General features: G+C 41.5%; 7 protein-coding genes across 15 annotated transcripts; 3 read left to right on the forward strand and 4 right to left on the reverse strand.

Annotated features, from left to right (window-relative positions):
* Positions 1-17,206: 17,206 nt before the first annotated feature.
* LOC311038706 (pyruvate dehydrogenase E1 component subunit alpha, mitochondrial-like) lies at positions 17,207-33,662 on the reverse strand. 5 transcript variants are annotated; one of them, XM_084048278.1, is made up of 13 exons: positions 33,545-33,662; positions 31,619-31,639; positions 30,469-30,561; positions 28,786-28,845; positions 27,539-27,712; positions 26,502-26,628; positions 24,964-25,055; positions 23,567-23,659; positions 23,086-23,241; positions 22,098-22,169; positions 20,960-21,027; positions 19,944-20,052; positions 17,207-18,042 (listed from the first exon to the last, which is right to left on the reverse strand). In XM_084048278.1, the coding sequence occupies exons 1-13, from the start codon at positions 33,602-33,604 to the stop codon at positions 17,878-17,880; spliced, it is 1,290 nt and encodes a 429-aa protein (XP_083904404.1). In that variant the 5' UTR covers positions 33,605-33,662; the 3' UTR covers positions 17,207-17,877. The 5 variants fall into 5 exon arrangements, with proteins under 5 accessions (XP_083904404.1, XP_083904402.1, XP_083904405.1 ...); XM_084048276.1 differs by having other exon boundaries at positions 30,028-30,561; XM_084048279.1 differs by lacking the exon at positions 30,469-30,561.
* Positions 33,663-39,458: 5,796 nt separating this feature from the next.
* On the reverse strand, positions 39,459-54,632 carry acot9.1 (acyl-CoA thioesterase 9, tandem duplicate 1). The gene is made up of 16 exons (XM_084048560.1): positions 54,505-54,632; positions 53,718-53,803; positions 52,180-52,206; positions 50,593-50,638; positions 48,603-48,773; positions 47,454-47,491; positions 47,080-47,163; positions 46,074-46,177; positions 45,749-45,822; positions 44,914-44,981; positions 44,468-44,579; positions 44,126-44,216; positions 43,017-43,102; positions 42,318-42,405; positions 41,902-42,052; positions 39,459-41,237 (listed from the first exon to the last, which is right to left on the reverse strand). The coding sequence occupies exons 1-16, from the start codon at positions 54,516-54,518 to the stop codon at positions 41,182-41,184; spliced, it is 1,296 nt and encodes a 431-aa protein (XP_083904686.1). The 5' UTR covers positions 54,519-54,632; the 3' UTR covers positions 39,459-41,181.
* A 1,841-nt stretch (positions 54,633-56,473) lies between these two features.
* On the forward strand, positions 56,474-61,264 carry LOC311038997 (diamine acetyltransferase 1-like). 2 transcript variants are annotated; one of them, XR_014600120.1, is made up of 7 exons: positions 56,474-56,739; positions 58,143-58,194; positions 58,305-58,379; positions 58,945-59,046; positions 59,459-59,499; positions 59,760-60,418; positions 60,727-61,264. XR_014600120.1 is itself a non-coding variant. In XM_084048627.1 (6 exons), exons 1-6 carry the CDS (start codon positions 56,674-56,676, stop codon positions 59,934-59,936), a joined length of 513 nt encoding a protein of 170 aa, XP_083904753.1. In that variant the 5' UTR covers positions 56,474-56,673; the 3' UTR covers positions 59,937-61,264. The 2 variants fall into 2 exon arrangements, 1 of the variants encoding a protein (XP_083904753.1); XM_084048627.1 differs by having other exon boundaries at positions 59,760-61,264.
* Positions 61,265-68,261: 6,997 nt separating this feature from the next.
* On the reverse strand, positions 68,262-80,225 carry apoob (apolipoprotein O, b). Its single transcript, XM_084048536.1, has 9 exons — positions 80,175-80,225; positions 79,668-79,781; positions 78,025-78,150; positions 77,191-77,223; positions 76,462-76,516; positions 74,885-74,980; positions 74,041-74,132; positions 69,810-69,899; positions 68,262-68,864 (listed from the first exon to the last, which is right to left on the reverse strand). Exons 1-9 carry the CDS (start codon positions 80,193-80,195, stop codon positions 68,820-68,822), a joined length of 672 nt encoding a protein of 223 aa, XP_083904662.1. The 5' UTR covers positions 80,196-80,225; the 3' UTR covers positions 68,262-68,819.
* A 7,165-nt stretch (positions 80,226-87,390) lies between these two features.
* On the reverse strand, positions 87,391-102,269 carry klhl15 (kelch-like family member 15). 4 transcript variants are annotated; one of them, XM_084048544.1, is made up of 9 exons: positions 102,018-102,269; positions 100,602-100,692; positions 96,554-96,692; positions 95,368-95,556; positions 91,987-92,211; positions 91,246-91,407; positions 90,342-90,551; positions 89,053-89,243; positions 87,391-88,485 (listed from the first exon to the last, which is right to left on the reverse strand). In XM_084048544.1, the coding sequence occupies exons 1-9, from the start codon at positions 102,097-102,099 to the stop codon at positions 87,609-87,611; spliced, it is 2,166 nt and encodes a 721-aa protein (XP_083904670.1). In that variant the 5' UTR covers positions 102,100-102,269; the 3' UTR covers positions 87,391-87,608. The 4 variants fall into 4 exon arrangements, with proteins under 4 accessions (XP_083904670.1, XP_083904668.1, XP_083904669.1 ...); XM_084048542.1 differs by lacking the exon at positions 100,602-100,692 and having other exon boundaries at positions 102,018-102,101; XM_084048543.1 differs by lacking the exon at positions 102,018-102,269 and having other exon boundaries at positions 100,532-100,619.
* A 5,849-nt stretch (positions 102,270-108,118) lies between these two features.
* On the forward strand, positions 108,119-119,991 carry eif2s3 (eukaryotic translation initiation factor 2, subunit 3 gamma). The gene is made up of 12 exons (XM_084048088.1): positions 108,119-108,213; positions 109,990-110,053; positions 110,682-110,809; positions 112,862-112,977; positions 113,913-114,007; positions 115,018-115,176; positions 115,381-115,515; positions 115,632-115,726; positions 116,402-116,546; positions 117,297-117,466; positions 118,059-118,231; positions 119,048-119,991. The coding sequence occupies exons 1-12, from the start codon at positions 108,145-108,147 to the stop codon at positions 119,109-119,111; spliced, it is 1,413 nt and encodes a 470-aa protein (XP_083904214.1). The 5' UTR covers positions 108,119-108,144; the 3' UTR covers positions 119,112-119,991.
* Positions 119,992-120,915: 924 nt separating this feature from the next.
* On the forward strand, positions 120,916-133,663 carry lrrc31 (leucine rich repeat containing 31). The gene is made up of 12 exons (XM_084048555.1): positions 120,916-120,947; positions 121,197-121,269; positions 123,695-123,904; positions 124,944-125,084; positions 126,402-126,569; positions 126,665-126,829; positions 127,071-127,274; positions 128,406-128,573; positions 129,176-129,340; positions 129,861-130,016; positions 131,971-132,078; positions 133,132-133,663. Exons 2-12 carry the CDS (start codon positions 121,257-121,259, stop codon positions 133,473-133,475), a joined length of 1,842 nt encoding a protein of 613 aa, XP_083904681.1. The 5' UTR covers positions 120,916-120,947; positions 121,197-121,256; the 3' UTR covers positions 133,476-133,663.
* Positions 133,664-144,179: the final 10,516 nt, after the last annotated feature.

Genomic DNA, 144,179 nt, shown 5'->3' on the forward strand with positions numbered 1-144,179 from the left:
ATATCATGTGATAAATTACTCGTTATCGGAATAGCATACTCAGCGATACCGAGACCAGCATTTTAGGCAGTATCCGCAGCTTTTCCAATAGGCTCTATGCACAGCAGCCATATTGTGAAGACATTCACAGGTGTTACCAGTGATACTAATGAAGGCTCTGTTCCATTCTGGTCGAACAGAGTCAGGGTGCTGATATTGTGCATGAAAATACTCTGCTACACCAGTGGGACTACAATTTGGTTCCTAAGTTCCTTAGGGGTTTCCAAATGGCCCCTTACGGGTGTGTAACTCTGAGAGTGTACAAGTGGAACCAAATGGACCCTTACGGGTCCATTTGGTTCCACTTGTACACTGTCAGAGTTCTGGTGGTCGAGGAAATTGACAAATCTGAGAACCACTGTGCTACACTAAATGGAACGGAGCCTTCATTAGAATCACCTGTGAAAAAAGTGATAATATGGCTGCTGTGCATAGAGCCTATACTGGCATCGGTATCGGAACAACTTGAATCCTTGAGAAGTAGCAGTTTTGGGACATATGAGGTTTCCACCCGACAGAGACGATATAGCACATTGCCAGCAGGAAGCCAACTTGACAACCATACCATGTGTGATCCTGCTAACAGGCTGTTTTCATGCAGTATCACACCGCTCGCTTCGTGTCTTGACATGTTTTCACTGTAATAACCTCAGAATCACACGCCTGAAACTAATGGGAGGACTAAAAGGTCAAGTCGCTCTCCCTTATTATACTGTCGCTGTTGGGCAGACACCTTGTATATCTCTATAATATCCACTTAAACCTCATATGGGTAACCAGAGTCTCTTAGGGCTCAATACTAGTGTGTTTTCTGTTTTCTGTTATTGTGGGGGAAAGCTTTTGCAGAAGACATCCAATCGACAAGCTCACAATGCTACGCGTTGCGTCGCATTGTGAGCTTGTCGATCTGCTATTTTCCTGCGAAAGCTTTCCCCACAATACCGATGCTGGGGTTTAAGTGGTTAATCTTTTTATGTTGATTTCGTCAATTAATTTCTATTGGTAATCTTAAACTGACTCATATGACAGAAGTCGTGCAGAAGTTGCAAAAATAGCAGATGTACAAGCTCACAGACAGCTTGTCGATCTGCTATTTTTTTTTTACCATTTTCTATGGGTTTTATAAATATTAAACCAATGGGGGAAAAAATAAGGGAGAGAAAAAATACATAATAATTATTATTATGATTTATAATTTCCGTTCAAACTGTGTGTCACAGGCAGTTCACAACATGAGAATCAAATCCTCAACCGTGGTGAAGAAAGAGGTTTATAATAATCCAGACTCTGTATGTTTCCATTCTGACCTTTTCTATGTGCGCACGGGGACTAGACCGTCACATTAAATAAACATTGACATTTACATTAACAGAATCAGGACTTCATCTGCCCCGCTGTGTGACAACAGCTGTGCATTAATATACTTACCATTAGAGCAGATAATATGGAAACCAGATGCATGGATTAAAGCGAAAATGAAATCTCATGCTGATTCCTAAGCAATTAACAGAATATGTAACATTATGATGTGATAGTAATATTGTTCCTGCTGTTCTTCATACTGCCAACCAGGTGGGAAAAAAATCGCAGATTGAGGCTTTAACCTTTGCTTTTATCTGAAATATCCGAGACCATTTAATAGGATTTTATGGAAGATGGCCTCTGCACATATTGCTAGTTTGACCACTTCAAATGCTCTAATCTTAAAATAATGACAGAAAATAGACACATTGAGAGCTAGATCAGCAATAATTTCGCTGCCCAAACATGCTTCCTTAAAAGACCTGGAACGCATCTGTGTCACTTTAGATTTCTTTGGCTGTTCAAAAAAAAAAAAAAAAAATGTATTTCATATTTTTCCTGTACTTTGACCATTTTCATTATTATTTAAATATCACTACTCATCCATTACCTTTCAAACATTATTTGCTGATGTGTGTTCAATTTTCACTTTATTTCTATTTTTGTTGGTTGGATATATATGTGTATATGTATATGGATATATGTATGGGTGTACATGTACGTAGGTGTATATATATATATGTCTGCTTTTTCCTGTTTGTTTTCCTTTGCTTTTGTTCTTTGTCTTGTATTTTGTTAAGTGTTGTACTGACATTAACCAGTAGTAGGGGTGGGGGTGGTGGGGGGGAGGGAGAAAATGTAAAAAAATGACACGTTAAAAGGATGTTTTCTCCCCAGGGGAGTATACCAAAAGAACGATGTGAAGAAATGTGAAGTAACATGCTGAAAATGCCAAATAAACACAATGGTTAAAAAAAAAAAAAAAAAAAAAGCAGATATACAAGCTCATAGCGCAGAGCTTGTAGATCTGCTATTTTTGTTAAATCGTGAAAAAATATTTTTCATATTTTTTTCCAAAAACTGTTAGGATTTAGAAAACATTTTTGAATCGGCCTCAGGCCTTAATGGGTTAAAATAAATACTGGCTTCTATGGAATCCAAATGACTGAAATCAGTCGTGGTGACTGAGAACTTTAATTTGATTGATTGATTAGATAGATTTATTAGCAGTTTGCAAAAAAAGCATAGGAAAGTACAGTTCAATACAAGGTCTGCTAAGAGGATTTTAAAACCCAAGAAAGCCTGTGGCTTGTTTCCATTGGGGTTCCTTTGTACTCAATTCCATCAACTAATCCATGCAGATGAGGGCTGATTATTACACCGACTCATTCACTAAATCCTGAGATCTCGTTTCGAAAAGGTAAACAAAAAATGGTAACTTCTACATACCGTGAATACAAAGAATTAGCCTAATCCTTGTGAAGGTTAAATCTTCATTCCTCTGTTCTTCGGTCAGTGACAACTCCCAGTAAGATGTAAGTTGATTGTATGACGTTCTGCATAGTAGTGTATATTTGTATGTCTTAAAAGTCATCATGATTTGAATGCACGGGGATCTCATTTTAAATAAGCCAAGTGCTTTTATGAGCGATCCAGTTTAGAGGACCTTGTATTGTGATTTGTACTTCCATGTACTGTTACCATGTCTTCCTAAATAAAGTATTCCATCAATCAAAACTCATAGAGCTTGTAGATCTGCTATTTTTTGAAAAAGCGGGAATGTAAAGTTGGCCGGATGGTCAAGGAAGGAAGAATCCCAGAATATATTTTTTTGTTATTTTATTTACCTCCAAAACTAGGAATCAGCCCCATGCAGGAGTGTAACAGTCAAGTTCTGAGGCAAATAATACTACTTCAATAATAAATACCGGCCACAAACACACTTTCAAAAACAGAAAATAAGAAATAAACACTTGATAACTAAACTAAGAAAAAACAAACAAACCAAGAACTAAAGATACTGAAACAGGCAATGCCTTTTGACTCAAGGCCCTGGCAGCTCTCCCCTGGTGTTGTCTCCTTCACAGCTTCAAGTAAACTGAGCATTTCACTCTGAACATCCCCTCCCCCACCCTACAATTCCAGCCTCCATTATATACCAGGTAAGACCCACCCACAATTAGTAATTGGCATCTTCATCAACTCAAACAAAACAAACCATGGCCCATGAGTTAGACTACGCAATTACAGATTTTCTGAGCAAACTTGAAATGCATTTCTAGGCATCAAATCATCCACAAACAATGACCATAACATTAGACAATACAGAAAATACAGCATAGGCTGCAACACTGGGTGCTGAACTGACACACCTCCACCAAGGCAGCTTGATGACAGTCAATTATTAGCAGCAGCTGTGCAGTGTGTGCTTGTAATGTCCAGTTTTACCCTGTGGAGTGTCTATCCACCTGTTTCCTAGGCCAAATTCCAATACCGAAAATCTCGGCCACTCGCTCACTCCCACTCGGTCACTCCGACTTCGAACCGGAAGTAGTCGCGGTCCAATTGTTCATGTGCGTCTTGGAGGAGGCGAGTGGAGTCGAGTGGAGTCGGCGAGGAGGCTCTCCACTTCCGCATTGAGCGAGTGTACATCAAGTGTATCCTCGACCACTCTGAACAGCTCCTCCGCGGCAGACTTCCGCATCACGTGTACACTTTTTTTTTGTTTTTTTCCCCTTCTCCCGTGACGTTTACATGGTCCTCCTCCTCCACATGTGCCCAAAACACCCAAGTAGTAACGGCTGCAACCTTGCAGCCGTTAGCTTCTCAAAACACCGGCCGCACCCCCCCCCCCCTCGCCGCCGCCGCTCACTCGTTGCGCATCACACACACACACACACACACACACACACACACACACACACACACACACACACACACACACACACACACACACACACACACACACACACACACACACACACACACACACACACACACACACACACACACACACACACACACACACACACACACACACACCACTGGCTTTATTGCGTTGTTGAATGATATAAAGCATAATACAATTATACATTGTAATATATTGTGCACACTTTCTGTCTCAAAAGCTGTTTCTATTCGTGCATGCCTCAATGCAGTACACGGACTACTATAAATGACTGAGACAAAGATTATGTTAACATTTATAACTTCTGGGACGAAGAAAAATAAAATAAAACGGGAGGTGCGCGAACAGCGCGATGGAGAAGAAGGACCCGCCGATATTTAATATTGTTTGTTGGTGAAACAATCATGACTGATACACATGAAAGAAGACCCTTCACAGCTAAATAGAGAATTTTACATTTTAAGAATCGGTTCAGAATTGAATGAGTACGACTATAGTTAAATGTGAACCGGTTTCTGCTATAAATATGCATCCACCGTTCTGCGCGCCCCTTGGCTGCGACGTTTCCTTTTTGCCACGCATCTACACTTCATGGAGTACATTTTTGTACTGGGGTTCTGGGGACTGTACGAGCAATAAGAGGGACAGGTCAGGATTAAATCAATAAATGTAAGTTTGCTCATCCTGGCGCTCACTATTTCAGGAATAAATGGCTTTGCACAATAATGTAACTATAAAGATAACGATGTGGCCATCCATCCACATTGATGAATTGTCTATTCTTATATTCTGTATTATTCTATACCTGCATATTATTCTATGCATAGTATATTTTCATCCACGCCTCTGCTGCTCTGGTCCAACTGTGTGAGACGTCATAAGTGATCGCAGAATTTGCCGTCGCTTTGAAATGACGCGCTGAGTGTAGTCCGATCCTTTGAGGGCAACCGCTCGACCACTCGTCCTCTCAAATAATCCTCGGCTCCTCGCAGGGGCGGGGCTTAGGCGCGAGTGGAGGAAGCGAGGAGAGTGAGCAAGTGACCGAGTTTTGGGGAATGGAATTCAGCTCTAGGCTTTTCACTGTGTTCCACTTCCTGTCTTTTGATCCAATGAAATCCAATGAAACCGGTCAGATGACTAATGATATCCAATGAAATCCGACAGGAAGTGGAAAACACACAGCCAAGAAACAGGTGAATAGGGAATGGGTTGCCCTGTGACAGTGAACATTTTTTGGAAATCTTTGAATATATATTTATATTTTAAGCGAACATTTGTAACTCGATTTAATTGTGTTTTTCTCATTGGACGTTGGAACATATAAACCCAAAATTATGTTTCTGTTTGCCTTTTAGGCTTTAACTTCAATATACAAAGAAATTCTGACAATGGCCGGCACTAATAACCAAAATAAATAATGTTTTATGGCTATATTTAATCATTTTATTCTTTGAAATGGATTAAAAATAGTAGAAATAGCCGATCTACAAGCTTCCTTGTAGATCTACTAGATCTGCTTATTTGGGAAATGTAGGAACTCAGTCACTCTCTCTCTCTCTCTCTCTCTCAGCCTCTAAGGCCCTAGGGAGTATCCGCCTATTTACCTCTATAGATTTCACAGTCACATCCCCATGCTATTCAACACTAATCCACCATCCACCATTAACCGCTGTAGTTGCAACCCTTTTAGCCCTTCATACTGTGTGTGTACTGTACTGTATGTCTGTGCATATTGAACATTTAGCTCCAGGCGTGTATCCAATCCAGATGCATTATTCTCTTTATGTCGTTTCACATGCACAACTTTACTACTGAGTTTGTTCAGTGTGTGGCTTTATTTGTTCTCCTGTGGTGGCCTAGAAAAACCGACAGGACTACCTCTCTCACGACTAAACGCTCGCAGAGCAAAAAGGCGCTGACTGCACCGAGTGCATGCATTGCATGCATCTCTCACACACACACACACACACACACACACACACACACACACACACACACACACACACACACACACACACACACACACACACACACACACACACACACACACACACACACACACACACACACACACACACACACACACACACACAAATATTGCTACACTTGTTATGATTATGATTATAGGGCTGACATTTAACCTGCTTAACCCAGTACACAGCACATGTGTTGAATCACTATTATCTGTGTAAAAGCACATACTAATACCCTTGATACCATGACCATCAACCAATTTATCAGATAAGACTGACGTCTGCGCACAATGATACCAGATGCATGTTCTATTACAACTCATTCTGTCTCATATCTCCTGGTCACGTCATGTGTCCTGCACTGTATATAATCTCTTCTTTTGTATCTTTTTATTGGGTTTTTAAGATTTTTTCCCCATTTAATGAGGTAATTATTCATAAACATACATCAGTACATAATGGGCGCGTTTCGGATATAAGGCACTGAACGCACTGGTCCAATACAAACCAATACGTGAGTGCGCTCCCGGTGCGCATATCCGAACGTACCCACATTTTTAACTCAAATCTTTGCTTCTGGGGGGGTCCCTGGAACAAAATATTTTGACATGGGGGTCCGCGGCCAAATACATATCATTTTGGGGGTCCTTGTCATGAAAACGTTTGAGAACCACTGATATAGCAACATAGGTTGTTTTTTTTAAACGGTTAAGATTTAGAAGACATTTGTAGAATACCGGTATATATTTTTACGATTTTTCAAAAATAGCAGATTTACAAGCTCATAGTGCGGCACGCTTGTAGATCTGCTATTTTTGAATAGCCAAATAAATCTAAAATGACAGAATCGTTCCCGGATTGAATGGGTTAAGTAATGTAAAGTATACATGCACGGTACAACATTATCAGACCTACATTTACCCTTCAATTGTAGAAATATTAGACCTTTCTTGTCAAATGTTCAAGCACGTTCTAATCATGTATACTTTACATTACTTAAGACCATTTTTCAAATATATACTTTTTTAACATTTTGGACCAAATAGACAATTTTACATCGAGGCACCCACTGCCATCAAGACCGGGAAAGCACCTCTGTCATGTTAGATTTCTTCGGTTATTTTTGAAAAATCTTGAACATTAGTGCAAATCTTTGAATATACAGTATATACATTTTAAAGCAAACATGTGTAACTCAAATCTTTGCTTCTGGAGGTCCCTGGAACAAAATATTTTTACAAAATGTTCACTTTAAAAGATTTTCCCAAATGTTCGAGATCTTTCAAAAATAGCAGATCTACAAGCTCATAGCGCTATGAGCTTGTATATCCGCTATTTTTGAATAGCCAAATAAATCTAAAATGACACAGATGCGTTCCCGGTCTACATGGGTTAATACCCACTCTTCCTGTTAACGACTACCAAAGAAGTCTCAATGCAAACAGTGACTTCACAACATTGCAGCCAGCCAGGCTAGCCTGTCCCACTGGAATACTGTCTGTCTAGTCTTCCTAAAGGCTGGATTAGCTTCCTGTGGATTACACTCCTACACCTAATGTATGTGAACATGTTGGTTATAGCAGTAGGCACCATCCCTTGTTGCATGAACTGGTCTATTGAACTGCACCGTAACCACTCAAACCCCATATGGTTGACCGGAGTCCCTCAAAGCTCCATACTAGTGTCTTTTCTGTTTTCTGTTATTGTGGGGAAAGCTTTCACTGAAAATAGCTTGTGAGCTTGTCGACCTGCTATTTTCCTGCGAAAGCTTTCCACACAATACGGATGCTAGGGTTTAACTGGTTAAGAACCTGCACGGTAGCTACTGTACTGCTGCTACTTTCTTTAACCTCGCCTCAGGCCCTCACGGCTGCATGTTATGTATACACCATGTTCTAAACATCATGTGCACACCTGCACCTACTACACACATGTTATCTGTATAGGCCTTAATACAGATAACATGTGTCTGTATAGGCCTGTCACAATTATTACATAATCGCCTAATCGCATTTGAGATAAACGCAATACATTCGTATAATCGTCATAATCGTTTCCATGTTGAAAACATTTCATACATTTTCCAAAAATAGCAGAAATAGCAGATGACAGAAGATAACAGATAACAGAAGCTTAGTGTCACGAGCTATTTACACACTTTTTTTCATTTTGGGGGAAAGTATAAAATGATTAAATATGTCAGCAATTTCTTTGTATATTTAAGTTTAAAATTCAAATGAGTCATATCTGACCTGTGCAATTTTTTTTTTCATATCTGCCCTGTACAATATAACGTTGCTGTCAGGCAGAAAACTCTTATCTCCATATTCTAACTTTTTGCTCGAAACGCATCTCTTCGCGTTTTGAGCTTGTCGATCTGCTATTTTTGATACTTTTGAATTTCAATCCTGAAAAGTAACAGTTTTGGACATATTATGAGGTTGCACCCGACAGAGACGATATATGTTGTGTTTTTTTCTTCTTATCTCTCCTGCTCATACCCTACCTCTATCCTCTCTCTTCTCAGAAAAACTAAAAATGATAGGGCGCACTCGAATAAATACATACATAATTTCACCCACTTCTTCGCACCTTTAAACCTGTGATGTGACATTAAAGATGATGCTGATTGTGATTCTGACGTCAACCCTCAGTCACTTCTAGCCAACACGCCTAAACTTGACCTTCATCCTAGCCTCGCGTAGCCAGACAATCTCCGAATGCTACAGAATCTGGAACTACACCTCCTGAATGTTATATAGAGTCTAGTCTCGCGTGGCCAGACTGTTGCCTCCCACAATTTACAAATGTTTCCGGCATACAGTCTGGGACTCGGAAGCTCTGATTATGCTTAAGGGGAAAGCGGAAGCCCCTCCCCTACCCACTTCCGTTTTAGCATTGTGCAGTGGCGCAAAGGAGTCCGACTGGAATCAAAACAAAAAGTGTTAAATAATATAAATATGATATGATATGATATGTATGAATATATATACAAATATATATATGTATCATATATGATACATATATGAATATAATGATAAACAATCCTCACACAAATAACATGAATCTACCTATGACTCTATGCTTCCGCCTCGGTTCTGTTTCCACTGGGACTACAGGTCCGCGGGCACCGCGTCGTGATTAGTCGAATGTTTTTCCGGTCTGAGTAGCTTCCGTTAAGCAGCTTTCGGGAAGTGGAGTTCCAGACTCTATATAGCATTCAGAGATTGTGGAATAGTTGTCTGGTGACGCGAGACTATATAGAGTCTGGAACTACACCTCCTGAATGTTATATAGTCTAGAACTACGCCTCCTGAATGTTATATAGTCTGGAACTACACCTCCTGAATGTTATATAGAGTCTGGAACTACACCTCCTGAATGTTATATAGTCTAGAACTACACCTCCTGAATGTTATATAGAGTCTGGAACTACACCTCCTGAATGTTATATAGTCTAGAACTACGCCTCCTGAATGTTATATAGAGTCTGGAACTACACCTCCTGAATGTTATATAGTCTAGAACTACGCCTCCTGAATGTTATATAGAGTCTGGAACTACGCCTCCTGAATGTTATATAGAGTCTGGAACTACGCCTCCTGAATGTTATATAGAGTCTGGAACTACACCTCCTGAATACTACATAGAGTCTGGAACTACACCTCCTGAATGTTATATAGTCTAGAACTACACCTCCTGAATGCTACATAGAGTCTGGAACTACACCTCCTGAATGTTATATAGAGTCTGGAACTACACCTCCTGAATGTTATATAGAGTCTGGAACTACACCTCCTGAATGTTATATAGAGTCTGGAACTACACCTCCTGAATGTTATATGTTATATAATTCAACCCGGAAAACCCTCCTACGTCCAGTGACAGTACTGCTCCCGGTTCGGCTACAATGGGAAACATGGCCACAGGCTGACTAAAAGCGATTTAAACGGGTAGTTTCGTCCCTGACCTAAAATATTTTGTGCCAAACCTTAAACATCTGTACGCTTTGGAATCTACCATTAGTTTTTGGATACGATGTGGCGAAAAGGGTAAACAGCGGACCCTTTGCGGCCGTTCAACCGATTCTGGGAGACCTCGGCGTAGGACCTCTGCGAGCCAAGCAGGTTCTGGTGCCATGATCATAGAGCGCTCCCTCCGTTCTTATGACAGCCACTGGAGGTGGGGTTTTGAGGACAACTGCTTTGAATTGTTGTTATTGTTATGTTTACACACAACAGAAACCAACAAATATATATTTCAAGAGCGAGAGATCACAGTAGAAATCCTAAGCATTCTTCCTCCATACTGGGAGAAAAACAGCATCTGAAAGTTTGATGGGATACATTTTTACACGTGAGGCTGTGACCACTTTTACATCGCATCTTATGAGCGGTGGGGTTGTTTTGCTGCTGACCTGCGTGCGCACACTGGTTCTTGTCAGTGTGACGTTGTCTGTTAAGGCGTCTCAGTGTTTCCCCTAGCCAGAAGCTGAAGGTGTGGGGGAGGACTGCCCCGAATTATTTTTTTGGGGTTTTGGGTTCTCAAAATGCATATTTATGCTCAAACACGAAGTCTTATATCTTATATAGTACATGTGCACAGTATCCTGCCTGAGACCATTTGAGCATTATATCAATGCATTTGAGCATTGATATTATTTTTTCTGTGGAAAAATGTCTATGAGATATGGCTTCATTTATCAAACGGTTTAAGGCAGTGGTTTTCAACCAGTGGTCCGGGGACCACCAGTGGTCCTTGGGGGGCTACCAGGGGGTCCCCAGCTAAATTAGTTAAAATAGCCTCAGAATCATTTTAACCACTTAGCTTTGGCTATTCAAAAATAGCAGATATACAAGCTCATAGCGCGGCACCGAGTGCCGCGCTATGAGCTTGTAAATCTGCTATTTTTGAAAAATCTTGAAAATGTGTGAAAATCTTTGAATATATTCATTTTTCAAAGAGAACATTTTTAACTCAAATCTTTGCTTCTGGGGGTCCCTGGCATAAAAACATTTTCAGATGGTGGTCTGCGGCCAAATGTATATCAATTTAGGGGTCCCTGGCATGAAAAAGGTTGAAAACCTCTGGTTTAAGGCAATGCCTAGATACCAGAGAGCATGATTTTGTGAGTCACCAACATGTGTTATACACACCAACATGTGTTGTACTGTACACTACACACCAACATGTGTTGCCTGTTTGACAGCAAGAGGGAATAAAATACATGTGGGTGAGTTCCATGCAGGTTGGAGCACGAGAGAGAGAGAGAGAGAGAGAGAGAGAGAGAAAGAGAGAAGGTCTGACTGTGACTCACAATAGCTGAGCTGATCGGTTAACCTACTATTGTGAATCAGATGCAGCACTGAATCAGAAGTTGTGTGACTGTGTGTCTGATTCAAACTGAAGTGTGCAGTAACATATACGTCACTTCTCCATAATACAGCCCATCCTTGAGACACACACACACACACACACACACACACACACACACACACACACACACACACACACACACACACACACACACACACACACACACACACACACACACACACACACACACACACACACACACCTCTTCCTGCATGAGGCACCGCCCCTTAGCCTGTCTTTCTTTATCACTCCTCTCTCAAACTTGTAGGAAGAGAGAAAAGAAAAGTGAACCTTGGAAAAAGAAAAGTTCAGATAGCTCCAGTCTTGTTGTCTGAATGTGTGAATAAATACCACTTATATCCTCCCAAAACACACTAATTATCATATTTACTATACATCACTAGTAGGAGAGCATTGTTCTGTTCTATAACCACTAATCCCACCACGTAGAGACTTATTGTTTTCTCTCTGTGTGGGTTGACCTGATTTTCATGTCGTATTGTTTACTGCAGTGGTTCTCAAAGAGTGGGGGTCCAGGGTTCATTGTTAGGGGGGGGGGGGGGCAAATGGAGACTTTACAAGTCTAGTAACTCTTGAGAGTGTATCAAATGGAACCAAATGGAGTAATGGACCCGTTCCATTTGATACACTCTCAAGAGTTATGGTGGGGGGGGGTCCTTTAAATTGTGTTTGCTGTGTACGGTTGGCTTAAACAGTAACACAAGAGTGTGTGCGTGCAGTGGTGGAAAAAGTACTCATTTTTTTTTACTTATGTAAAAGTATCAATACTGCAATGCAATGTAAAAAATACTCTGTTACAAGTCCGGAATTCAAAATGATGTACTTGAGTAAAATTACCAAAGTATTGGAATCAAAATGTCCCAGTTCAAGTTTTCAAATGTATACAAATCTTTTGAAAATAGCAGATCTACAAGCTTACAATGCCTAGCAATGTGATGCATTGTGAACGTGTATGCATTCAAATATTTGTAGTGGAGTAAAAAGTATAACATTTGCCTCTCTGAGATGTAGCGGAGTAGAAGTAAAAGTATTGGAAATTGAAAATACTTAAGTAAATGTACTTAGTTACTTTCCACCACTGGTGTTGGGCCACCACCATGTCATGTCATTGTGTGTCTGTCCTAATAATGAGTGTGTGTGTGTGTGTGTGTGTGTGTGTGTGTGTGTGTGTGGTGTGTGTGTGTGTGTGTGTGTGTGTGTGTGTGTGTGTGTGTGTGTGTGTATTGTAGTGTAATGTCTTACCTCGCTCACTTGCCCTCCCCAGTGCCATCTTCTGCCAGGGGTCTGCTAACTGTGCCAGCGGCATCTCTGCTGTTGGTTCAACAACTCACACACTCCAGTCCAAGGAAGAAAAACCCCTCCTCAACCAGCCAGCCAGCCAGCCAGCCCCCCCACGAATATTATTATTATGATGATATTGTTGTATTGTTGTTAATTATAATTGTGCGGCGCAACACGCAGCCGTTAGAGGTTGAAGTGTAGCGAGCAGCGACACAATGTAGCGAACAACGCTCTCAGCGACGGACCGACGCGCCGCCCCTTTCTGTGAAGAAACACACATCACACTGAATGACACACCATGCCCAAAGAACGCCTTGTCGGAAACTCTCTCTCTCTCTCTCTCTCTCTCTCTCTCTCTCTCTCTCTCTCTCTCTCTCTCTCTCTCTCTCCTTGCTCTGATTCTCACTGAGTGTGTGTGTGTTGTGTGTGTGTGTGTGTGTGTGTGTGTGTGTGTGTGTGTGTGTGTGTGTGTGTGTGGTGTGTGTGTGTCTCTCTCTCTCTCTCTCTCTCTCTCTCTCTCTCTCTCTCTCTCTCTCTCTCTCTCTCTCCCCTCTCCTTGCTCTGATTCTCTCTGTCTATCTGAGTGTGTGTCTCTCTCTCCATCTTTCTCTCTCTCTCTCTCTCTCTCTCTCTCTCTCTCTCTCTCTCTCTCTCCCCTCTCCTTGCTCTGATTCTCTCTGTCTCTCTAAGTGTGTGTGTGTGTGTGTGTGTGTGTGTGTGTGTCTCTCTCGCTCTCTCGCTCTCTTCCCCTCTCCTTGCTCTCTCTCTCTCTCTCTCTCTCTCTCTCTCTTCTCTCTCTCTCTCTCTCTCTCTCTCTCTCTCTCTCTCTCTCTCTCTCCGCTCTGTTTCTCTCTCTCCTTGCTCTGTCTGTCTGTCTGTCTGTCTGTCTGTCTGTCTGTCTGTCTGTCTCTTTGTCTCTCTCTTTCTTTCTCCTCGCTCTGTTTCTCTCTCTCTCTCTCTCTCTCTCTCTCTCTCTCCTTCTCTCTTCTCTCTCTCTCTCTCTCTCTCTCTCTCTCTCTCTCTCTCTCTCTCTCTCTCTCTCTCTCTCTCACACACTTCCGTTATTTCCCAATATGGTGTCGGGTGTCAGTTTAATTTGTCCAACGGGCTCACCTGTCCGTCAGACTGCCGTGTCACGCTGACGTCATCGGAGGGGCGGGACTCCTTTGCGCAGGCAGGTGTTTTTTACTGTCAGGACAATCATAAAATCATAAATGGATTAGTTGGAACAGTAGCGGTGATAAAGGGGAACAAGGCAAGGTCTTAAAAAAGCAACACTAAGAACTACTACTTAAGTACAATTTTCAATACTTTATACTTCTACTCCACTACATCTCAGAGACAAATATTAAAACAGATTTGGTAATGTTGGTATTTTTTACCATAAGGTTTATTGATAACTTTTACTTAAGTAAAATATGTGAATAAGGACACATGCCATTGATGTCACTATTAGAGAAAGATGGGTGAGAGAGAGAGCAAAGCATTTCACTGAATGCACAGATACACGGCACATACTATTCATATGCCATGCAAGTTCATGTGTGTCAAAGGCAGGGACACATTCAGGCATAATAACATGGTGAATAAAGTAGGCTACAATAAATATGAAACCTTTTCTCATTGCAGATGACTGACATTAATTCATTGCTCGTTAGGGACACCTAGTGGCAATGAAAGAAAATCAGAACACATAAGTCAGGGGTCTTCAACGTTTTCAGGCCAAGCAAGGACCCCCTAGCTGAGAGAGAGATGAAGCAGGGACCCCCTCTATACTGTATAAAATTGTGTTTCAGATTAAACTTTTTTTGTTTACTTGGTCTGCTCTTTTTTCCCTCTACTCCAATACCTACCGCGCTTGCGAGGCGTTGTGAGCTTGTAGATCGGCTATTTTTGGGTTAAGGTAAAAAAAAAAATCATATCACACAAAGATTTGACGGACCCCCAGTAGTAACACTGAGGACCCCCTGTTGAAGACCCCTGACATAAGTGGTTGCTTGTTACACATTTCATTTTTGTTTTTCATTTCTATACTATTTCATTCACAGGGTTCATCGCCATGCCGGCTTGTGGTGGACATTGTTGTCAAAATAAAAATGTTGCCATGGACATACAAATATTACCAGAAACAGAGCTAGCCCTAAATGTATACTACTAGTGCTATGGTCCTCAATTGGGTTGAGGGACCATTGGGGGTATCTTGAGGGTGGTCCAAAGGGACCATTATAGGTCTGTAACTGAGAATGTACAAATGGAACCAAATGGACAGGGTCCATTTGGTTCCATTTGCACACTCTCAGAGTTATTGGGGTCCTTGAAAACAGAATTTTAGAACCACCGTCCTAGTGGACTCCTAATGTGCCATACATAGTGTCATAGTAAATCATGTAATGTTATGTAAAAACAAAGGACAAAGACAAGTCTTTGTCACAGACACATTTGTCCGTGTATGAACATATTGATGACCCCTGTTCATTCAGCATTTCCGATAGTATGCCGATGTGTGCAGAGTGCTGGCAGTACCAGGGTATCAACTCTGACATAATCTTGCTATTAGCCGTCTTAATAAAGGCTGTTTAGAGTGGTGTTAAGTAATTTACTCAAGTACTGTACTTAAGTACAATTACTTACTGGAGTACTAGACTACTTCCAATGTTCAATAGTTTTACTTCTACTGCCTTACACATCTCAAAGGCAAAATCCCTCACTGGCTGTGACTTGGTTCTTATTAAAAAAAAAACGTATTCCCTGCCAAAGAGTACCACATATGCCATGTGGAAATCTTTTCTGGTTTTCTATAATTTAATACCTTTCAATTCATGTCATAATGTGAAATGACAGGCAAGTGTACCCACACTTACAATTATAGGCTTTCAATATAAATACACGGCTAGGCTGCAATACAATTATGGCCTGACCTTTTTGTGCAACTCCAATAGTTAAAGACCTAGAAACAATTCTTATCTAGCCCCATGCAGTTATCTTAAACCAAAAAGGCTGTCATCCAAAAATGAGGCAAACAAGGGGATCACATTTTAGCCATTTTTATTTCCACCATTACTTTACAGCAAAACAATCTTATTAGCTTTTCAACTTTCCATCTTTTAACACACAAATACTTCAAAAGCATTAGATCTGTAAATCTTTTTTCCTTATGGTACAAAGGAAGAAAATATAAAATATATAGCTGCTATTTGTTCTTTTATACCATTTGTTTCTGCCAAGCTCTTCGCATCACAGTTGCCTTCTAGTATATGACACGATGCCAATAGGATTAGGAGAAAAATAAATACAAGCAAAGGATACACCTCCTCTCAAATAAATAAATAAATGTGCGTGTGTGACCAACCAAAATGCATGTAACATATGGTGTAAAATAGTGCAACTACAGACCAGATGCATTAGCATCATTGTAAAGCCTAATTCATACAGTACGATATCACACCATAGTGTCGCTCAATGTTAGTTTGGTTTAAGCCAGTGGTTCTAAACATTTTCAGGCCGCAACCCCCCAAAATAATCATATTTGAACTGGGGACGGACACCCCCCCCCCCCACCCTGACAAGCACTTGGAATCATTAAAATGTCATTAAAATGTAACTTTAGAAATGTGCAGATAGCCTGTATGTTGGTTTGTTTAGCGGCGAGTGAGAAAACAATGTTGCACATTAAGCTAATCATCTGGGGACCCCCCTGGTGGTCCCGGACCCTAGTTTGGGAACCACTGGGTTAAGCAACACAGTCATGTGACAAAGCATAATTAGGCTTAAAGTAGCATATTGCATTTTTCTTTACTTTTCTTCAAAACACTGATAATAGTATACATTTTAAAAATCTACCATTAGAATTAGATCAAGTGTCCCATTAGCAAAATGACTTTGTTCAACGCAGGTTACACACATGCAATTTCTCACGTGTGGCCTTAAGGGGCATGATGAAACTAGTGCTTTGGGAAACCTGACTTGCAACATTGCTCAATAGTGGCTCACAAGACAGCATTCATTATTGCATAACTCACTGTCGCTTGTGTTAGCACTGTTGTAGCACTGTTTAAATAAATAGATAAATACACACAACTTACTCTGGCAGATGATACCAGACAAGTTGCTTTTAAAATACCCCAGAACCTGCCGGGCGTTAGAAACTTTTGAACCAGACGCTTAAGAAGTCAATGTCATCATCTCGTGAATATTCCAAGTATGTTTAAGCTGCCAAAGAGGTCTGACAACTAAAAGCAGCTCAACAAGTATGCATGTTGGTAAATAAGATTACTATGCTTTTAAATGAGTTTGGATTTTTTGGGGGAATTACCTAAAATGATCCTTTAGGAATTAAGGTATTTTTCTTGCCTACAAATTAAATTAATTAGTTTAATGAATGTAGCTTTTTCAGTGCCTATGTTAGGGCAGTGTTCAACATTGGGGCTTGTGAACCAATAAAAAGAGCTTCCTTCCCCTACTTACACTGCTTCAGGGTACTTAGGGGATTGACTAATCCTATTGTACATCGCAATCCCATTAACTGTAATCTCCTGCAGCAAGTGTCCGAGCATGGTATGATACAGTATTTACACGTCGGTCAAATGAATGTTATTAGCGCCACTGAACTCATTTGCACAAGACCGCCTTAATTGAACAACATGGTTTCATTGAGATTTACGCGACTCACTTTCGAGTAATCCCTGATATCGATCTTCTTCCTCTTCTTGGGGAAGTCCTGTCCCTCCATACGAGCGATATAAACATGAACATAAACCTTATAAATAAGAAAAATAAAGTAACAGTCCCATAAGGTGCGCATTGCTTTATACTTGAAGCTGGTTGGACTGCTGTTGTGTTAATGGCTACTCAGCCGATGAACAGCTATGGAACGTTTTACAAGCTTAAATGGATTGTGTGCATCCAGCTATCTGATGGGCCTGATCCAGAGGAAGAGAACAGCGGAAACGGTTGGCGGCTCATGACCGTCTAGCAGCTCTAGCTAACAGACTTGAGGGTGGTCCAGGGGTTGGTGCCACGGACAGCTATGGGCACATCGTTGGCAAAGATGTGGTTGCAGAGCTCTTCCAGCGGAGGCTCTGGGTCTGAGGTAGCAAACTGAGCCGCCTCCTCCACCCGCTTTCGAATCTCCACGTCTATTTCCTAAGAGGAGAACAAAATAAATCATATTAAGGCAAAAGGGTCACACAGTGCTATTATAGTTTGGTTTTTTTACCCATTAAAACCTGATGCTGAGTCTACAAATGGACCCCCAAAATGATATGCATTTGGCCACGGACCTGAAAATATTTTGTGTCAAATTCTGCCCGAACCCAACCCGGGCCCAAAATCGATGCTAATTAGTTGGGATGGGCCGAGCCTCTGGTTTAAAGAAAATCTATTACCCCCCCAAAAATAAATTCCGACTGCCCTTACCGGTAAGGCCGACAGAAATGGCAGTGGAAGTGTTGGATGCGGCTCAAAGTGAACTTTACGTGACTTAGAGGACATAAAGCACATAATGACACCTTTTCGGGTTTTTCGGGCCTAAAAGTATGAAATTGTTCGGCCAGGCCAGCTGAGAACTCTAGTCAGGGACCCCCAGAAGAGAACATTTGTCTAAAAATGTTTTAAACATTTTCCAACACTTAAGACTTTTCAAAAATAGCAGATGTACAAGTTTGCAGAACGGCACGAAGTGATGCGCTGTGAGATTGTATGTCTGCTATTTTTGAGAACCACTGTTCTAAATCCTAAGAGTTTTCTGAAAAACGTATGTTGCTATACACACGGTTTTAATGGGTTAACAGTACTTTTTATTTTATGCAATGTCATCTCATCTAACCAAATGTTCTCATCTAGTTTAGTCATTGAAATTAGTGACCTTATCGTCATAAGCTGCTCGCTTCGAAGAGTATGCTTCACTCTCTACATGGCTTCCCAAACCGCCACAGGGCTTCTACAAATGTGGCAACTGTGCCCATTGTTCAAACTCTACTAACACATTTTTCACCCACCCGCACAAAATCCCTTCCTTCATTAACTGTAGCTTCACTCATCTCATCGATCTATTAAAGTGCCCTTGAGGCCTAGCCTACATTGGCCAAACCAAAAGACCTCCCAAAGTTCGAATTAGAGAACACAAAACAGCCATCCGTACAACAACAAAAAAACTCGACCACGCCATGGCTAAACATTACAGTCAACCCAAGCACGGCTCTCCAGCTTTCCTTTGATTCTGGGATATCGAAAAATGTCATTCCATTGCGTGGGGGTGATGCAATAAAAAACGCTTCTCTGTAGAGAAGGCACTCTAGAGCCCTCTGACGTTAATGAATTGAGCCTTAAAAGCTTCTTGTCCCCAAGGTTGCCACCATACTCTGTTGCGATTGTATTAGTTTGTTTTTAAACATTTATTATTTGTTAACCAGTTTTGTACAGGCCTTGGGCATACTTCCTAGGGCCTTAATCTGTGAATACTGTTTTGTAATGCATTATATTTATTTTTGTATCCTTGTATGGAACATGTCTTTCATAGACTGTCATATTGATGTACCTTTTTGCAACTTGTAGTAATTTGTTTAAGCACTATTGCTCTTATATAGTGATCCATGACAACACAAATGTGTTTTTATTCTCTAAAAAGGACCGTTGTGTTTCCATTGAGACTGCCACGTGCAGAACGGTGAAGATTAGATTATTGCTAATAGAGAGCACTGCCTCTGCCACTTGTTCTGCACTTAAATGCCTCCCCGGCACATGGCATTCATGACTGAGGAAGATGACGAAGACATCGAAACGTGAGTCACACTTGCTAGCACCTTAACATTAAAAAGAAAAGGTCTTAAATGTCCGAGCCGCTCTAGTGTCCTCTCCTTCGCTGATGTATTGTCCCGCTCCTGTGACGCACCGGATCTGCCTTGTTCTGTCTGAGGCACGCTGGCATTCCTCTTCTTCTGAGTATGCAATGTGACTCATACCGGCCGTGAATACAGTTCCACTACTGTGTCCAGTGAAGCATTTCCAGGACATGTTATGTCAATGTTGTTGCTGAGCATGCGTACCTTAAACTCCTCTGGAGAGGCCATGTTGTTGCTGAGCATGCGCTCCCTCAGCATGGAGATGGGGTCACTCTTACTACGCACCTCCTGGATCTCCTCGCGCGTACGATAGCTAGGAAGAAGTGACATCACAGTTAAAACTCCCTTCTAGCCCCAACCCCACAGCAACACACTGGGGCTTTCATTTACCTGTACACAAGATTTTAACTATAAGAACCCTTGACATTGGCCTGTAATGCCATACATTTGCTATAGAACTTGAACGTGCATGAGTCAAGAGATGCTTCATCTACTCATTTAGTGCCATTGACGTGTTTTCCCACAATGGCGCAACGTGCCAATGACGCGTTTGATGTGGGTTTTTTTTGGGGGGGGGGGGGGGGAAACGTTCAGAACCCAAGATATCATGATCCGAAGATTTGGCTCCTGTGTAATTTTTTTTTTACAATGTATTTTTGGCCCAGACATGTTATTTTCAAAGGCAGACAATTAATGTCAACAAGGTCGCGATGACCTCATTGACATTTGTGAAACCACACAGTGCAACCCTCAGTGATTATCAACCATCAGGGGATCGATCATACTGGAGATAAATATTATGTGACTACTTGAAAATCTAAGAAAAATCGAAACATCTCCAGCACTGGGCAAACTCAGCCAGAAATAAGTCTGGCACTGGCTGAGTTGATGGATTCACTGATTACTTAAGAGACCATGGGGAGCGCTTGCTAAACAAACAGAAAGACATGGAAACTAGGGTAACACCACTTTGTTTAGATTAGATTACAAAGAAACCAAGAATTAATCAGGAATTGATGGGATAAAATTATTCTCTTCGCCAAGCTGCAAAATGGTGGCCAAAGTTTAAATTCAAACACAGAGAGGCCATAGGCAGAGACATGGACATCGATAACTTATAAGAACTGAGAGGGAAATGTGGCACGACAGGGCAGCAGGAAGGACAAGCTCAATATTTATGCACGTCTGTCACAGGGTCAAAAGGTTACAGGATGTCTCACCTGACCCCGGGGTCACTCATGCTGTGTCCATGGTAACGGTAGGTCTGCAGCTCCATCAGAATGGGGCCCTGAAGCACACAGCCCATCAAAAGACCACAGGTCAAGAGGTCATCCTTTTATAATAATGCTCTAATAAATGTCATGCATGTTATATATAATATGACATTAGAGCCCTTTAAATGTACCTACGGTCACCTCAGTGGCAAGACGCTTGGTATGTCATTGATTTATGGGCGAGTGACATTACTTATCGTCACCGTCGGGCAGAAATATTGTATCTCCATATTCTAACTGTTTTCGTATAAATCAGGGGTCTTCAACGTTTTCAGGCCAAGGACCCCCTAGCTGAGAGAGAGATGAAGCAGGGACCCCCTCTATATTGTATAAAATTGTGTTTCAGATTAAAGCTTTTTTGTTTACTTGGTCTGCTCTTTTTCCCCTCTACACCTATTACCTCTTTGCCATAAAATAGCCGATCTACAAGCTCACAACGCCTTGCGCTGCGAGGCGTTGTGAGCTTGTAGATCTGCTATTTTTGGCTAAAGTTCTCCTCAGAAAAGGGATGCCTAGGGTTCAAGTGGTTAATGTAAAAAACTAAATCCTATCTCACAAAGATTTGGCGGACCCCCTGTAGTAGCTCTGCGGACCCCCTAGGGGTCCCGGACCCCCTGTTGAAGACCCCTGGTATAAATTAACTCCCTCCTTGATCATACTACAGCATCACACAAAAGCATCAAAAGTAGCAGATCCACAAGCTTGTAGATCTGCTACTTTTACATTTGAATCCTTAAAACAGTTTTGGACATTGTGATACGTTGTGATAATAACGGCTTGGTGGTAACATTACTTGAATGACAAATATTAACAAAATAAAACTAATATTTTACAGAACAAATCAGTTTACACTTTTGCCAACATTTTTGAAAATAGCTGAACTACAAGCTCATAATGAGATGCGACACATTGTGAGCTTGTACATCTCATATTTGTCACCACCCAAAGTAGCGGTCATATTTGTCCTTTGAGCGGTGATACCGTCTGAGACTTGTTGGAACTTCCACTTATATTTCCCATGAAACTTCATCCACAAACCATTTGAAGGGAACGTGAATCAACATTTCACCGCGGTGCGACCCACCTTGCCCGCTCGACAGTGGTCTGCCGCAAACTTGGTGGCCTCTCTCACACACAGGACATCCATTCCATCCACCTAGGAAGAGGCAGGGGTCAAAGGTCAAACTAAGTAGGTCAACTCAGCAAGCTAGAACCTGATGGCACTACAAATGAACACATTTTAACCACAGGGACCCTAGTTCAAAATAACAAAGCTTGGTGGATATCTGCTTTTTTCAGCAATGATATTTGGTAGAGGGGGAAAAAAAGGAGGGGCTCTATACTAAGTATATGGGGTACATAAGGCTTAAGCGCTCTATTCCAATATCATATATCTGAGATATCTAAGAAAAAAAGAAAGATATACTAGAAGTTCATTTAACCAACCATGTTAAACCTGGCATCACTATTTTGGGCATGTCATTATAGGCAAAGACAGCTATTTTTCCCATGCGACATCAGGAGATGAAATGTAAAACAGGGCTCAAGTGGTTAATATCTCTAGAATATGGAGCATCAAGTGTATCAAAGTGTCATATGGTCCAAAACTAAAGTCATTTAAATTACTGTTACGATGGTTGACATTTATCTGCGTTAGCAGCAAATGCATCTGTTGATTCACTCTCATTTCGGTAAGGTTACTGATACACTCGACGCCATGGCCATCAACTGCTTTTATCAAAACACTGACGCACAATGATACGAGATGCATCTGTTGTGGTTTCCTTATCAAGCGCGTGTGTGTGCAGTATTATACATGAGCGTCAAGCGGCTGGATGCATGCTCACACCTGTAACTGCCAGGGCAGGCTTCAGTGAGCCGCCTGTTATAGTCTAGGTCCATCCAGGCTAGCTGCAGCGTACTGCCACAAAGGCTACGCTGCAGCTACCGCCCACGACCCCAAAGATGTTATTATTATGACTCTCATTTGGAACCAAACTCTACATAATAATGGTAACACGTTATTTATTTAGCCATGAGGAGATGGACTTATGTATACGTTTGGGTCTTACTCTGATTCCTGGTACAAAGTCTCCTCTCTTATAGTAGTCTGTGCTGGCTGAGGCTCTCTCCACTGACGTCCCCATGCCATACTTATTGTTTTCACAGACAAAGATACACGGCAGCTTCCACAGAGCCGCCATGTTGTAAGCCTCGAATATCTGGCCCTGATGATTAGACAAGAGAGGACATGTGTTAAAGAAAGAAAGAAAAAATGTATAAGTATTTGACACATTTCTGACCAGCAATGCAATGAATCAGCCACTTCAACTTCATTCTCGCATCACAAGATCAAGTTTATAGGTGTAATTTGTTTTTGTACAATGTTTTCCAGCTTAAAAAAAACAAGTCATAATAATAGAGAACAGAAATAACATAAAGGAAGCAAAGTCACACAACAGGACACAATGACAGACATAATATACATGGTCAAAATACAAAATATCACAGTCTCTCTGTGCAAGTAGAGACGACAGTCTCGGACGGTCTCACCTGATTGGCTGCTCCGTCTCCATAAAGTGTGACGCACACTTGGTTGTTGCCTTGGTACTGGCAGGCAAGTGCTATACCTGCTCCCAAAGGAACCTGGAGGACATACAAGGTCAACTTGAATAAAAAATACTCGCCAATACACACTTTGACAGAAGAGGTTGTGTGTGTGATTCCCACTGGGGCCATTAAGCCACAACTGTACGCACTGACTCATAAGACTGCAAGACGATTTGGACAAAAGCCTCCACCAAGGTGAATAACGTTGCTGTCGGGCACAAACCTCTTGTCTCCGTATTTTAAAGGAGCTACGTCATGAATTTTAGCTTTTCCTTATTATGTGTGTGTTTTTGGTCTCCCCTACCTCTCTTCTATCCCAGAAAATACCCAAGTTTGAGCACTCGGGCTTTCACAACAGATCAGCAGTTTTATGTAAATTGGTCTCAAAACAGGCCAACTGTGACGTCACATGCGATACCTACAAAGCAAGAAAAGTATATTGTTTTTTAATTTTTTACTTTTTCCACACAGAACCAGGAGATAACATGCATACAAATTGGCTCAATAGCGCCACGTGCCAAATAAGGACAATGTGGTATTGCAGGTGATAGTGCTTTATAAGCGATAGAGAAGTTAGTTGTAATGAGTATATCTGAGGCTTGATATAGGCTCAAACCTTTTGAAATGGATATAAACAATATGATAGCAAATATTTGTTTTAAATGCATGGTGTAGCCCCTTTAAATGTGTGTTCTTTCATAATTTAATGCCCGGCAGGATCATACTACAGCGTCACACAAAAGCATCAAAAGTAGTAGATCCGCAAGCTCGAAACATGGCGCAAAGCAGCGCGTTTGGAGCTGGTCGATCTGCTACTTTTTCCATGACATATGAGGTTTCCACCTGACAGCGTGCGTGTGTGTGTGCAGTATTATACATGAGCGTCAAGCGGCTGGATGCATGCTCACACCTGTAACTGCCAGGGCAGGCTTCAGTGAGCCGCCTGTTATAGTCTAGGTCCATCCAGGCTAGCTGCAGCGTACTGCCACAAAGGCTACGCTGCAGCTACCGCCCACGACCCCAAAGATGTTATTATGACTCTCATTTGGAACCAAACTCTACATATAATGGCAACATGTAATCCTGAATATTATAGAGGTGGGGGATTTTTGTAGATAAGTGTAGCTCAGGGGTTCCCAAAATCTTTAGCTCGAGTCCCAACAGAGAAGTTTGGCGTTTCCCCAGGACCAAGTTTTGGTCAAAATACATCATTATCCAACTGTATTTAATAGTGAAAATAGCTGTGAGCTTGCAGATAGGCTTATTTTAATAAGAAATGTAGAAATGGAGGATATTTCCTCACGACGACTCATGAAAATGGGTGTTAGGGTGTGCGTTACCTGCGCCCCCACAATGCCGTTGCCTCCGTAGAACCTTGGTGCATACATGTGCATGGAACCGCCTTTGCCTTTGGCCACACCCCCTTTCCGACCTGAGAGAGTAACATACTGTAGTTAAGAAATCAACATGGCTGGATGCAAGGAACACGGAAAACAGGAGAAAAGCAACAAATCATTCATCTCACAGCTGACCCTTTCCTACTTGCATCGGGGGGGGGGGGGGGGGTCTTTTGTGAAGGAGGAGAAAAGAGCGCTTCTACACCATCTGATTGGTCGAGAGCAGTCGCGTGGTTATAGCTTTGATTGATTGAATACTTTAATAATTTGCAAACGACGCAAGCAATGCTAAAAGAACAAAAAAGCCTTGATGGCTTTTTTCCGTTGTGGTCCTATGTATTCAATTAACCATCAAGAAATACAAATCATCATCAATAAGAGGAGCTTGCAGCTGGTTCAGGTTAGGCACTTTAGTATAAGTTTAGCCATGAGTTTGGTACGGTTTAATTCATTCATTTAAGTTAAAGACTTAGTTAAAAATAGTTTCACACTTTTAGAGCATATCCGTGGTCAAATGGACATACCCAACAATGGATGGCCCCCCAAAAAAGAATACAATGTGTATTTTTATATCAAAAGTCCCTAAAAGGCCAATCTTAATTTCTTCCTGTAAACGCAAATGTACTGTGTGATGACATACTCTTATGAATATAAATGAATCATGATTTCATTCACCCGTTTGAGTCCCAAAGCTCACATTTCTCAAAACACACCCGATTTTAATTACAGAGCTCTCATATTCAAGACGACATCCAGACGGTGAATAACTTCTTTTAAACTTAATCAGCACACTAAAATATGTATCTGAAAACATAGGTTGGAAATAAGCAAGGTAGTAACAAACATGCTTCACACTCTCCCTTGGGCAGTGTGTGCCTGCAGGCTACAAACACTAGCCCTCTGTGGTACACGGCTGCAGTGAGTGAGATTCCATCGTTCCATAGCCTGAAGGGATGGGGTATAAATTAACCATGGGTTTGGGGAGGTTTAATTAATTTTAGATAAGGTTAGCTACCGTTAGTATGGTTAAATTTAGCCATGGGTTTGGTATATGGTTTCATTTTTGTTAAAGAGCTACTGCCATGATTTCTGTCTCCTTTAGACCACCCGATGTGTTGAAATGTGTAAGCTGCAAGAGACTCAAAAGGGCAAATAGAACCCATCATATTAATATGAACCCATTAAAACCGGGAAAGCATCCGTGTCATTTTAGATTTCAGGGTTGGCTATTCAAAAATAGCAGATATGCAAGCCCACAGCACATCACAAAGAGCTTGTACATCTGCTATTTTTTTAAAGTGTTTGAAAAATGTTGAATAACTTTGAATTACTAAAGAGGTTGAGACCTTCTGATTTAGAAGGCATTTGTAGAATTGGCCTCAGGTCTTAATGGATTAATATTAACATTGAGCGAAGGCTCAATGTGAATGCACCTCAACACAAATTCGACTAATGATTTACGTTGATTTACTTTGTCTCACCTGTCAGCTCAGCCAGGATCTGTTTGACGGACACGCCGCGTGTGTATGTGTAAGCATGGGCGCGGTAGGCCGTTATCAGATGGTCCGTGGGGTTAATGCCTCCCTCAATACCCATCGCACAAGCTTCCTGAGTGAATGCATTAATCAATGGTCAGTCACAGTACAATAATTGTGTGCATTCATTGTGTCTCTCCCACCTTCTTCGGGCACGGTAGTTGTGTGGTCCCGGGTTTCCAGAATGTGGCACACCTGCTCTTGTTCATTTTCCCATAGCTGATTTGAACACTGCTCCCCATTTTCCCATAGCTTTGTTTGATTGGCTCAGCAGCTGATTTGAACTGGAAACACATGTGAAGGTGCCATCAGTGCTTCCGGTTCAAACCTCCAGTCGAGCCAGTCAAATTAAGCCATGGGAATATGAACCAGTAAACGGGAATGCCACCTTCTGGAAATCCTTTCCCTAAATGGTCAGATATTTGTGCTACAAAGTACAAAATAGGGCATACCGGTACTTTTATGAAAAAAAAAAAAAAGATGAAATATGGAGATCCCCAAAGGTGTGCAACATTATTTTCTCACTCAACAGTAAACAAACCAACATACAGTGTAAGTGTATACAGGGTGTCTGCACATTTCTAAAGTGACAATTTAATTACTTTTAAGACCATTTTAATACCAAATTGTCAAATATTGCATAAGAAATAGGCAAACATTGTGCAAAAAGCCAATCTACAAGCTCACAACGCCTCGCAGTGCAAGGCGTTGCACGCTTGTAGTTCTGCTATTTTCACAATATTTATCTGAGGAACCGAGTCAAACTAAATGTAATGCCTACAATTCCAAGTGCTTGTCAGGGTGGGGGGTCCCCAGTTCAAATATGATTATTTTGGGGGGTCACAGCCTGAAAAGTTTGTAAGGGAAGGAATGCAGTGGCAGAGAGATGGAAGGATAGGAGCATGGAGAAAGGGAGCTCAAGAGAGAGGAAGGGTGACATACAGATGGAGGGAGAGAGAGGATCTCGATGTGTGTATTCTGACCTGTCCATCATAGAGGTGACAGAAGCCTCTGATGATCTTCTGCTTGTAGAGCTGGTCAGCCTTCAGCTCCATGCGCCTCATGGTCTGCATGGTGTGGTAGTACTGCAGACCCTGCTCCCGGGTCAGCTCCGCCTTCTCTGGCGGCCCTTCCTCCAAGCGGTGCACATCGCATTTCTATTGGCCGGAAGAGGGACACAGTTAGAACACTCAAACATGTAACTTTGTGTCTGTTATTTTTTTTACTATGGATGTGCAAGAATATTCACATTGTGCCAGCCTGCAAATTTGATTTCATTATTTAAAATGAGATTTTATAATTTTACTACGTAGCTAAGAAGCAAACCTTCTCTGGACCAATGTCTTTATGTCTGTGTCATATTCAATATTTATATTATTTTGTGTGCATCGGTGTTTAGTTCATTAGCCTACATTTTAATTGATAAAACACCAACCAAATGGGGAAAAAAGACAGTGATGGAGTAAGCACCAATGATCCAAAAGAAAATAAACTAGGACATTATGTGGATCTTGGGATCCACATAGAAATGGCGTGGCGTAGCATTCATCCATGACGTCAGTCATCTTTGACATATCTATGACTGCAGTCACAGCCCCATTGAGTTCCATTGTAAGATTGTTAATATTTCAGAAAGAATACAACATACGTCAAAAAATGTAAGGACGTACTTCTGTGTCCTACTCACTGGCAGTGTGTACACAAAGTCTGGTGCTGATCAGTCCAGCGTAGGGATGGCCAAATGGAGACATTATATTAACCGGTTACCGTTAGGCCTTACCGATTAATTAATTGATAACCGTTAAAAAAAAAAATGTGTTAAAAAAAAAAAGAAAAAAGGGCAAAAATACATTTTATTTCAAAGGGCCAAGTCTACACAGTTTGTTTTGTGTCTCCAGCAGAGTTTCTAGTGTCTATCTCTCTCTGGAAGAGGTTGCACATGAACTCTGCAGCCGCACTGAGGCGCTCCAACACAAACAATACCAATACAAAGACGAGGAAGAAGAAGAATAAAGTGGAAGTTACGTGTGGTTGCAGGTGTAGACTTTTTTACGATTAATCGTTAGTATTAATCGGTGGCCGATATCTTAATGGTTAACGGTTACCGGTTGGCCATCCCTAGTCCAGCGGTTATCTCCAGACACTCACACACAGACCCTTAAACTGAGTTGTATAAACACAATATACATAATAATAGATTTATTTAATCTTGGCAATGTCTTTGCAGTACCTTGATGTCAAATGTCGCCTGGGAGGTGAAGGAGCGCGAGGAAATCACTACTTGGGCCCCCTGGGAGACAAACAAACAAAAACACGCATACGCTCATACACATACTACTGTAGTTACACATCTCCACAACACAACGTATAGACATGCACACAAAGACAGCCTGGAGGCTGCCTGCCCCTTTATGCCAGGTGGAGGTTAGGTTAGTGGTTAGTTGGGTATGGATTAGAACAGTTCGGATCCGACTAGGGCCGATTCTGTGGATACACTGGGCGATGGAGCTTCTTTATTATGATGAACAAGATCAAATATAATGATATTCTGTCTGGTCTGGCTGATAGGTTAGTCTGTGACACAGGCATCTGGGTGGCACAGGGGTAAAGTACCCGCCCGTCACTGTGGAGACTGTGGTTCGATTCCTCTGAGGTTCGTCCAGCTTGGCCGCCGGGCCTTTGTGTTCGTTCCTCCTACAGATTGGAGAGATAATGTGATCCTCCGCATATGTTACATCCTCCCAGTGAAACTCCTCACTGTTAGGTGAATAGAGGCGTCTGGGTGATGTCACATGTCTAGATTAGATTATATGTCCTTGGCTTTATTATCCACAAGGGAAATAGTTTTTTGCTCAGGTCAAAGCTTATACATTCAAGACAAGAAAATAACACCACAATTACAGTAAAACACCCAACAACCGACAATAAAAACAAGAAGTACTTCTATTTTACAAAAGGTAGGCTATTTCTAAATCTAAAGGGGTCTTTAAAAGAAAGTAATGTCCGTCCTAACTCCTGAAACGCCCATAATGTGTTTGTGTATGTATTGCCATGGGGGGTATTAGCACAACAAGTCCAGTTCATAATAAGTGGGGAACTGGGGGTTAGTAACAGCAGGGACCAAGACCTCATTGTTCAAGGGCAATTGACATAACAACTAGACTAAGTTGGGAGCAAAAAATGAAGGTTAAAAAAAAAGGGTGGTCTGTTTGTGTGATATTAATAGAATTGACCGCCAGCAAATTCTGCTTAACTTTGACTTTGAGTTGACTGAAGAGAAAGTCGACACTGTAAGCCACTTCTATGTGTCCCTATGTCTTCATTTAGTGGTGCTGTTGTACTTAGAACTGATGGATAAAAGTGTCTTTGCAATTTAGCTTCCACAACGGCTTGTAGACAATTAATGTTAAGTTTCCCACTCTGCCAAATAAGCAAGCACAAATAAATGACCACAGAGGACAGAAATTCTTACAGGGCTGGCTAGTGGGTCGGCCTGGACGCTGGCCAGTGGGTCGGCCTGGACGCTGGCCAGTTGGTCGGCCTGGATGCTGGCTAGTGGGTCAGCCTGGACGCTGGCTAGTGGGTCGGCCTGGACGCTGGCTAGTGGGTCAGCCTGGACGCTGGCTAGTGGGTCAGCCTGGACGCTGGCTAGTGGGTCGGCCTGGAGGCTGGCTAGTGGGTCGGCCTGGACGCTGGCTAGTGAGTCAGCCTGGATGCTGGCGAGTGGGTCGGCCTGGACGCTGGCTAGTGGGTTGGCTTGGACGCTGGCTAGTGAGTCAGCTTGGACGCTTGCTAGTGGGTCAGCTTGGACGCTAGCTAGTGGGTCGGCCTGGATGCTGGCTAGTGGGTCAGCCTGGACACTAGCTAGTGGTTCGGCCTGGACACTAACTAGCTGTGGAGCTCTAGTACTGACTGGTGGTGGTTTAGGTGGTTGTCTCTGGGTGGCCCCAATGGCAGGCGTCGCAGGTGAGGTTAAACTGACGTACTTTGACAGGTCAATCAGCAACTGGGGAACACAGGAGCCAATCATTCAGACCGCAGCATTTGCCATTTGCCAGAGAAGCTACTGGGCTACAATGAGAGAGTTCTAGATTCTAGAAATTAGAACAGCAGTAAGAAGTGAGGAGGGAGCAGCACATTCTACAACCTACAGTTACAGACAGGGAACATACAGACAAAGACCAGCCCAACAACAGTGTCTTTAGTTGAAGTCATATTTCACTTGGTATATAATATCCTTTTGACCATCTATTTGAAGCAACTGTCTGAGAAATCAACATTACTGGTATTCTGCAGTTGCATATCCGTTTATTTTTTTCAACCAACCAAGACTGTAGTGGCATGATGGCTATTTTTATTTCATTCTAATTTAGTTTCCAATTAAAATAAAGGTTAGCTTATAGCAGTGATTGATGAGACAGCCAGTGCTGCTGGTGGGCTTACTGAGGCGTTCATATATTTGACTACAAGACAAGAATTCATAAATATTATACCAATGTGAAATATCACATTCACACTCTGCATGAATGCACACAGTCACACACTGTAGTAGTGCAAGAGAAATGCATTCAACTACTAAAACTGAAACACAAGTGAATATTTGTAACTTTAGGATTGTTTTCATTAATTTGAAACTAGGCCTGTCACAATTATTACATAATCACAATTATTACATACGGTAATAACAATTATTTGAGATAAAATCGCAATTATTTTTTGAAAAATCGTCATAATTGTTTCCATGTTTAAGAACTTTCATATAAACATTTTCAGAAATAGTGGCAATAGCAGATCTACAAGCTCAAAACACGTCACATTTTGTTTACGAGGCCTAAAAGCCAAAAAAAATGTTTTATTCATTATTAATGTTCAATGACAGAAACACAATGAAACGTTAATCACGATTATTTTAGCGACAATTGATCGTCAAGTAAAATTTCATAATTGATTTGTGACCCTAATTTCAAACATGCGTTCCATGGAAAAGCCAAAATTGCACACAGAGTCACAGACACAGTAGTAGAGAAAGTGGGAATCAGAGCAGAACCACATGAGCTGCTTACCTCTGACACTGTCTGGGCTCCCTAAAACACAGCCATGGGGAAGGAGGGAGAGAGGAGAGCAATTTTACAGGAAAATTGGAGAAACAAACACTGACTGGTATCTGTCAGACTTTGTATGAGCAGAAGAAAGATGAAGCCAGGCAAGCAAGGATGAAGCAGCTAGGGACAGCTTGAGACAAGTTGAGAGGACAGTTTAACACCATCACACCACAACCAATCTGGGATCCTGCATGATGCATCCCGCAGACATGCATATTAGGGAGGTTGCAATGCATGTACAAAAGACATGCATGTTAGGGACATTGCATTGCATGATGCATCCCACAGACATGCATAATGTTAGGGCCGTTGCCCTGCATGCACAAAAGACATGCATGTTAGGGACATTGCACTGCATGCCTCCACAGACATGCATGTTAGGGACTTTGTCCTGCATGCACAAAAGACATGCAGAAACCCCTTCTTCTAAAATAAATCTGACTGAGTACAGAACCCTTTATCATAGCATTTGGAGAACAGTCTATGACGTTGGTACAATAAAGGATATTGATCAGGAACCTCCATATCTGGGCATAAAAGGGACAGATAGTCAGAGAGATATCTCCGTATGGGCATGAATGGGGCACAGACAGACAGAACTGTGTGGATTTTCCTCAAAATCCACAAAATATGGCGATTTGTGCTTCAGTTGAGGGGGGTCATGTTTCTACAAAAACAGCAACATTTTGTAGCATTAGTGATGGATGTCATGTATCTGAAATCAGCTTTTGCCTCCATGTTATTTAACTGCCCACCATGTGCATGCCATTAACAAAGTGGGCCCTACACTATATACTGACACAATATAAACAAAGAGGCATTCCCGAGGATAGCTACATATTCCCATGTTAAACAGCGACCACAGGTCGCCAGTAAGGTCACAAAATAAACCGATAGTCCGATACCATAACACACCGGCCATTGCTGTCCTTGACCAAAGGGAGGAGTTGGTCTCCAGGCAGGCACAGACTCTTTCTAAGGCATTGGTTCTCAAAGTGGGGCCCGGGGACCCCCAGGGGTCCTTGAGCGGGTTCCAGGGGGTACCCAGATACATGTTGGATCGTTAGTAACCAAATGGACCCTTATGTTGCTGTAACTCTGAGTGTACAAATGGAACCAAATGGACCTGGTTCCATTTGTACACTCTCAGAGTTATGGTGGTCCGTGGTCTAATGCAGGGGTTCCCAAAGTGGGGTCCGGGGACCCCAGGGCCCTACATACATCAGCTATTTAAAAAATATATTGATATTCTTTGAAAATGTTTGAATATTTTTAAAATTTGTAACACCACATCTGAAAATCTTTTCAGATGGGGGTCCGCGGCCAAATCCGCATTCATTTAGGGGTACTTGACCTGAAAAAGTTTGAGAACCTCTGTTCTAAGGACTGACTGAGGGGTCAAATGCAGAGGAACAATCTACCCAGTACCCACCACAGGCCAGGGAAGTATTGTCCTCCACTAAGCAGCCATTAGTTAATCAGTGCTCAACATCACAAGCTATTATTTCCATTGGCAGTTGGCCTGGCACCAATACTATAGGCGGATTAATAGGGACTGAAATACTACCAGGGAACCACCAATGCCACCTTCCTTTCCTTCCCGCCATCATCATCATCATCAATGCCATAACAGTGGATTATTTCACAAAGCAAACGGCGTGTTCATTCATTCATTCATTCATGCACAACATTATCATCCTGATGCACGTTAACAGAGCCCACCATGCATGCACGTAAAACACTGAAAACAAGCACCCATACGATAGCCCGGTTCAAACCAGTTCACAAGGTCAGCATCGTGCAACAACATTTAAATAAGTGAGCTTATAGCATGATCAACCTCCTCTTGTGGCCGTGGGAAATACTCCAATCCCTAATTGAACTCACCGCGGTCTTCCCAGTGATCCTACCCACCGCGTTAGAGATGAGAGCCAGCATGGATTTCATGTTACTGGACCATAGAGTTATAATATATATGACCTGAGGAGAGGACGGAATCTGAACACCAGAGGGAGACGACTGAGCCGCTACTTCCGTGTTGAAGTGTTGCCAGGTGTTGCGACTTGCGAGAGAAACAAGCAAGCGGGTCTATTAAAACAAGCCCAAAACAAGCAACTTTAGGCCACATACTTTGGCTATTTGAAAATAGCAAATCTACATGCTGAGCTTGTACCATCTGCTATTTTCAAATAAAAATCTTGGAAAAAAGTGAATTTAGGAATATTTTCAAATCCACAAAATACTGTATGGGAGTCTAGCACAAAATATTTTCAGAAGGTTGGGTCTGCAGAAAAATACATATTAATCTGGACGTCTTTGACATGAAAATGTTTGAGAACCACTGGTTTAAACAACATTAGGAAACAAGCCCTAAAACTTGCTACTACCAATATTTGGTAGTTTAATAGACTTTACAGAAAAGCAAGTCCAAAGTCGCTTATAATACGCGGACATGGCAACGCTGCTTCCGTGTTGGTGTCCGTCTGGAAAATTCACCCGTGTGGTTCGTAGCTGTCTAAAGACAATCGTTTCTCAATACCCGAACTTGTCTGTACTCCCGTCCTCACGAACTCGTGATACGTCATCAGTCGCTGCCCAAGTACTGTTCCAATTCTAAGTTCGCATTTGCCTAAGTACAGACCATATACCCGGATGGGAACTTGATCCGCCCCCTTTACCGAGCATGCTTCAGACTAGACTCGCAGAGGACTTTTCACAGCAGATTGCCCAGAATGCAACACCGCACTGGACCGGAGCGCTTGAAAAACAGGACCAATATGGCGGAGACGGACCGCGGTAAGAAATGTCCGAATTCTTTTTTTGTTTTGCCACAGAATGTAATTTTAAGATTTATTTTAGGCTTGAATGTTGTTAATTAACTTCAAATCTGTGGCTGATTTGTGCACCGAACTTTCGGACGTTTGTGTAGCCGGCTAGCCGCTGTTAACCCGGCCGCAGATGACCGGCCCGTCAGACCACTGTACCCCGCGTAAGAAGCCTTATTTGCGGCCAGTCCTTTTGAAAGTGTCCGCTGGTTCAGCTGGGTCGTCTTTGTAGTGGTTCAAAGGAGATCTAATTAGTTGTGGATATATTTATTGGACTTCTATAGTCTCAGCCAATTTTGGGGAGATAGAACTGCCTCTGACTAATGTTTGATATGTGTTTATGCGAGTAGTATTAACTTTAATTGAAGGTATGCGTCCAGGGAGTTCATTCTGCGCTGAGCTGTCAACAAGACTTTTCACCAAGCAAGAGGACTTCATCCAGAGAAATATGCATGTGTTTATCAGTTGTGTTGTGGAAAAAGTACTCACATTTTTAACTTGAGTAAAAGTAACAATACTGCAATGTAGAAATACTCTGTTACAAGCAAAAGTCCGGAATTAAAAATGTACTTGAGTAAAAGTACAAAAGTATTGGTATAAAAATGTAGGCTACTTAAATACCAAAAGTTGAAAGTAATCCTTATGCAGAATGTCCCATTTCACAAGTTTTCTAATGTATAAAATGAATAGAAATCTTTTGAAAATAGCAGACCTACAAGTCCTACAAGTGAGCTTGTAGATCGGCTATTTTCTAATGGCCGAAATATAGATATGGCTCAAGTGGTTAATGTATGTTTTGTAATAATAATCTAAATCTACAAAGTAACTAGTATTTCAAATAAGTTTTCAAATAACTGTAGTGGAGTAAAGGTACAACATTTTCCTCTGAGGCATAGTGGAGTAAGAGTAAGCTACTGAAAATTGGAAATTGTAGCCTAGGCTATTTACTTTTAACTAATATAATCCACAATGACAGCACTATATTTTCAAATGTATTAATAGCCTTAGGCTAAATTGTGTGTGTGTGTGTGTGTGTGTGTGTGTGTGTGTGTGTGTGTGTGTGTGTGTGTGTGTGTGTGTGTGTGTGTGTGTGTGTGTGTGTGTGTGTGTGTGTGTGTGTGTGTGTGTGTGTGTGTGTGTGTGTGTGTGTGTGTTTATTCGGTTATATATGTTTGTTCTGTTTAGTTTTATATTCTATAATAAACCACTCACTCAATACACAAGCAATACCTAGGGGGAAACAAATAATTACAAAAAGCCAGAGAAGTGCCATATTACAACATCACGTCGCCTCGCTCGCCAGCCTCCCGTTCTGATCAACTTTATTCCACACGGGTAATTATTTAGTCCAGTGCTCCCAGACCCTTGCCAACGCAGGCTTCTCACCCGCATTCGGTATGCCAACAGATACAGGATAGGTGGGCACTATAGACATCTGGGCACCTCGATGTAAAACTGGCTATTTTGTCCAAAATGTTAAAACATTAAATATTTCAAATATGGTCTTAAGTAAAGTACAGTTTACATGATGTGAACATGCACGGTACATCATTATCAGACTTAATTAAGTCTAATAGTAATACGTTTAACCATTTGAAACCTCTACAGCGGACGCTGCGCCGAAATGAGGTTCCACAGCGTCGCGTGCAGGCAAGTGACGACACGGGCGAAAATTGGCCACTATGCATGATTCTTACCTTTTCCCACACATCGTATCCAAACAGTAAAGGTAGTCCAGATGTTTTACATTTTAGCGGCCAAGAAAATGTTACCGACGGGTTAAAACAAGCGTTTAAATCGCTTATTTAGTCAGCCTGTGCCATGATTTCCCAATACAATCTTACTGGAGCAGTACCACGCAAGCGGACGGGGGTTGACTGGCCACAGGCTGACTAAAAAAGCGATTTAAACGCTTGTTTCAACCCGTCGTTGAAAATGACTTGGACGATAAAATGTAAAACATCTGAGAGAAGGGGGGCTGACCTTTACTTTTGTGCGGAAAAAGGGAAGAACCATGCAGATAGACAGTAGTGGCCAATTCGCCGGTGTCTTCACCTGCCTGCACCCGACGCTTGTAACACCCTGCCTGCCCCCTGTGTGCCCTGTCTGCTCAAAGTGCAGGGGCAAGATCGGCCAGGGGAAAAAAACAAAAAATCAACATAAGATCAGCAGCCCCTCACCCTCTTCTGTTGTAGCCAACCACAGTAAGTCGCATTTGTTTTCAAATGAGCCTAATTCTTAAAATTACAAATTCTGTATTAGCTGTGAAGGGTCTACTCTTCTTTCATGTGTATCAGATCATGATTGTTCACCATCAAACAATATCAAGCAAAAAGAAAACATCGGCCGTCCTTCTCTCCATTGCGCACAGACGAGCACCTCTCTCCATTCATTCTCAATAGACTTATCAGCCGTTGTTGCGCGACCCCCCGCCCGCTTAACCCCCGATTGGAGCTAAACTATCAGACGTTATCCTTCAACTTCTCATTTATGCTCCCAAATGACTGGATATAGGTTTTGTTGAAATTAAAGAAATATTAGACCTTGGTTGTCGAATGTTTAAGCATGTTGTAATCATATATAGGCTACTTTACCTTAGAACATTTTTCAAATATTTTTTTTTTTAACATTTGGGACAAAATAGACAATTTTACATCGAGGTGCACAGATGTCCCTTGTGCCCACCTATCCTGTTATACCCTGGTGGGTCTGTAAGTCATTTAAGTTGTTACACAAATCGGTCAGTATTGTGATAAATAAATACCAAATGGCATATTTCTATACGTTTTTTCTGAGAGTATATAGGTTAAATACATTAAATGAACAAAAACGATGTTTTAACATTTATATATATAGATATACGTTAATATGTCTTATGTTTATATAATATCATTATATTGTAAAATGTACGTTATGTTCTGTTGTGCAAAAAAAACAGATCTAGCCTACAAGCTAACGCCGCGTCGCTCAGCAATGCGTTGTTAGCTTGGAGATCTGCTCTGAGCATATCCACACTGTGGACGAGCTGAGATGGTGACGTCACCGAGAACGGTGCGTTCCAACTACCGTACTCCCGTACTCCCGTCCTCGCGTCCTCGCAAGTTTATACTCCCGAGGAGAACTTGCAAGTCTGAACTTCCAAGGATGCAAGCCCGTGCTTCCCAAGTTCGGGTATTGAGAAACGGCCTTTTAGTTCCTCTTTTCTGTTTCCAACAGACTGGGGCCGTTTCTCAATGGCGTTGCTGCCCCCCACTGTTGGTTCTAGGTACTGCCCATTGTTTATAGAGCAGAGGAAAGAAATCCATCACAGCTGTGAAAGCTGTGATGGATTTCTTTCCTCTGCTCTCCTCTGTCAGTCAGTCACTGACTGACCGACTGAATACTTTATTTACAGTTTGCAAAAAAAAAGCACAGCGGTAGTTCCATACAAACAAAGGGATGCTAAAAGGATAACACCAAGAAAGCACTGTGGCTTGTTTCCATTGGGGTCCTGTGTATTCAATTCATTGAAACAAGTCAGCATGTTTCAAATGCAGGATTCCTCAGTGTCTAGCACTCCAAACTGAACCAGACGGATTAAGACTCAAGGAGGCCCCAGGGTCAATTATCTTTTAGGGCCCTGACCCCACCCGAACCCATGCTAAACCAGAACGGGGCTCTCTAACCATTCAGCTATAAGCCGCCCCCCTGTACCCCTCCCCTAACAATATTTTGAATTGAGTAAGAAAACTATACTCTCCTTTTCTCTCCAACTCACTCTGCCACCTTCTAGTCATGTCCTCTTTTACCATTCTATGATGCTCAGAGATCTCAAAAAGGCCATGCCCACATCCACCTCCTCCCTCTTCAAAGACCCTTTGGCTGCCACATCAACCACTTCATTGCCTTGTTTCACTCCCACTTGAGCTGAGACCCATAAAAAAGCCCAGCCTACTTCCAAGCCAGGAATGCTCTGCTGTCAAGAGTTCAGAGATGAGGTGAGGCAGCGGCCTGTGACCCATTACCCCCCCCCCCCCCTGCAGAAACATTATATTAAAGCAGTGCTGAGTCACAGCAGATGACTGCTATGACCTCACTTCCTCTACCCATTGTGTGTGGCGTGCACAAGCATCATTTCCAGTTGACATAAATGGACATTTGTGGTTGGAAGTGCTACTAGATAGACTGACAAAACAAAATCTTCTGTACTCTCTTCCTTCTCTTGCTGTGAAAATAAAGATAGTCAGGATCTCCTCTCTTCTTCTCTGATCAACTAAAGATGTGCGTTGGTCGTCCCACAGAAAGAGAGCTCATCTCACACAATATACTACAACAGTCTGTTGTGAGGCCGGTTCAAAGTGGTTAAAGTGAAGTGGGTCTGTCAACTTGTTTCAGTTTAATGTCTTTCTAATGCATAAATTGGAGAAGTTCTAGCCTTAACCACATGAATTGAGGTCTTTCCAAATGGGTTCCAAGTGATCATGTGTATCTCATAAGATAAACCCTGATGAGGCAGTGAAATGCTGGTGGTGGCCAAAACCGAAAAAGGAACGACGAGTGATTCGCTGTTTTCACAAACGTTTTTGAAGGGCTACTGAGGGTTTCACATTAGCTGGTACCTGAATAAGAAATCAAATGTATCATGCTGTAAAACACACTCACTGAAAAAGGTTACAAGTCTCGCTCAACTAACACTATTGCAGTGGCCGTTTCCATTACATTTTACGACCACAAGGTGACAATGTTTTGTATCTGCAACACAATGAATAGAAGAAATAGAATAATGGACAAAACATCCGCCTGTGCCTGTTTTGTTTATTACTTCCCTACTGATATCAGATCCATGCTGAGAACTAAAACATATGTCAACAAAGCTCTCAAGCAAACATTAAACTACAAGGCCAATAAAGCTACTTGTGTGTTAAAATGCCCCTCATCATATCACAAGATATCATATTTATATTAAATGGAAATGCAAAGACAATAAGATGACATACTAAAGACAAATAAGATTTATTTTATTGCATTTCAGTAACATCACTGACTGGAGAGATCCAGCAGAAATGGCCCCTGTCCTACAACTCATAACCATGATAAAAACAAACGATAAAAGTTTCCCTTACAAAAGTGAATATAAGAAAAAAATAACCAAGTGCTCTGCAGGGAAGATTATTGTGCGTAAAAGCTGTATAACATACATGTAACATAAACATAACTGTTCATCAATACAAACAATGACTGGAAGTCATTCTCAGTTACAGCCAGGGAAGGAAAGTAACCAGCGATGCTTCTGGCTTGGCTGGGCGCTCCTATGAACAATTGTTAGTGCTTTTTTGGGGGGTGGGGGGGGTGTCCTTATCCATCATGAATTGCTGTGTTATATTATTGTGTACCTTTAGTTTGAAGTATGTTCTAGTGTTCCATGTGTCCTTTGTAGCCATGATAACGGTGCTGTCTCACCCCACCCTGTGATTTATTGTGTATTATATTACATTACAGTCATTTAGCAGACTTACAATAAGTGTATTTAACATAGGAACGAAACTATTAATCACCAGAAGTCTTAAGTGCGTTCTCTTCTAAAACAAGCAACCAAGAGTATACCTAGCGCTAAGGTAAAAGTGCAATATATCAGCTACCTACTTTCTTAAACAGATGATAAATAGGAAAATCAAATGAGCAAGACCTGCAACAAAGAAGTGTATCGATTAAACAAGATCCAATCTTAAACAGATGATATAAATAGGAAAATCAAATGAGCAAGACCTAAAACAAATAAATGTATCGATTAAACAAGATCCAATAAAACAATTAAACAAGAGCTCGATTATCTGGTTCACCTGTGATCCCTGCTAGTGTCTAGCTAGCCAATAGTGTGTTGATTGTGTTTTTGATTGTTTGAATAGGCTATTAACAGTTTGCAATTAGTACAGAGGTACGATTTACAATGAGCCCTAGGGGCTTGTTTCCACTGTGGTCCTGAATGTGGTTTCAGTTCACCCGTGTTGAGTTAAGTCCCTGTGTGATGATATTATCCTCTGTGTTCTGTTCCGCATGGCCAGTTTGTAATTTGCGTTCCGTTTGGCTTCCATGTGAAACGTACAGTAATCCCATGGGTGTACTTGTGTTTCTTGTGTTTTTGTGAATAAACGGATGAATGTCAGCACTGCCTCTTTGTCCTGCATTTGGGTCCTACCAAAGCTTTGACTATACGTGACATTATCATTACGTAGGCATGCACCCCCTCACTGTCAGGTGAAAAGAAGCAGCTGGTTACTCCAGGTGTAACAGAGGAGACATGGTAGTACTGTAGTTAGGTACTGTAGGTACACTCTCCCTCCCCAGACAATGAATATGAATATATGAATGTTGTCAGCAACAAGGAACACCAAGTGCTTTGATATATATATAGTATATATAAAAACTGAGATGAATAAAAGGCACCCACTTTTCTATATCGGCCCTTTCAATTTTCTCTAAAATGTAAACTGAATCCATAGATATAAAGTGTAAAGCTGAATGTCACATTAATGAACATTAATCATCAATGCATATTATATACTTTGGCAAAAAAATAGAAAATAATCTACACTTCGCATCAAGAATAAACTCAATAAAAATGCATGTGTTTATACACACATTGACAGTGCAATGTCTGGATATGCTTAAGGCTTTGGCAGACAGGCAGAGTGTTGTGTAATGGTACAGTAGGTTCTTGGCTCAGTGCTCCAAGGTCTGATTAAAGTGCCTCTTCCCATCCAGGTACAGCATAGACTCTATGGAAGATAAAATAAATAACACAATCAATGATAACGCTATAATTGTTCATGTTAACTGGTGTAATCAAACAACTGGCATAACCAAACAGCAATTCACTGATAAAGTATAATAAAACAAAATGTAAAAGGTCAGGTCAGAGGTCTGTGAAGTTAAAACCATGTGCTAAGTCAGATAAACTGGTAATTAATTTGTGCATTGCAGTTTTAGGTTCCACAACTCACTCAACAGAATTCAGCAACAGTGAAACATTAAATGCCATTATCTAACATTTAGAACTTCTGTTGTAGTTTAGAATAGTCAAAATAATTTACAACATATGTTATAAAAACTAAAATATTATTTTGTTTCTACAAACCTTCAAGATGACTAGTGACCATGACTGATAAACTTAATCAAAATATCTAGATCTGCTATTTTCAAAGGTTTTTTTTTACATTTGAAAACTTGTGATATGGGACCTTCTGCATAATTTGATGACATTACTTTTGTACTTATTTGTTTTGTACTCAAGTAAATTTTGAATACCAAACTTGTACTTGTAACAGACTATTTCTACAATAGGGTATTGATATTTATACTTAAGTAAAAAATGTGAGTACTTAAAAGCCATGTGTAGTGTGTGTGTGTGTGTGTGTGTGTGTGTAGCAGTGGGTGCCTAACCTCCGTAGGTCTTGGGGACGATGTTGGGGACTTCGGTGTCTGTGGCGAAGGTGAAGTGAAACACGTTGGTGGTGTTGTGCTGCTGGGTCAGCGGGTCCATGACCTCTGTGTGAACTCTGACCTGGATGCTCTTCGCTTCGGTGTAGCACACCTGCCAGACAGACAGAGCAGTCGATGGTCCGACTCAGAATGTGCTTTAATAGTACAATGAAGGTCTGCTAAAATATATTCAGATACAGTGGGCATGTATGTACATACAGTATAGGACCACAACACACACACACACACACACACACACACACACACACACACACACACACACACACACACACACACACACACACACACACACACACACACACACACACACACACACACACACACACACACACACACACACACACACACACACACACCTGTGATGAGAGCAGCAACAGGGAGCCGATCTCCACAGGCCTCTGGAACAGAATATCATCCACAGCTACCAGGTTGGGACGACAGCCTCTGTAACAACACACAGCATGGTCACATTCATTCTGACAAGATCCATCACATGGAAAAATAGCTTTCAAAATGTTAATTTAACCACCGCTTGAAAACAAGCGTCCCGATTCTAGGGGGCAAATATTTGCCAAAAATAGCAGATCTACAAGCTCACTGCAAAGATATTTGGTGTAGAGGGGAAAAAGCAGGGGGTCGATTATTGACCCCTTAGGGACTCTAGTCAACAAAGTAAATGTATACAGTATTTTGTTGCTGTCGGGCAGAATCCTCCTACTCCTCCTAATCCGCCCTACTTGATCATACTACAGCGTCACATAAAAGTACCAAAAGTAGCAGATCCACAAGCTCGAAAAGCGGCTCAAAAAGCGTCTCGAAAAGCGTCGCGTTTTGAGCTTGTAGATCTGCTACTTTTGATGTTTTTTTATTTGAATCCTGAAAAGTAACAGTTTTGGACATGAGGTTTTCCACCCGACAGAGACGATAATGATTTAAGTGTTTAAACAGATCAAGTTTAAAGATATTTGAGTGATAAACGATGAAAATATGTTTTTTTATTCCTGTTTAAAAGTCTGTCTGCGTGTTACTGTGGTCTCTCTAACATGAACACTCACCCATACATGCAGGCGTTGGCCCAGCCCAGCTCGTAGGCTTTCCTCATCAAGAAACCTCCGAAGATCCTGTTGAAAATGTTCCTCTCCTAGAGAACACACCCGCATGGAGACATTAAACAGTTGGGGAGACCTTCCTACTCTGACAGACACAGGGCTTTGCACAGTCCATGAATGAATGGTTTATCTCAAGTCCTCCTTTAGCCCGAGTCGGTTTCACAGTCTCTTTCGCCCTCCAGATATTGTACACACACTCAGCTGTAGACAGATCTAGCCTGAACCAGAAGCGTAGCCACCGTAGGTAACCGGAACACTCACCCCAAAACACACTCGCCCCAGTTTTTTCTGCGGGCTGCTCGCCCCAAGCGGTTCTTGTATTCTTGTATTCGTTTTACTGAGGTTAAGGTTAGGAATATGTTTAGGCATAGTTTTGCTGAGTTTAAGTTTAGGAATAAGGCTAGGTTTAGGCATAGTTTTACTGAGGTTACATTTAGGAATAAGGTTTGTTTTAATCATAGTTTTACTGAAGTTAAGTTTAGGAATACCTGGTGAAGACCGTTCCGAGGTCGCCGGATTAGACCCGGAGAGATCGTGTTTTGGGGTGAGCGTTCTTGTATTCCCACAGTAGAGGCAATGCAGGCAGCTGCCTGCCCAAGTGAGCTCTTGCCTGCCCTGGCCTGAAAGACTGACAGAGGGAGAAAAAATAAACTAAAACGCTTTACATCTCTGCTTAACGATAGATGGACAGGGAGCAAATCGCCTCCCCCCAGAAAATACTCCAAACGTGTGCATACTGTTGGAGCGTCAAAAACTGCATGTCAATTTCTGTTTAAGAGTGCTGTCGCAGTGATTAGGCGACTGATATTGCTTAACAAAAGACTGGGCAAGTGGGCAGGCAGGGCACCAATTCACGCCCTCAACACCTTCACTGAAATTAGTCATTATGCTCTCACTGTGTGTGGCCAGTGAGAACGGCTGCATTCATTAACATAGAGCAGAAGAAAATCTGCGTCTGTGTGCTTGCACGCCTGGTGGATTTTAAGCGTTAATGTTCACCCCCGAACCACCACCACATACTTGACTCCTCTTAACGGAGCATTCCTGCATCTCACCTGAGGATGGCAGATCTCCAATCCTTTGACTTTGGCATCTTCCATCCACACAGAATTAGGAGGCAGAACCCGACTCCGGAAACTCACTGTCCTAGAAGAGAGCACAGACACAGACATGCACAGTCAATACAGATTGAGTGTGTCTGTAACATCTTACACCGTGATATGTGTGTGTGTGTGTGTGTGTGTGTGTGTGTGTGTGTGTGTGTGTGTGTGTGTGTGTGTGTGTGTGTGTGTGTGTGTGTGTGCGTGCGTGCGTGCGTGCGTGCGTGCGTGCGTGTGTGTGTGTGCGTGTGTCTGTGTTTATGGATGTATGTGTGTGTCTATGTATGGATTTCGTACTTAGAATCCAGGGTGTTGAGGAACAGACTGTGTACGATCTTCCTCTCTTCACTTGCAGGAGCCACCTTCAATAGCGACGCAGTACTCAGCTCCACGCGACGGATCTTATTGTCTGGATGGACATACACATACACGCGCACGCACACGAGAGAGGAAGAGGAGGTTACAAGTTGGTCATTACGATGTATAAATTGGGCTTAACCACTTTGAACCTGCTGTCCCTATTTTGGGTTTAAGCAACATTTTAGAATTGAAAAAATTATCTAAATATCAGGTCTACAAGCTCACAACGCATCGCAGTGTGCTTATAGATCTGCCATTCTTTTTCCTATTCATCCTAGGATAAAGTATATAGGGTTTATGTGGTTAAGACTGACAGATTGTTGCCCAACATACACTTGTACAGTCACGTTTACATGCATGTCCATCAATAAATTGCCTCTTACTCTCTCCTTCCTGGAACAGCTTCTCCTCTTCTGGCCCCTCAGGCTTCAGTGGATTCACAAAAGCTGCCCTGTGGGTACAATAGAAATAGTAAATTAAAGCAGAAGTAAGTAAAGTAAGTAAAGCAGGAGAAAAGTACAGCCCTCAGTCCAGAGCCACCAGAGTGATAAACGACGTGGGGGGACATTAATGATGGGCGTGGCCAGACGTCACAACTTTTGGTCAACTTTCGCTGTGTTGCCTACACAGTACACACCAATCAGCATTGATGGGTTTCACTTGGTGTTGTTGTGGCGTTCAGTGTTAAAGAGCCATTCACACAGTCTGGGACAGAGCAGACAGAGAGACAGTGCTCAGAGTGGCCAATACACAAATATGTAGGCTAGGTATCCAGACTGAATTGTGGGGAGGCATTTTAACTGGCAAACCCAACCCCCCCCCAGCACACATGCCGTAGTCCAGATGTACGACAGGAGGACAAAGGTAGGGGTGGACAACTTTAGCCTGAGATGTCTGCATTACGCCGTTCTACAAGCTCACAAAGTGTCACACTGTTATGCGGAGTGACTTGTAGCACTGATATCTTCACTGGCGTGCAACGAAATATAAAACAGCCTTTATGTTAACATGAGATATTTGTCCCAAATGAAGAGCTACCGGCAGAATAGTATGACATGTCATGTCACAATGATATGGTAACAAATTGTTGAAAAGGGAAGAGAGAATGATATATTAAGAAGCGAGAGAGACTGTAAAACAGAAGCACGGTTTGAGGTGACCGAGCGGAGAGGAAGGAGAGGAAGTTTACATGAGTACACAGGTCACATGTTTAACCACCTCTTGTTCTCTGGGTCTCTGGCCACCATGACAAATGTAGCATCCAGAATAGGACTGTAAGCTCCGTCATGGTACTGGAAAACATAAGCAGTCACATCACAAACACCCAAGAACAATATAATTTAACATTATCACATACCCTATCCATATCTGTATACAGACAGACTGTACTGTATAGTATTATTGTGCATTAGTGTGTGTGTGTGTGTGTGTGTGTGTGTGTGTGTGTGTGTGTGTGTGTGTGTGTGTGTGTGTGTGTGTGTGTGTGTGTGTGTGTGTGTGTGTGTGTGTGTGTGTGTGTGTGTGTGTGTGTGTGTGTGTGTACCTGAGACATGTGCATCTTGGCTTCAATGGAAGTCTTCCCCACCCATGTCACGTGACCGGTGAACTTGATGTCACAGTCAGGGTAGACGGTATGCTTCCTCATGTCTGTCATCACAAACGACACAAAATATATACGCATTACCTTCAGCCACAGGGGCCAAGTCTTTAGCAACAGATGACGTAATGGAGCTGAACAGTTACTAACTAATGAGCAGTTAGGTATACAGTATAGTATAATAATGGGACTGATTTTCTACAGTTTCTAAGTAGATTTTTGCCTTATATGTGTTGGCCCCTAGAGCAGACGCAGAGATTCTGACTGGAACAGTGATGTCACTGTCTCTATCGGTGAAGAAAGCGGCCGTGTAGGAAATGGGTTCTCAACCTTTTCAGGCTTTTTTCTCCAAATTATTTGGGGGGGTCCCCAGATGATTAGCTTAATGTGCAACATTGTTTTCTTACTCAACAGTAAACAAACCAACATACAGAATAAGTGTATACAGGGTATCTGCACATTTCTACAGTTACAATTTAATGACTTTTAAGACCTTTTTAATACCAAATTAGCCAAATTGTCAAATGTTATATTACATAAGAAACAGGCAAACATTGTGAAAATAGCCAATCTACAAGCTCACAACGCCCAGTGCGAGGCATTGTTAACTTGTAGTTCTGCTATTTTCACAATATTTATCTGTGGAACCGAGTCAAACTAAATGTAACGCCTACAATTCCAAGAGCTTGTCAGGGTGGGGGGGGGGGGTTCCCAGTTCAAATATGATTCTTTAGGGGGTCACGGCCTGAAAAGTTTGTGAACCCTTAGACTACACCAGTGGTTAGGTCCCACTCCATTACTGCCCTCCAAGAAAGACGCCGCCATGAACAAACCTTCAACAATTGACTATTTTGGTCACACAGAGGACATTTTTATTATTCTCAGCATTATTAAAAAGCCTTTGACTGCAGTGTGTGTGGTGCGGTTGTCTTGTGGTATCTGGGTGCCATACCTATCTTGTCCACCAGGGCGGTAACGATGGACAGCGGAGACCGCGGCAGCGCTTCATTATGGGTGTGAGAGTAACTGATCAGTACTGAGAAGAAGGAAAGAAGACAGAAAACAGTTCTGAACATCAACTCAGACAGGGAATTATAATAAAACAATACCTTTATTTATTTGTTACTACAAACAGAAAGCACTAACACAGTTTTGTAAGAATATAGAAGAAATTACATATCGAAGCATAGAAGAAAGTAGGGAATTAATTTATGAAAAAGACACAAAAAGTGACAGAAAATGGAGGTTTCTGCCCAACAGCAACGATATACAGTATAATAACATTAACATTGTAACATTGTATACACAACGTGTATAATATGGTACCTGCTAAACTATCAAGATCCTCCAGGATTCTTCCAAACCTGTAAACAAAGAGAGATGTGATTTAGAAGCAGTTCACGAGCGTCTACTAAAATGTCTAAGTCGTAATTGTAGAAAGAGGCAGGAGTATGTTAAATGCTTACGGTGTTATTAACAAGCTTTGTCTGACTACTTTGTGTACTTATGATTGTATAGACGATAGACCCCTTAACAGACGACGTCACACTGATAAGAGCCAGTATGCGCGAGCAGGCCGGCACCAAATGAAACCCATTCTGTCATGTCTCGCTAGGACGCGCCTCATTAGCACAACACACAAGAGGAGGTTGAATGAACTGAAACCAGCGCACCCCGAAACAATATGTTGGGAATTGATTGCATGAAACAATCACCTGTGCTTCCAGGCTCAATGTCGGTAAACAAATAATTGGTCTGTCTATAAGAATAAGAATAAGAATAAGAATATTATTCAAAGAGTATTATTCAAAGGGTGGGGTTATGTGAGTTCCTATGCATCCTACCCTGTGTGTGTTGAGCAGGTGCAGACAAATGCTTTGCTAATTTTATTGGTATCTAGGTATAAATTATTGAGCCATTAACCTTCAGCCCATGTCTGTGGGTCTATACTACATACAGTATGTTCTTGTTAGAGCACACGCTGTATCTAATACAATTAGGTGAGTGAATATGCAGTGCCACTTTATTGCATAACCTTACTTCCGTGTTCCTGTGTAATTCAATACAGTACCTCATATTACTGACAGTGTCAGTGACTGCACTGACATTGCATTTCTTCGTATCTGTTTCACCCTGTGGCTCAGGAGCACTGTTGCCAGATTTTGCGAGAGAAATAAGCAATGAGGTCTATGAAAACAAGCCCAAAAGAAGCGACTCTGCCACATGAGCACATTAAACATATACATTGGTGATGCGACTCACTGTGAGCTTGTAGATCTGCTATTTTAAAAAGAAAATCTTGAACAAATATATTATTATTATTATAATATTATGTATTTTTAATTATTTTAACAACACAAATCTGGTCAAATATTTTCAGATGGGGGTCTGTGGACAAATCATTAGGAAACAAGTCCAAATAAGCAACTACACTTTAGAAACAAGCCCAAAAAAAACAGTTAGGGGTGACAGTACCTGACACTGTTGTGGAAGGTGAGGTACTTCTCTCTGAGCTGAGGCTGAGACCCTAGGGGCAGGTGGGCCTCCACATAGCTGTCCTTCATCCGCCTAACCGGCAGGTCACTCTGAGACTTTGCCAGCTGGGACGACAAAGCTACACGGTCCGCTAAGGCCTGCTGGTGGTCTCTGCAGGGGAGGTAGAGAGCAGAGTCGGAGAGGAAGAAATTATTAGAGTCAAAGGTGTGAGATTAAGAGTCAAGAGGATGAGTCAAAGAGGTCAGATCAGAGTGAGAGGATGAGATGAGAGTCAAGAGAGGATGAGATGACAGATGAGTTATAGATGTGAGACTAGAGTCAGAGAGGTGAGATAGTCAAAGGAGGAGTTGAGAGTCAGAGAGGTGATATAGTCAAAGGAGGAGTTGAGAGTCAGAGAGGTGAGAGATAGTCAGAGGATGAGATGAGTCAGTGGATGAGATGAGAGTCAGAGAGGTGAGATGAGTCAGAGAGATGAGATGAGAGTCAGAGAGATGAGATGAGAGTCAGAGGATGATAGTCAGGATGAGGTGAGAGTCAGAGAGATGAGATGAGAGTCAGAGAGGATGAGATGGAGAGACTCCAGATCCCACTTGCCCTGGTTTGACTCATGACCCCTCACCCCATGATGACATCCTCCTCAGAAATCATTCAAAGGTCATAAATGGTTTGGGAAAATTCCATGAGCTTGTACTTCATATACATGGTCTGCTCCCAGGCTACAAGCTGGTCTAACCAGGTCAATCACAATCTTTATGACATTGTAAACTTTATGACAGTGGTGTCCAACCGTTCGTCACAGAAGTCCAACTATGCAGGTTCATCCCAACTTAGCTACACCCAGTCATTTCATTAAGCAATTGGCTGATGTTCTTATTCTCTAGGTGATGGACTCCGCTCTTGATAGGACTAATATTATCAGACTAATTATTTTAAACTTGGATGTTAGTTTGGAGCTGTAATATGTTTATGTTAGTAATATTTATAAATAATGGAGTCTAGCTGACCAATCTACAAATCAAAATCTTTAAGAATGTATGTAAATATAATTCTAATTTATATGTTCAAAACAATTAATCCCAAATTGGGCTTTAATGGTAGGGTAAGTGATATGTTTTGGTTAAAAAAGTGTTAAATAGCTCTATATTCTGATAGTACTCATTGCTATAGTGTGTTTGTTCAGTAACGTCTCCATGACTCTCCAGCTCTTTATTAAACAGAAAATGCATTTTCTGGTCGGGATACCATACCAATTCTATCCAATGAGGATAGAGAACTCAGACAGGACACAGATTAAACAAGTAATTGGAAGTGATGGCACAAAGAAATGAGCAGACAAAATTGGAATTGGAACATTATAAAATGTAAGCTGATAAATGGGTACTCTCTCCTAATTAGCTGGAATTTTGCAACCCACCTGAAAATGTATTTTCTGTTTATTAAAGAGCTGGAGAGACGGGGAGACCCCTATTTCTGAACAAACACTCTATAGCATTAGCAATGATTACTATCACAACCTTTTAACAAAAAACGTTATGTTTTAACCAAAAAATATCACTTGCCCTACCTTTAAACAAGAGGAGGGTGTGGAATATGTGAAATCTAAACAGAGACGGAATGAAGACCTGCATAGTTGGCCCTCTGTCATGCATGACTGGCCAACAATGTGATATATTGTGTTAACAATTATCTTCTGATGAAATTCAGGCATGTCCACATGGTAGTTACTACTGCAGCGCACCAAATTATACAGTAGCTTTTACAGGAAGTCTGATCATTGCACAATACAAAAGGACAATACTAAAGTCGCTGTCCTTATCTATATGGCACAAATGATAGATAATTGGCTTATAAATAAATCAATAAACACTGGACACTGTCAAAAACGTCTAAGCTAAAAAAAAAAAAGAACATGCCCAATGCCCAGATCCTGAAGATATTCAGTACTTTTAATACATGATTGTTTCAGTACCTCCAGTTAGTAGAAGCTCCCACGATTGCCCTCAATCTGTTGCGAACTAGAAAACAAAAGAGCCAATAAGGACATTCTCTATGTGACGTTTTGATGTATAAGTGTGTGTGTTTAAATCATGTGGAGTTTGTGTATAAAGTGTTATTTGTAATTTTCTTGTTTCATTTTGCCTCAATCAAAACACCAGTAAACTGCAGTCTCACTTTACTGTGGTTAGGTCTGTTCGTATGTATGTATCAAGGTTAAGTGTAAACAATTCACTGAGCGATTGATATCTATTTATGTTGGCTTTGAAATGTTTAGAAATTTGCAGTTGTATTGCCAATTAAAATATTTGGTAGTGAACATCACCAGAAACATCAGCAGAAAGAACAAACATTTCTATGGTAAAACACATTACACAAGATTGAGTTTCTTTTAGAAACAAGTACAAATTTGCAATGAATAATAAAATAGTGTTGTATTATGCAACAACTTCCTCTTTGTTACATCAAATAGTTGACTGCAACTATTGATGTCCCAATCATGAGCCAATACAAAACAAGAATGTGAAAGCAGGTGGAAAAGATAAGGCAGCCCCAAGTCAACATCCGGAGCAGCCAGATAACTGACAGTCTAGCGTACGGCACTAAGACAAGGACTTTGTAGCCAAAGATGAGAAATAACAAGTCTAAAAGCAGTGCTAGCAGCCCCTAGAGTCCAAGCTGCTGGTCAAAGGGTGGTACTAGAGGAAAAGGCCACAGGGTCACCAAAATCATCTTCTGGGGTTCACAGAGGTGCACAGAACATGCCATGACAATCCAGCAGTATGTACCAGATACATTGCTATGGTAAAAGTCTTGTCATGAGCATCAATTAATAGCAAAACATTAAAATATGTTTCCAAAATACAAATAAAGAATCTTGATTTTGCTAATTAAATGAGTGGTGTTTTCATTGTTGTTGTTGTTGTTGTTGTTTTTTATGTAGATAGAAAAGTGATATGCCTATAATGAACCAATCCAGATTAATTGAGTTGAGAATACATTATATTGTTAAATCTTTCTAAAGATTTAACAGTATTATTTATTTGGAAAGTGAAGTGAAGGCTCGGACTAGAGAGACTATCGCTCTGACTGGAGAGGGTTATTTTTGTTTGTTTGGGAAGAGCGAGGGACGGGTTAACGTTCACTTGTGTGTACAATGAGGTCACATGTTGACAGCCTTTCACTAGAATGAATTCCACTATCTTGCTTTTTATCCAACATCTCTTTGCTGTAGCTCTGAGGCTAAAAATAAATCTGTGGTTCCACTAAAACTACAAACGTTAGCTTCTGGAAAAGGCATAGAAGACTGTACTTGGCAGAGAGAGGTGGTATCGGGTAAGGTTCAGACAGAGTCCACCAAAGCTTTAAGGAGGTACAGTAAGAGGTAAGCCTGTGCATGAAAGGTTCCTGTCACCAAAACTGCATTCAAGTGCATAAAGAGTACTTAACAGGAATGAATGCAGCATCATGCAGAGGAAATGCTACGGAATTAGGAGCCAATTAGGAGTCAGGTAGAGGAGTTTTAGCTGGTTAAGATTCGTCTTGATTTACCAACACACACCATTGGCCATATGTAACTGTGCATCTCCTGTGGAGAAACAAAACAGGGTCAAAGAAAGGTGAAGGGGTGAGGGGTCAGATGGTATGACTGGATGGAGGGGAGGTCTCAGACAGTGTTTTCAACTGATTCGGTCAAACTAGTCTAAGAACCACTAACTACATGAAACTACATTAATTGTTTCTCAAAGTGGGAATGCAATAGACGAATCCACAGACGCGCTACCTGTAGCTGCCTGTAGGCGGCCATTGCTGCGGTGTCGCGTCCGCGTAACGTTGACACCGCAGCAATGGCTGCGCGCAAGGCAGCGCTCTGTGGATTTGTGTATAGCTCAAACGACATAATTTGGTTGAAAATGCGGAATATATTCAGAGAAAAAGTCTAACAAACTAAGATACCTTGTCAAGGCTGCTATAGCAGTGTTATCACTGAGTGACTAATGATTACAAATGTCAGTAGTGATGGGACGTTCATGAGAGATTTGTTCTAAATGATTCGGTCTTTGGCGTGAACGAGAAGTAACTCGGTCACTTCCTGAAATTATTACGTTCAGGGCAGGCATTCATGGAAGTCAGTACTCAGTACTACATGAGGACGGAGGCGGGCTGTTCTACCCATGACAAACTGCGGTAGGCTTTTACACTAGACATGCGTGCATTGCATTGCATTGCAATTTGAATAGAAATAAAGATGTATTGTTCCTGGACAAAAGACAGCTATTGGTCAATTAACACAACATTTCAGTATGAAAATAAATAAATATGCATGGTCCTAGGACCTAGACAAAGGACAGGTACTGTAGGTACTGGTCAATTAACACGTTTTACTATTCATGAACAACATTAAGTTGCTTTGGACATGATTTGGAAATCAATAATCATGTGAGTGTACTGACTTAGGCTGCTAAAATAATGAATTTGTGGAAATAATTCTCGACTGATAAAAAAAAAGAGCGTGAATGACAGTGCTGTGTTTCTGTGCAGTCATGTCATTGGGATCGGATGCACACCACACAGTGCATGCATACAGTAACCACTTCTGAACGCTGAACGTGAATGAATTATTTGAACTGACTGCTTTGTCCTCGTCAAAAACATCCCCCTCCCCTAAACTTGTCTACTGTTTGCACAACGCAACGCACATCTGTGGCCACAACACAAACAAAACAAATGACACTGGCCTGGCAGTGGCATGTCAAAACACTTCCATGACATTGGTCTACACACATTATGCGTATGCAGATGTATACTGTTGACTGATCTGCAAACAATGGAGAGCTATGCTTAATGTACACATTGCCTGTGTCAAAATAGCCAAACTAACAAGCTCACAAGCTAGATCTGCTATTTTGGTCATATGACACTGTCTTATGATGACAAAGTATATCAATCTGGCTTTATGGAGATAGTATATGTCACTGATTAGAGATCGAGAGCTTCCCTCCATCACAGTCAGTGTGAAGTGAACCAGGTTCTGGGGGTCAATCATTCAAATCAAAAACGGTCATGCAGATTATCCAATTAGTTGTGTTTTCCACCTACCTTCGATCATGTCCGGAGCCATGCCCTGCTGAGACACGCCCCGAGCACAGAACGCCCTGGACGCAGTGGACCGCAGCAACAGGAACCTGAACCAGGGAACATGGCATCAACTAGTGTATATACTTACAACTACATTATGAGCCTACATCCTGTTCTAATTATAGACGTAAAACGTAAACAGGCTGGGCTGCCAGCAGAGCACACATGTCTGTCATCTCTTGGCAGAGGCACAGATTAGAGGGTACATGAGGACACATGATGTCTGGTCTTCATCCTGTTGATAGACAGGTCCTGACAGCTGCCCATACTGTACATGAGCGTGGTTAGCAAGCTGCTGGTTCAGTGATTTCTACAGTTTCAATGAGTTATTCAAAAAGAAGCTGGCACACCCCTGCCTCACCCTATGTATAAACAAGTCTCCACCCACGTGGGGCCAGCCAGGGTATACATTATACCCTGGCTGTCCATAATCCATAATCCATAGTCCATAATGCAGTTAATTTCTTTACATCTATACATAGCTTCCAACAATATGTAATTAGAGACAATCTACATAAACCCATATACCATACATTAACCTTAACCCATACACAATCATCATAACAAGGCAGGTCAAACAAACTTCAGAGAGATGTGGATGTGGTACAGTATGTGGATACATACTAAGCTGGTTAGCAGATGTGCTAATCGCCAGAGTACAGTATCAACAGCAGGAGCATACCTCTCAACCCTAGTCCTTACCTCAACATAACAGTTATATCTAGCTATAACAACGTATCACACTAACCTTGGTGAGAGCATCTCAGAGCACTGTTGATACTACTACCGACACAAGAAGACCAGATGACGAGGGTGATCTTGGTGATCTCTTTCCACAGCAGTGACAATAGCACGGATACTTCCTGGCTGTCAGTGTAGCCCCGCCCACTAATGACGTCACGTAGGTTTAGTCCTGGGCATAGGGGTCCCAAGACATACGAGTCATACCATCAAAATAAATAAAAAAGGAACTTTAATTAATTATTTCAAAATAAATAAATAATAGAGAAATGCCTCATTTATATATTATATTATATGAGCAGTCACACATCACTCTGAAGATGGTCCATTTGTAGCCCTGATACATACATGACAGTCATGGATGAACTTCAACCTGGTGCTTGCACTTTCTCCATTTACGCCCGTATATCTACATACATGTCAAAAATGTCTAATATATATTACTAACCCCATGGCCACGGATGTTACAATACTGTATGGGCTCTCAGAAGTACCCGTATGTGCCGTATTATTCAATAAAAATCATCGATCCGATCGGTGGTCATTTTCTCCGTATTTTTGGCAGACGCTTTCAACTACACGACCCTATCGGTTGGGAGGTAGATTACACTCTGATACATTATAACTCTATGAGAAAATAACCACCGATTGGATTAAAATGCTTTTTATTGAACAATACAGAAGATATGGGTACTTCTGAGGGCCCGTACACAATTGCAACACCCGTGGCCATAGGGCAAGCACTTTATATTTGAAACCTGAACGTGTATGTAGATGTACGGGCCAAAAAGGCAGAACGTGCAAACACCAGGTTGAAGTTCTTCCATGAGCAGTTCATCATCAGTCAGACTGGATCAAATTGATTGATTGATTGATGTACTTTATTTAGTAAGACATGAGAACAACAGTACATGGAAGTACAAATTCACAATACAAGGTCTACTAAACTGGAAGACTCATAAAAGCACTGAGCTTGTTTCAAATGAGTTCCCCATGCACACAAATCATGATGACATATAAGAGACAGACAGATATACACAACTACTATAACTATCTATGATAGTCTTTATCCAAGGCTATTCCATTTGTATAGATTCTGAACTTGTGAATTTATAAACAAATTCCAATACATTGCATTCTTTGCTTTGCAGGTTGCAGATCCAGTTCAGCCACTACTAGCCTTGAAACAACAAGACTGTCATATTATATGACCGTATGTGATCCAAGGCTATGGAATATGGAAACGGTGTGTGTCTGTGTGTGTGGATCAGGTGTGGATGCAAATTATCGGATACTGTAGGCGGGCTCTCCAGACAAGATCAGTAGAGTAGATAGACCCAGCAGTAAATAGAAACCTAGGTCTGGTACATAGCGTTAGAAGAAGTTAACTCCTTCTAACGCTATGGACCTAATAGACTTAATAGAAACCCAGTTTTCCACAGGTACTGCGGATTGTGCGGAAAGTCCGTCTGAGTCATGAATAACGGTTTTGTTCCTCCCTTATGTTTTTGCTTTGATCCCAGGATGCTTTGATCCCAGTCTAGTCATATTAATTAGTAGATTAAACTCCAACAAAATAAAGAGTGGTGACATGCAAGGTTATTATAGTTTAGCCATTTTTTTTTTTGTTAAAGGTTTTTGAAAATGTTGTGACAAAGACTAAAACTATGGACATTTTGCACATGGTTTTAGTTAGTTTTGTAAACACTCAGTTAGAATAGGTATTTTTTTCCCTGCCATATAGTGCTTTCTTGGGTTTAAAATCCTCTCAACAGACCTTGTATCGAACTGTACTTCCCTGTGCAAACTGTTAATAGAGTATTACATCAATCAATCAAAGAGTTTATTTATTTGTTTAGTTTCAGATACTGGTGACGCATGTCCACACCATCGTCTCTGATTGGGCGGAACGTGCAGAGTTCCGGGGTTAACGGTCCCGCCCCGCCGGGGTCTAGATTATAAAAGCCCAGCAGAAACAAAGAGCACTTCAGTCCAGCTGATCTTGACCCATAAAAGGGTGTTTTTGCTGCATGCCAGTCTACCGACTAACGCGCACGGATCCCCACCAGGCTCATAGTGGAGGGTAACCCCCCTATAAGCGAATGAAGAAAATTCTCCTGCTTCACTTCACATACAGAGGTCTCGTAAGAAAAGGGAAAAAGAGTAAAAGAAGAAAATGGACAAGTATAAGTTACGGAAGGCTGAGCCCAAGGACGTGCCTGACATACTGCGACTCATAAAGGTTAGTAGGCCTCTTGCAGTGTTGTTGTTGCGGTCTGGATGCAGGGTTGCCACATTTTGTGAGAAATGAGCAAACGGGTCTGGGAAAACGAGCCCAAAAAGAAGCAACTAGGGCACTTTAAACCCATAATATACGGTATACATTGAAAATAGCCGATATACAAGATCACAACGAGCTTGTAGATCTGCTATTTTCAAAACATCTTGAAATAAAATGTGGAATATTTGGAGTATTTTTGAAACATTCTAACACAAATCTTGTATGGGGCTCCCTGGCACAAAACATTGTCATATGGGGAGGGGGTAGGGACAAATGCATATTCATTTGGGGGTACATGACATGAAATTATTTGAGAACCATTGGTTAAAAAAAAATCAAATAAGCCACTACACGTTAGAAACGAGCCCACATTTTCTTTTTCAAGCAACCTTACAGAAATGGAAGCCCAAAGTCTCTTATGATAACAGTTGGAATAGATTTGGAGGATGAGATGAGATTCTAGGAAGTCCTCCTCCTCCCCCATCATGAGCTTAAACCTTGTAGAGTGAGTGTATGCATGGCTGCCTGGCCGTTGGGGCGGCATCATGACACCCAGATGAAGATCAGATAAACCTCTAATCCTCTATGATGAGGACATTTACCCGAACCGTTCGACGATGGACCAGTGTTTCCAGATTGCTAGATGAAAACAAGCTCTAAAGAAGCGACTTAACACATGAGCACTTTTATACATGCTATTTATGAAAACATGTGCTTGTAGATCTGCCATTTTCACACAAAAAAATACATTCATTTGGGGGTCCATAACATGAAAAAATGTTTGAGAACCACTGGTTCAAGCGATATTATGAAGCAAGCCCAAATAAGTAACTAAACTTTAGAAACAACCCCCAAATTGCAGACATGGCAACACTGCGACGGACGTGTACTATGGTGCGATGACGAATGTTTGAGGAAGCTCTTTGTTGGCTTGGCTCATTTCCTCATCATGATGCTGGTCTACCCGGATACAGGAATGCCTAATATGGTCATGGTCCATCTCACATCTAGGTTTAGCCACTTACAAAATCCTCTTACACTTGGTCACAATCTGGTATTTTGGAGAAATAAATAGGCCTACATTAATTAAATGAAGAGTGTTTGCCTATAATGGCAAGCCTTTTAACTAGTTCTCTCTTAATAAAGTTGTTTCTTTTTTATTTTGTTGTAATGTGACTTGAGTTCCAAGAAAATCACTATATAAATTGGCTGTAGTATTATTAAAAAGCCATGTTATGGTTTGGCATAGTCTTTAAAGTTAGTTTTTGTTATGGAACTTTGTTTATATATTTTACAACAGACACAATGTCTTGTGTGATGATAATGACACACTCAGGATTAATCCGTATTTCTGTCTATTTTAGGAACTTGCAAAATACGAAGAGATGGAAGATCAAGTTCGTCTGACTGAGAAAGGTGAGCGTTTTCTTTTTTCCCCCATCTATAACTTATGCAACATGTAAACAAACAGAACACACACCTAAGTGCACGCTCGCCAAAGTGCTTACAAACTTTACTGTTTGCAGACCTCCTCGAGGACGGATTCGGTGACCAGCCATTTTACCACTGCATCGTGGCAGAAAGCCAAGGAGAGGAGAGTGGTAAGGAGATCTCTACATGCACACTGTCACATAATAGTAAACTGCAGCCAACATGGCGCACCCTCCCCATTCCTCTCCCCCACAACAACACGCCACCCTGGAGCACTAAACCACCTGAGGGGTGTAAACTTAAGTTATGATTACATTTAGCTCAGTATCTCTGACTACAGTAATGTTTTTAGTGCTTTTAGTCAGTATTTATTTACTGTGTTGAGACTGTCTACATGAGAGGTATCAGAGGTATAATTTCAATGTACAGATATTTGCATTTATTTATATTATACTGTTCAGACTGATGCTAGGTTCTTGGTTTACCTATGATCCTAGATTACCGAGGCACTACACTGTCTATGCATTTGATATGTGTTTACCCTGCTCACTGTAAGTCGCTCTGGATAAAGAGCGTCTGCTAAATGCCTAAATTGTGAATATCTTCATAAGATGATTGAAAATGTCAATATGTCAGTCTGGTAGCAAAAACTAAAAAGACGGTATCTTCACACACGCATCACGTGACATTAAAAACACAAAGCTGATGTTTGTGTGCATGTGGTCTTCTGTTCAGGTCCAAAGGTAATGGGGTTTGCGATGTACTACTTCACCTATGACCCCTGGATCGGCAAACTACTCTACCTGGAAGACTTCTTTGTCATGCAGGAGTACAGAGGTGAGTGACTCTTTTCAGTAGGCAATCATTTTTGCACAATCGTTTCCATGTTAAGTGGTTATACGTTTTCAAAAATAGTGGAAATCTAGGCAGATCTACAAGCTCGACGTGTTGTGAGCGTGTAGATTGGCTATTAAAAAATATTATTTTGATTATTGGTATTGTTTCAAAGCCTTTTAAAGCTACACAATTAAATCGTTAATCACAATTATTTTTAGGACAAATTGACGATAAAGTAAAAATTCATAATCATGACAGGCCTAATGTAAAGGGGATAGATTCTGTAATACATATTTACCCTTTGGCCGACACTTTTATACAAAAGTGCCTCATTCACTGTCTCAGGTTGCCAGTAGTTATTTAATTGCTTTGTTGTTAACTTGCGTTTCCCCCAATTTCTTCCCCCATCCAGGGTTGGGAATCGGATCAGAGGTGTTGAAACTCCTCAGTCTTGTGAGTACACTTTTATTTAATTTTTTGAGAGGGAGAGAGAGACACATTGAAATAATTGACTCCCATCAAGTGTTCATGCTGTATGTTCTTGACATCAATGACCCCCCCCCCCCCCCATTCCTCACAACTCCTCCCTCTCTTGTCCTTTTCTTGCACTTTAATATGCTTGAAGTGTTCGTGTGTAATAAAGCACACCCTTGAACCTTGACTTGGTATTTGCACCTTCTGACTTTGTTCATCCCCTCCGTCCCAACTTCCAGACTGCGATGAAGACGCGCTGCAGCAGCATGCACTTCATCGTGGCCGAGGACAACAAGAAGTCCATCGAGTTCTACAAGCGCCGCGGCGCCGAGGATCTCTCTCAGGAGGAGGGCTGGCGGCTCTTCAGGTTCGACAGCGACAGCCTCGTGAAGATGTCCACCCCTGCGGAGGAGTGACCGAGCTGTCCCCCCCACCCCATGCAGGCTCGAGCAGTGCTGCTGGAGGTCCCACGCGGGTTCAAAAGTCGGGGGTGTCGGACGAGAAAATGCATGGCGATGTCGTTCAAACCTGGCACTGTCCTGATGTGTCTGTCATTTGGCTTTGTTCAGTGGCTTCCGATCAGGCGTGATGATGATCTGTTAAAACGGGCAGATCTGAGATTTGTGTCTTTGAATAGCTGGTTATGTACCCCATAGGTATCGGGAAGAGTGGGCACTAAGGAAAAGTGGGCACCTCGATGTAAAATTGGCTATTTTCCCCAAAATGTTAAAAAAACAAAATGTTTGGAAAATGGTCTTAAGTAATGTAAAGCATACATGATTAGAACATGCTTGAACATTCGCCAATTAAGGCTTAATATTTATTTTAATACAATTGCTACAAAACCTGTTTATCCAATCATTTTGGGCATAAACAAGAAGTTGATGGATACATTTAGGTCTGATAATTGTCTCCGCCAGAGGTGGAGAGTATGTTTTCGTCTCCGTCCTTCCGTGTGTCCGCCAAGCTAACATTGGTCAAGCTTCACGTGACAATATGTTGAAAGGGTGTGCTTTGATTGGCTAGCGAGACGAAATAGAAACCTCCAAATAGGTGTGTCACTTCAAAAAATCATTTATATTTTTTGAAGTGAGCTTCCATCAGCCAAGCTAACATTGGTCAAGTGACACGTGACAATATGTAATATAAATAGGTAAGACAGGATTAATCAGGAACAGTACTGGTGGAGACCTGTGCTCCGAGGAGCACATTTTCTAGTTATGTACTCTGCATGTTCAAATCATGTATAATTTACATTACTTCAGACCACTTTTCAAATGTATAAAAAGAAAAAACATTTTGGACAATTACCAATTTTAGATCAAGGTGCTCACTCTTCCTAGTGCCCACTCTTCTTGTATCCACCCCATATAATGGAATTGGTCGTTTGCACGGGCATGGCTCAAACTCTGTATATATGACTTTGGCAGACTCTGTGACTCGCCTCTCTGTTGAACGAGGGTGTCAGAACTTAACATAGTTTAGCTTGAACGGGGGATTTTTATTGTATCTCTTGGCTAGGTTTCAGCATGCACTAATGCTAATGTAGTTAAGCATACTAACCTTTTTTAATGAGTACAGTATGTAGAAGCTTTTCTTTTAACGTAATGTCTTGCTGTTATCACAGCGATGACGCATTTAGTGATGTTTGTTTTTTGTGTGTAACACTTTGAACATGTTGACTCTGCTGATTGGAAAGAAATGTTCATGTTATTACAGCTATTAAATGGGGAAACTGATCAAACATCTTTTACTGTCTAATTCATTACACTCAAACTTAAGTACAAGTCATTTATGAGATGTGAGAAAGGATTTGTTGGCCCTAATCGCATCATGTGAAAGTAAATCTGAATTTACTTTCTTTTGGACGATGGGGTATAATTTAAGAGGCATTTTCCCCCTTTTTTTTCCTGTGGATTGTCATAGCATACCGTTAAAGAAAAATATTGTTCCTTATCTCGGAAGTGAGTTGGACCAATGTGTGACAGGTGAATAATATATCACCATATTATGGCCATTTCTGTTATTGGGAAGGTTCATATAAAAGAAACCCATCAGAGTTCCTGGATAAAGAGCCATGAGGACATTGCTCCCATTGATCACACTGCTTGGTACAATGGTAATAACCTCAGAACTTACGGGTTTTCCTTGACTCCTTAATTAGTCCAAACCACCTTCCTGTTGAGTTAGAATTTAGCTGTTAAAACATGTTTTAAAATATTTCAGTTGTCCAAATCGTTGTCGGGCAGAAACCTTATCTCCATTTTTTAGCCCTACTTGGTCTTTTGCTATATTAACTAATTTAACTGGGGAACCCCATCAAGGACCCCTAGGACCTTGATGGGGGACCTTGATAAGGACCCCATTTATATATACATAGCCTGGTAAACCATCCCAGTCGTGTGAATTCATGGTAATGTGAATGCTTTACAGTGTCAGCAACGTATACACAACAGTATAACACCTAAGGTGCCAAAAAGGAGGGGTGCTGTGACTTAAGTTATTTCTCCTGGGTAGTCGACATCTCTAAGAGCATAAACATTATGTAGCAATAACATCTAATGTAAACATAGTGTGAGCATGCAAAAGCATGCAGGAGCAGTAAAGTGACCTGTGGCCCCAAAGAGTGAAGTCTGTTGGCAGCAGTGGTGTAAAGTAACTTAAGTACTGTATTTACATTTACGTATTTACGTAATTTCCAATTGTCTGTACTTTTACTTCTACTCCACTACATCTCAGAGGCAAATATTATACTTTTACTCCACTACAATTATTAGAAAACTTTAGTTACTAGTTATTTTGTAACTTTTACAAGAGTCCCACTGAGCATTTTTTGGTCTATTAGACGTCTAAAATACGTCTAAGGGGTAGGCTAAAACAGGGTTATAATTGGTCTACTGGTGAAAGTTTTTTAGCGGTCTAGGCTTAGCCTAGACGTTGATTAGCTGTTTTTTAAACGTCTATTTATAGACCGTCTATATTATAGACGTTGAAATGACGTCTATAATATAGACGGTCTATAAATAGACCTTTAAAAAACAGCTAATCAACGTCTAGGCTAAGACTAGACCGCTAAAAAACTTTCACCAGTAGACCAATTATAACCCTGTTTTAGACGGACGTCTAATAGACGACTATTGCTCAGTGGGGTAGTATTTCTAAATTGGGATATTGAAACTTTTACAAGTAAAACATGTGAGTAGGCCTACTTTTTCCACCACTGGGAGCTGTAAAGTGACCTGTGCCCCATAAGAGTGAAGTCTGTTGGCAGATAAGTCAAAAACAAGCCCACTCACCCACCCCACCCCACCCGACCCCTCCCCACTACATCTGATCTCTCACCATAGAGTTTGTTTGGATATAACAGCTAAATTTACATCACCGACCTTGGTGTAACCTCATTCAGAACCTTCCTTCATCTGCTAGACTGCACGCACACGCATTATCTTTTCTCCAAAGTACATTGGCTCAAGTTACTGTTTTGAAAGCACATGAAATTGGACCCAGTCAAAACAGGACTTTTATGCCATCCAAACAAAAATTGCCCATTGTTTAATTTCTGGAACAGGTTATCTTGTGCAGGTTATCTTCTGTGCCCAAAACAAATATTGCCACAGAACTACAACAACTTCATTACATTTATACTATTCACCGCAAACGGAAAGCGCGAAATATCAACCCATTAAAACCTGGAAAGTGTGTCATTTCAGATTTTAACTATACATATGGCAACATACGTTTTTCAAAACACTCTTAGGATTTAGAACAGTGGTTCTAGAAAATAGCAGATATACAAGCTCACAGCACGTCACTTCGTGCCGCGCTGCGAGCTTATACAGCTGCTATTTTTGAACATTTTTTAAAAACATCTTGAAAGTGTTTAACATTTTTTGAAATAACTTAGATTTTTTTTAAACAAACTTACTACCCATGTCAGTAACAATGAAGTTGAACCAAACGGAACTGAACAGAGGTCCAGTCAATGCAACAGTGGAAAGGGTGAGCACTTGTCTGAAGTTACCAGAGTCAGTTGAGTCCTTGAGGGGATTCCAGGGGCTTACAATGGACCCTTACGGGTAAATCTGGTTCTTGGAATGTAAAAGCTTGAGAACCACTGATTGCGGATACAAGCGGCAGAAATGAGTTTTCTCAGATGGTTGGCCGGCCTCTCCCATAGAGATAGGGTGAGAGGTTCAGTCATCCACGAGAGACTCAGAGTGGAACCGCTGCTCCTTGACTTGAAGGAGCCAGTTTAGGTGGTACTACGGATGCCTCCCGAGCGTCTCCCTAGGGGAGATCCTTGCTGCACGTCCCACTGGGAAGAGACCCCGGGGCAGACCAAGGACCAAATGTGGGGATTATATCGGGATCCCCCAGGGGGAAGTTGCTAATGTTGCTCTGGAAAGGGAAGTCTGTAAATCTCTGTTGGAACTGTTACCCCCGCGACCTGATTCTGGATAAGCGGTTGAAGATGGATGGATGGATGGATGAATTAAGTCACTATCTGTCCTTCATGAAGAGACGGAGGGACAAAGGTGAGCCAGTCATCATCGGGGGCAAATTCAGATTGTCAAAGTGCATGGTTAGAGAGATCGTACACAGCGGAAAAGTACTGAGTTGAATTTTCACAACAGATTTAGGCTATGTTACATCTGATGTATGAACCCCATCCTGTGGAGTCATATAGAAACATAATTTATAACATAAACGGAAATGAAACCAAAACAACAGTCTCAGATTGTGTATCAGATAGTGTTCAGAGAAGATCATCATATTACAAGAAATGTCAGTGAAATCTGCTGTGCTGAGCCCCTAACCCAGTGGTTCTCAAACCTTTTCGTGCCAAGGACCCCCAAATTGATAACGTATTTGGCCGCGGACCCCATCTGAAAATGTTTTGTGCCAGGGACCCCCAGAAGAGAAGAATTTTTCAAAAAACCTTCAAAAATAGCAGCCAACATATAAATGGATAATGGTTAAAATGACTGTGATTCTATGTTAACTACTTTTGCTGGGGACCCCCTGGAACCCCACCAATGACCCCACCCTGGGGGTCCCCGGACCCCACTTTGAAAACCAATGCCCTAATTTACTCTCATTTTGAGCCACACTTCATAGGTAAAAGACCAAAAGAGTACAGGAATGCCTTTAGGTGTCAACATTTATGACAGATTATGATCATTTGGTTGCACTACTGACCCAAACTCCCAGTAGCCTGGGGAAGCTGACAAATCTGTGAGCTTACAATATGTTTTATTTGTGATGCCAGGCTAACCGTGGCCTTTGATCCTGTCCTGGGTCTTGTTTATGTCAAGCCATTAGACTTATCTGGTTAAAGATTAACCATTCTCCTAGGGCGACAGGGGGGAGGGGGGGGGGGGGGGGGGGGGGTCCTGTTAATGAGGATCCAACTTCCTCCATAGGGAAGCAAGTGCGTCTTCCCAGGACAATCAGATATTTGGATTAATTTGATTGGATGGCCACAGTGACACCAGGTGTCACAAAGAGATGCTATAGAAGGCAACAATGTAATGACTATACTTGAACTTAAAGTCCTGCCACTGTGTCTTAGTAGCCGAAGACATTAAGGACGGTAGCCAATATATTACACATCACATATAGTGCATATATAGGAAATAGGTGAACTGAATCATGAAAGATGAACTGAATTATGATAGATGAATTGCACTATTATTGCACTGGTTTTAGTTAGAATATGAAGTACTTATTTATTTTCTTTTTCTTTTTTAAAGAGTATTGTAGGATATAGGATTGTACGATGTATGTTTTTTCTTTTTAAATGATGCTGACCCTGGGCACTTTTATTGGTGATACTGTGCTTTAAATGTTGCCAATAATGTATTCTATTTTAAACGCTGACAGCAATGACATGGCACTTCCTCTTTAATATGAGAGCCCTGATGTAATGCTGCATCGCAGAACATTTTATTTAACAGGTTAGGAGTTTAAGTTCTCGCCAAAGACAAGATTTGTACACACAGTAACATGATTTCAAGTTACAAAACCTCCCAGGTTTTGCTATCAATAAGCAGTGGTGGACGAAGTACTCAACCCCAGTACTTGAATAAAAGTACAGATACTAATGGTCAAATTTACTCTACTACAAGTAAAGGTAGCTCAGTCAAAATGTTACTTGAGTAAAAGTACAAAAGTAATTGCTTTTAAATATACTTAAGTATTCTAAAGTACATGCTTTTAAAAATACTTAAGTACAAGTAAAAGTAAAAGTAGAAGTAATTTATATATATATCTATATATGTATATATATATGTATATTCGATGACGGATTTCTGCTTTTATGTAAATCAGGGGTCTTCAACATTTTTCAGGCCAAGCTTAGCTGATAAAGACATGAAGCAGGGACCCCATACTGTATATTCTTATTTTTTAGAACGCTTTCCATTCTGTCTTACAGAAACGTGAATAGCACGTGCATTGTGGCCTTGCATAGAACTATAAAATGCTGTTCTTGCTCACAACCCAGACATCGTCATTGAAATTGTCAGCCAGCTCTGTGCAGTTTTGGAGAAGTAAAAACTCCTGACTAGACACATAACTTCAACATAAGTGAAAACACTGTTCCGTGTGAAAGCCATCGAACCTCAGAATGGTGAAGTAGAGCAGTGTGTTCTTCACAGCTTTCATGACATCTAACAATTCAGCACTAATTTATTTGGCAACGTTACCACTTACGAGTGACTCCCTAGTATAGTCCCTGAGTGTGTAGCATGCAGTTTAACCTGTGACCTGTGTAGCATGCAGTTTAACCTGTGACCTGTGTTGGATGCAGTTTAACCTGTGACCTGTGTAGCATGCAGTTTAACCTGTGACCTGTGTTGGATGCAGTTTAACCTGTGACCTGTGTAGCATGCGGTGCCTCCATCAGGTGCACACATAGGAGCCTACCAGTCCTCGAGCACTTGCCTGTTTGTTTTCATAGGAGAAACTGCCCTTCTCTTATTTAAATATCGGTCTTGCTGAACCACAGTTGCTCTCCACCCTGCTATCATTTAATACAATGTAGGCTAAGTCGCTTTGTTTTGTCATCCTGATAAGTTATCAGTACTTATTGTAAGTCGCTTAGGATAAAAGCGTCTGCTAAATGACTGTAACGTAATGTAATAAGTCTGAAAACGTTTTAGTTGAGCATGGTAGTCTCCATGTTTCTTGTTAAAACCAGAGTATAAAAGGCACGAAAATAGCAAATGAAGTTGTCAGCACTCGCTATGCAACACTTTTAAAAACACGCAGCAGAAGAAGGAAATGTAAACATTTCTCAGAGTGGGTGTGAAGTGTGGTTTACATTATAGGACATTATGCAACACCCAAAAGTGTTAACCTGCTACAGTAGGTTCTGTTGACAGGCTTTTTATTAGGGCTTATCTATGAATCATTATCATTCATATTTGTAACTATATGAAGTATGTACACTTTTACCAGACTGGGTCTATAGTGTTTAACTTATCTGTTGCCTAAATTGCTACTGTCCTCCACACAGTGGGGGTTAGGGGTATAGTTGGGTAGTCTTTCTTACACTTTATATTTGCTAATAGTATGTTTGATTCATGCATATTTTCAGGCTGCACATATTCCAATGCGGTGAAGCCAGCCTGACTTCACCGCATGTGTACATGTCAACTAGGGCCCTGGGAGTTAAAGGACCATGACATGGACTATAACTCATATTATTGTACAAATGAATTGGGGGTCCCCAGATGATAAAACTAATGTGCAACGCTAACATTATTTTCTCACTCCTGTTGTGATTATAGATATTTGACAAGGAAGCCACTGTACGTCATTTCAGTACGTTATGAGAATCAACTTGCAGAAGGCTAGAAACATTCTATAGGAGAGGCCCTGTTGCAGCGCTGCCTTGCAGAGCATGAAATTTGACCACTTAGTTTCGGTTCCCACAACAGACTTCTGCAACATGCATCCTCTCACGGTACTGCAAGGCTCATGATATAAGCACTTGTGGTACTGTGTGTGTGTGCGCGTGTGCAGGGGGGGGGGGGGGGTTAACTAATTACAAGTACATTGACATTCATTACTAAAATATAGTAGCTTTTCCATGTATTATCTTCTTGAGTATATTCTAAAAATAAATAGTATTTCTACTCTCTTGAGTAGATGTTTTAGTATTGTACTCTACTACTTTTGGAAAGGCAACAATTACTGTACAGATCAGCCCAGTTATGCTGTTATGGAAAAACAAGAAGTGAAAAAGTGAAATAGCAATCTCATTGCATCGTGCGGTGAGCCTGCAGATCATCCAGTTTTGCCCGACACTGTCATAGGTTCAATAATAAAATAGGGCATAGGGTACGAAAAATAAATATGGTGAAATATGATGGTTTCGCCCGACAGCGACAATGTACTTTTTTCTCCTGTCATGCTGCATTGTTTTTGCTTTTTTTCTTGCATGCGTCTGACGAAACAAATTCACACTACGCACCACTGAGACTGTGGTTTCGGTGTCACAGGGTCGTGGGGTTTTGGGTGGAGTGATATTCAATTTAACCAAAGGCGTGTAACACAACAATACCGCTTGTCTCATGTACTCCCGGGGCATCATGCAGCACAAAAGCAGCGAGCAAAATGCTTCACTCACATTGAGAACGATTACAAAAGCTGCTAAAATGCATCGTGTTTGATCAGGCTGCTAAACACTAAGGACACTAACACCGACACTAACACCGACACACATAATCTTTGTTTCCATGGTACTGGGACCAAAAACTCAACTCTTTATTATACACAGGATGGTTAAACATTGTCATTCAATACATTGTTACTTCAGTCATTCAAGGTTAAGCAGCACATTAAGACATTAAATAACATAATTCAGTGTATTATGCCCCGAATTCAAACGGGCAGAAACATCACGGAATAAATAAATAAATACGTTTTCTTTTTAACATGGTCAAAACAAGTAAAATATGTCTTTCATTAACAGATGTAGGGTGTTAAATTGAGTACCGCAAGCTTGAGTACCGCAAGCTACAGATTTCTGAACAATGTGTGCATTCGACACACTGCTGATCACAAGTTCACATACTGATACATGGAGAGGTGCAAACTGTCCAACTCTTTGGCACCATCGGATACACGGCAATTTAATCTAATATTTCAAATAATTTCTCTACGTATGACTGTGGAAGGTGGCAGGTCATTATTCTATGGGTTAGAAATAGTGTGGCGTGTGGGTGTACTGTACGTTAACTACAGGTCAGGGTGGTAGGACGTTATATCTGATAGAGATGCTCTCTGGTGTCTCAGCTGGTGCTGCTGCTGCTCTCCGTCTTCTCCTTCTTCTCAGACTAAAAAAAGACAAGACAGAGCAGACTGAGTGAGCTGGAATCTTTTTTTCTTTCTTTTACAAATCTCTGGATTACATTTTTAAGCAGACATCAAAGACAGCAGGTAGTCAGTATAACAAAGGTCTGCAATTTTCTAACACAAACAACTAAGTGACAACACGTAAAGAGTAAACAAGAGCTGGCACATTCTACTAAGTTTCAGAAACTAAAGAGACAAATAGAGTGATACATCGTTTCCTCATAAGCACAGCCATAATGTTTTATATGAATATTTATATCCGTAACTTACTTTAAGTATGTATGTAACGCATTGGATTCAGTTCAGCCATCAGACAGTTATTATAGCTTGAAGCTAGTTTAGGCATGGGTTGGGTCTTGGGTGTGGTTTAGACCTGAGGCCAATTGTAAAAAACAGCTTCTAAATCATGACCTACGTTTTTTGAAAAACTTAACTTAAAAAAAAAGTTAAGTTATACTGTATATAGCAACTACAACACACAGAGGGGTTCCCAGCTTGAAAGGTATAACAATGTATGGGTGTTCCAGGTCTAAATGGGTTACATACTTTTAGTTAAGGTAAGGCACTGTTTCTATGGTTAAGTTTAGACATGAGTTTGGTGTGGCGAAGGTTAGGATAAGGATCTGGGAGGGCATTAAACATTCTACAATCAATGCCATTAAGCCTGACGGCTTAATAGCATTTCCTCTACCAACAATGGTGTTTAATGGCTGAATGCTGACCACTGCCTTTTGGGGGAATTTGAAGCAGCATAACAAAGCATTTCAACCAATTATCTAACCAAATCAGAGACGCCATTATTACCGGTCTGTTTTTACTGTTTATATGCCGAGGGCCAACCGCGAGGAACTCTGCTGAACTCGAGGAACTGACTGATCCGGTCAAACACACAACAGAGAGTTCATATGATGACTCAAATGACTGACCTTCTGTTTACCAAACAACTGCTCGTTCCACAGGGTGTCCACAGCAACGCGACCCTGTTGAGCCCAGGAGTTCACAGAGTCCTTGCTCACCTTGACAGAAGAACAAAGAGGAGAACATCAGCGGCTGACAACATAACAAATCCCCCAGTTTCCCTTTCAACACCATATCGTTGTTACGGCTGGTCTCCCCCTCTCTCCAGCTCTTTAATAAACAGAAAATACATTTTCAGGTGGGTTGCCAATTTCAGCCAAATAGCACAGAGTACCCGTTCATCAGCTTCAATTTCAGTGTTCCAGTTCCAATGTTGTCAGCTCGTTTCTTTGTGTCATCACCAATTTCACTTGTTTATCCTGTAAACCTGTATGAGTTCTCTCCTGATTGGATAAGATTGGTATTCCAACCTGAAAATGCATTTTGTCTACTAAAGTGCTTGAGACAGGGAGACTCCTGTTACAAAACAAATACTCTATATTGCAATGATGACTATAACAATATAGGGCTAATTAACACTTACTTTAACAAAACAATATCACAACTGCACCTCTAAATGAACAACATATACAGGGAAGAATGTGTAGAGAATGGATCCATGAGGGCATTGAGTGTATCTGTATCAACAGTTGTCTTTTTTAACCAACGTCCCTTCCTTCAAGTCAAAGGCTTGAGACTTTAATCACTCATGCAGTTGCCTTTGGCGGAAGATTTCTCCCAGGGTAGAATATTGCCACCGGGAATAAGAAAACTAAATGGCCTGACTGATCTACTCCGCCAGTCACTCGAGTCAGGTTAACAACTTTCATATCGTCTCTGTCGGGTGGAAACCTCATATGTCCAAAACTGTTACTTTTCAGGATTCAAATTCATAAATAGCAAAAGTAGCAGATCTACAAGCTCAAAACACGTCGCTTCGTGCCGTGTTTCGAGCTTGCAGATCTGCTTCTTTTGATGCTTTTGTGCGACGCTGTAGGATGATCAAGTAGGGCATTCATTTCAAGAAGTTTAACACGTACAGTGCTTACATTCGGTCCGCTGTTGTGAATGGTGTCTAATGACACCGTTTTGCCTGATTCACTGCCTTTTGCTATTATTCTAATGTTGTTTTATGCTTTTGCTTTTCTTTTTTTCTTTGTTAAGTAGTTGTACTTTTTCTGTAATTGTATTCTTGCTCTGTAAAGCACTTTGAGCTGCATTTCATATCATGAAAGGTGCTATACAAATAAAGTTTATTATTATCAATGTGACTGCTATATCTTAGAACCAGTTAACGTACCGATTTACTCTCATCTCAGTAAGCATTGTGACGCCATGGCCATGGTCGCTGCTTTATCAGGACACTATCAGGATACATCTGTTGTTCTTTTCTATGACTCATTATCTCCTGAGTTTCTATTTCGCCTATAATGACGAGCCTAAAATAGGCACGTCAGTGGTTAACATTACATTGAGCACCTGCTGTGGCTTGTGGAAAAGAAAACATGATCATCCTGGCCCTGAATCTAACTTCATAATTAAACACACAATGCTGTCTTGACAGATTTACTGGCAGGTGAATGATTTCACACCAGTAAATCCCCAAATTATTATCATTAAATGGCACAGCAGCATCAAATAAAAAAAGAACAATCCTCCTGTGTTTGATGAGATGATGAAACATTTCAACGCTCTCCGTGGTATCCTGCACACTCATCACTTTGAACCTTCTGTTCTCAGTCTATCTTCAGCTCCTGTGTTTTTACAATTCATCCTCCCATCCGTTTGATCTCTGCAGGTGTGGAGGTGAGTATTTGTGTGTGTGTGTGTGTGTGTGTGTGTGTGTGTGTGTGTGTGTGTGTGTGTGTGTGTGTGTGTGTGTGTGTGCGCGCTCTGTTTTTCCGGTGTCTGAGTGCCGTGCGCATAAACGAAAACAGCACAGATGGCCGGTGGAAATGTTGGAGCTAAAATTATAAACCTTTTTCCATTTCCACCCAAACACTCCTCCCATCCCAGTGAAATACCAAACAGCCTCTGGGGGGAAAAGTACAGCAGACACCCCCCCAGAAATGTGTTTCACAGCCAGCGCTTCCTAACGGAAACCACAGCCCTTTCCTATGGGAGGGAAGAGAGGTCAATGCCACACACACACACACACACACACACACACACACGTTTGTAATGTATTACTACATTTGTGAGGACATCAACATTTTAAGACATTGATTTTATGATCACCATTTTTTTTGTTGCCATTTTTAACCGTAAACCTTAAGCCGAAAAATAGCAGATCTATAAGCCCACTGTGACGTGTTGTGGGCTTGTAGATCCGGTGCACGATACCAGCACGCAACTAGCATAACATCAGGGATAACTCCAACCCTAACTCCTAAACCTAACCTCTAAATGCCTAATCCCAATCCTCACTTTAACTCGAAAAAACATTTAAAATCGTAGAACAATATTTCTTCTTGTTAGGACCAGGTCAGGAGAACGGTCCTCAAAACATCCATTTCTCATATTCTACTATACTTGTTGGGGCATTTGGCTCTCACAAGTATAGTAATACAAACACACAAACACACACACACCTGTCCCAGCATGCCATTTGCCCTGCTAACCTACTGTAGTTAGTATGTCTAACACAGCATGTTAAGACAACACACAAACCGCATACACACGCCTGCAGGTGCAGATATGTTAAAACTGTGTTTTCTCTACCTGCGTGTTGCTGTACCCTGGCCTTGTATGATGTGATTAGTACTTTGTTTAAACATAAAGGTCAACATTGTTTACATGCTGCCGTTCTGAGGCTTTCCACCTATGACAGTCATATGACGCACATGCTGTGTGCAGTGGACACGCATTCAATATGGAGCAGTAGGTTATCGAGGTCAGTGATTCTCAAACTTTTCAGGTTGCGACCCCCCAAAATAATCATATTAGAACTGGGGACCACCGCCCGGCACTTGGAATTGTCGGAGTTAAGGCATTACATTTAGTTTGACTCGTTTTCACAGATAAATAACGCCAAAAATAACGCCAATTGCATGGCGTTGGGAGCTTGTAGATCAGCTATTTTCAAAACGTTTGCCTTGTTCTTGACGATTTGGCCAATGCTTGACTAGTATAGTTTCGGTCTAAACAGCAAACAGCATGGCAAAACCGAAAGTTAACCGGTGTAAAAATGGACAGGTCCATTTGTATACTCTCATTCATACATTCTGCATTCCTTTCCACTTTCTTTCAATCCACCCGTGGCAAGACTTGTCTATGTCCGTGGCACTTTTTTTCCTCTATAATTTCTTTTTTTTGTTGAATATTCACAATCTAATCTTAAAAAATGTGTGTGACTAATTTTGGTGACCGAATAAAGTGTCGGGATGGCATGCTCATTAATACGTTGCAGGAGATTTGTGGTATTGTACGTGACACCTGTACTTACCACGTACGGTATGCGAGTTTCAAAGTGTCCAATAATAACAACTAAATTATAAGAACACTCAACAAACATAATCCATCGAAACCCTTCATCCACAGCCTCACCCTCAAACCTCCTCCTCATCTCTGATCAAGCTTAGGCACCTTTGCATCAAACTATTGTGATCATTCCTTTAAAGGTTAAATCCTGCCATGCCCTTCATTAATCACTCATCATGTACTGGTCTTTTTCCTTTGTTCCATCGGCATGCTTTCTCATCAACATGGATTAGGCCTGTAGCTGTTGACCTTAATGGAAACCACAACTATTGAAGCTACAGTTAAACAAAAAACGAGTTCAGCTGGAACGTCCATGTCTCCTCCTGTCCTCAAGTAACACTGTCCTCTGAAAAGCCAGCTGTCCACTCACCTTCGCAGCTAAGTGGCCCTTTTGCTTCTGCAATGTAACTTCCCAGTTTCTCTAAAGTAAAGGCTAGCTAACCACTTTAACCCTGACATCCCAATTTTTGGGCAAGCCATTATAGGCTAAAAAGAAAAGAGAATTGCTGATTTACAAGCTCACAACATGCTGTGATGTGTTGTGAGTTTGTAGATCGGCTTTTCTCCCAAAATTGGCTTGTTTTAAAATGTGTAGTGCAGTGGAATAGAGTAGACACTATGGCACATCAAGAGTCCATTAGTACTGTATACATTTAGGGCTAGGCCTTTGTGTTTCTGGTAATATTATTGATCACTTATTATGTCTGTGGCAAATAAAATATTGATGAAATGTCCATCACAAGCTGGCATGGTGATGACCCCTGCTGTGTTGATGTTCACCTTGAATAAGGAGGCAGCCTGCTGAGGGTAAAACATGGAGGCACTCAGAGCCATGAGACCAACGGGAAACAGCAGCCTCTTCACCCTGGAGCCTGTGAACACAATGAGACCACAAGGAACCAGAGTTCATTTTGACAGCAAATTCAGATGTAGTTTTAGTCCGTTTTTTTTTCATTTTTTTTTCATCTCATAGTCTTTTGAATAAAATGGCAATTTCCATTGAGAAACAAATTCTCCAGGTTAACAAACTTCAGTCTATGAATTTCACATGGCTATACTGGAGGACCATAAACAATAAACTGCAGGAAGGAAGGCTACTAAAAATCTGTCCTCATGCGACGATTGGCCGGACTTTGGGCATGGTCAAACATATTTTAATATAATATATTCTCAATAATAAAGTGCCATATGAGGAACATTTTCTGATTACTATAAGAGTAAGTCAAATCCCCAAAATGTACGTAGCCAACACCATGTACAGTAAAATGCTAATTCAATGTACTGACTTATTTATAATAAATTGTCAGATTTCAATAACCAGTCAAAATTACTGGTATTTTGCATAAAACAATATAACACAGAAAATACAAGCAAGAAAACATACCATGCAACCTAGCAACAGAATTATTGAGTGCAAGAACAATAGTGCATGCAGGCAATGATAGCTGAACACACTTCCATTCTCCATTTTGTATTATGTTTTATTCAGGACAATCGGATTTGTTTTTTGACGGGTTGGGTGTAGGTAGGTAAATTGGTGAAAGGTGAAGAAAGGATACAGATAGCATATACATAGAATTCTCACAAATCGCAATTATAATTAGCGTTCACAATGCTGCGTTACCTTTGGCCAGATAGAGCCCTAGGAATCCTGAGAAGCCGACTACCCCAACAGGGGCGTAGAGGTCAGGTGGAGGGTCACTGAGGAAGTCATACGTGTCTGACAAGAAAAGAGGAAGTGCATGTGAGCCTGCTTGTCATACCACTGTGAAATGTCACACAGCACACAGTCCCAGTTAAATATTAGAAATAGAATAAACATACGCAAAATTCTTTTTTGCAGGAGTACTTCTTTGGCCTACTGGAACTGTGCAAAAGAAATGTGGCACTGATTGGTCAAGTGTTTTGCAAGATTAGCTCCGGACACACACACACACACACACACACACACACACACACACACACTAGGGCATTCACGAATAGTGATTTTTAGTATTCGAATTATTCGACCTATAAGTATTCGAATATTCGATTAATCGATTTGATTATAAAAAATAAAATAATAAAAAAAATAAAAAATAAAAATAAAAAAAGTTTTTTTTTTTTTTTTTTTTTCAATGACATTGATGACTGGACTCAAGGAATGCGAGTTGACGTCACACCAGAGCTCACAGCTGCGTGTCTGCTGCAGAAAAGCAACTAAAAAAAAAAAAATCTAAAAAAAAAAAAAAAAAAAAACTTTTTTTTTAATTTTTTTTTTTTTATCGAATAATCGAATAGTGGTTTGATAGTCGAATAGTCGGTTTGATAGTCGAATATTCGAATATTCGATTATTCTGTTAATGCCCTAACACACACACACACACACACACACACACACACACACACACACACACACACACACACACACACACACACACACACACACACACACACACACACACACAAGCTAGCTCACGTTTCGAGTTCCGATTCTTGGGGTCACGATTCGAAATCTGTTTTATCTGCTTTAATTCACAACACTGATATTGTTGTCATAAGAACTTTAACAACCAAGTGTAGCCTAGTTATTTCCAACATCTCCAAAAAAAAATATATATATAATACCAAAGAGGGTCGCTTGTAAAAACTCTTGGCTTTGATGCTATCTAAGATTAAGTGTAGTTCTATTTGATGCAGAAACACAACATAATTGCATTGATGCAAGTAACATTAACGAGCGCCAACTGGACAGTGACACACACCTCCCCTCTGCTGTGCTGAACTGAAGTGACTGGAGTTAGTTTTGTTTTCCCCCTAAAGCCTTTGAATATGATTGAAGACACAATTTTACTGTGATTATGGTAGGCTTACATTTCATATCACACATTAAGAACTCCTGTACCTTTCACCAGGGGAAAAATATATATATAATCATAATAATAATTGTGAAATCGCGATTTTTACATGAATTGATTTTTTTCCAATACCCCTAATATTGGACATAGACGCTAGCCTACTGCAGAGCTAAGGTGTACTACGCCCCACACACCACAAAAGCACTTTCACAGCTCAGCTGTGTGTGTGTGTGTGTGTGTGTGTGTGTGTGTGTGTGTGTGTGTGTGTGTGTGTGTGTGTGTGTGTGTGTGTGTGTGTGTGTGTGTGTGTGTGTGTGTGTGTGTGTGTGTGTGTGTGTGTGTGTGTGTGTGTGTGTGTCCTCACCTCTGACTGTTCTAATGGAGGTGTTCACAGTAGGCTCGACCGTTGTGTATAATTCCTGGGGTGGAAGGTCAAGACAGAGACAGAGACAGTGAGTCAGTTCCACTGGCCCTCAGTTCTTTGACTTGTTCTAAAAATACTCCTCCTGTCTTTATTGCCAAGTAAAGTTTCATAATCCTGACAGCTGCATGACCCGGTGAAATGTAATAACGTCATTTTGATTTAACATCATTAAAATCACCTTCAGTCAAGAGACAATACTGATATAGCGTGCAGGAGGAAACATATAAAACAATATTAAAAGATCTTAAATAGAACTGAGATTTGGGCCGTGCAAAATGGGTTGCAAAGGTTTGCAACCTTTGAAAAGGTGATGTTTAACATTTCATAACACTGTCGTGGGTACTATAAGATTTCATGAAATCATATTTCTTCAGACTGAAGGATGGAAAAGGGGGATATAATACATCTCCACAAAAACACCACTTAAGTTTGTAAGAGGGGCTCAACTGACACAAAGAGGCTACAGCCTTATTTATTCTTTGGTAAACGACACGGTAGTATAAATTAAATGAGGCTTAATCACTTACAGTAAGTTCATTGTGGGACTAATAGCCAAAGCCCCTAAATGCGTCACAACTAAACCTGTAGATGTGCTATTTGATAGTTTTTGAAAATGTTTAATGTTTTGTTTGAGATGTTTTTCCTATAATGCACCAAAAAGACCATTACCTGTGCTTTCCTTATGGCACCTTCACATGTTTCCTGTAAGAAAAACAAAAACAAGATTTTACTGGTTATTTTTTAACTTCATCATTTTGTAATTTAACCTGGTCTTTGTCGTTGGCCCGTGTTCTGGGGAGGGAAGCCGGGCGGGGATGGGAGGGTGTCAGCAGGGAGTGTTGGGCAGGAGGATTAGGGCGAAGGCCCTACGTCCTCCCGGTGGGGGCTCCTCACTGGTCAGTAGGATACAACAGCAGTGACAACACACAGCAATGTGTTTGGGGAGAAATGAATTGGCATAATGACTAAAATGGGGAGAAAAAGGGGGTAAAATATTATTGCCTAATCATATGTTTTTATGATAATTTAAAAAACAGTCCTTTCCATATAAGTGAGGCTGGTGGCAGACAAACATCTGTGTGGAGTCTTGTTTAACAGTCTATTAATGTTACAATCCAAAACAGTCAAGAAGTAACATGTTTAATAGCTCTTATTCTATATTACCAGCCAATTAGTCCAAGTGACCCAAAACATATCGAGAATGTTTGGAAAACTTTGAACATAAATCTTCTCTTCTGAGGGTGCCTGGCACAAAATCTTTACATATGGGGGTCCGTGGCCAAATACATATCAATGTTCATGTCCTTGACATGAAAAAGTTTGAGAAACCCTGATTTAGGGACAGATAGCACACCTAGAGTCTAGACAAACTGAGTACACTCTGATAGTATCATAGTATTTATAGAGGATGCTAATTTGCAACACCCATCCCTAGATGGTTATATTTCGCCATCAGGGCTGTGTTGCTGATGTTCACTTGGGTTTTTCCAGATGGAAACATACCAGACCCTGGGTTGTGTACGGCTCAGCACATTTCCTCAGTGATGACATGCTCTCTTCTACCGGTCCCACCTTGGGCTCCAGGTAGCTGGAATGCGCTTCTTCTGGAGCATTGTACAGTGATGGGAGCTGAAACACACACACAAACAAACAGTGATCTTGATTGTGCGTTTACACAAATTTGAATGGTCACACACACAACACTGACTTGCTGATATGGTTGAAACATTCACCAGACCAAATACAGAGCAAATACAGAGCACCGGTTAGATCAGTGAGTAAACAGGCCATTACTGTGAATATTATATCGTCTCTGTCGGGCAGAAATCTCTTATCTCCACATTTTTACTTTTGGGGTTTTATCTAAATTAACGTCCTCGTTTTTTTTTCTTTCTCGTTATTATTTTTTGGTCTTTTCTGCCTTTATTTGATAGTGCAGTGAAGGTTGACCGGAATTGGGGAGAGAGACACACAGCAAAGGTCTGCTCGGGAATCGAACCTAGGACTCGCTGTCATGCTGCAACAGAGCATTTATATGATACGCGCCTTAACCACTAGGCCATCAGCACCCCAAATTAAAACCTTACTTGATCGTACTACAGCGTCACACAAAAGCATCAAAAGTAGCAGATCCACAAGCGACGCGTTTCGAGCTTGTGGATCTGCTGCTTTTGTTTTTTTTCTATTTGGATCCTCAAAAGTAACAGTTTTGGACATATGAGGTTTCCTGAGTGAGGAGGTAGCGTGAAGGACAAGGAAGATGCTATAAGTGGCTGGCTAAAGCTGTTGAAGAAGGCTGGCTGCTCCGCACTTGGCGGGATTCCGGTCTCACTCTGGGGACTGTTGGTGGTTGTGGAGAGATGCACACGGGATAAGATGCAGGCTGTAATGTACAATGTTTGTCATCCTCTTCACAACATCTTGGCAGGAGAAGCAGCCGTAGCAAACATAACCGTTTATCTCTCTGCATTGTAACGATGAACAGTTCAGAGAACCTTAGTTTGTCCCCATAGCCATTAGGCTTTTTAATACCTCAGCCAGACGCAAGGCTCACAAACTGACTGTTAGTTTAGTTACAGAATACAGACACTGGACTATGTGTTTATAATAAAACAATCGAAATGAATGAAAATGAAATGTGCAATAACAGAAGGATTATTCCAAGTGGCGCCTTTTTATGCAATTTATCAACTTTCATTTTTATTTATAGGACTACTCGTTTAAGTAGTAACTTTTAACATTTTAAAGTATCCGTCTTTTAACCTCAGGCATATACTGTTGGCCTCTTGTGTTGTGTTTTCATTCCCTGGCCTGTACGACCTATGAACTTCCCCGATCGATCGATCTGTCTATGCTTGTTCTGCAGTTCATTTTGTTGTAGATCAGTGTGGGTAAAAGTGTAAGTAAACCAGTGTTGCGATGTTCCGATAGTGACCTATTTATATTTTTTTATAAACATAACTACAGAGCAGATCTACAAACTCACAACGGATCGGCTATTTTCAAATAGTCTATCAGCATGAATATAGGGTTCAAGTGAGGCGAAGGTGTAAAACTGGATACTTCTTTAAGACTTGTTTCTCTCAACACTGAACTCTAGTCTATTAGTCAGCCTGGCTTCTTCTCAGCCTGACAGGCAAACCCACCTCGTGGATGCTGACAGCTTGCACTGTGCTGTTGTTCTTCTTCTCACTGGCAGCCAGCACTGATCCACTCAACACACCCATCAGGCCAGGCAGCACCACGACAGGCAGCGACACCTAGTGGCAAGTAGATAGAAACACAGGTCCTATACTGATGATGATGTTGATGCTTCGCACTGAAATGATGCCACTACACTGTTGTGAATTTACTGAAGATAAATGTTAACAAGATAATCAGTAAAACGGTCTAAAAAGTCAACTTATCGAGGTCCCTTGGTGTTCACGAGCACCAGAGCCTTCTCACATGTTAAGTTAGCACATTGCTAGCTGCTGTTAGCTGGAATGGTGTAGCTACCATTTGCCAAAGGTTGAATCTACCAATTTCAACATTTCCATCACATCCCTGCTTGTTATAATTGCTATTGGATGACGTTGTCCACACTCACCTGTCTCACTATGAGAATAATGTGTTGACAAACAGAGAAGTTGAATGAATCACCTTAAACTTACCACTTTCACATTTGACATCATCTTGCACAACTGGCGTTTATCTACGGCAAGTCACGAGGATCACAACAAGTCACACACACGCACAGTGAGTGGTGGTGTAAAGCATTGGTTCTCAAAGTGGGGTCCGGGGACCCCCAGGGGTCCTTGAGGGAGTTCCAGGGGGTCCCCAGCTAAATGATCGATTAGGCACCAAATGGACCCTTATGGGTCTGTAACTCTGAGAGTGTACAAATGGAACCAAATGGACCCTAACGGGTCCATTTGGTTCCATTTGTACACTCTCATAGTTAAATTGACATAGATTTTACAATATAAATTGCGGTCCAAGTGATAGAAATGCCATTAAATGGGGGTCTGTAGCCATAAGGCATGTCAAACTGGGGGTCCTTGAAATTAAAATGGTTGAGAATCACTGCTAGAGCTGTAAAAAAAATCTAATCTTATGAGGGTCCCTGGCATATCTTTTGAAATGGGGGTCCGTGGGCTAATAAGTGTCAATTTGGGGGTCCTTGACATGAAAGTTTGAGAACCACTGGTGTAAAGTAACTAAGTACATTACTCAAGTACTGTACTTCAGTACAACTTTGAAATATTTTTACTTTACTGGACTATTTCCAATTTTCAATACTTTTACTTCTAACCCACTACATCTCAGAGGAAAATATTGTGCTTTTACTCCACTACAATTGTTTGACAACTTTACATATAAGTTACTTTAGATTTGAATTTACAAAACATACATTACCCACTTCAGCCCTATTTCAACTTTGGCCATTTGAAAATAGCCGATCTACAAGCTCACAACGTGTTGCGATGAGATGCGTTGTGTGCATGTAGATCTGCTATTTTAATACATTTTATACATATGATACCTTGTGAAATGGGAGATTCTGCATAATGACTACTTTTTCTTTGGGTACTTATATATAGTATATATATTCATGCCATTATGTTTTACTCAAGTACATTTTCATTACCGGACTTGTAACAGAGTGTTTCTACATTGCAGTATTGATACTTTTACAAAGTAAAAAAAAAAGGTAGTACCTTTTCCACCACTGACACACTGACACACACGTGTATTCAAAGTTTAACAATATGAACATTTATTTCTTTTAAAAGAAATTACAAATTGTTCCAAATAGTCACGACTCAGATACGTGGTTATGCTAATCTGAGTTCTTATTTCCTTTTTTTCCAGATACAGGCGTTGTAACAGTATTGTTTTTAACCTCAATATTATATTATTTTTTTATCCTACTGCAAGATTGTAGACGGGTGACAACAAAATAAAAAATAAAAGATTCAAAAAAAGAATAATGCTGCACTATGCCAGAATGGGCCTAGAGACTGAAGACAGCAGCATCAGTTACACGTTTTTCCCAACATTTTGGCATATTAAAATGTTCATGAGATATTGACTGTAGTAGAGATCAGACATAAACATACTATGACACGTTCCAGACAGAGACATGGAGAGGAGACCACTTTTCTTCAACCCTTACGTGCCTTTGACAATATTTGGTGCCAGATCACATACATGGTGTGGAAGGAACAAGATTCATGCATGTTTTCATTCCTGATTTGTCAACTCACTTTTTTTGTTGATGGTGTAACAAAGGGAAGTGAAAACATCATGCACACCTCATGTCCTCCGTGGCACATGATTAGGGCCGTCACAATTGTTACATAATCGTCTAATCGCAATTATTTGAGATAATCGTAATAATTGTCGTAATTGCTCCCATATGAAACATTTTCATACATTTTGAAACATTTTCAAGATATTGTGGAAATAGTCGATCTACAAGCTCACAGCACCTCCACGTCGTGAGCTTGTAGATCGGTTATTTCTACTATTTTTAAACATTTTTGAAAGTATAAAATGATTACATGTCACTCATTTCTTTGTACATTTGGGTTATTTGTCATATCTGCCCTGTGCAACTTCAAAGCCCAAAAGGCAGAACGGAAATGTAATTCTTATCAATATATGCTCCAGTGTTCAACGACAAAAAACACTATTAAATTGCCATTATTTGTGTGACAATCAATCGTCATAACCATGACAGCCCTACTACGTGATCTGACAGCATCATCACCACAGGCCTTCTTCGTACTGAGGGCATTTACCTGCAAAGTGCAAACATTATACAAACTGTATCTAACAGTTATGACAGTGCTGAGAGCCTGCGACGACCCACCTTACCTAGAACATCCACACACAGATAGGCATGTTAACGTGCTACTACCGGGGCTGCACAATTAATCCTGTGTATGTCACAAAATGGATTCAATAACCCTAGAGTTTGGCCATATAGACACATTCAATTTTTTTCTCTATCCAAATTCACAGAGACCAGTTAGTCCTCAGCGATAATCGCGGTCATGATATGTAGCAACATGATTGGAATGACCAGTCCAGCCATAACTCTATCTACTACTGCATAAACACGGCACTGCTTTTGCTGCAGGACTCATGACGAGGAGTTCCAGAAAGCAGAACTTGTTCATAAAGGGACATATCATTGGTATAGTTAGCCAGGAGACACAAGTACATAAGCGTTTTGTTTTACTGATAATAGTCAGAGAATATAAGAGTTCTAGTCTAGATCAGTGGTTCTCAACTCTGATCACGGGAAACCAGTGAGCCATGGTTTTCCTCGTAGCCGTCTGCCTCATCAGGCACAGGCGGTAATTTCAATCGGGAACACGAAGCCTTAAATGATCAATTAAATAAACGGTAAAAGTGAAAACCTAGCAGTAGTGTGTGCTCTCGGGACTAGAGTTAAGAACCACTGCCCTAAACTATTTCCAACGTGTAGGTTAGCTAGGTTTGCACGGCCAGCTTCTTAAGCCCGATTTATGCCTCAGCGACCAAGTGCCACTCGACAACAGTAGCATTTTCAACTGAAAGCAAAAATCTGGCTTTGTAATATGTAGTATCCCCTTAATTAATTGTCAGGGAACTACAACACAAGCCTCCTTCTACCAGCTATGTGTTGTATCGTAGATTTGGAGAGGACAGGGACTTGGCATGGGACGATTTGAAAATTCCATGTCACGATTAATGTGGCCAACGATTATTGCGATCAACGATATTGCGATGATCAAAATATGCTTAAAACTTAAAATGCCACTTTTGTTAGCCACTTAACCACTGAACCCCCAGCATCCCTGTTCTGGGGGGGAACGTTCGCCAAAAATAGCCGATATACAACGTGGATCAGCTATTTTTGGCGAATCGATTTGTGTAGAGTGAAATAAGAGCGTAACAAATGTGCTCTTTACAGCTCCGTTTTATCAAGTATAGAGGGTTTAAGTGGTACTGAATTTGCAGCTCAACAAAAGCCAATTCATCCTATTATAGTGACGGATACGATTATTGTGAGTGTTTCTTTTTTTTGTATCACGTTAAACGATAATAAAGATTATCATCCCATCCCTAGACACAAGCCTCCTATTACTAGCCATGTGCAGTAGTGTTGAGACGGAGGAGAGGAGTAGAGATAAAGACACAAGCCTCTTTCTACCAGCTATGTGTTGAATTGTTGAGTTGGAGAGGACAGGGACTAGATTCTACTAGCCATGTGCAGCACTGTTGAGACAGAGAGGACAGGAGTAGATAACAAAAGGGAACCAGGCAACAGCAGACATTATTAAGCACAAAATAACAGTCGCAGTCTCCCTCTAAGAAAAGTGATTTACATAGCAAATCATATCAAATTAAATAACATCACCACTTGCTGTACTTGCTGCATAGCTTGGTGAAAGAGATGCATAAATAAAAAATAAAAAAGCATGGCTGAAAGACTGAACTGCATGAGTTTATGCTTTAGCCCTTTTTCACAGTTGGCTCATGAAAAGTAAAATAAATAAATAAATAGTGGAAAAAAAGACAGGCAGAGATGATGATGATTAGGTCCTAAACACATAGCTGGCTATCAAAACAGGGTTTTGCTGGATCAAGGCACCCGGCAAAGAACTCGATTGCTTGGGACATGTGGGCTCTAAATTGCCTATGTATCACCATCGCCAAGTTGTTTGCTATGAAGCACTCTTCTTACATAGTAGTAGTTTGTACAAGAGCACTTCAAAAGGTCTGCTATGTTACCGCGTCTTGTAATAATGCCACAATTCCTGGATGAGTCTATGGCGCGAAAAAACGGTGCTCATGAACGAGCACAACCCCAAGAGCCACCATAAGAAGTGAGTACTAGTACAAAGAATGCACACAAAATCCTCAGCGTCAGTTTAAAAATCTCAGAGTTTTACTCACGCTGAGGATTTAGCTGTGTAGACATAACAAATAAATATAGCAGTACAAAGCCATAGCAATAGAGCAACACTGGTTTGCTAAGGGGTTACGTTCTATTGCATACGTGCAGTTCCCCCCAAAACAAACTCCCTGAACTATCGTCTCTGTCGGGTGGAAACCTAATATGTCCAAAACTGTTACTTCTCAGGATTCGATTTAAAAAATTGCAAAATAGCAGATCTACAAGCTTGTGTGGATCTGCTATTTTTGATGCGTTTGCGTGACACTGTAGTATGATCAAGTAGGGCGTTAATTTGACGAAAGAACTCAAAGTTAGAATATGGAGATAAGAGGTTTCTGCCGGACAACAACGACGATATGCTCAATTAATGATATCTTATTCTTTGACCTCTGTGGCCATACTGCAAGGTTGTGTCCCTTGCCAGCAGCACAGGAGGCAGACCAGTGTAACTGCAGTGCAGGACATCGTCGTCACAAACATCATCTTCTTCACCCCTTGAACAAAAATTAAAAAAATAAAAGCCTTCACGGAAACAGTAGTGTTGCTTTTGTCAAACGTTCATCCAGCTGCCTAGGTGTGTGCATACACACATTCACAAACAGTATGCAGACTCGCACACGAAACACACACGCACGCACACCCACACACCCACAAACGCGCTCTCGAACCGAGACAGAAAAAGGAAGGTGGGGCGGGACAGACAAGACGCCATGGCGTTTCTTTTACGAGAACATGACTGAGCACAGTATGGTGAATATAAGGGAAGTTAACAGGAAAAGTGAGGACTTAAAGACTGTCTGATAGCCTTAAATATAGTAGATGAGTATGAAGAACAGGAAACTTGACTGTAAGTCCAAGAATTATACCAGCAGAATTGACTTCTTTTTTTTTTTTTACCCCTCAAAACATTTTTTCTTTTCCCTTATTTTTCTTGAGAAAGCGTAAATGCGAAAATGTTTCCCGGGCCCGTTTTTGGCGTGACCTCAAGCCACGCACACACACCCCACGTTTCACTGCTGCGACGGGCCAGGACCAATGTCCTCCTCCTCGCCCTAAAATAAGCACACAAGGGTCTCTAGTTTTAAAAGCTTTGCACGACATTAGCTCATTAATAGTCTCACACCTGTAAACAACCTCGGCTCCTCCCACTGGGAGGAGTCAGTCCTCGCTGAAAGGAGGGCAGGGTGATGGGGAGACCAGTGGTGGACAGTAACCAAAGTACGTATCGTCTCTGTCGGGTGGAAAGCTCATGTCCAAAACTGGTACTTTTCAGGATTCAATTAAAAAATGGCAAAAGTAACAGATCGACAAGCTCAAAACACGTCGCTTGTAGATCTACTACTTTTGCCTCCTGTGCTGTATTTGTATTTTTGACTTTCACTCCACTACATTAACATTTGAAAGACAAATATGGTACATTTGACTCCACTACATTTCTAAATATAGTGAAAATAGCAGATCAACAAGCTCACACCACGTCACATCGGTACAAGTTGTGAGCAGGTAGTCTGCTATTTTCTATATTTTTGGAAACTTTCTGGAAAATATTAGATTTTTTGGGGAAAACGTCTAAGCAATGCATTGATATTAGAAAGGAAAATGTACTTTGTAATTTGTACTTTTGAATACTTTCATACAATCCAAAAGTGCATGCTTTTAAAAAATACTTAAAAGGAATAGTTCACCCAAGAAATTACTTAATTTATCTACCTGGTGTTGTCTTTGACTCACAGAGATTTTAGTTTGTAAAACATTCCTTAACGGTGAATCCAGAATCCAAAAATGAAGAAAAAACTTGAGACTCAACGTAACAGCAAAACAATATAAAATCCATGAAGTCCAAAACACTGCTCATATTATCATTTAGGTTCTGTTCTACCGAAGTCCGCTAAGAAATGTTCCAGAAATATCATCAAAGAAGAAAATTTACTTTAAAACACCCGGAAGCTAAACCGGCTCATGCACGAGCGAAGAATGCACATGGGCGTGCCTGTAGGGTTCAACCGGAGCTTATTCACATGCACGCAAGCACCCAGACGCGTGCGTTTTTCCGCGTATGAGCCGGTTTAGCCCAGAATTGTTTTAAACGTTTATTTTCTTGTTCTATAAACCATAGAAGAAGAAAATATAGAACATGAAGAGACACCGGGCTGCATTATGAGCTGTGTTTTGGACTTTATGGACAGAGTTTTGATATCGTTTTGCTATTGCTTTTCTCCATCCTCCGTTTCTGTCACTATTGCTGCTTGCTGTGCTTCACGCTGACGCTCTGCGCCTGTCACAGTCATAGGATGCAGAGGGAAGAACCCAGCCAATCCTAGAAGTTTTGACACCGGCTTTGTCGTGTGCGCCCCACATCTGAGTCTCAGATTAATTCCAAGTTTTGACTTCATTGTTGGATTCTGGATTCACCGTCAAGGAATTTTTTACAAACTAAAACTCTGCGCAAAGTCAAGGACAACACCCGGGTAGGTAAGCGACAGAAATAAAGTCATTTCTTGGGTGAACTATTCCTTTACGTATTTTTAAAGAAAGTACTCCAGTACTCGAGTACAAATTTAACAGAGCAACTTTCACTTAGTAGTGGAGTAATATTTGTATACTGTTATACTGTACTGTATACTTTTAGTCAAGTACTGAGGTTGAGTACTTTGTCCACCACTGGGGACGAGGGGGCGGGGGTGGGGGGAGGGGGCATTACCCTCTTAACCCATTAAGACCTGGAACGTATCTGTGTAATTTTTTGATTTGAGCTAAAAAAAAAAAAAGCATTATTTTACACTTTGGCTATTCAAAAATAGCAGATCTACAAGCTCATAGTGCGGCACCGAATGCCGCGCTATGAGCTTGTAGATCTGCATTTTTTTTCCTTCAAATCATTAAAATGTGTGCAAATCTTTCAATATATATATGTAAAGCGAACAATTTTAACTCAAATCTTTGCCTCTGGGGGGTCCCTGGAACAAAATATTTTGAGATGGGGGTCGGCGGCCAAATACATATCATTTTGGGGGTCTTTAAAATGAATACTGTTGGGATTTAGAGGGCATTTGAAGAATCGGCTTCAGGTCTTAACGGGTTAAAAAAAAGGAGGCGAGGCGTGGATGGATGGAGAGAGGGGAGAGAGGGGGGGGGAGGGGGAGGGGGGGGGGGCTCAGCTGCAGCGTCTGACGTGCTCCAGCACGTACTCGGGGAAGTGCAGGCTGCACACCTGCAGGCCGTCCAGCTTGCAAGGCATCCTGGGATACTCGTCCTCCTTCCACTTGTTGTCGTCGGAGTCGAAGGTGAGGATGGAGTCACTGTAGTGGCCGTTGTAGCACAGGCCGCCCAGCACCATGATCTGCCGGTCCAGCACGGCCACGCCGTGCCCGCTGCGCCCGATGGGCATGGACGCCAGGATGGTCCACTCGTCCGCCGCCGGGTCGTACACCTCCGTGGACGGGCAGCCTTGCGACTCGAAGGAGGCGCGCAGGATCACGCACACGCCGCCGAACACGTACAGCTTGCCGTTGTGCGAGATCATCTTGTGGAAGCAGCGGGCGTAGTTCATCTTGGACTTGTTCTCCCAGCAGCTGGCGTGGTGCCCGGCGCCGGCGCCGCCCGCCGAGGAGGAGGAGGAGGAGGAGGAGGGGAGGAGCGGGCTGCGGCCGCCGCGCGTCCTGTTGTGCGGGTCCTGGGCGGCGCCGCCACCGCTTCCCGCGGAGCTTCCCCCTCCCCCGCACACTCCCCCTCCTCCTCCTCCACCACCACCACCACCACCTCCTCCCCCTGCTCCTCCTCCCCCCTCCCGCCCGGGATCGAACACGCACACCTGCTTGGAGGTGGAGGAGGAGGTGATGCCCCCGGTGATGTACAGTTTGCCGTTGAGCACCGTGCCCTCGTGGCCGTACTTGTTGACGGGGTACGGGTCCACGAACTCCCAGCGGTCCTCCGTGATGTCGTAGCGCTCCGTGGAGTAGAAGGTCTCGTCGCGCGTGCGGCCCGCCACCGCGTAGATGAACTTGCCGATGACCCCGACGGCGAACTCCGACCTGGGAAACAAAAAAACATACATTTTTGTTTACTTGTACTGGACATTTTTTATTTGAATTACATGATATCGGTATGAAAACTATCCTTCTCGTCCTCAACAAATCAACAAATGGAGGTGTCGTCGTATTGTGGGGGGGAGGGAGGGTGTCCAGGGGGTCCCCGGCAAAATGTGATAATATACAGTAGCATCACAATGATTTTAAGCACTTTTATCCATATTTTATACATTGGCTATTTAAAAATAGCAGATATTCAAGCTCACAGATATGCTCACGGATGCGCTGTGAGCTTGTATACAGTATCTGCTATTTTTGAAAAAATATATAATAATCTTGAAAGTATTGGAAAAGAAATGATAATTTTGTCTTTTTTTACACAAATATTCTCTTCTGGGGGTCCCTGGCACAAAGTCTGTTCATATGGGGGAGCCCGCGGCCAAATACATATCAATTTGGGGGGGTCCTTGACATGAAAAAAATTGAGAACCACTGATCTAAACAATGCTAAGGCAAAGAAAAATGACGGTCTGGCATGCAGCCATGCAGGGATGTGAGGCTCCTTCTAACCTCGGCACAGACATGTCGGCCATGCGTAGCCAGGAGTTCTGCCGCGGGTCGTAGCGGTAGACCTTGGAGGAGGCGTGGAACTCCCCGTCCGGCCCCAGCTCCTCGCCGCCCAGCAGGAAGGCAAAGTTGTTGACGATGGCCAGGCAGTCCGGCCGCAGTGGCACCTGAGGCCCTTCCAGCTCCCACCACACCTAGAACAGTACGACACAGGCACAGTGGTCCTGTTAGATAGATTACATACATACAAACACACACACACAACAACAGGATTACCCTCAGCCCATATACGAGTATTTGTAGCATCTATTGTGAGTGAGTTATAGCTCCTCAATTAAAGAGCCCCATTCTAACTCGATAAGATTTGTATTGATTTGTATTGGTACTGTAGCTATGATTTGATCCAGAGTTACAGAGAATGAACATCGTACAGAACACTGGTATGGAATGTTTTGGGAATCGTATAAATTGATACCAAAGCAAAAAAATAAGAAGATTCCATTGGACACAACAGCCAGTACGTCCCAAAGGTTCACTACCCACTGCATTAAAATATAAATTGGTGGCGACCGGTCCAGGGGAGTGCGAGAATAGCTCTGGAAAACACACAGACAGACACACACACACAGCTCCTGCAGAGAGGAGGCCTGTGCGTAAAAATAATCACTGCATTTGTGTATAGAGGAGGACAGAGTACAGCAACTTGCAATGGGCCTGGTTTTCAAGATACTAAAGGGACCAGTGCCCAATGTACCTGTCAAACTACTTCAAAAGAGTGAGAAACGCCCACGGGCACGGAGCTCCACTGATCTCATCCACATCCCAGATTCAGCACAAACATGCGGATGAATTAATTCTACTCTTATGCCACCAAAATGTGGAATGCTCTACCAAGAGCCATCAAAAAGTGAAACTCCCTCCATACCCTCCTATAAAACTGCCATAAAAGAGCATCTGTCTGCAATTTACAACTGGACCTAGACAAGTCTTCTAGCTTGCCAAAATAAATTACCCCCCACAGTTTTTCAGTAAATATACTTGTACTGCTCCTAGTATTGATGATTTCTCGTATAGTATTGTATGTCTTTATATGTCTTGATGAATTTAATACACAGGACCACAATGGAAACAAGCCATCAGGGCTTTTTGTGTCATCCTTTTAGCATTACTGTATAACTGTACCCCTGTACTCTTTGTAAACTGTTGTATTCAATCAATCGATCAATAATGTGCATAATTCCCAATTTCTCTGATAGTGACTGACAATTCCTCTTTTACAAACACGCAGCCACCTTGGGTCGGTGCAGCAGAAGGATCTTGCTGTTGACCATGCTGTGTCCAATCATGCCTCGGAAGACGGCGGTCTGCGGGCGCGCCGAGCGGATGTGGTTGGAGCGAGTGTCCACCAGGGGCTGCTGGTTGACGTCGTGGAAGTAGCTGAGCGCCTGGTCCACCTCCTGCCGCAGCTGTCTGGAGTAACGGTAGAACTCTGAGGTCTTCACCTGCAAAAAGCAAAGTAGAACCTAAACTCTAGTAGTGTTTGCTGGTTGTGGTGGACACAACCAACACTCCAGTCTTTCCGTTAGGCCAGGAAACTTGACCCTAGTGGCTGATGGTTTAAAACAAAAGAAAAGGAAGCTCTGCCTGGGTTCAATCACAGTGGCTCAAAACAGGTGCTCTTCAGTGGAACAGGCATAGGAATAGAAGAAAAGGAAACCAAAGTTCTGCTTGTGGTGAGGCAGACTAGGGAAAAAATACTGAGGCACTCCGTCTTCAGGTGAAAAAATATATTAATTCATTTTAGCAGATGAGCAAGGCAACAGCTGACCGACGCGTTTTCGACACTTAGGTCTTCAACAGGGTTGAAGACCTAAGTGTCGAAACACGTATATATTTTTTTTCACCTGAAGACGGAGTGCCTAGTCTGCCTCGCCACAAGCAGAACTTTGGTTTCCTTTGCTTCTATTCCTAGTGGCTGATGGTCCTACCTTTTATTTATTTATTTTTAAAGATATTTTTGGAGCTTTTCTGCCTTGATTTGGATAGTGCAGTTGAGATGAGAGGAAACAGGAGAGATAGACAGGGAGTGACACTCAGCAAAGGCCATAGTATAGTAGCAGTTATCGCCATTAAACAGCATCAAGTTAACAATATATTGACATGCACACGCGTACACTTCTTGCATGAGTTCCTCACCTTCTCAAAGATGTTGGCGGGGGTCATGAGACAGAAGCGCAGTGATTGGACGATGGTGTCGGTGTGTCTCCAGCGGCGGCGGTCGTGTCTTAGCCAGGTCTGGACGGCCTCGTACAGCTCTATCTCTGGAAACCGACTCAGAGCATCACTGTCCAGGTAGGACTGGGTGAGACACACACACACACAGAGAGAGGTTGATGGGGGTTAATCTCCTCATTCACCAAGAACTGCTTCTTAGTGCAACAGTCACTTGAGCTTAGTGCTGGAGAGAGATAAACACAGTTAAATTAATAAAACGGATCTATACGACCGAAAAGGATGTACACCGTCTGTCTCTGGCAGACAGTATTTACAGCAGTGGTTCTCAAAGATTTTCATGCCAAGGACCCCCAAAATTGGCTGCGGACCCCCACCTCAAAATATTTTGTTCCAGGGACCCCCAGTAGCAAAGATTTGAGTTCAAAATGTTTGCTTAAAAAAAAATATATATATTCAAAAAACTTCACACATTTTCAAGATTTTTCAAAAATAGCAGATCTACAAGCTCATAGCATGGCACGAAGTGTCACGCTATGTCTGTTTGGTGGGGAGCTACCTTTATGCAAACCAACCTAGGGGTCCTTGAAATGAAAAAGTTTGAGAGCCACTCAAAAGTTTGAGAACTGCACTAAATACATCACCAAACTGAAATTTAAATAACTCTCAAAACTACCATTTCATGTACCGTCTTGTAAACCGCACCTGCAATCTCTCCAGGCTGAGGTAGGACAGGAAGTCGGGTCGGCTCATGAGGGGGACAAAGTTGTCGAGGAGGAAGTGGTCGAGCTGCTCCTGGACGCCCTCCACGCCCACGCTGAAGTCCTCCAGGAGGCGCATCACCTCGGCACAGTTCTCCAGGCAGATCTTGGCAAGCAGGAAGGAGCAGCAGAACTCCACCGCCTCCGTCAGCTGCACATACATGGCTGCCTGCAACAGGGGACAGGGAGTAGGAGTTTTTTAGGTGTTGAAAAACTAAAATCGATTCATGTAAAAAAGATTTCTCAGATTTCATTTTTTTCCTGGTGAAAGTTACAGGAGTTCTTACTGTATGGTGTGTGTGATATGAAATACAAGCTTACCATAATCACAGTAACCATTATCATGTCTTCAATCATATTCAAGGGCTTTAGGGGGGAAACAAAATTAACTCAAAACAGCAGAGGGGAGGTGTGAGTGTGTCACTGTCCAGCTGACACTCGTTAGTGTTACTTGCATCAAATACAACTAATCTAAAGATACCATCAAAGCCAAGAATGTTTACAAGCCACCCTCTCTGGTATTAAATGGGTGGGGTTAACCCATTTAGACCTGAGGCCGATTCTAAAAACGCCTTCTAAAACCTAACCAAAGTATTCTGAAAACGTTCAAATTCTTACTAAAAATAAAAAATAAAAAATGATGTTACTATATTATAGCAACAACTAATGAGACACAGAGGTGGCATCCGGATTGAAAGGTATAACAACGTATACAGTAGGTAGCAACAGGTCTCAATGGGTTTTAAGCGTAGACGTAGAGGATAGGTGGAGTCATGGATTAAAATGGATATGTGCCCAGGGAGGGGAGGCAGAAGGAGAGGCAACAATTACTGTACACAGGCATGGGTAGAGAAACGTGGATTAAAGTAGAGACACCCAGAGGCGTAGAAGTGAGGGAGTAAAAGAGTGACAGCGAGGGATTAGCGTCGTATACAGGGATTTAGGTTGCCTCCTTTTGTTGCCGTTTGCAGAGGAAAGGAGGTGCAGAAAGGAGGCGTGTAGGTTCTTGACAGTGCTGAGAGCTTAGAATGCGTTTTAGCGCTTGAGAGCTCGGAGAATAATTTTCTTTTCAACCTGAAGCCAAAAGAGCGCAGTGGCTTCAAAATGAGTTTTCAATACTTGCACAGCAACAGCGGTTAGTCCATGATCAGCACTTTCGCAATGCATCCTATATAGACCTGCAAGCTAAAACAAGAGCACACTATAACCCATTTATATTTATTTTGCGTGCCGTATCGCACATCGAAACTAGCAGATCTACAGTACTTGCTAAAGAACTTGCCCTAGCCTTGACGACCTTGCAGGCGTATGCAAAGGTTAAAATGTAATTTAGACAGCATGGCCCTCATTTATCAACGCGGTGTAGACCAAATAATGGGCGTACGGCGAGATCACCGCAATTTTCGGCATTTATCAATATATCCTGACGTGGGCTTTATCCTACGGTACGCTGAGATCTCACGTCTGGTCGGGACCAGTTGTTGACGTTGGCTGCACCCGTTTATTCCATCCTAGACCTGCGGAGCAGCATTGTTTGACTGTCTGAGAGGCATTGGACACCTAATCCACTCATAAATCTGTATATCTACACTAATAAATAATCCCTGTGAAAATATAACATTTTATAAAGTAATTTAAACAAATTGCTTTAACAGTCATTCAGATAAGATTGTAGATCTGTCTGTATTGAAAATAGCAGATCTACAAGCTCACAAGCCAGCAACGCGTTGTGAGCTTGTAGATCTGCTATTTTCAAAATATACGGGCGCTTTCTGCGAGAGCACTCTTCTGCGCGAGCACCGGTCTAACAGGCGGCGCTGCTGTTATATTTTCATGGCCACCGGGAGATCAGACATTTAACCCATGGTCCAACACACACCAGCCTTCATTCATTAATGTTCTCTCCAGGCTATCTCTCATTAATGCGGAGCGGGACGGGACTCGCCCGTCCGACGGTCCGAGTCTCACTGGGAAATGGGAATAGCCTACATGAGGGCTTTATTTTAGTGTAACTCGAACGCGCACTGCTCGGTATGGGTTAAATACATTAATCTACAAAAGTATTCCATTCATGCCGATGTGATTGGTATCATAATATGTCATTCATGTAGGCTACAAGCCTACGTGACAATACGCTACGGGCGTGTGTGTGTGTGTGTGTGTGTGTGTGTGTGTGTGTGTGTGTGTGAGAGAGAGAGAGAGAGAGAGCGAGCGAGAGAGGCGTGTGCGTGTGCGTGTGCGGCGAGGCCAGCGGGGGTGGGGGGGGGCTGTTTCTTATTGGCTTTTCATGTCTTTGGTCGTATTCTGGTTCGTCTTCATGTCGTAAAATCGGGGCGTTTTGAGAATATTTATGGGGCGTGTTATTTAAATGACGCTCGTTTCAGCCGTGACATTTATCAACGCTGGGACCAAGTGTAAGCTCGGATCAGCTGTGTAGGATGCGTTGATAAATGTGACTTCGACGTTGGTGTACGCCGAATATATGGAAAAATATACGGCGGTTTATACGCTGCGTTGATAAATGAGGGCCCATGTGATGTATTGTAGACAGACGCCAGGTTCATTTGTTGACCTGTCATCCTATAGTGTGTATAGTTTCAATGTACAGGTTTTGTTTTGTTGATATTATACTGTTTAGACTGATGATAGGTTATTGGTTTACCTATGATCCTAGATTACTATTCCTATGCATTTGATGCGTTACCTCGTGTTTACCTTGCTTACTGTAAGACTGGTTTAAGAGACTGGTTTAAAATGCCTAAATTGTAAATTGTCAGCTTGCAACGCGTTGTGAGCTTGTAGATCAGTCACTGTTTTGTTTTTTAAAGATGGTTTTATGGCAATTTCTATTAGAACATTGGTTCTCAAAGTAGGGTCCGGGGATCCCCAGGGGTCCCCAGCAAAAGTAGTAAACATTATCCATTTATACGTTGGCTATTCAAAAATAGCAGATCTACAAGCTTGTAGATCTGCTATTTTTGAAAAATTCTGACAGTGTTTCGAAAAGTTTGAATAAGTTTGAATCTTTTAACACAAATCTTCTCTTCTGAGGGTCCCTGGCACAAAACCTTTTCAGATTTGGGGGGGTCCGCAGCCAAATACATATCAATTTGGGGCTCCTTGACTTGAAAAAGTTTTAGAACCACTGGTTTTAGATAGGACAGTGAAGACTGACAGGAAGATGAGGGCAGAGAAGAAGGTCCGTCGGCACACAGAACGAACGCAGGTCCCGACCTCGGAATGGAAGCAGGGACGTTTTCGCTTATGTGCACGATGATGGACCTATATCTGAGCCTGCCCCATGTTGAGCTCTGCAGTCAGTTACCTGCAGAATCTCTTGGACGGTGGGCATGCTGAGCTCCAGAGAGCCGTAGTACATGAAGCGGAGCACGTGGCCGAACCCGGCGGCCGTCAGCCCCTTCATGTGGATCTTGTCCTGGTCTCTCTCCCTCATGTCCGCCGTGAACATCACCCGGAAGTAGTCGCTCTGGGTGGCCAGGAGGGCCTTGTGGGCCTATAGGGGAAGACAAACAAACGCTGTCAAAACATCATCCAGCCACCAGAGTGTTGGGAAGAGTCACCTCAATAATATGTCTCATATTTGTCTTTGCAAGTGAGCCTCGCACAATGCATTTGGACATTGATCCTTGTACGAGAACCGAATGTTCAAAACAGATCAAGTGATACGAGTACTGAAAAGTTCATAAGGTTCAAATGAGGACATTGTGTTGGTCCTCCTGAGTTCTACAAAAGGGCTATTTTAGAGCTAGGGTTTTGGATTAGGGTTAGGGCAAATCAAGCCATGCTTTAACACCTTAAGGCTTAAGCCCTACAACACTAGTATATACTTTGCAGTATGACAAATAGCGAAATAGTCAAAATACACGTCGCGTTGTGCTTGTACATCTTCTATTTTTGCAAATGTTTGCTTACAATGACATGACCAAAATAGGTGGACACCAGGTTTTGAAGTGGTTCAAATTCAATGATTAAGAAACAGAGCATGAACCTTCACTCTAGTAGTCTGGTTGTGGGGCAAACAGAAGACAGAGAGTGTGAGTGTGAGTGTGAGTGTGAGTGTGTGTGTGTGTGTGTGTGTGTGTGTGTGTGTGTGTGTGTGTGTGTGTGTGTGTGTGTGTGTGTGTGTTCGTGCGTGTGCGTGTGTGTGTGTGTGTGTGCAACTGTACTTGTGAGAACTATTGTTAGGACATTGCGAGGAACATTTTCCTGGTTTGGGGAACTAGGATTTCAATTAGGAAAATAAAATATTCCGATTGGGTTTTGGGTTAGGATGAGACATTTAGAGGTTAGGTTCTGGGCTTTAGGGTTAGGGTTTTCCCTATTTTATACTTAGTTGTGTGGCGATGTCACACACAACACACACACACCGGAAAATAACCGATCTACAAGCACACAACGCGTCGAAGCGCGACGCGTTGTGTGCTTGTAGATCAGCTATTTTCAATGGCATCTTAAAACGTATAGTAATACAAACGTGCGTGTGTGTGTACCTGGAAGTGGTGCTCCTCTATGAGCAGGGTGACATCCAGCAGCAGCCGCTCCTCGTACAGGGCCCGGAACCCTGACGAAACACTCCCATCATGCACCTGTGACAGGTACACCTCCACATCCCCCCCCGACATAACACACCTGGAAGGAAGGAGGAGTGAAGAGGGATGAGAGAGAGAGGAAGCCACAGTGAGACATACATATATATATATCCAGAGCATTGACTTGTGTATCGCTTCAATGTGTGTGAACAGTTTCACTACAGTAAAGTTGTTATGCAGCACATTGTTCCGTGTACAACACAAGATGTGTATTCATGCTTTTGCATGGAATGTTCGCACTTTCTGTGTATTTTCGCATACTATTTTGCACTACTTTTCTATATGCTAATGCAGGGGTGGGCAACTTTGATGATGGAGAGGGCCACTATATTTCCACACTCACTCCAGAGGGCCACATATACTGTACAGAAACCTCTTATCGCTGTATTTTAACTTTTTTTGTAAATGAATGCCGTACTTCGCCATTATATGTCACAAAAGTAGCAAAAATAGCCGCTTGTAGATCTGCTATTTTTGAATTGAAATCCATATTGTTTTTTCCTATTTTTCAATTGGAATGCTTTTAGTTATACTTATATTAACTTTAAATACAAATACGTTGGACATTAAAAAGACAATAGAATTGTAATACTAGTCATTAAGCTACTAATATAGACTGAAGTAATTCAAGCGGGTCATGTTTGCATGTTTGGAATTGTAACAGCTGAAAACAATAATATATCAGTATTCCGAATATTAACCTGCGGGCCACATTAAGTGAAGTCTGGGGCCGCATGTGGCCCCCGGGCCGCCTGTTGCCCATGTATGTGCTAACGTATTATGCATTCACTTCATTGTACTTGAACATGCATTATGGAAAGCATTCTTTTTATTATTATTATTCCTGCAAAGCACATACTAGTTGTGTAATGCATTATACAAATTAAAGTCCAACTTGAGTTCAAATTACCCTTAAAAATATTTGTTTGTCATCAAGATGCTATCATTTCAACCTGCACTGTCCATCCAGCATTATAAAACAACTGATGTGGCAGTGCCATATAACACAACATAAGGGCTGTTGAGTGCCGAGAGTAATAGCTCTCAGGATAGCTACAGTTGCCAGTGTTGTCACGAAGGGCCGTTTATTTCCCCTTCTCTGGCTTAAAGGTGTTAATTAGTGAAATCTGCTTGTTTGGGCCTTTAACTTGTGATGAAAAACCGCAAGCCCTTGACTCTCTGTAAGCACAAGATTAAAGACGGTGCCGTCTAAAGGGTAAGAAAATAAAAACAAAGGTGGCTGGATTGGGACTTCACAGAGATGACTTCAGCACAAATACAGAGAGTCTCTCCGAAGAAGAAAAACAGTGTGCTGGAGTGGGCTGTGACTATGAGGTCCGGAAGGGCACTCAATAGGACGTTCAGTTTTCACAACTCAGCACTTCAGCTCCTGCAAAGCAGATCAAGCTATTCATCTCGCAGAGTCGAATGTACATATGCATCACAATGAATTCACACGTACGCTGGCCTGGGTAAAATCGGCCCTGTTCTGCTCATTGCTTACGTAATACGTTTCTCCCCGACAGCAACAACTTTCGTAAATTAACGCCCTACTTGATCATATACAAAAAGTAGCAGATCCACAAGCCCGTCAAGCTTGTCGATCTGCTATTTTAGCTACTCATGAATTTGTATCCTGAAAAGTAACAGTTTTGGACATATGAGGTTTCCACCCGACAGAGACGATATGCATGTTTCCTGAAAATAACAAAAGCATCTCCATCCCACCCACACACCATCTGAACCCATGTGACCATCTGAACACAATAACCCCACATGTTCAAAATAATTAGCAGCATGCCTTGCCTAATGCCCACACACATGCGTGAGTGAATGAGTGCAAGCATAGACACAGAAACCCAACACAAACTTGACTTAATTTCAACTAATTCTCTCTCCACACCTACATGCACTGACACACACACATTTTCAAACGTGCACCATTCTACATTTAACCTGATTTCAAATAATTTTCTTTCACACGCACAAAGTAAATGAAAACAACACACACATGCACACACCACGGAAAGGAACAAAAGACAAAATGTACACAGAGGGGTGCACAGTTATCCACAATCACGCGCGTACGGTACAGTACGCGCACAATGCACACTCACCTCTGATTGGCCACGGGCATGTCAGAGGGGGTTGTCCGAGCCAATCAGAGGACAGTGCCCCTTGTGTCCAGGAGATTCTAACAATCCCTTTTCTGAGGGTCAATCACCTAGACGACGTAGCCAAAACAATGCTCACATTAAAGTGTGACCACACACGCTAGTCTAAAACAGTAAGGCATTGTATTATAATCATTCCTATATTGATGATATTTTTTTCATTTCAGCTCTGTTTGACAGATAAGAGAAGGGAGACAGGAAACACAGTGAGGTGTTTTGAATCTGGGTAACAGTGAGGTGTTTTGAATCTGGGAAACACAGTGAGGTGTTTTGAATCTGGGAAACACAATGAAGTGTTTTGAATCTGGGACGTTACAATCATGTGGTCAGTGTACCAACTCGTTAGACGCAAGCAACTTAGATAACTGTATAATGCCATCTGCATCTCTAAGCAATACCAACCCATTCATCCATCAGATCTGATTGTATTAAACAATGTTACACTCACCAATATTTCACCTGTACGGATAGCTTGGGTTACCTTTTTTGTCTCTGTCAAGTTTTTGTTTCATGAGCAACTTTCTGTCAATATAAATTCCGTGCAGCGATTATTTTTCTAGGTGTTCGAGTTTGGAAGAACTCGTGTATCACCATTGCACATATGCAGGAGGCAGCAGGACGTTGTGTTATTGAAAACGAGTGCTTCCAAACTCCAACACAGAAGAATTATCGCTGGACAGAATGTATTGACAGAAAGTAGCTCATAACATGAAAACGGTGGATTTTCATTAAACGAAAACTTGACAGAGACAAAGAGCCCAAGCCAACCCAAGCTATCCGTACAGGTGCAATATTGGAGAGTTTAAAGTTGTTTAATACAATCAGATAGGACTTTTCTTTTGGCTGTCAAGGGTTAGCTGCAGATTATAGCAAGTTGCTTGCGGCTACCAACTTATTGAGCAGGCAGGGAACCTGAATCATTCCGGTAGATGTAGAATCATTCCGGTATTTTTTCCTCCTAAGTTGCGATGGCATGTATATACGGCATTGGCCCGAGGTTTTTGTCTTGTTAATCAGAAAGGTTCAAATCCAAATTATGATTAAATAATAAGTTATAACAATTGGTTCAAGAAAACAAACATAAGGGTCAATTCCAATTTCCCATAAACACATTGACAGGGGTTACTGATCGCAACTTCGCAAGTCAGCTAAAACATATTAACCTTGTAAGTCAGGGGTCTTCAACAGGGGGTCCTCAGATTTACTACAGGGGGCTGCCAATTCTTTGTGCGATAGGCCTTGTTTTAGTTTTTTTTTTACATTAACCACTTGAACCCTAGCATCCCTCCCTATTCTGAGGGGAACATTAGCCGAAAAATAACAGATCTACAAGCTCACAAGTTGTGACAAAGAGGTTTGGTAGAGGGGAAAAAAGAAGCAAACCCAGTACAGAGCCAAAGGTCAAGTTTACCAAGTATGGAGGGCGGTTAGTTTAAATGTCTGAAATAAACAAAAAAACGAATTTACACAACACTGAAGACAACACTGTCTATGAAACCTATCGTATGAAAAAGTTTATCGTGCAACACAATTGTTGGGGGGTCCCTGCGTTCTCTCTCTCTCTCAACTAGGGGGGGTCCTTGGCCTGAAAAACGTTGAAGACCCCTGTTGCAAGTAGAAAGTGAACAAATCCAATAGCGAGGCTGACGATGAAGCAAAATAAAGGGGGGGGGGGCACTGGGGCAGCAGTGACAGGGACTCGTACCGTGACAGGTGAGATGGGGGACAAGTGACAGCGGGGTTGTCCACTCTGTGATGTGGATGGAAGGTCCTACCTTTTGGAGCCCGGGCCAACAATCACAGGCTTCTCTAGCAGGGCGCTAAGAAGGGGCCGCTCACATTTCCTATGTTTGTGTTTCCCTAGTTCTGTTAAAGTCAAGAGAGACAGACAGCGAACATACGTAAACTGACAGAGAAAAGGACAGGAACGAGGGGAGGAAAAGAAGGAGAAACAACAAACGTGCACCCTACTGTTGTTGGCAGTGCTCCCAACAATCAGAACATTTTCATTATTGTAGCCATGTGAAAGGTTTATATGAAACTGAGGTTTCAAAACAACGTTTGCACTGACGCTGCAAATAAGTGGGGTTCTTTGAACAGGTCAAATAAACGTCATCTCACAATGTGAGGTACATTTTTTCATTCAGTGAACAACGGCGGTGTGTCCAGTTTTTGTGTTTTCCACAGAACAGTGATGGAAGAAGTACTCACACATTTTTCTTAAGTAAAAGTCTCAATACTGCATTGTGGAAATATTCTGTTTTAAGTAAAAGTCCAGTATTCCAAATGTACTTCAGTAAAAGTACAAAAGCATTGGCATCAACATGTACTTAAAGTACCAAAAGTACAAGTACTCATTGTGCAGAGTGCCGTATTCCACAAATTCAAGATGTATACACTTTTTGGGGGGAAAAATTGCAGATCTACAAGCTCACAATGTGTCGCAACGCAGCTTGTAGATCTGCTATTTTCAAATGGCCGAAATATATATATATAGGGCTGAAGTGGTTAATGTATATTTTGTGATAATAATCTAAATCTGCAAAGTAACTAGTAAGTAACTAGCTGTCAAATAATTACAGTGGAGTAAAAGGTACAGTATTTGCCTCTGAGGTGTTGTGGGGCAGAAGTATTGAAATTTGGAAATACTCCAGTAAATAATACCTCAAAATTGTACTGAAGTACAGAATGTACTTAGTTACTTTATACCACTGAATATGAGGTACATTTTCATTCAGTGACCAACGGCTGTGTGTCCAGTTTCTGTGCTTTCCACAGAACAAAAAATAACAATCACAGCTCTCTCTCTCTCTCTCTCTCAGCTCAAATGACTACTAACTAAAACACTGGATAACATAAAAGATACAATGTGTAATTATTGTCTCAAAGCAAAGCAATCAGATGCATTGATCTCATTGTATTGGAGGAGAAGGGATCCCCCCCACACACACACACACACACACACACACACACACACCAAAGAAAGCAGCTAAAGCTGCTATAATAAAGCCTATTATAATCCGTAGTACTGCGGTGTCGCTGCAGCCGACAAGGACAGATCTCCAAGCCAACAACGCGTCGGAGACGCGTTTTTGGCTTGGGAGATCTGTTCTTGGAGATCTGCGATGATGGGGAGAGTATATAAATTCAAGCTTTTTTTTTTTTAACAAAAATCGCTCGTCTCTTCTCACCTCGGCGATGCGAATCCCCCCCACCACCACCACCACCACCACAACCCCTCTTGGACCAGACAGATCTGGAGCCTTCAGACATGAGTTTTGCTGCTTTGGTTCGAGTCCCCCGGGGGTATCAAGGGAACGGGAGGCAGGAGGAGAGCGTCGCCATGTCGTCCTGCGGGATGTTTTCTCCCCCCTTGCACCTCGAAAAGGGAGGCTGTGTTAGGTAGTTTCAATGGATAACAAACCACAGCAGCGGTCCATACACTGTGCGTCGGTCGCCATCTTCTGCACCGGCGTCACTTCCCTTTCGGGAGCGGAACTGAACTGAAGGGCGTTGCGCTGCCGGGCTGCAGTCAGTGAACCCACCTGTCACTCAAAATCAACTACTTAAAAAAAAAAAAAGAGATTTATAAGTATGAAGAAAATATAGTTAAAAGAATAGACTAAATTGTTGCTATTTAATGGCACGAAGTGTGATGTACAAGGTGTAAAATGAGATAATAGTGATTAAGGCCCCAAGTAGTTCAGTTATAAACACTTACCTGTCACTCAACATTACAACAACATATAATTCAGTTATAATTATAAACACTTACACACCTGTCACTCAACGACAACATAATACTTCAGTTATAATAAACACTTACACAACTGTCACTGAACATAACGACAACATAATACTTCAGTTTTATAATAAACACTTACACACCTGTCACTGAACATAACGACAACATAATACTTAAGTTATAATAAACACTTACACTCCTGTCACTGAACATAACGACAACATAATACTTCAGTTATAATAAACACTTACACACCTGTCACTGAACATAACGACAACATAATACTTAAGTTATAATAAACACTTACACATAACACCTGTCACTGAACATAACGACAACATAATACTTAATGTATAATAAACACTTACACACCTGTCACTGAACATAACGACAACATAATACTTAAGTTATAATAAACACTTACACACCTGTCACTGAAAATAACGACAACATAATACTTCAGTTATAATAAACACTTACACACCTGTCACTGAACATAACGACAACATAATACTTAAGTTATAATAAACACTTACACACCTGTCACTCAACGACAACATTATACTTCAGTTATAAACACTTACACACCTGTCACTCACTCAACAACATATTTAGTTATAATAAACACTTACACAGTCACTCACTCAACAACAATATTCAGTTATAAACACTTACACGCCTGTCACTCAAACAACAACATTATTCTTCAGTTATAAACACTTACTGTCACTCAAACAACAACATTATTCTTCAGTTATAAACACTTACACACCTGTCACTCAACAACGTGGTGGAAGAAGTACTCAATTTCTTTAGTCAAGTAAAAGTATCAATACTGCAACATAGAAATACAGTTAAAAGTCCAGTATTTTAAAGTACCAAAAGTAAAAGTTTTCAAAATGTATAGAAATCGCTTGAAAATAGCAATGTAGTGCAGTAATAGGACAAAATTTGCCTCTGAGATAATGGAGTAGAAGTAAAAGTATTGAAAATTGGAAATACTCCAATGAAGTAAAAAAAATACCTCAAAATTGTAGTTAAGTACATACTTTACGCTCAACAACAACAATATTCCAGTTATAAACCCGCTGTAAATCATCAACATATTTCAGTTATAACAAACCCACCTGTCAATTAGCTACAATTAACTATTATACTTCAGTTCAGTTATAAACCACAATCAACTACAATACTTCAGTAAACCTACAATCAACTAGTTATAAACCCAAATCTCCCAAATGTCAACAACAACAACTTCAGTTAGCCTATAAACCCACCTGTCAATCAACAACAACAATACTACAGTTATAAACCCACATGTCAATCAACAACAACAATACGTTGTTGTTGTTGTGCAATCAATAAGTCCCATGCATTCCATATCATTCTGGATTTATTTGACTTGTTAAAGTTGTAAAATGTAAAAGGAAGGAAAAGGGGAAAAAAAGAAAGCAATTGCGTGGAAGAAAATGTCATTTTGTCCAATCTGCATGGTAGAGTATGTTAATACAATATAACTTATGCAATTGGGGCGGTTGTATTTGGTCTCCCTGCTCTTCTATTGAGAAATAGATCCTGTGTCTATAGGTTGGACATGACACATGACCTTTGACAGGATCCTGTTTCTAGTTTGACACAAAATTTTACCTGAAGGTCAAAATTCTATATCTCCCCAGAGCAAGCAAGCAAGCAGCCTGTATTGTCTTACTATGTTTTCACTTTCCGCCCCCCCTCGGCCAAGCTAACATTGGTCAAGCCTCACGTGACAAAGCAAAGCAAAGTTTGTTGTTTACCCAGGGTGTCGGACTAAGCACGAAGCTTGTTTCAGCGGTGATTCATGATTGATGTGATGAATTGGGGAATCGAACTAGGGACCTTCCGGTATCAAGGCCGCCCCTCTAACCACTAGGCCACCGCTGCCACTAGACACGTGACAATACGTTACACTAGACACGTGACAATACGTTGAAAGAGTGTGCTCTGATTGGCTAGTGAGACGCATGACGTATAGCGGCCTATAAATAGATGTGTCACTGAAAGAGTCTTGATCTCTTTCAAAGTGAGGTAAGACAGGAATAATCACGAAATGGCTGAGAAATGACGGAGCAATACATTATGTAGACACACTGGTGTCATCACAATACGTAATATAAATAGCTTAGACAGGATTAATCAAGAAGTCAAATCAAAGTTCCAATCTTGGAATAAATTCCAATATTTGCTGGCAGAGACTTGTGCTCCGAGGAGCACATTTTCTAGTTAGCTCTGTGGTAAATTCAGGCCCTGAATTGTCCAGGGATGGATTAAGACTCACGGAGGCCCCTCAGGGGTCAAATATATTTTAGGGGCCCCCACTTGCGTTACCAAGAAAGACAGTCGGGTGGGGTGGGCACGGAAACACAGAACTCGAGTCTAGCGCATACATGGATCACGAAAGCACCTGTAGACAATTTATCTTACAGCATATACAGTCTAGTTATTTACGTGATTTATATCTTAAAAATACTTCTCAGCTCTGTTAGTCTGACAGTTAAATAGGAAGGGCATTGTACTGTCTATACTGAGGCGTCACACATATTTGAGAGTTAATGGACGACTTCACCCATGTTCAACCTATTTCATATAATTGGTCCTCACTAATGTTCATGGTAAAATGGTACCATTTTTGTCTACTCACCCTGTGTCTCATATAGGGCTTCAGAAACCTGCCTACCGTGACATCATCGTTTGGCAGTTTTTTTTTCCTAACAAGATATATATATATATATTTTATTAATGCGAGAACAATGGCTTCCATTATAGCATGCTAACTTTCCAGGGATAGAAAGCCTGCAGTTTCTATTAGCTTGGATTCCCCATTGATGATGTCACTGTCCACAGCCCTCCTCATGAGACACAGAGTGAATAGACAAAATGTTTAACCCAGTCACATTTTTAAGTTGTCGATCAGCCTCGCAGCCTGGGGGGGCTTGCTGGTAGTCAAGGGCCCCTGGCCACTGACTGGCCCCATTGGTCCAGTCCATAATCATGGTTCAGGGACATCATTGTACTAGGCAGGTTCGGTATTTCTAACAAGATTTCTTTCTTTTTTTTCATTATTAATGCAAGAACAATGGCCTCTATTTCCAGGAAGAGAAAATTCACATTGATGATGTCACTTGTAGGCAGGTTTCTGAACTGTGTGCATAGCCCACCAATGAGAGCGAGTAGGCCTATAGACAGAAATTGTGCCATGTATGAGCATTAGGTTGAAAATGGGTGCAGTGCTCCTTCGAGCAGCTGGTGTTTCAGCCCACAATTCTCTATCACTACACAGGATTCTGGACGCAGTAATTCATGCAATCATTTATATTTATTTATTTGCTAACTCTACACAGGTTTAAACAACCTGGTTCAGTTGGTATTTCATGATGTAGGCTATAATGTTTAATTCTTCACAGGATGCAAACACCTTCAGCAACAATACTTGCTTTACCCTTTTGAAACCCTATTAGTGTCGCCTTGCATGCTGTTTCACTTTCTGTGGGATTTAAACATCTGGCTTTTAAAGAGAATTGTTTAGTGAATACCCCTGGCAGTGAATGTTAATACCATGGAGTTAATTATAGTAAATGGTAAATGGTGCATTTATATAGCGCTTTTATCCAAGGCGCTTTACATAGATTGTGCATTACATTCACCTGTTCACACACACATTCATACACCGAGGAGGAAACCATGCAGGGCACCAACCCACTCATCGGGAGCAATTAGGGGTTCAGCGTCTTGCTCAAGGACACTTCGACACTAACTCTGGGGGAGCGCCCCAGCCCGGGATCGACCTGAGAACCTTGCGGTTTCCAGTTCACTCTACCCCTGAGCCACTGCCTGAGTCACTGCCTGAGTCACTGCCGCCCCCATGCCAATTACTATTCCAAACGTCTTGAACAACTGTGCTCTAAAACAGGTTCTCAACCTGTGGGTCAGGACCCCCAGGGGGTCCCCACATGATTTTTATATTTTTGGGGGGTCCCCAGATGACAGTGAAGTGACCATTTAAGGACCTTCCCCAAAAAAAAGAAAGAAAGAAAAGGACCATTACTGCATCAGGGCCTGAAAAGGTTGCTATAAAGGACCCAAATGGAAACAAGCCATAGGCTTTCTTGGGTTTAAAATCCAAGCAGACCTTGTATTGAACTGTACTTTCCTGTGCTTTTTTTTGGTTGCAAACTGCTAATAAAGTATTCAATCAATCAATCAATCAATCAATCAATCAATCAATCAATCAATCAATCAATCAATCAATCAATCACTAGTGCTCTAAAACAAGCTGCAGAAAATAACTTGTTCTGTATTGGGATAAACAAATAAAAGGATCAATTTTGAGGGTATCTACATGGAAATGAAGTTGCTATATTAATTTGTCATGATTTGTCATGATCACCATAACGTCACCATTAGTTGCTGGGGTGAATATTGGGTGAGGCATTAATTGTAGTTCATAGGGTTTCCCCAGAGATAAACTACAATATAGCGTAAAGTTGAATGACGTCATTAAAAAAAGCGACGGACCCACAACACATGGATGAGAAAATGGTCCTTTACTTATTTGGCTTCAAACCACTTGGGGCAAAAATAACGTTCTATGAAACCTTATTTATATTATTGGAAAAGACCTCTACAACGTATATAAGCAGCAGAGTGTGTTCAATTTGTTAATTGTGTGCTTGAGAATGAAAATGTTGCATCATCCCTTGTGGAAGGACCCCAGCCCTGGTCCAGTGCGTTAGTGAGTTCTCTCTAGCGCCAGGCGCGCTGCTCTGCTCATAGACCGAAAATCCCACTGCCGTGCGAGGTCTCCGTCTTTAGTAAAAAATAAACATAACTATTTCGCTACTCACCGAAACAAAGGCTGTTTTATTTTGGTGAAAGTCTATTCTACAGGATGGGAAGCCTCTCAGCACCCCATCTTCTCTGTATAATACACTTTTTGGGCAGAAAATAAAATATGTCCGCCAGACGGATTTTTTATTTTATTTACTCCACTGCGCCCTCTACAGGTCTGGCCATTGTAAATTACCATAAAACCAGGTCTATAGAGGGCGCAGTGGAGTAAATACAATAATTTCCGTCTGGTGGACACATTTTATTTTCTGCCCAAAAAGTGTATTATATAGAGAGGGTAGGGTCCTGGGTGGCTTCCCACCCTGTAGAATAGACTTTCACCAAAACAAAACAGCCTTTGTTTCGGTGAGTAGCAAAATAGTTATGTTTATTTTGGCTAAAGACGGAGACCTCGCACGGCAGTGGAATTTTCGGTCTATGAGCAGAGTTGCGCTCCCCCACTAACGCTCTGGACCGGGACTAGGAAGGACCCCTTTCAACTTGTCGTGTTTTGCATGACAAAAACAAATATCACTTGGTCTGTCAACCATCTAAAAACAATTACCACGGCAACACCTCGCTGTAAATATCCTGACTACCTCCCCCCCTCCTATCAAATAAATTGCGGTTCAAATAAATACAAAACAGCCGATTTATACGAAGTAATTCAGGCGCCCGCCGCGGCGTCCTCAATTCCTTTTTCGTTCAAGATGGCGGGTGACGAGTCTGGAATAACGCTGGGGCAGCCTCATCTATCCCGACAAGATCTAAATACTCTGGTGAGGCTTTGTTTTATTTGTTCGTAATAGTCGTTCAGTGTCCATAAACTCGATGAGGAAATAATGAGCTTCTAAATGTCCTCCTCGCTTCATACTAGCCGGCACATGACCGTTAGCCTACTGCTGTGTGATGGGCCCGGCGCTGGAAGGCATGGGTGCTTTGCTGACCATATGTGAATTATTTTAATGGAGTTCTATATCAATGGTTCTCAAACTTTTACATTTGAAGGTCTCCCCTTAAAGGGCAAGGAGACGTTGGTAGAGGTTCGGGTTGTGTAGTTACCTTGCCACCTCCAAAGGTGGACAAGAAATCAAAAATAATTTCTCCATTGACTAGCAATTGATCATTCAAAAATATGCTCCTCGCTGACTTACATTGTACAGCTAAACCACTCTTGAGGCTCTTTTTCAGCCTGTAAACGAACGCAAACAAACCCGATTCTGACATTGTAGAACATCACCAAACCCAGTACTGTTTGTTTTTACTATTTGAAGATCCGGTTCCACTTCCATGGATCCAGTCCGGGGTTTCTTCCTAATAAAAATAGCAAAATAAACAGGAAGTTGACATTTTTATAAAAAAAAAAAAAAACAGTACTACTGGGTTTGGTGATGCTTTGGTGATGCTCTATAGCATATTTTAAAGGGTAAGACCACTTTGGTAGAGGTTTGGGTTGTGTAGTTACCTTGCCATGATGTAACTCCAAAGGTGGGCAAGAAATAAAAAATAATTGCTCCATTGATTAGAAATTGATAATTCAAAATATGCTCCTCATTGACTTACATTGTACGGTAAAACTGCTCTCAAAGTCACTCTTTTAGGACAAAAACGAACGCAAACAAAGTTGATTCAGACAATATAGAACATCACCAAACCCAGTACTGTTTTTTTTTTTTAAATAAAAATGTCAACTTCCTGTTGATTTTGCCATTTTTAATAAGTAGAAAACCCGGACTGGATCGGCGGATCCGGATCCAGATCTTCAAATTGTAAAATCAACAGGAAGTTGACATTTTTATTAAAAAAACAAACAGTACTGGGTTTGGTGATGCTCCATATTGTCTGAATCAGCTATGTTTGGGTTCATTTATGTGCTAAAAGAGTGACTTTGAGAGCTGTTTTACCGTACAATGTAAGTCAATGAGGAGCATATTTTGAATTATCAATTCTAGTCATTGATCAGTATTTCTGATTTCTTGCCCACCCTTGAAGTTACATCATGGCAAGGTAACTACACAACCAAACCTCTACCAAAGTGATCTTGCCCTTTAACTCTGCCAGTATACAAATGGAATCAAATGTAATTTGTATACCGTCAGAGTTACAGACTTTAAGGGTCAATTTAGAACCCCCTCAAGGAACCCAGAGAGTCCCTGGAATCCACTTTGAGAACCACTGCTCTATATGATATCTGCAGATGATGATCAATCAAAAACAACAAGCTCCTTCAGAAGTCCTTGGCTTTATCAGCTGTTTGACCAATACCAGCTAACTGTCTTAAGTACAAGGACAGTAGGCTACAGGACATGTAGGTACGTGTGTATGTGTACACTCTCCTACTAAGTTATATTTTGGATTATTTGACCCAAGGGATTTTTACTGTGAGGTCATCAATGTAATAAATGTCCAACATCAGGACAGAGCCATGGATTGCCCCCCCCCCCTCCCCCTCTAGGTATTGTCCCCCTCATTGATGACAGGCAGCATTGTCCGGTTAACAAAGAAACAAAGTCTCTGTTCAGTGACATCCCTCTCATGTATGTCTCTCTCATCAGGATGTGTCAACACTGACCCCCCTCTCTCAAGAGATCATCAGCAGACAGGCTACCATCAATATTGGTAAGAAAATCAATCATCATCTTCCATCTCTGGACCGGTCAAACATGTATGCATGCAAGGCGCTGGAGCAACTCCAATGATTGGAGCCTTTTTATTTTGATAACGGGGTGCAAAGCACAGGAAAAAAGGCAACGTTTCGATGTCAGATTAGATTACATCCTCGTCAGGTGACCTGACAAAGATGTAAGCTGACGCCGCGCCTCTGGCATTCTAACTGTTTTTTTTTCTAACTACTTCCTAACTTAATTAGGCATATGTAACGATTCACTCAACTCACAATATGATGCGAATCACAATACTAGGTTCACAATACGATGTTTTGGGGGGGGTATTATACTTACACATATCCAGTATTTTCTTCTTTTATACGCGCCCTCTGCTGTTTGCATCGCGATACATTTTGTATGAATCGATTTTAATCGAGTTATGATACATCGTTACATGCCTAAACTTAATGTTAGGGCCTGCAGTCTGTTCTCCCCAAGCGGACCGAGTGTTCCGCCACTGGAGGCGAGCATTCCGCAGGAAAAAAAGGGTCTGACTTGGTGGTTGTTGTACCGACCGTTTCGGTTACCTTTCCATGTTGACATTCCGGCACCTTCTCTTGACAATCTCTTCTTTCCTCCAGGAACCATTGGTCATGTGGCTCATGGAAAGTCCACCGTGGTGAAGGCCATATCCGGTGTCCACACCGTCAGGTTCAAGAATGAGCTGGAAAGGAACATTACTATCAAGCTTGGATATGCCAACGCCAAGGTAAGCGCCATGGAGGGTCATCTCTGTCTGAGGGGGGAAACGGGTCATCATTGCCACTTTGCCAGACATATCTCTGAATGGTTGTTTAGTTGCACTTAATTACTTTGGCACTGTATCGTCGCTGTAGTGCTTTTTGTGTAACGCCCGGGAATCTAACCCGTATCTCCCGTGTGGAAAGGGAACATCTTAATATTAGGATTTTGGTAAATGGTGCATTTATATAGCGCTTTTATCCAAAGCGCTTTACATAGATTGTGCATTACATTCACCCATTCTCACACACACATTCCCATAGACCAATGGCGGAGGAAACCATGCAAGGCACCAACCTGCTCATCGGGAGCAATTAGGGGTTCAGCGTCTTGCTCAAGGACACTTTGACACTAACTCTGTTGGAACCCGGGATCAAACTGGGAACCTTGCGGTTTCCAGTTCACTCTACCGGCCACTCTACCCCTGAGACACTGCCGCCCCAGTCAGTGCCTGATGACTAATGGTCATCAGGCACTGACAGGCAGAGGCTCTGAGCCACTACTGCTACACTTTGGATGGCCTTTTAATGTGGTTATGATCTTGTTGCATGCATTCTTAATAGTTTTGTTCCAAGTCCTCCCACACAAGGACTGGAAGCATGGAGGTCTTGAAAACACTACAGTCTGGAAATGTGCCATTTATTTGTCCTGCCATACACCCCATGTAATATCTTGCATTTCAGCTGTAGAGTTGTATGGTCTAAAGAAGCATGTGCGCACACATAAAGTAGGAACCAACCAGAGCCCAAGCACCTGCCCGATTGTCTTCATAGAAGAACATTCCCTTTTTATGCCTACATCATTCCCTTCATTTATATCGATCACTGAACCACAGTTGCTCTCCACCCTGCTCTCATTCAATACAAAGACTAGGCCAGGTTGTTTTGTTTTCCCATCCCTTTAAGTCTGTTTTTTAGCAAGAAACAAGTCAACTGGCATGGTCCACTCAGAAGTCTTCAGAGTATGACGAGTGCCGATGCAAAAGGCACAAAAATAGTGAATGAAAAAAGTCGGCACTCGCAAATAAATATTTAACACACTTTTAATCATGCACGGCAGCATAAGAAAACAGCCATGATAGTCCTTCCTTGGCGTTTCTGAGACATGTGGATAAGAAGTCTGGTTTTAGGAGGCTAGCACGTCTATCTCAGAAGGCCAAAGAAGTGTGAACATGAATGGCTTCCTTTTAATAGGCTTTTTAACAGGTTAATCGGTTAACATTTTTACAGCTCATCTATTATTATCATCCATGTTTTTAACTAATAATTCAGAATCAGAAAATCAGAATCAGTTTTATTGTTACTTCTATAATACACACTAGGCATACATGGGAGCAAAATACCTTTCTCTGCAACCCATGGTGCTTGTCACATTTAAAAACATCAAGCATATAAAAGAGGCAAAGAAGACATTAAAAAGGAGAGAGGGCTGACAACTTTGGTAAAAAAAATTGCATGTAAAGTATGTACACTTTTGGTTGACTGGTCTAGATTGCTTATCTTCTCTGGTTTATATATTTGCTACTGTACTTATATTTTCTTCTAAATTCAGTTCTTATTCAATTTCTAAGTTCAACATTTTTGAATATTTATTTTGTCTATGTGTGTCGGGGGGGCACCTGCCCTCCCAAAAGTCAATGCATGGCCTTGGTCTAACCAGCAATGATATTGCCCTCACTGCCAGCATGCATCTTAAAATTCTGCCCCAATTGAAAAACAAAAGTTGACCTTTTGTAAAGGTTAGGAACAGTGTAAATGCAGTGTAAATGAAGAAAATAGCAGGAAGTTCTTTCAGAGATGGAAATATTCCATCTCTGTTTCTGTCTTCATTACAAAGTCTTCCTTCCCTAGACATTTACCATTCCCTTGCCTTCATTCCTCAAATTTGTACCCTTTTGTTTCACATATCGCCTATTTTGTTTTTCTCACCACAAATGTCTTTCTTCTTCGGTTTCATCACTTATCGCAAAACTAATGTAAATGCTACATTCCTCTTCTCCTATCACCTTCCACGGTACTAGGTGTATAAGCTGGATGACTGTCCAAGACCAGAGTGCTACAGGTCATGTGGAAGCAGTACACCGGATGAGTTCCCCACAGACATCCCCGGCACCAAGGGCAACTTCAAGCTGGTCAGGTGAGTCTGGGCTTTGGGCTGTGGTGGATCACAAAAGTACAACAGCGTCACACAAAAGTCGCGCCGCGTTTCGAGCTTGTAGATACTTTTGCTACTTTTGAATTTGAATCCTGAAAAGCAACAGTTTTGGACTTAATATGAGATTTCCACCCGACAGAGACGACAAAGTTTAAAAAGATGGCACAAAGCGTCAAAATTGTGATGCGTTGTGAGCCAGTAGATCTGCTATTGTGTGAACATTTCTTTCTTTCTTTACTTTTTAACTTTTATTGGTATTTTCAATTTTTCCATAATTCTTGTACAAATATTCAGAAACGGATGCAAAATACTATAACCCACCATACCCAAACTAATACTAAAAAAATCAAAATAAACAAGGATGGGGGAAAAAAAAAAGAAACCCTCCCTGTGTGTGAATATTTCTGAAAGAAAAAGCCTTTAACCCATTAAAAACCGGGAAAGCATCTTCGTGCCGTGCTGTGAGCTTGTACATCTGCTATTTGTTAACATATTTGAACCATCTTGAAAGTGTGAGAAGAACTACTGATTTAGAAGGCATTTGGTAGACAGAATCGCCCTCAGGTCTTAATGGGTTAATGGGAAAAATGCCCAAATTAGGGACGCTAGGTTGAAAGTGTTGAAAATTATCTTGTTCAAGGACATTTTGGCAGGGCTGAGGGCATGGGTCCATTTTGGGTCGTGACTATTTGGGTTGTGGTGGGTTTTCAGAAGGTTGTGTTCATATTGTAGCTTTTCTCACATAGTTCAGACTGCTGCATAATTAATTGAGCCGACATGCCTTCTCTCTGCTGTACTGTGGTTGTGTGATAATCCATATCTATGGACCTGGTATTTTAGACACATTCCTGTCCTAATGGGATTTTGAAGTGACCGCGTTCCTCCCTTTTTTCTTTGCTTTCCCTCCCTCTCCCCAGACACGTCTCCTTTGTAGACTGTCCCGGTCACGACATTCTGATGGCCACCATGTTGAACGGAGCTGCTGTCATGGACGCAGCCCTCCTGCTGATCGGTAAGACTAACGTCATTTGTATGGAAGGACTGCCGCTCTGTAGCTTGAGGATTCCTTTGAATTAAACCAAATGTATCTTCTGTGGAATGTCTTCTTTTTTATCGTTTATTGTCAGCATATACAATTAAAGTGGTTATTTTCACATATCCCTCCTAGACATAGACACTTGGGGCTTCGTATAAATATGCATCTCATAAAATAGGGCAGAGGGCGAGATTATTATCATCCCTGGAGCAGTTTTGGGCCATCACTGACTTCCTCAAATCAGCTCACAGAAAGAGAAGCCCACCCTATTTGTTTTCCTTCTTTTCTTTTTTTGGGTGGGGGGATTTGATTGAATACTTAATTAGACAAATGTAAACATCACGGTGGTACAGTAAGACATTTAGACTAAAAGGATAACACAAATAGGTTGTTTCTTTTGGGGTCCTATCTATTCAATTCATCATCAGAGCATCAAATATTGCACATTAAATACATATCAAGAAATACGAATAGCTATATATAAAAAGGGGAAAGGAAAAAAGGTGTATTGTATGGTGTTCCAACATACAATAAGGTCAAACTGAAGAGGTCCTTTGTCCATCAGACGACATTGAGGCTTAATCAGGAGTTTAGGCCAGGGGTAGGCTGAGAGGTGGACATTGCTCTTGTCTTGTATGTTTTTATGTATGTATTTTTGTTTTGTTTTTTGTGTCATGTCAAATGTGTGTACTGTATATGTGTTGCATACATGGCTGCTGGGTCGCAAGACAATTTTTTGTGTGAGCTGAAAATAAAGTAGTATCGTAATATCGTATTGTGTAAGACTGTCGACACCTCTTTTTGAAGGGAAATGACCGTCTGATGTTTTTTCTGGCCAATTTTGAAATTGTACGCAGAGCACTGAACAAGCAACACTCTAGTCGCTATTATCAGCCTCTCTACAGCCAGACAAACCTGCTACCATGCCACATGCCAGCTCGACTGACTCATTCTCTTGCTGTCTTTCTCTCTCTTTCTGTGCCCAGCGGGTAACGAGTCGTGTCCCCAGCCGCAGACGTCGGAGCATCTTGCGGCCATAGAGATCATGAAGCTCAAACACATTCTGATCCTGCAGAACAAGATCGATCTGGTGAAAGAGAGCCAGGCCAAAGAGCAGTATGAGCAGATCCTTGCCTTCGTACAGGGTGAGTGTGTGGGGGCTGCTCGGTTTTAGGGGAGGTTCTGACATCTTCCCTGTGTTTTCTAATCTACTTCCTCCTTCATTGTCCAATGTCCATATACTCAGATTTCCTCCAGGTTGTTTGCGTTGGGGTCCATTTCTGTAATCTTCACTCTGCCAGAGTCTAATGCCACATGTAATCTTTTCCCTGATGGTCGGTGCCTTGCAGGTACAGTGGCAGAGGGCGCCCCAATCATTCCCATCTCAGCCCAGCTGAAGTACAACATAGAGGTGGTGTGCGAGTACATCGTCAAAAAGATCCCAGTACCAATCAGAGACTTCATCTCAGAACCTAGACTCATCGGTAAGTATGCACAAAATTGGAAATGACAAACATGAAATGGACAATATTAAGTCTCTGCTTCTAACTAACCCGTGGTGGGGAGTATTAACGTCATCTGTTATGATTTTCTGTCTCAGTTATCAGATCATTTGATGTCAACAAGCCTGGTTGTGAGGTAGATGACCTGAAAGGTGGTGTAGCTGGAGGCAGTATTCTAAAGGGTGTGCTCAAGGTAACGACGTTCTCCTGTGCCCTTCCTTCGTGCTTGGTTTTAAGCAAGGGATTATCAATGGGGAAGCGGGTCATTGAGAAATAAACCCAGACGGGGTGATTAGACCTCTATGCGATAGTGGAGGCGGGGTCGCTTATTACACGGCTACTTAATACAGGAATTAATAAATTGACCCAAAACTAACAAAACAAAATAATTCATTGCTTACGGTAATGAAAGTAATCTATTAATTTATGCCAGGTGTGTCCAGTGCAACGTGATCGCCTATGGAAAACAACGGGACGTGTTGATAAAATAGAATCAATATTCAGTTACTGCATTTTCTATTTATCGCCTCAAATGTTTTTAAAAACATTCTTGAGAGCAATGTTTAGCTGTAAATTACATATCACATGTCAGGTGCTCTGAGCCTTTGATAAGACAGCGGTCTGTTAGTGAGTTCAGCGGTCATCATTCAAAAATAACAGACCGCTCAATTCAGTGATTGACCAACCAGAATCAAGCATTCAAACAAGCCGTGTAATAATGTGTTTTTACCACTTAGCCCTATTTTATACTTTGTCGGACGATGGCGTCGCATGGCGAAAGTAGACACTCTACATACAAGCTCGCAACGGTTTGCGATGCGACAAATTATGAGCTTGTAGATCAGCTGTGTTTTTTCTCCACCTTCAGGTGGGTCAGGAGTTGGAGGTGCGTCCAGGCATCGTGTCCAAAGACCACGAAGGGAAGCTGATGTGCAAGCCAATCTTCTCCAAGATTGTCTCCCTGTTTGCCGAACACAACGACTTGCAGTATGCCGCGCCCGGGGGCCTTATCGGTATGACATGCTTTAATCAGGCTCGTGTTTATTTTAGCGTGCGAAGATCTCCACGATGAAACGATCTGTGGGGGAGAAAATGTCTTTTTAATCATTTACATTACCACCTTTATGTGGAATAAATCAGACAAAACACAAGATTTTTTAAATGGTTTGTGAAGGAATCGTATAACTTATTCATGTATCAAAGAAAAATAAAATCTCACACACACCAGTGCTGTGTTACATAAACAATGAACACATTATGATATTTTGGTAGCTACTGTATACAGCCAACCAGTTGAAGAAATTGCAGATTGAGGCCTTAGTCTTTGCTTTTATTAAATATCTGAGATCATTAGGATTTTCTGGAAGATTGAACATGTATTCTATTGCTAGTTTGACCACTTCAAATACTCTTTAATTTTAAAATTAACGAATAAAGCTTGTAGATAGCCTATTTTTTGTGCGTGACATGCTTCCATAGAAGACATGCTGACTCCAAATGAATCCAAATGAATGAAATCAGTCATAGTAATCCATGCTTATAAAACTGTCACCTTATGTGTTTATATTGCCAAGTGCACTCTCTGCAGCTCAATTAAATTTTCCTTAAACGTCGGCTGATTTTTGCACATTATGCAAATTAATATGAAAGAGGAGTGTGCCATGTGTGTTCTGTTGGACCTGGTTGAACTTGGGTGCATCGTGACAGTGTGAGATAACACAAACAAGTGCATGAGCATATGTGTGTGTGTGTGTGTGTTGCAGGTGTGGGCACTAAAATCGACCCGACGCTGTGCAGAGCAGATCGTATGGTGGGTCAGGTGCTGGGCGCCGTCGGAGCGCTGCCAGAGATCTTCACAGAGCTGGAAATCTCCTACTTCCTCCTCCGGAGGCTGCTGGGAGTCCGCACAGAGGGAGACAAGAAGGCCGCCAAGGTGCGCCCTGAGCTGTGCATTCTGGGATCCGTAGTCGTTTTGAGTCTTGACTCCTTAGAACTGTTTGTGTCAGCGTGTGTTCGTTGTATAACCAGGTGGAAGCACTGAAAAAAGAATGTTGCTATATCGGTGATGCTCAAACCTTTTCATGTCAAGGACCCCCAGAATGATATGTATTTGGCCACGGACCCCCATCTCAAAATATTTTGTTCCGGGAACCCCCAGAAGCAAGCATTAAAAATGTTGCTTTAAAATGCGTATATTCAAAGATTTGCACAGATTCTCACGATTTTTCAAAAATAGCAGAGCTCAGCTTATATATCTGCTATTTTTGAATAGCCGAAATATAAAATAATGGTTTATGTGGTTAAAATGACTGTGATGCTATATTAGCTAATTAGCTGGGGACCCCCTGGTAACCCCGCCCACAATGACCCCTGGGGGTCCCCGGAACCAATGTGCTATATATAATATATGTATCTTAGCTATGTTATAGCTAAGCTCTAAAATGACACCAATGCTTTCCCGGATTGAATGGGTGAAAATAGTCTTATGTAACACATCCTGTAACACAATATATTTATCCCTGCAGGTCCAGAAGCTGTCTAAGAACGAGGTGCTGATGGTCAACATCGGTTCGTTGTCCACAGGAGGCCGTGTGAGCGCCGTCAAGGCCGACTTGGCCAAGATAGTCCTGACCAACCCCGTCTGCACAGAGGTCGGCGAGAAGATCGCCCTGAGTCGCCGTGTGGAGAAACATTGGCGGTGAGGACAGTGTGCTAGATATATGAAAATTGATACCTGTTTGCATTGTCGAGTTTTAGTATCGGCTGTAATTTAAACCTGCTAAAATGAAAATGAAAAGCCTCACTATTATCAGTGTCTATCATGAAAACTCAAGATGCTTTACTTATTAATTTGATTTGATTTTGGTAAAAGAAATAAGATAAAACACAATCTAACTTAAACCCAGTATATACACATAAAAGCGTAATGAAACTTTTTTACAATGTGGTCCTGCAACACAATAAAAATCTTCCAATAAAATGGCATAGCACCAATAAATCACATAGCACACAGTCATATGGATTCCATAGAAGCCAGCATGTCTTCTATGGAAGCTTGTTGATCAGCGAAAATAGCCGATCTACAAGCTCTCAATGCATCTTGTAGATAGGCTATTTTGGGTAATTATTTTAAGATTAGAGCATTTGACTCTAATCTTAAATATAATCTTCAATGTGTTAATAAGCATCTTCCATAAAATCGTAATTATCTTGGATATTTCATATAAAAGCAAAGGTTAAAGCTTCAATCTGTGATTTTTCCACCTGGTTGGCAGTATGTAGAACAGCAGGAACAATATTACTGAAACGTCATCATTTTACATATTGTGTTCATTGTTTAGGAAACGGTTAGTGTGGGGGCTCCTTTCACACGGTTTCACAAATCGCACATAAGGACTTGATCATACACACATTTTAAGCCGTTAGATTTTATTTTTCTTTAATCAATGATATTGTCTGCATACAGTGTATCTGTGCTGCGTCTCATTTGTTCTTCCCGTTTTTCCCCCTTCAGTCTGATTGGCTGGGGTCAGATCAGGAGGGGCGTGACCATCACGCCCACAGTGGATGACGACTGAGGAGACGTGCGTCACCGTGGCGATGCTCCCATCAACAAGACGAGCCACACCCACCATCACACTCTTCATACAAAAGGAGGACAAAAGGACCGAGGGGGGGAGGTTAAGGGAGGAAGCAACAGATGGAGGTCATCTCAATAGTGCAACGATTGTGTGCCTCCTCGCTCGGTCTCCTCTCCTTCCTCTGCACAATTCTGTGTACGTGACATCTGCCATGATACCATGGAGGGCAGAATGTATATACATTAAAAAATGTATATAAAAAAATGACACTATAGCTAAATTGAACAAATTAGAGCCGTCCACTGTGGTTGCAGGTGTGATAATAATTGGGTGAGCTGGTTTTGTTTTTTGTTGGAATTAAATCCTGCATACATTGGCCGCTGTCACCTGCATAATAAGCCTTATTTATACTTAGTTGCACATTGGTGTTTGCCTGCCGCAAATATCAGATATACAAGCGTTGCCAGCTTGTAGATCTGCTATTTACTGAGCACGACACCGGCAACGCAACTAAGTCTAAATCCGGCAGAGGACGGGAATGGAGACGAGGCGAGGAGAGGCTTCCGTATTTATACTGTTAAGATGACCTCCAGAGGGGCAGCATTGGGTTGGGGGTTCCAGAGGGGAGTCTTTTAAAAGCCGAACCAGGGGCTTGTTCAGGTGGGGGCGTATCACCTGTACCATGTTTAAAGAGCCTACTACAGTGTCCCAGTCAATTCTACAGGACAGTTTATGGCCATTTTATGTTTGAATATTTGCTACCTGTTTGAGCGTTGACGGGTGTTTACAGCCGTTATGATGAGCCTCTGGTGACGTTTACACGTTTCACAGTGAGGGGAAGGAGGGGGGAGGGGAGGACAAGTTCTCTGAGTTATGTGCTGGCTACAGCTGTCAGTGGAATCTAATAAAATACATTTGGAAGAAATGTGCTGTTTGGGTCTTTGTCATAAATAAGTATAAGTTGAAGATGGATGTTAAAAGTGAAGAATTTTGTGAATTCATAGTTTAATGTTTATGTATGTAGCATGTTTATTTATCTAGGACATAATTCATATAATGTGTAGAGTCATTGCTTCGGTGACAGGAAGAGTGGGCACTAAGGCACAGTGGGCACCTCTGTAAAATGGTCTTTGGTCTAAAATGTAAAAAAAAACAAAAACATTTGGATAACGTTTTTAAGTCATGTAAAGTATACATGATTAGAACATGATTGAACATTTGACAATTAAGATGTAATATTTCTACAAATGCTACTAATGGTTACAGAACCTGTATATTCAATCATTTTGGGGCATAAACAAGAAGTTGAAGGGTACATTTAAGTCTGATAATGATGTACTGTTTATGTTCACATGTTACTTAAGACCATTTTTTAAAAATTAAAAAAAAAATGTGGGAAAAAAAAGCACATTTTACATTGAGGTGCCCACTCCTTAGTGCCCACTTATGGTGCCGACTCTTGAATCCGTTGCTTCAAAGCGACGGGTGGTTGTTGGAACACTTCCGCAATTGTCCCAAGGAGTATTATAGAAGGAGAGGTTACACAACACATGCAATGAATGCACTGGGATATATATAAGTTTTATATAATAAAACCACAGTACATGTTTACTCTTGAGTTTAGGCTAACCCAATGAAATGATATCGTTGTCATAAAAAATAAAGACTTCAGAAAACACTTTTCCTCGCCGAATATAGTGATCACCTTATGTGAGGCATTATGACCTTTCCTTCTTCATAGCCTTGGATCGTCTCACCTGAGAAACACGGGACATAGCGTCATCATCACTCATCAGAAAGTACACAGTACGAGGTATGTTCTGCAGTTTGCAGGTAAACAAAAGTTGTATTCTATGTATATAAAATAACGTAATAATATTCTATGACAAGTATTTGAACGAGCTAAGAACTCAAGGGTAGCCTATTGGCTGTTTGTTATGCACAGATTGGCGCTGCAGCAACTACAACATATGTTTGTCCAGATATTAATGTTGCACATGATGCCAAAATGTCTTGAAGATGCATTTCTGTGCCAAATGCTAGTGGATCAAACCTTAAAGTGACTTTGTTTCTGACCAACAGGTTGATTTCGTAGGTTGAAGCTGCACTTTCTGCTAAGTTAGTGCTTGTATGGTCTTATAAATGGAGTCTCCAGGTAATAGTCTTTAAATTAACTGTCATCCAGTACTTTAAGTACAATTTTGTGGTATTGTTTTACTTTACTGTAGTATATCTAATTTTCAATGCTTTTATTTCTACTCCACTACATCTCAGAGGCAAATATTGTACCTTTATTACACTTCAATTATATGAAAAATGTAGTTACTAGTTACTTTGTAGATTTTGATTATTATTACAAAACATACATTAACCACTTCAGCCCTATACATTTTGGCCATTTGAAAATAGCCGATCTACAAGCTCTCAATGGGTCGTGTCGTGAGCTTGTAGATCAACTATTTTCAAAAGATTTTAATACATTTGAAAACGTGTGAACTTTCTACTTGTTACTTTTATACGAGTATTCTCCACTAGAGGGTGCAAACACTTCTTTTGTTGCAAAAACATGTTGAAAATGGATCACAAACAAACGCTTAAAAATGTTGTACAGATTCTTGTTTTAAACCAACAGCCGCTCTAACATACAGCCGAATGAATCCGTTCTCCTTCTGTTTAGTAGAGAATAAAACGCAACGTTCTGCCATTGCTTTAATAAACAGCACTTTGATCGTCCTGGACCTACTCAAAATATCATTGGTTTCTGCCTGTGGTGGTAAACCACATGACCAGGAAGTGCCTAATTTATGCGCCGCTCGTGCGCCGAAAATGGCAGATCCACAAGCTCACAAAGCTTCGCGTCCGCGACGCTTTGTGAGCTTGCAGATCTGCCATTTTCGGCGTGCCGTCGTACGACGAAGTACAACTCAGTCGTAAATCGTTTTTATTTTTAATTAAATGATAAATATTCGACTCCACGACGCTTTAAACGACACACGAACGCCTCATCTCAGAGCGTTGTTAACATTGGAATAATGTGACGTGACGTTTTAAAACCTACATGAAAAAGAACCCACGACAGTCGTTGTTATCTCAGGGAATCACAACCCTCCTCCAAACCCATTGTAGGTATCGCTTCTCGGCCTTTTGGCTAAGATCAAGTGTAGTATCTGTTCTTATCAGTTTAATATCTGATACGTCCCCTACCCGGGGACCATATATTAAATTGATTTTTGGAACTGGGAGATGGAATAGGGGCTTGCTCCGTCCACTCCACGCATCGACCTGGTATTGCAGTACCTCCAGGAACGGTGCACCCCCCTCTCTCTGTTAAATGAAATGAGTTGTGGTTATGGCACCTGTCAGTGTCACCTGATGAATTGAATATGTTAAGCCAGTGATGGGAAGATGAAAAGGACTACATTGTTATACTTAAGTAAAAGTATTAATACTACAATGCTGAAATACTTTAATGTTACAAGTACAAGTCTGGTATGTAAGTAAGTAAATGTTTGAGAAATTATCTCACAAAGAGATCTCACAAAGTGCTTTACAAACAGTGGAAAAAAACAACAGCAAAACTTAACAAGGTATTAAAGCAGAAAAGGGCTGTACAATTGACTGATTGAAGATTAATACTTTATTAGCAGTTTGCAAAAAAAGCACAGGAAAGTGCAGTTCAATACAAAGTCAGCAAGAGGATTTTTTTAAACCCAAGAAAGCCTATGGCTTGTTTCCATTGGGGTCCTTTCGTACTCAATTCATCGAAACATTTAATGACAGACAAATATACAGTACTATGCAAAACATCATATAAACAGTTAGAAATTAAAAAGAAAAATGTGTACAGTAAGGGGGTGGTATGCATTCACTTTTTACAGGGGCCAGTTTCGAATTGCAGCCACCTGTAAGATGGTATAATTCAATATCAGTGTTTCCCCTAGGATGAAGTTAGCAGTGGTGGTGAAAAAAGTTGGTGCTCAAAATGTATTTAATATTATTATTTTAATAACATTTTTTACAATGGGAGATGGTTCCATCTTATGTCTTTAATATGACATGACAGTGTGACATAATTTTATAATACACATACAACATAATTATTTTCAGAAGTCTTCAGACAATTCATATTTAAACTCTGTCTAGTTTAAATATGAATTGTCTCAAGATTTATGAAAGTAATTATGTGTATTATAAAATTATGTCACTAATATTAAAGACATATAAGATGGAACCATCTTCTTTTGTAAAAAAAACAACTAAATAATAATAATAATACAAAATAATTTACAGAATAATGTAACTGTGGTGCTCAAATTTAAGCTGTGGTGGTGCACCACGGTTAAATGCATGTAGGGGAAACACTTTGACAACAAACGCCTGTTCAAACAAAATGTAAAGCCTCAACTGCTACAATTCCAGTGCTTGTCAGGGTGGGGGGTCCCCAGTTGAAATATGATTATTTTGGGGGGTCGCGGCCTGAAAAGCTTGGGAACCCTTGCTCTAATCAACTTCTGGACAACATTTTGTAACAGCAGTGTTTAATAGTTGACATGATGTTTCTTTAATGTGTTATTGGTCAGATGGTCAGCGGGGTCGGGACACGGCGGGCCAGAGGCGCTCCCCTCTGGACCTCATCATGAGTCAGATCCGCAGGAAGCGCTCAGCCGCAGACCGGAGGTCGTCATCCGGCCGGTTCCTGTCTCGCACCTCCGACAAGGGAGGAGGAGGAGGGATCCCTGAGGACAGAGACACAGAGGACAGGGACCACAGAGACGGAACGGATGGCTCTGGTGAGATATGGCAGAAGATAGAAGGTTGAGAGAGGTTGAAAGGAGTTGGGAATAAACTGGAAAATCAGCTGGGGTCTTCAACGTTTTCAGGCCAAGGACCCCCTAGCTGAGAGAGAGATGAAGCAGGGACCCCCTCTATATTGTATAAAATTGTGTTCCAGATACATTTTTGCTGCTCTTTTTTCCCTCTACACCTATAACTCTTTGCAAAAAATAGCCGATATATTGTGAGCTTGTAGATCTGCTATTTTCAAAATCATATCACACAAAGATTTGGCGGACCCCCTATAGTAACTCTGAGTACCCCCTAGGGGTCCCGGACGCCCTGTTGAAGACCCCTGGAATAGAGAATAGAGCTCCAGGGTGGGGTTGGGGGGTACGGGTAGTTATCAGTGAGAACCAATCAATCAACAGGTTTATCAAGCTGTGGGCTAGCACACAGGAAGCACTTTGAGAATGCATTGAAATAGCTGGGAACTCAATGAGATCACCTGGGTGCAAATCAATTTTTAAAGTTGCTTCCCTCCAAAGGGGCAAGCCTATCTGAATAACAAGTACCTGAAGGACACTTCTGTGAGTGCTGGCAATATTATTCTTTTATTGAACTCTTCTAAGCTGCGCACCCGGTAAATAGTTTATAACTAGTGACCGAGTTATGCTCGCATTCTTTGTAACTCACGAATAGACCATTATGTCACCTGGAAAGATAATAGTATTATCTTTCCATGTGACATAATGGTCTATTTGTTAATACGCACATTTATATTTTGTGTGTATATTAGACTAACAAAATGCTTATAAAAATGTTGCAATTGCTTTGCCCTCATTTTGCTGTTGTGAACCTTTCGCCTGTGAACTACAATATGGAAACAATGTGATTTTTGTACATGTACTAGGCAAGGAATGCAAGATTTTATTTTTTTGACGAGTATGCCAGACATTCTAAAACCACACCATTCCTAACAGATTTCTAGAGTCTAGATAAAGTGTCCAGCTCCATTGTATGTTCTCTCATCCGCTCATCTGTTTTGTGTCCTAGGTGTCGAGCCAGCTGAGAATGAGAGTGACCTCGGCTGGGGACGTATGTGTGCGTTCCTACAGAAGTTGGGAAAGAAAGCGGATAGCCGGAGCCTGAACGTAGCTCACTGTGATCTCACTGCCACAGATATACTAGAGCTAGGTGAACGCACGCACGCACACACACACACACACACACACACACACACACACACACACACACACACACACACACACACACACACACACACACACACACACACACACACACACACACACACACACACACACACACACACACACAAACAGACTGTAGGCCTTTTACCAGTTTCCCTGGATTTCTTTTTAAAGGGAAGTGGACTTTGGCACCACCAGACCCCTGGCTTGTTAAAGGCACATCATGTACTGTAGGTCGACAGGCACAGGTGTTAATGAATACATCAGCAGCAGCTATTTTTGTTCAACATCTGTTGAACTTTGAGTTGTTGTGAGCCTAAAAGCTCTTTTACGAGTGAGACCTGGCTAAGACAGGGCGATCTACTGGCCAAGACCAGAGAATTTCAGTTAAAAGATATGACAGGAGGCACCCACTTGATAACCCCTTTTTTAACATCTTAACCATCGAAACTCATCCTAACTGACACACAAAGGATTAAGTTACCTCACGTCCGTCCTGCACATTGTATAACAGTGATTATCAAAGTGCGGTCCTTGGGGGGGTTGGTTCCAGGGGGTCCCCAGCTAAATGTATTAATACAGCATCACAATCATTTTAAGCACTCTATCCATATTTTATACGTTGGCTATTCAAATATAGCAGATATACAAGCTCACAAAGCGTCACTCCGTGCCACGCTGCAAGCTTGTAAACATCTGCTATTTGAAAAAGAATACAAAATCTTGAATTCAAATCTTCTCTTCTGGTGGTCCCTGGAACAAAACATTTTCAGATTGGGGGTCAGCGGCCAAATACGCATCAATTTGGGGTTCCTCAACACGAAAGAGTTTGCATAGCACTGTTGTATATAGAGTACAGAAGTCCTGACCTCACTCGTTCATCCCGTGGTTCGTAAGGTCATTTCTCTATGGAGAATAACATTGGGTCATCTTAGAATCGTCTCATATAATAATTGTGGTCCAAAAATAAACAAACCGTCTCGGCGATATTGTCAGGGAGGTGGCTCTGTATCGTTTATGATAGTCAGTCACTTATATTTGATACAGTCTGTTTCTGGCGAAAATGTAACTAATTCGTCGGAAGTAACATTAGCGTTTTCTCACCGTCAGTTGATGTTTCATATCCATAAGAGTCAAACCGCCGGGATCATTTGTTTATTTTTGGAACACAGTTCTTATTTGACGCAATATTAAACACGTCTATGGGAATTCAGAACGGGGTGGAAAACCGCGAACCAGGTAGAATGTGTAAATTACGTCAGACTTCGGTGCTCTATAAGACCCCCTTTCTCCCCCCCGTCAGCTACTTTGCTCCAGTACCTTCCTCAACTGGAGGACATGGACATATCGTGGAACGAGCTGATTGGTGGCTCCCTGCGGGCGTTGACCTCTCACCTCCAGCACGTGGGCGGGCTCAGGACCCTGAGACTGTGCAGCTGTAGGCTGAACACGGATGACGTTGTTGCACTGGGTGAGAGACGGCACATTCACTTTTCACATTTCCTCAAATTGAAGTTTGTTCACACAATCTCTGTTTCTAATCTAATGTGTGCTTTTTAACTAAAGGCGAGGCTCTTGGGTGTGTCCCCCTTCTGGAGATGTTGGACCTGTCCTGGAACGTTGGTGTTGGGGGCGGGGCGTTGCAAGGGCTTCTGGGAAAACTTCGTCCGACGCTGAGGCAGCTACACCTGGTGGCTTGCCAGCTTACTGCTGCTGATGCCACTGCACTGGGTGATACACAAAATACTGGTTGTTCCGATACCTGGATGTTTTTCTTTTTTTTGTGGAGGTTTTGGACATGCTATTTTGTATTTTTACGTACTTAATATTAATAAGTCTAATTTGTTTTTTGGTTCATAGACGGTAATGCTACAAATCAGTAGCTTATATAGCTATATAAGATTATAGCTATATAAGATTATATAGCTTATTTAATCATTAATGACTACCCCTTGTCTTCCCCCACCCTCAGGAGGCATAGTGAGTGCTCTGCCCAGACTGTGTGTGTTGGACGTGTCCTGTAACCCTCTCCTGTCAGAGGACGAGTCCCATGATGAGGCAGAGTCTTCTGGGGGCAGTCTGGGTGGGCTGTCGGCCTCCCTCTGCCATGCCACCTCCCTCGCCACACTCCGACTGCAGGCCTGTGGACTCACGCCAAACAGCCTCCACGCTCTAGGTAGGAGAAGTGCTCCTTCGTGCTTTGATTTGACATAAGCCTTGGCCATGGATTAAAGTTCTCAGTCGTCACTACTGATTTCAGTCATTTGGATTCCATAGAAGTCAGCATGTCTTCTATAATCAGGGGTCTTCAACGTTTTCAGGCCAAGGACCCCCTAGCTGAGGGAGAGATGAAGCAGGGACCCCCTCTATATTGTATAAAATTGTGTTTCAGATGAAACCTTTTTTGTTCTCTTGGTCTGCTCTTTTTTCCCTCTACACCTCTTTGCCAAAATTGGCGATCTACAAGCTCACAACGCCTCGCAGCGCGAGGCGTTGTGAGCTTGTAGATCTGCTATTTTTGGCTCAAGTTCTCCTCAGAAAAGGGATATTAGGGTTCAAGTGGTTAAGGTAAAAAAAATCATAACACAAAGATTTGGCGGACCCCCTGTAGTAACTTTGTGGACCCCCTAGGGTTCCCGAACCCCCTGTTGAAGACCCCTGTTCTACTGTATATGGAAGCATGTTGCGCAGCGAAAATAGCCTGTCTGCAAGCTCTCAATGTGTTTAAAGAGTTTTCGGTTATTATTGTAAGATTAGAGCATTTGAAGTGGTCAAACTAGCAATATGTTCAGAAGCATCTTCCATAAAACCCTGAATGGTCTCGGATATTTCATAAAAGCAAAGGTTAAAGCTTCAATCTGTGATTTCTTCACCTGCTGGTTGGCAGTATGTAGAACAGCAGGAACAATATTACTAGAACATAATAAAAATAATCATATTGTGTAAATTGTTTAGGAATCAGCGCTAGTGTGGGGGTCTCCTTTCACACTGTTTCACAAATTGCACATTAGGACTTGGCCATACAACATTTTTCAGTCATGAGATTTTATTTTGTTTTAATCCATGCATGTTATATTGGCGTGAGTGAATCTTTGTCTTATTAGTGCTGAGGGTGGCTATAGTAGAGTGGATATAGGATCTGGGTGGGATGCCACACTTTGCTGTTGAGCCGTGTGGAACTAAAAACACATGATCAAAAACCTCGAATCAATTAACAGCTCTGACCGATGACCCTGACATTAACACAGCCTATATTTCCGTGCAATTATTATCGTGTTTCATCCAACTTCCCCCTGCCTCACTGAAGGTGGGTCGCTCCGTTACCTGCCTTCGCTGCGTGAACTGGACCTGTCCTGCAACAAAAGCCTGGCCGGGGGACTGTCGCACCTCACCTTCCACCTGGTTCACCTCACACACCTGGAGAGCCTCGACCTGCACCTGTGCTGTCTCACGCACGCCGACTTGGAATCGCTGAGTGAGTCGTGTTTGTGTGTGTGCTTTGAGAGGGAGGGAAATCGCGCAGTTATCTGCATTTCTATATCTTTATCCAAAGTGAAAATAAAATAAATTTGATTTTGGCTGCCACTAAACTAAATCCAGGGAATTTGTCATTTCTTTGTGTATTACGTTTTTTTTTGTCATATCTGCCCCCTTGCAACTTTTCTTTACGAAGCCCTAAAAGTAGGGTTGTCCGATATTGGCTTTTTTACCGATAACCGATATACCGATATTGTCCAACTCTTAATTACCGATACCGATATCAACCGATACCGATATATGCGGGGATTATTGTGATTAGGGTAAGCTCAAATTTCATATCACACACACCATATACAGTAAGAACTGCTGTAACTTATTTATAAAGCAAAAAAAAAAAAAAAAAAAAAAAAAAAAAAATTTTTTTTTTCAAAAACCGATACCGATATTTTCCCGATATCAATTTTTATGCTAATATCGGCCGATAATATCGGGAGGCCGATAAAATCGGACATCCCTACCTAAAAGCCACACAATTAAATCGTTAATCGCAATTATTTGTATGACAATTAATCGTCTTATTGTTTACTTTATGTCCAGTCCAGGCACTGCCCTCTCTTGCTGAGTTGACGGAGTTGGACGTGTCGTCCAATAAGGAGGTTGGGGGCGTGGTCCATTCTCTAGGCTCCGCCCTGCCACTGGCACAGATGAGACACCTGCCACTCAACAGCTGCAGTCTGAACGAAGTGTCGTTCACTGCATTCGGTACTTTATCTATGAACAGTACTAATACTATTACTGTTACTGTTATTACTGTTACAGCTACTACTGCTCTGCTTTTGAATACATTTCCATTTAGTTTTAGTCACATTTCACTAGTCATCTGAAATGTTTGAGAACATATAGGTAAATATAGTTTTAGTTGATTAAATGTCATAAGATTTTGGTCGACTAAATACGCAGTTGATTTAGTCGGCTAAAATGTATGTTGGCGGGGCGGGGTCGTTATACCTGATTTATACTTAGCTGCATGCCGAAAATAGCCAATGTACAAGCTCACAATCTCTTCTCCACTATAGTCCCTCCCTAACATTTAGTTGTCATTTGTTGACGAAATTGTCTTCGCCAGTGAGAAAAGGTAGTCGACGAACATTTTTCGTCACAGTTTTAGATTACGAAAATTAAGTCTGCTACTACAATATTATTACCTCAGCTATTTCAATTACTGTTACTGCTTCCTCCGCCACTAATGATACTAATAATAATAATTGTGTGTGTGTGTCAGCTCTGGCTGTGCCATACCTCAGGAGTGTGGATGTGTCCTGGTGTAAGGTGGTAGGCGGTCGCCTAACGCTGCTATTGGATGCCTTGCAGCCATCGGTTATCCAGGAGTTGCGACTCAGCAGCTGTCAGCTGACTACAGATGACCTCCATCACCTGGGTAAAGAGGCCAGTTTATGGTTAGAGTTACAAGTGTCATACGACGCGTCACACTACGTGTCTCACTGCTGTCTGAGCTTTGACAGAGTTGACTTCTTTCCCCCCATTTTATCATGAGCATTAGCGAGGACCAATTATATGAAGACAAGTTGAAAATGGGTGAAGTCGTGCTTTAATGGATTTGATGCTGTTAATGTTTGATACAGTGGCTGTGGGGCCAGTGCAGGAGGGGACATGCTCCCATCATAAGGAAAAAAGAGTATGTGTCAGTTTCTGAAGTCCAAAGTACAGTACAAGCATTTGAAAGTTGTCGGAGCCAACAAGTTTGTCGTGAGAGACTAATTTATGTATGAATCCAATTATTGCCCATGTACTGTTCCCTCCAGTAGACACATTTGTGAATGTTACAAGCCCATTAGTATAGAATACAAAAACTGATTTCAAAATGATGTCCTCAACCTAAAATTGTCCCTTTGAGGATTTCCTTCATCTTTCTCATAATGGCAAAAGTGCACAAGAACTCCCCACCCAGCCACCGTCATACACACACATCCTGCTTGAATTACATGGATTAAAGTTCTTAATGCTTATATCAGTCATTTGAATTCAATAGAAGTCTGCATATCTTCTATGGAAGCATGTTGTGTAGTGAATAGCCTATCTACAAGCTATTGAGAGCTTGTAGATAGATATTGACCCAGCCAACTTGACTCACATGTTCTGGTCCTGCCCCAGTTTAATTGTTTTTTGGACAGATGTATTTAAAACTCTCTCAGATGCCTTTGAGGTGAATATTCAACCTAGCTTTGAAGTCGCTATTTTTGGGGTGTCCGGTGTTCAATGTCCATCTTGGAAAAAATTCAAGAATGCTATTTCCTTTACGTCCTTGCTAGCCCGTAGGAGTATTTTACTAGAATGGAAATCAGCCACCCCACCTAGAACATCACTTTGGTTACAGGACCTCATGTTCTTTTTTAAAATTAGAAAAAATAAAGTACTCGATCAGAGGTTCAGACCAAATGTTTTACTCCATCTGGGGCCCCTTCCTCTTATATTTCCAAAACCAAAACACTCTCCCTCCAGATTAACTCGTTTGGGGGGCGGGGGGACTCTAAGGGTACAATCCTAATTTCTATTTTTCTAATCATCTTCCCTTTTATGTTCTGGTCGACCCCTGGCCGACTGTATAGAAGGCTGAGACTTCATGGCACGTAAACCCTTTTCCCCCCCTACATGTATGTTTGTATATGGTAAATTGGCACTGTAAACCTGTACACAGCACCTACCACTCACAAGGGTATATGCTACAACTGTATGCACTTACCAAGCTTTAGTGTTTTATTTTTATTTCTTTATTTCTTTATTTTTTATTTGGATACATTTTCTATTTGTGTTTCCTTTACTTAGCCTTTGATATAATGCATTGTTTGTCTGGTTGACAGAATGGTCATAGTCCTCTGGGGTGGGGGGGTTATGGGGAGAAAAAAGAAAAGAGAAAAGGGGGGATACGGGAAAAAAAATATATACATATATGTACTTCAATTTGTCTTTCTATGCTGTAACCCAATCCTTTTCTGTAATAAAAATGATTAAAAAAAAAAAGAGAGCTTGTAGATAGGCAAACTCAACTCATAGTCAAACTAGCAATGTTCAGAATCATCTTCCATAAAAACCGTAATGGTCTGGGATATTTCATGAAAGTAAAGGTTAAAGCCTCAATCTGTGATTTCGTCACCTGGTTGAACAGCAGGAACAATATTACTAAAACATTGTACATATTGTACATATTGTAAAACATTGTACATATTGTTTAGAAAACAATGCTAAAGTGTGTGTGTGCGGGGGGAGGCTCCTTTCACAATGTTAAAAAAAATGGCATGAGGACCCAATTTTTCCAGTTGTGAGATTTTATTTTTTATTTAATCATGTCTGAATCATGTCTCCCTCCTCTCTAGCTGCGGCGTGTAAGCGTGGTTCCCTCTCTTCTCTGCGCATGCTGGATCTGTCCTACAACGGCCAGGTGGGGGACGAGGGCTGGACGGCACTGTTTGGAGCTGCCGGAGGTATAGGCCTGTCATAATTATTACATAATCGCCCAATTGCAATTATTTGAAATAATCGCAATTGTTTAGCATAATCGTCCTAATCGTTTCCATATCGAAACATTTTCAAACAGTTGACAAAAATAGCGGAAATAGCAGATCTACAAGCTTGCAGATCTACAAGCTTGTAAGCTTGTAGATCAGCTAATTCCGATATTTAAATGAAAAAAATTAAGTGTAAAAATGATTAAAATATCAGTAAATTCTTTGTATATTTAAGTTATTGTCATGTCATATCTGCAATTTTTGTTTACATATCCTAAAAGGCATACAGAAATGAAAGTGTGAATGTTCTAATGTCCGTTGCCAAAAACACAATTAAATCTACACTATAACTTTACTCTTCTACCCCGTATTTGAACCTGGTTTCCTGCGCAAGTGCTGACATTTTCACCATTGACCATCAGGTCAAAATTCATGTCAGATCCTGTGTCTAGGTGAGACATGGCCTTTGACACGATCTAAACGTCTCAATAGAAGAGCAGGGAGACTAAATACAACCACCCCAATTGTATAAGTTACATCGTATTAACATACTGTACGTACTCTACCACAGTGGTTTTCAACCTTTTCCGTGTCAAGGACCCCCAAATTGACACATATTAGCCCACGGACCCCCATTTGAAAAGATATGCCAGGGACTGAACCATTTAGATTTCTTGAGGGTCTTAATCTACACTGTATCATCATCATTAGTGTTCATTTAACTCTGAGAGTGTACAAATGGAACCAAATGGACCCGTTAAATGGACCCAAATGGGTCCATTTGGTTCCATTTGTACACACTCAGAGTTACAGACACATAAGGGTCAATTTGGTTACTAACTATTCATTTGGACCCCCTGGAAACCCCTCAAGGACCACTGGTGGTCCCCGGACCACTGGTTGAAAACCACCGCTCTACCATTGTATTCATTAAAAAAAAAGGTTACATAGTGCCGCTTTAAATTGTTAAATCGCAATTATCTGTATGACAATTAATCGTCAATTTACATATTTCGTAATACGATACAGCCCCAGTCGGAGGAGGAGGAGGTCTGGGCTCACTGCAGGAAGTTGACCTCAGCTTACGACCCTCGACCTCTGCCGCCCCGTCCTCCGCGGCGGCGTGGCTCCCCGCCCTGCTCTCTGCCCTGCCCCGGTTGCCCGCCCTGACCCGCCTGGCCATGCAGCGCTGGGCCATCAGCAGCAGCAGCTCTCGGGGCAGAGAACAGCTGAAGCACTCTCTCAAGAAGAGGAAGGTGCTGTTGGAGTGGGACCGACCCCCCCCCGCTAAGGCGGATGATGATGATGCCGTTAAACGGGACCTGATGACCAATCGGGACGGAGCAGCGGAGGAGACTCATCCTGAGGAGTAGGATCAGTGTTGCCAGGTCTGCTTATTATATTATATTATATCAGGGGTCTTCAACGTTTTCAGACCAAGGACCCCCTAGCTGAGAGAGAGATGAAGCAGGGACCCCCTCTGTATTGTATAAAATTGTGTTTCAGATTAAACTTTTTTCGCTTACTTGGTCTGCTCTTTTTTCGTTCGACACCAAACCTCTTTGCCAAACAAATAGCAGATCTACAAGCTCACAACGCCTCGCAGAGCGAGGCGTTGTGAGCTTGTAGATCTGCTATTTTTTGGCTAAAGTTTTCCTCAGAAAAGGGATGTAGGTTTCAAGTGGATAAGGTAAAAAAAAGAAACCATATCATGCAAAGATTTGGCGGACCCCCTGTAGTAGCTCTGAGGACCCTCTAAGGGTCCCGGACCCCCTGTTGAAGACCCCTGTATTATATTATATTATATTACTGTCGTGATGGGACTCAACTGCATAGAGTTGATCACATAAAATACCTAGGTCTCTGGCTTGATTCAGGTCTATCATTCAAATGCCATATCGATAACATAGTCAGGAAACTCAACTTCAGTACTGGTGTCCTATATACCGTAACAGAAACTGCTTTACTTTTACAGTCGGAAAGAAACTTGTTCAACAACTTATACTTCCAATTCTCGATTATGCTAATGTAGTCTACCAGACTGCCCCCAAAACTAACCTTCTTAGAAAATCTCAACCTGCCATCTCCCACATCAAGAAGGCACTGGCTGCAGTTTATTTTTAAATGTATTCATTTTTGATTATCCACAGTATCTGAAACAGCTTATGGAACCTTTCACTTCTAGACATCAACTAAGACATTGTTCACAGATTTACTTTGAAGTTCCAAACAGCATCTACGTCAGTTGCCAAAACAAATATTTATGTTTAAAGCTCCTTCTGTCTGAACAACCCTACCTGTTCATATTCGTTCAACAACGTCTTTTCAATTGTTCAAAACTGCGCTGTCCTCTCACCCCTGTTCACGTTTCGCCTAATCATCATTATAACTGATCTATGACGCAATGATTCATATACTGTACGTGCTACGTATGTGTACTGTTGTAGTTGTTTTATCGTTGTATGTTTTTTTGTTTTGTTTGTTTTGTCTGGTTGTTGTTGTTGTCAGATTTGTCTGTAAAAAAACATTTTGTCTTAATGTATGAAGTGTATTTTGTAATTTGAGGACCCCCTCAAAAACGAGATGATTCATGTCAAGGGGTTACTCCTAATAAAGACATTTCAGACAGAAAGACTTTGGGCTTGTTTTTCTGTAAAGTTGCAGAAAAGTTTTTTTTTCTTCTTTTTTTTAGGCTTGTTTCTGAAGTGTAGTTGCTCATTTGGGCTTGCTTCCAAATGTTTTGATTATTGTTTAAACCAGTGGTTCTCAAACATTTTTATGTCAAGGACCCCCAAATTAATGTATGTGTAATGTGTATTTGTCCGCAAACCCCCATCTGAAATTATCATTTGTGCCAAATATTACACATTTTGCACTTTTTTCTTCAAGATTCTTTGGTAAATAGCTGATCTACAAGCTCACAACACGTTGCATCGCGATGGGACACATTGTGAGCTAGTAGATCGGATATTTTCAAATAGCCGATGTACAGTATGAAGGTTTAACGTGCTCATGTGGCCTAGTTGCTTCTTTTGGGCTTGTTGCTGCTGCTGGTTGCTTATTTCTCCAGTGTCTTGTCACTGGGGGCCTATTACACGAAATCAATTCGTATTAATTCTTTCCAACTATTATGTGGCTTTTACCTTTATCTAATCTTTCAATGAAGAATATAACATTTAACAGAATAAGTATAGATTACAGTGGTGCAGTGGTTAATATACAGAGCTTGCAACCAGAAGGTTGCTGGTTCAATTTCAACAAGGACATTTTTCAAACTTTCACCTGACCTCTGCACCTTTATCTATTTTTTTTAGTGAAGACTGTGCAAGAGAACACACAAAGTAAGAACCATGGTGGTGCAGCGGTGAAAATACAAGACTTACACATGAAAGGTCCTTGGTTCAAACCCATCAATGACTTTTTTCCAAGTTTGTTCCCGGCTCTCGTACCTGTACCTCAAATGTTTCACTTAATATGCAAGAGAACAGAATTAGTATGAACCACTGTAGTGCAGTGGTGAAAATACAGGGTTTGCAACCTGATTCAAGTCCAGCATGCTTTTTTTTTTACAACTTTTACCTGACACTTTTTCCAAGTTTGTACCTGCATTATTACCACAAGCAGAACCTTTTGTTATTGCTTTTCTTCTGTCTTTTTTTTTCACCCAAGTTTTACCTGGCTCTTGTAACCAAATTTACAGTGAAAACCGCATAATAGAACAGGCTATGTATTAACCACAGTGGAGCAGTGGTTAAGATACAGGCCTTGCACACAGAAGGTTTTGAGTTCAAAACCAGCAAGGACACCTTTCCAACTTTTACCTGACTCTTGCACTTTATCTAATCTTTGACTAAAGAGGGTGCAAGAGACCAGAGAAAGTATTAACCATGGTGCAGTGGTTAAAATACAGGCCTTGCATGCAGAAGGTTCTGAGTTCAAAACCAGCAAGGACGTCTTTCCAACTTTTACCTGGCACTTTTACCTTTATCTAATCTTTCAGTGAAGACCATGCAAGTGAACAGAATAAGGAAGAACTACTGCGGTGCTGTGGTTTAGGTACAGGACTTGTAACCGGAAGGTTCCCGGTTCAAATTCAAACAGGACATTTTCCAACTTTTACCTGACTCTTGCACCTTTATCTAATCTTTCACTGAAGAGCGTGCAAGAGACCGAAGGAAGTACGAACCAAGGTGGAGCAGTGGTTTAGATACAGGCCTTGCATACAGAAGGTCCTGAGTTCAAAACCAGCAAGGACATCTTTCCTACTTTTACCTGGCGCGTTTACCTTTATCTAATCTTTCAGTGAAGATCACGCAAGTGAACTGAATACGAAAGAACCACTATAGTGCAGTGCTTTAGATACAGGGCTTGCAACCAGAAGGTTCCCAGTTCAAATCCAGACAGCATTTCCCCCCCCCCCAACTTTTACCTTTATCTAATCTTTCACTGAAGAGCACGCAAGTGAACAGAACAAGTAAGAACCACTGTAGTGCAGTGCTTTAGATACAGGGCTTGCAACCAGAAGGTTCCCAGTTCAAATCCAATCAAGACATTTTTCCATCTTTTACCTGACTCTTGCACCTTTATCTAATCTTTCACTGAAGAGCGTGCAAGAGACCAGAGAAAACATGAACCATGGTGGAGCAGTGGTTAAGATACAGGCCTTGAAACCTCTGGGTTGTTGGTTCAAATCCAGCAGGGACATTTTTCCAAGTTTTATCTGACTCTTGTGGTCTGTATCTATTCTTTCACTGAAGAGCGTGCAAGATAATTAATTCAATATGAACCACAGAGAAGGTCCTGAGTCCAGAGAAGGTCCTGAGTTCAAAACCAGCAAGGACATCTTTCCAACTTTTACCTGGTGCTTTTACCTTTATCTAATCTTTCACTGAAGATCACGCAAGTGAACAGTGAAGTAAGAATTACTGTAGTGCAGTGGTTTAGATACAGGGCTTGTAACCAGAAGGTTCCCGGTTCAAATTCAACCATGACATTATTCCAACTTTTACCTGACTCCTGCACCTTTATCTAATCTTTCATTGAAGGGCGTGCAAGAGACCAGATAAAGTATGAACCAAGGTGGAGCAGTGGTTAAGATACAGGCCTTGCACACAGACGGTCCTGAGTTCAAAACCAGCAAGGACATTTTTCCAACTTTTACCTGACTCTTGCACCTTTATTTAAACCTTTAGTGAAGACCGCGCAAGAGAACAAATTAAGTGAGAACCACAGTGGTGCAGTGGTGAAGATACAGGACTAACAAATTGAAGGTTGTTGGTTCAAATCCAGCAATGACTTTTTTCCAAGTTTATATTTGACTCTTGTGCCTGTACCTCCAATCCGTCCCTTAACAAGCAAGAGAACAGAATAAGTAAGAACCACCTTAGTGCAGTGGTTTACATACAGAGTTCGTAACCAGAAGGTTCCCAGTTTAAATCCAGCCAGCATATTTTCCCCCAACTTATACCTGCCGCTGTTACCTTTATCTAATCTTTCACTGAACATCACGCAAGTGAACCAAACAAGGAAGAACCACTGTAGTGCAGTGGTTTAGATGCAGGGCTTGTAACCAGAAAGTTGCTGGTTCCAATACGACAAGGACATTTTTCGAACTTTCACCTGAAACCTGCACCTTTATCTAATCTTTCACTGAAGAGCACGCAAGTGATCAGAGTCAGTAAGAACCACTGTGGTGCAGTGGTGAAGATACAGGACTTACAACCAGAAGATTCCCAGTTCAAATCCAGCTTGGACATATTTCCAACTTTTACCTGACTCTTGCACCTTTATCTAAACTTTCAATGAAGACCGCGCAAGAGAATGGGTAAAGTATGAACCACAGTGGTGCAGTGGTGAAGATACAGGACTAACAAGCAGAAGGTTGTTGGTTCAAATCCAGCAATGACTTTTTTCCAAGTTTGTATTTGGCTCTTGTACCTGTACCTCTAATCCTTCACTTAACAAGCAAGAGAACAGAATAAGTAAGAACCACTGTAGTGCAGTGGTTTAGATACAGGGTTCACAACCAGAAGGTTCCTAGTTTAAATCCAACCAGCATATTTTTTTTCCAACTTTTACCTCCCGCTTTTACCTTTATCTAATCTTTCACTGAACACCACGCAAGTGAACAGAACAAGGAAGAACTACTCTAGTGCAGTGGTTTAGATACAGAATTTGCAACCAGAAGGTTCCCAGTTCAAACCCAGCCAGGACATTTTTCCAACTTTTACCTGGTACTTTTACCTGTATCTAATCTTTCAGTGAACACCACACAAGTGAACAGCTTAAGTAAGAACCACTGTGGTGTAGTGGTTTAGATACAGGACTTGTAACCAGAAGGTTCCCAGTTCAAATCCAACTAGGACATTTTTCCAACTTTTACCTGACTCTATCACCTTTATCTAATCTTTCAGTGACTACCACGCATGTGAACAGAGTAAGTTAAGACCACTGTGGTGTAGTGGTTTATATGCAGGATTTGCAACCAGAAGGTTCCCAGTTCAAACCCAGCCAGGACATTTTTTCAACTTTTACCTGACTCTTGCACCTTTATCTAATCTTTCACTCAAGAGCGTGCAAGAGACCAGATAAAGTATGAACCAAGGTGGAGCAGCGGTTAAGACACAGGCCTTGCACACAGAAGGTCCTGACTTCAAAACCAGCAAGGACATCTTTCCAACTTTTACCTGGTACTTTTACCTGTATCTAATCTTTCAGTGAACACCACACAAGTGAACAGCTTAAGTAAGAACCACTGTGGTGTAGTGGTTTAGATACAGGACTTGTAACCAGAAGGTTCCCAGTTCAAATCCAACTAGGACATTTTTCCAACTTTTACCTGACTCTATCACCTTTATCTAATCTTTCAGTGACTACCACGCATGTGAACAGAGTAAGTTAAGACCACTGTGGTGTAGTGGTTTAGATGCAGGATTTGCAACCAGAAGGTTCCCAGTTCAAACCCAGCCAGGACATTTTTTCAACTTTTACCTGACTCTTGCACCTTTATCTAATCTTTCAGTGAATACCACGCAAGTGAACAGAGTAAGAAAGAACCACTGTGGTGCAGCGGTTTAGATACAGGACTTGTAACCAGAAAGTTCCCAGTTCAAACCCAGCTAGGACATTTTTTCAACGTTTATCTGACTCTTGCACCTTTATCTAATCGTTCAGTGAATACCACCCATGCAAGTGAATAGAGTTAGCAAGAACCACTGTGGTGTAGTGGTTTAAATACAGGACTTGTAACCAGAAGGTTCCCAGTTCAAATCCAGCTAGGAATTTTTTCCAACTTTTACCTGAACCTTGCACCTTTATCTAATCTTTCAGTGAATACCACCCACGCAAGTGAACAGACTTAGCAAGAACCACTGTGGTGTAGTGGTTTAGATACAGGACTTATAACCAGAAGGTTCCCTGTTCAAACCCAGTCAGGACATTTTTCCAAGTTTGTATTTGGCTCTTGTACCTGTACCTCTAATCCTTCACTTAACAAGCAAGAGAACAGATTAAGTATGAACCACTGTGGCAGAGTGGTTAAGATAAACGCCTCGGAGTGCAAAGACTGTGAGTTCAAACCTCACAGATGATGAAAGAGAAATCCCGAAAGATGGTAAAAGAGAAACTCCGAAAGATGGTGAAAGAGAAACCACGAAAGATGGTAAAAGAGAAATCCCAAGAGATGGTGAAAGCGAAACTGAGAAAGATGGTAAAAAATAGACTCGGACCACGGTGACAACCAGTGAGAGAAATGATAAGAACGAGATTCCAACGGCTCAAGATGGCAGAGATGAAAGGAGGCACGGCTCAAGATGGCAGAGATGAAAGGAGACACGGCTCAAGATGGCAGAGATGAAAGGAGACACGGCTCAAGATGGCAGAGATGAAAGGAGGCACGGCTCAAGATGGCAGAGATGAAAGGAGGCACAGAAAAAGGGAAAAAAGTTTTTTTTTAATTTTATTTAAGCCCCTCCCTCTACAACCTGAGGAAGGTGGGCTAAATCCATCCTCCTCTTCTTATGAACACAAAAACTAGAACTGCTATAGCCAGGATTCAAACCCCCAACCTTCTGCACATGAATCCTGCGCTGTACCTTCACGCCACCAGGCCTTTCACATTAAATAAATATTTTAGGTGATATTTGACATTGAAGGCAGAGATGGCAGGTCAAAAGATACAAATATTCAAATATTTAAATATTTCCATATTAATATTAGATTTATTAATGTGGTGTTTAGTTTTTTTTCATCATATCTAAGTAATTTGATTATTAGTTTTAGATTACCAAAACTTTTCAAGTTATTTTGTAATCAAACACATTAGCTTACATTAAAAATAATTAGTGGCTATAAGGTTGTCAGACAGTGTGGTATTACACCCATACGTAAACTTCTCTCTGATTATCTGAAATTAGTTTAACTGAAAATATGTATATATCACTCATGGCATGCAGCATGTCACCTTAATGAACAATTATAAGCTGAGCCACATAGTTATCAACTACATTTTGTTTTTAACTGATTTTAGACAGCATTCTGCCTGTTTGACTTGAAATTTAATTGATGCCAACCACTTCCATTCAATGTCTTTGTTACAACATGAAAACGTCATGTTTATACTATGCTATGTTCAATATAACCATCAATATAGTAAAACACTCATGTCATAGGACACTACATAGTATCCCATGACAACATACTGTAAAATAATACTGTCAAAAAACATGAACATGAACCTAACTAACCCTATGTCATCAACAACCATGAAAAGATGGGTTTTGATTTCAAGACATCTTTATTGACACAAATCATATGAATAAACATCTGTGTGTGTGTGTGTGTGTGTGTGTGTGTGTGTGTGTGTGTGTGTGTGTGTGTGTGTGTGTGTGTGTGTGTGTGTGTGTGTGTGTGTGTGTGTGTGTGTGTGTGTGTGTGTGTGTGTGTGTGTGTGTGTGTGTGACGTGTGTGTGTCTCTGTGTGTGTGTGTGTGTGTGTGTGTGTGTGTGTGTGTGTGTGTGTGTGTGTGTGTGTGTGTGTGTGTGTGTGTGTGTGTGTGCGCGCGCGCGTGCGTGTGTCTGTTGGGAGGAGAGCAGATATAATTATTACAGAAAAACAAAATAAATAATACATTAATTAATACAATTTCCAATTAACCATACAACTAAAATAATATTAATAATATCGGTGTCTTGTCCTTTGATAATACTCAGGCAGGGTGTGGTGTTAGGGTGGTGTCAGGGTATATTCTTGTGGTGCTAGGGTTAAATTCTTACCCTCTGGTAGCATTCAACCAGGGTGTGCATGGTCTATATACAGTAGAAGGTGGAGTTCTCTGCATCAGGATCCTGATCAACTCCCTCAAAATGGATCCATTCCACACTGAGGTCAAACACAAAGGTCATAGGTCACAAACCGATGCACACAGTGATATTTATAATCCATTCATTTCACTGTTGCTCTTTTACAACAGTAGAATAATGATCAGATCCTACAGCCATATACAGAGCAGCCAGAGCGTCTCACTGGGGCCTGTGGGGTGGTGGGGAAGGTTATTATAGTTTAGCGTTCACCTGTGGTATGTTGGGTCAACTATGGCCCTTTGTGAGTGATTCAGAATTCACCTCTAATGTACAACTGTGTTCAAAGAAGTTAACAACTAACATTAAGTGTACGCGCGCGCACACACACACACACACACACACACACACACACACACACACACACACACACACACACACACACACACACACACACACACACACACACACACACACACACACACACACACACACACACACTGGGGCCGTAACGCTACACCACTGATAAATATCATCACAATCAACCAATAGTAAGGAGTAAGGATAAAATCCTAGAACAGTGACATTAAAATGTAGGCATTTAGCAGACTCTCTTATCCAAAGTGACTTACATTAAGCACATAGAATGCATACAGTACATAGAATGCAGAGAGACAGTGTAGTGCCTCAGTAAACTAGGATCACAGGTAAACCAAGAACCTAGCATTAGTCTAAACCATGGGTCTTCAACAGGGGGTCCGGGGCCCTCAGAGTTACTACAGGGGGGTCACCAAATCTTTGTGTGATAGGAAATTCATATTTTTTACATGTACCCTTTTAGACCCGAGGCCGATTTTAAAAACGCCTTCTAAATCCTAACCTACATTTTCATTAAATCTTCTATTTTTTCCCAAAAATAAAAAGAAACATCCTGTTGCTATGTACATAGCAACATCTAAAATGACACAGATGCTTTGGCGGTTTTAATGGGTGAACCACTTGAACCCTATAGCATCCCTATTCTGGTGGAAACATTCACCGTAAAATAGCCGATCTACATGCTCACAACGCATCGCAGAGATTTGGTGTAGAGGGAAAATGAACAGAACCAAGTACAGGGACAAAGGTAAAGTTTTCTAAGTATTGAGGGTTTAAGTGGTTAAATGTCTGAAAATACACATTAACATGAATGCAACACAACACTGATGACAGTGCTGTCAAACAAGTCTATGAAGCTAACTATTTGATCTGCGACACAATTTTATCTGTACATTGAAACTATAGGATACCAGGTAAACAATGAATCTAGTATCTGTCTAAATAACATGCTATCTATATTACATTTTAACATTGTGGTCAAGAAAAACAAGCCTAAGTAACAAACACATGAGAACAAATGACCATGGTATGTCTGCATGGTCGTCATATCTAGGTCAGTCGCTACTAGCATCAATGGAGCAGAATGTGGAAGGGTCTCACGCTCTTTTCTCCTCCAGGCTAGCGTGTTAGTCCAGTGGTTCTCAACCTTCTCAGGCCGTGACCCCCCAAAAGAATCATATTTGAACTGGGGACCACACCACCCTGATAACCATTTGGAATTGTAGGAATTGAGGCATGAGATTTAGTTTGACTCGGTTCCACAGATAAATAGTTTGAGACCCACTGTGTTAGTCGACCAGCCACAGCCCACTTTGTAGTTACTAATGTCAGCTGGTTATGGTGGAAATACTGAGTGAAGGAGTGTGGGGAGAGTGAAGTGCTAAGGGCTGAGGTCCAGTCTGAAGAGGTGAATCTTCAGATTACGACGGAACATTGGGAGTGAGTCTGCAGTTCTAACTGCAATGGGGAGTTCATTCCACAGTTTGGGAACCAGAAGGGAGAAGAGTCTGGGACGTGTGGAGCCGGAGCGTTGTCCCGGATCACGGATGTTTTAGGGAAGGCTCTGACAGCTTCCCTGTGTTAGCTGATTTGAGTGGGCGGGAGGGGTTGTAGGGTTGGACCAGGCTTTGTGAAGGTATGGGGGGGGGGGGCCTAACTAGTTAGCTAGTTGAAGACCAGGCATGCTTTATTTGATGGGGCTTAAAAGTGCATATGCCGGGAGCCAGTAAGGAGCGAGTTACAGTAGTAGGGAAGTTCAAAAGTTATAGAGTGTAAACCTCCAGACTCGAGTGGCCGCTGCAATGTTTGCCTTGAATGAGAGCTGACTCTCCAGGACAACACCAACAGAAGCCACCAGGGAGTTTGTCTATGGAAATAGTGAGATCCTGCATGGGGCTGGACTTACCTGGGAAGACGGTGGTGAGAAGACAAGACATCCACTGTGAGATGTCAGCCAGACATGCAGCGATCTACTCTTCAACCTGAGGGTGGAGAGAGAAACTGTTAGTGTCAACTGTTACAATCAACCAATAGTAAGGAGTATAAGGATCAGATCCTAGATCAGTGTCTAGGGCTGTCATGATCATGAAATTCCACTTGACGATTAATTGTCCTACAAATAATTGCGACTAACAATTTAGTTGTCTTTTTTCTGTGAACATTGGAATATATAAATTACATTCATTTATGTTTAGCTTTTAGGCTTTATAGACAAAAATTGCATAATTACGGCATAATTACGGCAAATTATGCAATATACGAAAAAATGAATGATACCAATACTCAAAATAAATAATATACTATGGCCAAAATAGGCCATATTTAATAATTAAAAATATGAACATATTAATAATCTTGTTTTTTTATTTAATTTTATATCTTTTTTTGTTTTTTGTGTGGAAA

This window comes from Gymnoscopelus microlampas (assembly GCF_963454915.1).
Source record: "Gymnoscopelus microlampas genome assembly, chromosome: 22".
NCBI lineage: Eukaryota > Metazoa > Chordata > Actinopteri > Myctophiformes > Myctophidae > Gymnoscopelus > Gymnoscopelus microlampas.

Bases quoted from the DNA above. Each gene is read 5' to 3' on its own strand.
- LOC311038706 (XM_084048276.1), bottom strand. From the start codon at position 33,604: ATGAAATCCATGCTGGCTCTCATCTCTAACGCGGTGGGTAGGATCACT. The intron at 28,846-30,027 runs GTAAGAATTTCT...TTTGTCTCCCAG, and splicing joins CCGACCCACTAGCCAGCCCT to GGGGCCCAAGTAGTGATTTC. The intron at 25,056-26,501 runs GTGAGACAAAGT...TTACTCTCTCAG, and splicing joins GATCCTGGCTGAGCTGACAG to GTCGGAAAGGGGGTGTGGCC.
- acot9.1 (XM_084048560.1), bottom strand. The intron at 43,103-44,125 runs GTGAGATGCAGG...TGTGTTCTCTAG, and splicing joins TGGAGATCTGCCATCCTCAG to GAGAGGAACATTTTCAACAG. The intron at 41,238-41,901 runs GTTAGGCACCCA...TATCTTCCATAG, and splicing joins CGTCCCCAAGACCTACGGAG to AGTCTATGCTGTACCTGGAT.
- LOC311038997 (XM_084048627.1), top strand. From the start codon at position 56,674: ATGGACAAGTATAAGTTACGGAAGGCTGAGCCCAAGGACGTGCCTGAC. The intron at 58,195-58,304 runs GTGAGCGTTTTC...TACTGTTTGCAG, and splicing joins AGTTCGTCTGACTGAGAAAG to ACCTCCTCGAGGACGGATTC. The intron at 58,380-58,944 runs GTAAGGAGATCT...TCTTCTGTTCAG, and splicing joins AAGCCAAGGAGAGGAGAGTG to GTCCAAAGGTAATGGGGTTT.
- apoob (XM_084048536.1), bottom strand. From the start codon at position 80,195: ATGATGTCAAATGTGAAAGTG. The intron at 78,151-79,667 runs GTGGGTTTGCCT...TGTGTGTTTCAG, and splicing joins AAGCTGTCAGCATCCACGAG to CTCCCATCACTGTACAATGC. The intron at 68,865-69,809 runs GTCAGTCATTTG...GTCTTTTTTTAG, and splicing joins AGTTGTTTGGTAAACAGAAG to TCTGAGAAGAAGGAGAAGAC.
- klhl15 (XM_084048544.1), bottom strand. From the start codon at position 102,099: ATGTCTGAAGGCTCCAGATCTGTCTGGTCCAAGAGGGGTTGTGGTGGT. The intron at 92,212-95,367 runs GTAACTGACTGC...CCCCTGTTGCAG, and splicing joins CCGTCCAAGAGATTCTGCAG to GCAGCCATGTATGTGCAGCT. The intron at 88,486-89,052 runs GTTAGAAGGAGC...TTTGTTTCCCAG, and splicing joins GCCGACATGTCTGTGCCGAG to GTCGGAGTTCGCCGTCGGGG.
- eif2s3 (XM_084048088.1), top strand. From the start codon at position 108,145: ATGGCGGGTGACGAGTCTGGAATAACGCTGGGGCAGCCTCATCTATCC. The intron at 112,978-113,912 runs GTGAGTCTGGGC...CCCTCTCCCCAG, and splicing joins GGCAACTTCAAGCTGGTCAG to ACACGTCTCCTTTGTAGACT. The intron at 115,516-115,631 runs GTAAGTATGCAC...TTTCTGTCTCAG, and splicing joins CTCAGAACCTAGACTCATCG to TTATCAGATCATTTGATGTC.
- lrrc31 (XM_084048555.1), top strand. The intron at 126,830-127,070 runs GTGATACACAAA...CCCCACCCTCAG, and splicing joins TGCTGATGCCACTGCACTGG to GAGGCATAGTGAGTGCTCTG. The intron at 129,341-129,860 runs GTACTTTATCTA...TGTGTGTGTCAG, and splicing joins AGTGTCGTTCACTGCATTCG to CTCTGGCTGTGCCATACCTC.